The sequence below is a fragment of the Malaclemys terrapin genome, chromosome 16 (assembly GCF_027887155.1).
Source record: "Malaclemys terrapin pileata isolate rMalTer1 chromosome 16, rMalTer1.hap1, whole genome shotgun sequence".
NCBI lineage: Eukaryota > Metazoa > Chordata > Testudines > Emydidae > Malaclemys > Malaclemys terrapin.
Window position 1 is genome coordinate 15,232,153 of NC_071520.1, and position 144,179 is coordinate 15,376,331.

A 144,179-nucleotide genomic window follows, 5' to 3' on the forward strand; every position below is an offset into this window, starting at 1 on the left:
GGCTTCAGCCATTTGCAGGCGACATCAGTCTCTTCTTTCTCGAGTCTCATATATTCCTCCCCACGCTGCTGGTAACACAGCTAGACCTTTAGAGGAAGAGTCAGGCTCCTTAGGACTAATACCCACTCTCTTCTTTCTGCCCCCATTTCCCATTGGCACAGACCCAAGGCCTACTCTACCTTAGTTGTCAATGATAGACTTTTCTTTTTGTAATTTAGCAACGAAACACAGCAGATGAGGCTACCCACACCCAAAACAACCCTGCAGGTGTGGTGTGTCTCTCTTCTTCTAAGACATCTCTTATGGGTTGTGAGGACAAAAATAAAATAAACCCATTTCCCTAATTACATCTCCCAAACCCTAAGTAGTGTTGGAATGCAGTTTGGTTCATAGATGACTTTTTTGGGGGTGGGGAGGGGTGCTTCTAGTTTAAGAAATGTTGTTATAGCCTTCAAAGACAAATCAATGGAAAAAGGAAAGATTAATTTTGACTGGCCCCTAGATCTGTTGAGGTCTGAAACTGTAAAAGTTTATGTAAACAATGAGATAAATATATTAGTATTTTTCTGAGCCAAGTGAGGTTCCATACTCATTCAAATGTGCTTTGGTTTAAAAAATAGTTTTGTGAATTTGGGTATGAGCTTTTTTATTTTTTAATACAACTTTTGCTATTTTATCCTGTTACTCCGAAAACATTCTGGAACTAAGTGACTAAAGCATATATTTAAGCTGCCTGGCCTCTATTTTTGTTTTTAAATTGTTTTATTCCTCTTGAGGCTCTTTGTGTATCTTAAAAAAAAAAATTAAAAAAAAATAAAAAAAAAATTAAAAAAAATGTAACTCCCTCCCCCCAACCCTAGAACTCTTAAAATCTTAAATATGAAACTAGTGTTTTGCTTTCTCATTAAAATACAGAAAAATGTTTGATACAATACTATGTCGTACAAATGCAGTTGAGTGTTTAGGCCCCCAAGCAGGCCTCAAACAGTCCCTGAAGTTTTGAGTATTATTAGTTATTTATCATTATTACTGTCACAATTTGGAAAATGTTGTTTCTATTCAGTCTATGGAACACACCTCTACACAGCTACTTGAAAAAGAAAAAGAAAATTTCCTTTTGTACAATACTCTTGCTGTACACAGACTTTATGTCGTATTGTTTAAGTGCTGGGGGGGGGGGGGGGGGAGGAAGGAGGTTCCTTTAAAAAAAAAATATAGCATTGGGTCCTGAAACTTCAAAATGATTCTCAAGGCTTAAGAAACAAATCAAGGAGGAAAACAACAAAAACACCCACACACACCTGTAAGTCTAATCAAACAAGGGGGAGTGGGGTATCTGCTCAATAATAGGGCCTAGCTCTGGTCTTCATGCTCTCTGCATTCCATGTCTTGGCTCAGTCCCAGCTTGAGCTAGTTTCCTAAAGCTGGATTCTGCCCCCACACACTCCCCCGCCCCCCTTCCCATTACCAGCTTTGCTCTAGTAATTCATAGCCTGGCCAGTCCCATCACTGACACGTGAGAGAGGATAGAAGCGTGTGGCAGATGCACCTCAGGAATATGCAGCACGGAATGGAGACATTCACTGTAGCACCACAAGCGGGGGGTGGGGAGGGGAGGGAGGGAACGCCCCACAAAGCAAGAAGCAAAGCCCCATCGACAGCTGTGTGTTCCTGAACAACAGAGCTGAAAAATCATTTTGAAACTCTGGACTCGGTGGTTTCTTAGCCAGCCAGCGGCAATGGGAACTCTGCTCTGGCTGCACTCTAAACCCATACGGGATTCAATTCAGCTTTAGGGCTTTTAGAGGGAGGGGCAAAAGCGGAAAGAGGGATAAAAAAAATAAGCCTAGATGCTAATCTTGCACTGGTGTTCCTTGGCCCAGCTAAAGGCTTCTCTGAGGAGAAGGCTGATAGATGAGGCCTTCACTATTCAAATGTTTCAAGGGACTTTCTCAGGAGGGTTTGGCAAGGGCTCAGAGGAAGATTTTTATTTTTTTTAAACATGGAAATGCTAGACACTAAAGAACAGCGCATATCAGCACATGGATCAAGAGATCCATTCTCCCCATGACTCTCACTGACAGAGTCTAGGAGCAACAAGACAATGGCACTAGAAAACCCATGGCGGTGTGGGGAGGGCAAAAGAGTGGGGGCAAGTGTGTTCTCTGGAATAGGACACCAGGCCAAGGCTCAGCAAGGTTTGGGGTTTGTCTATTGCATGGAGCCTGGATTCCAGTTTCCTCAGTTCATTCAAATGACCCAATAAACTTCTCATGGACTACTCTACCTTAACAGAAAAACACTAGTCAAAATGAAGCTTATATGTCTTTGTTTTAATTGAACGTGCTCACTTGTCTATTTTTGGTCTAAACTTAAAAAAAAATTTTTTTTTGTTTTGAAAACAAGCCAGGCAGGGTTCAGTGAACCCAATGGATAGGGAGGACAATGGTTTTGAGCCAGGAGGGAAGGGTGTAAACCTTACTCAGTTCAGAAGGGATGATTCTACTGGCTGTGAATTTTTACCACCACACTCCACCAGTCATGGGAGGCTTGAAATAAGCCATAGCTTTCCACAAGGGCACGCCAACAAAGTCGAGGGGCCAAGAATCGGCAGGCTAAACTCTCTGTCTTCTCTCCTAAACCAATAGCAGCTGTTGGCTGTGATGTCTTAGGCAGATGTTGCAAAAACATTTTGTTGCTTTTTTCATTTTGTGTGTGTGTGTGTGAGCAATTTTCTAAAAGGGAGGATATGAAACACTTTGGTTTTTTTTTTTCCCCCTCCTCCCCATCATATTGCACTCTGGATTCTAGTAAATTATAGGCTGCTACTCCCCTCACCCTCTGTCCTGCCAGGTGTTTACACACTGACCCAGATGTACTGGAAGAATGGAGGATGAGGGGACCTTTTTTCCATAGCATCCAGGTTCAATAAACAAAGCTGGAAAGGGCCCAAAAGCTCTAAGAAGTTTCCTTTCTTTTCTCTAAAAGTGACTACAAAAAGCCAGGAGTTTGCTGAGTGAACCATTCTAAGCATCTATCCACTGGGGTCTCTGGCTTAATACATTTTTGTCTTTGGCCGAGCTTTGCTTTAATATTTTTCTAGCTGACTTTTGATGGAAGGACGGGGTGGTAAAAAAATCCCTTAATTTTAATTTAGCTTCTACTTTATACATTTACTTACAATAAAAGAAAAAAATACCTGCCTAATCTTTCACTAGCCATCTTATTGTTCTCATGAATTCAAGAGGTAGCAAAGGTAACGGGTCTGTTCACACAGACTCGCTCTTTAGTGAGGGAGGAAAGCTAAAAACATACACACACACACACACACACACACACACACACAAAAAAAAAAAAAAAGTACCTAAGTAACTTGTAGCAAGTCCAGCCTACATCAAACCCTTTCCCTACCCCACCCACCCCAAGAATTAACCTCAGACCTTCCAGTTCAAACATTCACATAAACATTACAATGGTTTTTCCTTTAATAAAACAAGTACCTCTAAGCAAAGAATATTCATACGAAACTACTAGAAAAGTAAAGACTACCCCCTGCTCACTGAAAGAAATTTCCAGGGCATCCACACCCCTGTTCAGTCATGGGTAAGGCTGCAGAGGTGGAGAGGAGGGGTGAGGCATGTGGTTAGGTATGCCAAGATTAAAGACTAAACCCAAAAGAAAAAAAAATGTGTTGCCATTTCCTTAACTGAAATACTACTTGGCACACACCTAGGTAGACTGCTTTAGCCATCTCCACCTCATGGGGAAGGATGACAACTCCCATCATAGCTTCCCACAGAATTTAAATGGGCTACCAACCCTGTTACAGTCAGTCCACAGCTTATGCACTGGGTACAGCAAAAGCAATGCTTTGTGGTTTTGTAGCCACTTGGGCTGTTAGAAAATGGGGTTCATTTTTTTAAGGAGTGGCAAGATATGCCCTTATTGAATCTGGTTGTAGGGACATTAGTAATGTAACATGAACGCAAAAGGAAAGGCAAAGCCCACAGAGTAGCCAGTGGATGACACGTTCCACTTGCACTTTTCGTTAGTGCAGGAAATAACACTTGATCAATGTCTATAAAGCACTACAGGAGTGCCAAGGAAGAGAGGGGGGAAATAAAAAGAGTTGGTACAGCCCTAGTTGATCAGATGGAATTTCTCCCCCCATTCCCACTTACCATCCAACAGGCAGGAGACCTCACTCCTGCTACCTGGGTAGAGGGATCAAAAGAGAGGCTAAGTCAACACCCACAAAAATAGATGGCATTTCTTGCCACACCATTGAGATTTAGAAAGGGAGGGCTGGGGAATGATTTGAGAAGGGCATCAGCTTGGCTGTGGACCTATGTTTCTTTTTTATAAAAAAAAAAATAAAAAAAATCTTAAAGCTATGTTTGTTTAGGCCGCCCATGACTGAACAGAGGAGGGGAGTTGCCCTCTTAAGCAGCAAGTCTACAGAAAGGTAAATCACTGCGGATGGGCTCGAAGCTCATTCTGGAGTCTTTGGCTTATGTGGGAGAGGTATGCATTCGCAGGTGGCTGATCAGATTGCGCTGCTGGGTGAATTTTCCACCACACAGTTGACATTCGTAGGGTTTTTCTCCTGAGTGGACACGCATATGCTCTGTCAGTCGGTACTGCCGGGTAAAGCGCATCCCGCATTCCTCGCAAGCAAAGGGCTTGAGCCCTAAATGGCTGCGCATGTGCCGTGTCATGGTGCCCCGCTGTGTGAACATCTTGCCGCAGATGTTGCAAGGGAAGGGCCGTGTCAGCCAGTGAGTCTTCTCATGCTGCCGCAGAGTGGCTGGATCCTTGTAGCTCTTCTCGCATACTGAACACTTAAAGGGCCGGGATTCTGCAGCGTAGGGCTGGTTAGGGTTGGACAAATCTTCAGCTTCCTCCTTGCCACCGTACGTGCCTTCCTCCTTGATGTAGAGGTCTTCCTCGGTGTGCGTCTCCACATGGGCATTGAGCTGCTCGGAGCTGGGAAAGCCCTTGCCGCAGGGGATGCAGACATACAGGTTGTCACCGTAGGCCACAGGCTCAAACCCCTCCTGCCGGTAGACGTAGTTGGCGCTGGTGTGCCCCCCGCTCTCACACTCGCTTTGTCCGCTGTCATCGCTCATCTCCTTGCCGTTTTCTATCTCCTCTTTGCACTGGAACGCCTGCTCCGGGCCATAGGCGTTGCTCAGGTTCCGCTCAGCCGACTTGGACAAGGGACCCACCAGGATGCCATTGGGCAGCCCCTCGCCTTCCTCGCCACCTTTGCCCCCCTCTTTCCGGTCAAAAGCATTGTCTTTCTTGATCCACTCCTTCTTGCGCGCCGAGTGCCGGAGGCTCTTGCGTTGGCCGCTCTCCACCAGGGAGTGGCTCTCCTCGTTCATGTCCATCTCCATGGGCTCGCTGCTGTCTGCTGCGCTCTGGGGGGCTCCGGCTGCAGACTCGTCGAATGATGAGGCACTGTTGGCTGCGGGGGCTGAGGCAGATTGGGGAGAGCCGTGCTGGCTTTCGCTGTGCTGCGTGTCGTCCTGGGAGGCTGCCGTGGGGAGCGACGGGCTTTTTTTGGACAGGTCGAGGCCGAGCTCCTGGTCGCCGCTGCTTCCATTTGCACTGCCACCATTCTTGCTGGCTCCCCGGCTTAAGGAGTGAGAGTTCTCTTGGTTAGAGCTGCTGATGAAGATCTCATCGTCAGAGACCTTTCCCTTTGGCAGCTCTTTTGACTGCGAGCCCTTCGTGCCCTCAGTTGACCCTGAATAACGAGTTTGGATGACTGAAGTGGTAGAAAGCCTCTGACTCCTGGGGGGTCTCCCAACACTGGGGCCGCCGGCCCTGCCAGCGAAAGACCTCCCATTCCGCTTCAGTTTCTTCCTGCAGAGAGCTGCCAGGTCGTGCAGTTGGAGGTAGCTTGCTGCGGTGAGGAGAGCATTAAAGTTCTGTTCACCGGGCTGGTCAGTCGTTAAGAGCTTCCCAGTATAAATAAAGTCCAAGATCTGTCGGAACACGGTGGGGTTCACCATGTCCGTGTCTAAGTTAATCAGGTTGTCATGCAGGACGAGGGATTTGAAATACATGCTGCTGGCTGCCAGGATGTTCTTGTGGGCACGAAACAGGGCATTTTCTACCACAATAATCACATCACAGAGGAAACCTTTGGCTCGTTGCTGGTTCAGCTGCAGTAGCAGTTGTTTGGCATGATTTGGCAGTTCCATCTCCACCTTCTCTTCCTTTCACCTTCTCTTCACCACCTGCAAGACAAGAGAATAAGGTCTGTGAGCCCACCATTTCCACTTGGACAAACCTGTGTTTAATAGACTGGTTTAACAGACTGCTGTTTAATACTAGGTTTGACACTGACTAAGGAGTTCTGGGTGCATTCCAGCACTGCAAGCTGTGCGCCTGCTACGAATACAGGGAGAAACATTTCTCATGCTAAAGCCTCAGGGGTTTTAAAATATATATATTTTTAAACAATCATGATAGGCTGAAACTACCTATCCAAAGGCATCAGCAGGGAAGCAATGGTTAGTTTGCAGTTTTTTTTTTCTTCTGCTTGAACTCCTTTAAGGGGGTGGGGGGAATGGGGGGAAAAAAGCAAGCTGTTTCACCATTATTTGTATTCTTGAAACATGTAAAATATTTATCATAAGCAGCAGCTTTCATTGCTTTAAATATGTGGTTTGTGTCTTTGGAGTTAAAAATATTACATGCAGCAATTTATTCCATATGCAATGCAATTTAATTACATTGAGGTGGGAAATCGGGGGGAGGGGAGAGAGGGAACTTTTAAGAGTATAAAATGTGAGTTTGACCCCCCCCCCCCCATTCAAATCCACATCCTGGTCCCCATGATGACAAGGACGACAAAACCAGGGCTCCAAATTAATTAGCATTATTAAAGTTCTTTAAAATGCTAAATGTTCTTGTTACCACTGCTAAAAAAAAGCTCTCAATAACTTTATTTTCTTGGATTAAAAAAAAGAAAGAAAAATGAAATAGTACATAAGGGTTTTGTTTAAACAGATGAATCGCCTGTCTCATGACACTGTTTCCTTTTTCTCATTCTGTCCCCTGAATGATGGTGAGATTGAAGACCACAAACACCTTTTCTATCCATATATTGAATATTTTTATTATACACACACAGCGCTAATATATGTGGACTTTTAAACATCATAAAAATCCACTAGCTTTCCAAGCACTATTTTATCTTTTGAAATGCATGGCAGGGGGAACATCAAGATCAATTACATTTGTGGATTTCCTGGGTATTACATGGAATACTTGACACTAACCCTCTATTATGCGCATTGTATTTGGATTTCCAATTCCTTTTATAGTTCATTAGCTGGATTTCATACATGCAAAATCCAGCCCCGTACTTCACTGATCTCAGCATTCAAATTCTGTGGAGGCATTTCCCTGACATCTATTTTAAAAAGTACCTTTTCCCTCCCAGCCAAATGAGTTTTGGGTAACCAGCCTGGAGTTAATGACCTTCCTCCAAATAGAAATGTAAATTTCCTCTTTAAAAAAAAAAAAAAAAAAGTTTGTGATTTTTCTCATTATAAATGGTTGCTTTAATTCACTGATCTCTATTAAACACCAAACATACACCACGTCAACACACTCTCTAGACCTTGGTTAATTAGTTTGTAGATTATCCTCCATTCTTCTCCCTCTGGTGAACCTCAAGAATTAATTCCAATTAACTTTTGACCCAGATCTGGAATAAAACCACTATCATCTTCAATATGAAGCTCTTACCCAGGGAGAGTTCATATTGAAGTCATTGAATATGAGGACTGGCCTCCAAAAATCAGCTGTAAGCAACATGAGAAGTGAGAACAGAGAATTAAGCAGAGCATTTGGAGGCCATAAGAACACTGGCTGGGTTCTCTTGGATATATAGCATCTGCCAGAGCGTGTTCATGCTTTTAACCATCTCTGATTTGGGCCTGTTCCACACAGTTTTTGTACCAATTTAACTATTTCAGTTAATGCTGTGATTTTATACTGATATTGTTAAATCAGTATAACCCCTACACTTGACACACAAACAGTTATATTGGTATAAAGGCTTATTACTATAACTTTAAGTACCTTTGCACTGATATAACTGTGGCCACACTAGGAGCTGTACCAATTGAACAATACCAGTTTCAGATCAATCTAGGTAAAGCAGTACAGGAATGGCATGTAAACCAGCCCTTGGATTTCTAAAGGAAAAGAAGGGAAACAGGGTGGGCAAAGTCTGAAGGTTCCAATGTGCTGACAACTCCTTTAGAATACTCCAAAATATTCTCCCTCCCATTTGTCTCCATCTTTTTAGTTCCCTCCATACTCACATGCAATCCAGAATTGTATTGAAAATTTGCTTCCACTAGGTCTCTTTCAGCATTACAAGCTTCTCTCCCACTCTAGCTGTCCTATCATTCAAATGGTTTTCTCCAAGGAAATAGGCCGGGAATGTAGCAACATTCTGGTAGCAGTGAAGGGGTTAAACTTTCTCTTTTTAAGATCAGTAAGTTAGTTACCAGTTAATATTTTTTATTACTTGTGCTTCCCATTACCACGTTCAGACCCACCTTATCCCTCTGGGTAAAGTCTCACGTACTCAGGATAAAGAAATATTGAATGATGTTGTCAATCTCGAGGCTTGAAAAAAAATCCATTCTTCCACTAGCCAGTGATGAACGGTAAGGGTTCCCTGGCAAGAGTGGCCTGCGTCATCAATTTCTGTGCCATGCAAGCTTTCACTGGATACATGAGTTTCTAGCTCTTATGGCTGTATAGAAAAACCTTCCAAATATAAGCCAATGCAAATTAGTGCTCGCGCACACATACTTTTTATTTAAATTTAAAAACCGAGGGCTACATTCACCGGTACACTCTGGCTGTTCTGTGCTGTCTCAGCGACACAAGGCAGCCAGAGCTTACTGGTGAATCCGGCCTCTAATGTGCAGAAGTTTAACACTGTTCCCAGAGACGGGTGGATGCTAGAAAGGGTGGAGGACAAAGAATAAAATGCAAGCCTGAGCAAAATAGTAATTATTCATTTCTTCTCCCCTCCCCATATGGCATGTGTGTCTGGTAGGGAAGCACACACTAGCTGCATGAAAGCCCTAGGAGACTAGGATCTCCACTATTTGATACTGACAAGCACTTTAAAAAACTATGCATGCTGTAATTAGCCATACTGGAGAGTCACAGCACACATCCAATTTGTCTGGTTTTCATGGCTTGTTTCCGGAACTCCTGATTAAGAGGAAGAGACAGCAGCACACAAAGGCACCAGATACCCACATTTATCATCTAGTCATGTAAAATATGACTAACTTCTGTGTCATCGAGCCATATGGATAGGGAAGGGGAGAAAAATGTTACTTACAACATAACTAAACCCAACACCTACATATAAATAAATACCTATTGCTCAATCAGAGCAAATGGTCAGCTAGTTGCATTGTTCTCACTAACAGTATGATTGTTGTTCTAATGTGCACATAACACCCCACCCCGCAAAGGGAGAGAGTGATTTTAAGCTGTTCTATAAAGGAGATATGTGGAAAGGGAAATGAGAGACAACAATAGGTTGCCTAGCCAGACAAATGAGAAATTTAGTAGGTTACTGAACTAAAACCCAACTTATTTCACAGTTTGTGTCACTTGGAAATAGTGATGTCCAGAACATGCAGTATGCCTGAATTGCAAATGCCTATTTGATATAAGGCTTTGCAGAGAGAAAGCTCTAATGCAGTTGCTCAGGGGAAAGACCTTTGATTACATCATATCAAATATATCAGGGAACTAGCTGTGGAGGCCCCTCTTGAAGTAGCTGGCATATTCATTTCCATGTTACAGCACAAATGCCAACTATGGAAGTAACTATCCTAAATGGGCAAGTCAGTACCTGGGAGTGGGGGTTGGGGAGAAGAGGAAGGAAGTTTTACATTTTAACTCTTGTTTACGATTTCTGAAAATACGTCTGTGACCTTCCTTCCTCAGCCTGTCTTCTTTAGCTTTTTTAGCATGGTGTGTGTTCTTTAATGACGTCTCTTATAACAGTGCTTCAGTTTTCCTTATGTGTCTTTGTGCATCAGCATCACAAGTATTAAGTAACTACTACCACACGTTGTTATTTTGTAGGGCTCATGAAAAACAGTGAGCTTTCTAAAGCAGCCATGGAGTAGCAGAGATTGGGCAGAAGATTTTAAAACCAGTAGTCAATTTTCAACTCCAGGCACTCCAATGCAATCTAACTGATTAAGAGTTCCCCAGACTAGAGATTCCTGTTGATTTAGCAACAACAGTGTAGTGAACTCAATGGAGCAGCACTGTCCCAGGCCAGGTCTAGGAGCGCTTTGCCAGTATAGCTATAATCTATTTTGCTATACTGGCAAATGCTCCTAGTATGGACACCGCTTATTCCAGCCCCCACAAGCAAAATAAACTTTACCAGCAAAAGCAGGTGGCACAGTTATGTCGGTCACAGATCACACCTCTTCACACCCCTGACTGAAAAAGCTATGCCAGCAGATATTTGTAGTGTAGACCTGGCCTTTATTTGCATCTTCTGAAGCGCTGAGCAAATCATCATAAATCCATTACAGACATTGGTCCAAAACTGACCAACTCCAAACACCTACTAAACAGGGATGCATCTTGAGAGCGTGCACCTTCTTGTTCACTAAATGGGCGCAGGAATTATTCAGCAATCCACAGCATTTAGGAGACTACACATAATCCCTAGGATGCTCCCAAACAGTAAGTAACAGCATAGATCCAATACAAAAAAAATACCACAGCATTCCAAATAAATGGTGAACATTACAACTTTATAATAAATACCTTGTGCACCTGTATCATAGCTCTGAAAGGGGACAGGATCTTAAAGCATTACAACTGTATCATGCTCAAGAGAGATTCCTGAAAAAGCCAAAACCAACAACTGTGGAGCATCACAAACACCAAGGTTGTTTTTGGCCCACTGAAAGAAGCCTGGCTCTGTTCTAGGGGAAGGAAATAAAAAGCAAAACTTGTTCCATTCCAGGAGTAGCATGGGCACAGAGGGATTTCAGATGCTTTTCCATTAAGAAAGATATTTAAAAACATGGCAGACTCTCTTTGCTGACTAGGAGACTTATTACTGACATTTGTGTTCAAACGCAATGGAGTGTCCTTTGAATACAGTGTAGGACCAAACAGGACTAGAAGTGTGTTTGTCACACAGTAGTAGAGATTACTCAGATATAAAGGAAGGCTCCTGCCCAGTTTCAGTGACCCTGCAGTAACAACAACCACTTAGCATGCACCATTTCCAGAGGTATGAACCTCATCAAGGAGTCTGATGCACAATAAAGGAAGGAAACAAAATGGAGTCTTAGCATTATAGGGAATTCGCCCACAGCCAGCATCTAGCTAATGGAAAAGTGGGAGAGAACAGAAATGTTATGCTTCCAAGAAGATATTACACACAATGAATATCGTTAAAATAAAGCTACGCTAACTAGGAGCTGACAGTGTCTTCATAAGCAATATTGCCTAAGGAACTGGATGCTTGTGAGAATTGATAATCAATGTATTAAATCAGTGGCTCAAAGCCAAACTAGGGCATATTCTGGTCTGATGGGCATTGAATACAGTGTAGAACATACCACGTGCTCTAAGAGCTTTGCTGCTTTATTACAAAGTGAGAACAACTTAATCCTCTCTCCATTTACCATCAAGACTCTGGAAAGGAAATTGGTTAAAATTAGACTGTCAAAACACATAAAAACAGTAACCAAAAATAACTACTTAGGATGAAATACAAAATGCCACTGCAGTGCTTTAGGATTGTTTAAGGACCATAAAAAAAGATAATTACACCGATCCCCCAAAGCAAATCCCAAAGAAACTAAGGGTAGGTCTACACTTACCCGGTAGTTCGGCGGCAAGCAAATCGAACTTCTGGGTTCAACTTATCGCGTCTTGTCTGGACGAGATAAGTCAAACCCGGAAGTGCTCACCGTCGACTGCGGTACTCCAGCTCGGTGAGAGGAGTACGTGAAGTCGACGGGGGAGCCTGCCTGCCGCGTCTGGACCGAGGTAAGTTCGAACTAAGGTACTTCGGACTTCAGCTACGTTATTCACGTAGCTGAAGTTGCATACCTTAGTTCGAATTGGGGGGTTAGTGTAGACCTGCCCTAAGACTGTAGCTATCTTTGCAACCTACGGCAGGAGACACTATTTGATTTCACTGCTGAGTTTCAGACTGGAGTGTTAGACAGTGTTTATATTTTAAAAGGAACACCAGTGAAGCAAGAATCGTTCCAAAGCAGACCTAACGAATCAGTCGTTTCATTTAGAGAATTTGTAGGTGGGAGAGAGGCTAGAAACTGAGAAGCTGTTTATTGAAATAACTCTACTATTGATAAAATCTAACAAGTGGAGATTAGAAACTATGTATCAAATTAGATGCTATTAATCTTTAGCCTACCATGCACATTTTAATATACAAAGGAAAAGGTGGTATTCTCCTTGACTGCCTGCTGTCCCCAGCAGCTCTGTGCACGCCAGTGAACATGAAAAATAAATAAAAGAGGGAAGTTTATTCCCTGTTCTGCTTTCTTCTTCCACCAATTTATTTGGGTCCCTCTACCAGTTAGAAGAATGCACTCTGTGTCCAACTGCCACCAAATTCCTGTGGGCAAGTCACTTCACTTCTCTCTGCTTTAGCTTCCCCATCAGTAAAATGGGGGTGAGAACATTTAGCTATTTGCGAGAGGCTTGGGTGAAAAAGTGCTTTATCAGGATGTATTCCTACTCTAATGCTCCCTTCATCCCACGACCATCTGCACAGCGGGATGACTCCCCGCATGTTCATTTCATTGAGGTTTTTGGGACGAGGCATAGGAAACATGGGCTCTCATGGATGCTCACCTCCCTGCAGATTGGTGGTGCCTCACAGATTCCCCTGGGGAGCTGCAAATGCCACCTAATTAAACACAGGCAGGGGGCCTGGGTTCAGCTCTAAAACAGTCAAAGCCAGCCCTAGGGATGTGCTGACAGTGCTATCACAAATGGCAGCCTCCCACCTCCTGAACACAGTCAAAGCGCTGGAGCTGGAAGCAGTGTCAATGAAGTGCTCCGTTTCATTCTCTCTCTTTAAAAAAAAAAAAAAAAAAAAAAAAGATAAGCAAGAGCTGTAGGTGGAAGGGGTGAAACACCAGGAGATCCAGGTGGGAGACTGGCCGCAGCACCATGGTGTTCACGGAGAGGGAGTCTCACACTTCATCTCAATATAGTTCAGATTAGCCCTGCAAGCAATGCTAGGACAGAGGCGTGCACAGCAGGGGCCGAGCAGCACGCACAGTAGGAACAGGCTGCGCAGTTGAAGCAGTAGGAATGGGGATGGGGGAGAGAAGGGAGGATTGTGATATCTTGTCAAACAGTAGGGTAAGATGTTGAGAAACTAACGTGAGCCACACTTGGGCTGCTGTGTTGAAATCAGTACTGTGCAGAACTGCTCTCAAAAAGAAAGGGAGTCTCTGCGGACTAAAGCAAATGCCTCAGAACTGCTGCAGAATCTGTTCTGCTTGGTTTTTGATACAAGCATCTTTTGGTTTGGTAGCCTGTGCTGGGATGTCTGGACATGAAGCACTAGGGCAAAACAAGCTCAGCAGCTAGGGACCCCTGGCTTCTGTTCTCAAAATGTGAAAAGCGGAAAAGCAAAAAAGGTGTGAGGATTCCTGCAGCACCCTGTCCCCCTGCCCAAAAGATAACAAGCAGTGCCAGATACCTGATGCATAGCAAACTGCACACAGGGCAGAAAACCTCAAGAGGGTGAAGAATGCAGGGATTCCTTAAGGCTAGTATGTGTTGACAATACCAGGAAAACAAAGGGACATCAGGTCTGCGTAAAGCTGCAGCAAAGCAGGGGCACCTTGTTATGTGTTGAAACTATGAGCATTAGAATGCAGGTTAACCACTTTGTTGCCGCTTACCATGCCAGGTACATTGGACTAAGGGCACCTCCATCCAGTGCTGCCTGACGTGCCAGGTACATCCCATGATGTTCCATTGAAATCACAACAGGCCATCAATAGAACGTGGCTGCACAGATGCTGAATGAAGAACCAGCAGGGACGCTGTTAAATGCAATTAAAAAACTGCAATCAAAATTGAAATGTACATTTCAAACGGCCACCTAATTCAAAGACAACAACTGCTTCTATTAACCCCCTCTCAGACTGTTGAGCTGCACAGAGCAGGGATGTGCAAACATTATGGGGAAACCCTTGCAAACGTCTTGGATCCCCTTCCCTGGCAAGCTCCTTTCTCAGAACTACAAGAACCCAAAAGAGCTTCAGATGGGAACACGGAAATGCTTGCCAGGAAATAGCTGTCCGTAAAACACCTTCATCGCCTCATTTTGCCCCTTGAAGGATATCTAGCAACTAGATATACTACAGTGATTGGCGATTTAGAAATGCTTCTACATAGTTAAAAGCTTCATGCCACAATCTTCAGAGTCCCATACTCTACACCAGAGGTGGGCAAACTACGGCCCGTGGGAACCTCCTGCCCGGCCCCTGAGCTCCTGGCCTGGGAGGCTAGCCCCCAGCCCCTCCCCTGCTGTTCCCCCTCTTTCGCAGTCTCAGCTCGCCCCGCTGCCGGCGCAATGCTCTGGGCAGCAGGGCTGTGAGCTCCTGGGGCAGCTCAGCTGCAGAGCCGCGGCCTGACCCGGTGCTCTGTGCTGCGCCGTGGCGTGGCTGGCTCCAGCCGGGCGGCGCGGCTGCCTGTCCTGGTGCTCTGGGCAGCGTGGCTGTAGCACCGCCAGCCACCGGTGCTCCAGGCAGTGCGGTAAGGGGGCAGGGGGAATTGGATAGAGGGCAGGGGAGTTTGGGGTGGTGGTCAGGGGGCAGGGGTGTGGATAGGGGTTGGGACAGTCAGAGGGCAGGGAACATGGGGGCAGGGGTCCTGGAGGGGCAGTCAGGAAGGAGAGGGGGTTGGATGGGGCAGCAGGGGGCAGTTAGGGGCAGGGGTCCCAGGGGGCAGTCAGGAATGAGAGGAGAGGTTGGATGGGGCAGCGGGGGGCAGTCAGGGGCGGGAAGGGGTCTGGGGGCAGTCATGGGACAGGGGCAGGGAGGGGTGGGATGGGGCAGTAGTCCCGGGGGGGCTGTCAGGAGGCAAGAAGCCAGGGGAGGGGTCAGATAGGGGGCGTTGGCCGGGCCACGTCTGGCTGTTTGTGGAGGCACAGCCTCCCCTTACCGGCCCTCCATACAATTTTGGAAACCCGATGTGGCCCTCAGGCCAGAAAGTTTGCCCGCTCCTGCTCTACACAATGCTTTTTGCATGGCTATTGAAGCAGCACTTTCAAAAGCTGCCATTGCCCTACCTTGAAATCCTCTGTCATAGAGCTGCCATCGCATTAAGCCAATCTGGTTTCCTGTGGACCCAGTTATATATAAAAGGGGAAAGAGTCCATTATTCCAAGACAGCACCTCAGGGCATGCCTACCGCACAGGCACTACAGTGGCATAGCTATGGTGCTGCAGCTATCCCGCGGTAGTGCCATAGTGTAGATGCTTCTTGCACTGACGGAAGAGGCTTTTCCATCTACCTAGTTAATCAGTCTCTCCAAGAGGCAGCAGGTAGCTTTGGTTACACAGGGATTAGATCAACCTAACTACAGTGATCATGGCACAAAAATATTCACAGCCCTGTGTGATGTAGCTCTGCTGATCTAATTTTTAAGTGTAGACCAGGCCTCAGTGTACCACAATGATAATGGAGCTCTCGGGCGATTTAGGACTTTCACTGTGTCTCAGGTGATTGAGGATTAAACCGACTAATGGCAAACTACATCGTGGTCCCCACCTAAAACTTAGGTCAATCGAACAACAGCGTCAAGGGCTGTGAAAATGTCATGTCCTGGGTGACACAGATTGCTCAACCTACTCCCCATTGTAGACCCAGCTAGGTGGACAGAAGAATTCTTCCATTGACTAGCTACTGCCTCACAGAGAAAAACCCCTTCCATCGTTGCAGGAAGCATCTACACTGCCGTGCTGCAGCTGAATGTTGTTATACATTGAACTGTATCATTCAGAACCACCCTTTCCTGCCTACAAGAAAAAATGATGCGTCTTCCCTGTTTTAAGTGACTGTTACACAGGTGCTCCAGGCTTGTGAAATTTTGTGCAATTCCTACAACCGCAGAGCCTCCTCCCTCGGAGTTACCATAATCAAATAAAGAAGGATTACTGAGATGGATAATCCTTTGGATGAGACATTAAATATGGGTCCCTTTATAGGGCTGTTTGTCAAAGTGGTATATACCACTTGTGAAATCAGGGAACTAAATTTTGCCTCAAATAGGAGAAGAACCCGCAAAGCACTTCTAGTGCTGTAAATTTTGTCGTCAAATGACCACAGTTACACAATGTGTGTCTGGGCCTGATAAACCAGGGGCTCAAGGGCAGAACATGGCAAACACTCTTTCCCTTCCCCAGCTCCTCTTGGGTTAGGAGCACACGGTCTCCCAGCATCCCTCCTACTATTGGTCTGCCTGGAAGCCTGTGGACATTCCTGTACACCTCCCTCCCCGCCCGAAAGATTCGGGGGAGGGGGGGGTAGACTTTAAAGGAGGACAAGGTAAAACTCAGGAAGAGGAAGGATGGTTGGAAAGTTCCCAGAGGGCATTTGATTTGGGCTCAGGCCTACCTGGCTTGTCAAGCATAGTTTTTATGAGGGACTGCATTGATATTTCATAACTTTCTCAGCAAAAGTAGAAATTACAAACTACAAAGCTTGTCCAAGAGGAAATAAAACCCCTGCCTAGCTTCATAGGTACTCATGGACTAGAAACCTTGCCTAGTTTCACAGGACTCTCAGCAATGAGGTTCATCTCCCCCATTAGGGAGCAAAATATTATACATTTGCACAGCTCTACTTCTTTTTGCCTGCCTTGTGTGCCTGTCCAGCTGGGAGTTAATGATCTGATAGCACTTCTCAAGTAAGTTATAATCCTGGCTATCATTTCCATGCCCCAGAAAAATCAAACTGCAAGACACTTTCACTATAATGAATTTCCTTAAAAGGGATTGATAGTAAGTGAGGACCACTGGCCTTGCAGCTATAAAGCTCCTCCCTGGAGAGGATACCAAATGCAGAGAGAAGGTTCTTCATTCTGCCTGGACGTCTGCTGGGTTCAGGCCCAAAATATACGGAAAGCTGAACCAATACCACTTGTATCCTTACAGTTTCATAACTAAGTCATTTTTATGCTGAAATAACATTCCTTTTGTATTAAGATTATAGCTGTCAAAACAGGCCAAATTGTTTATTGATAAGATTTCATCAAAGAGGCGAAATTTAAGCATTTACTCTCTTACTGACCCAGTTTACACTGGACCAGGATCAGCAGTGCAGAACCGATTTAAAAAACCAGACCACTGCCAGTGTGAAAAGTCTAAGCTGTGTTTAAACAGAGTGTCTGTATTCGCTTAGGCACAAGGGTTTCAGCACCCATGAACTGGAACCTTTACCTCTTGAGTACATAATGGTGGCTGCATGTGCCAACACTAACTCTGTGAAGCACGTGGAGATACCCAGCTTAGGAGGGGGGTGCTGAGCAAGGCATTAAAGCATTTCTGGAATCTGGAGTGAGACAGCAGCCCAAATGCAGATTTACACACAGATTACAGCAATTTGCTACTCGCTACTGTGAAGCAAGCAGCTCTGTTCAGTGATTTCTGCTGTAAGGGAAAAACTGCTAATAGAAACAACACAGAACTGTTTAAATAAAGATACATTTCCCACTGGTGGAGCCTCCTACTTCACACTGAGGCCAAGCTTCCCACTGGTCTCTGCCTGTGCTGCCCATCCCTAAGCAGAAATCTTGTACAGAACACGTTTGTTTACTGCTGCCCACATGAACCAGCAACCACAGAGCAGTGAAACCCTTGTGATATTTGCCAAGCATGATGGACTCCAGGGATGTAGCAGAACCATGAAACAAAAACCACAAGAGACAGGAGGAGCAGGTAGCAAGCAATAGACGCTGACACTCCTGCAACTCACAACTGGCTGAACAAGCTCACCAAAACCTGCATTTCGACAAAACCCCACCAGACAAAGGCAGCCCTAAAGCCAAGCAGTCATCTGACACAGCCTCTTATTTCAGAAAGATGTCCATATCCTTAAGCAGACCCAGCACACACAAGCAAAAGACACCTCTAACGCACCTACCAGCCAGGTCCCTTTGCCAGAAGCTGAGAATGGGCGATGGGATGAATCACTTGATTACCTGTTCTGACTGTTCATTCCCTCTGGGGCACCTGGCATTGCCCACAGTCTGAAGACAGGATACTGGGCTAGATGGACCTTTGGTCTGACGCATTATGGCCGTTCTTATGTATGCAAAATTCATCTAGCTTCTTACAGCCAGTTAGCTTCGGGCCTTGATATACAGAGTTCTTCCTTTAAGATTTATCTGGATGTCCTAGACCTTTCAAAGACTTTCATTGGTTAATTCATAGGACAAGAGCTAATCCTGAAGCGGTAGGCTCTTTAAGGACTGCAGCGATGACACGGGATAGGAAGAGAAAAGGCTTCTAGTCCTAGGAGGTGGCACAAGGGAGGGACTCTTGCCTAGAGCAAGTCAAATGGTCAAGGTTTCCCCTACCTGCCCTGGCTTGCCAAGTTTCACCTTAGGATGGCAGGCTAGGCGAGTGGGCATAGAACAACTCCCTGCCAAAGCTGGCAAGTGACTCAGGAGAGGTGTAAAGTCCAGGAGATTCTTCGCCCATTCACGGGGATGGGATTCACTAGGCTTTTATTTTAGAGCTTCAAGAATAAGCACATTTCCTCTTTGGGTTATAGGGTTAAAGCTGAAGTCTAAAACCTCCAGGCAGGCAGGTTTCCCCTTTAACGATCTTCCTTTGCATAAAACTAGTGTGATTGCCAAACCAAGCGCCACATACAATGGCAACCAAGTCCACCATCAGCACCAGCAAGATGCCTGCCTGACCCTATGCTGCATCACATAACATCAACATCCAGACTCTACAGCCACAAACTAACTTACACACCAAGAGAGCTACATTCTTCAATCCCATCATTCGTTCTTCCAACCCCTACTTCACTCCCTTTCCAACAGGGCACTAGAGGAGAAACTTGGTAAACCCCAGAGAATCCAAGACCACACACAGCAGTGTAGCCCCGCATCCTGCCAAGGATACAGCTAATGACACAGAGCTCTAGGTCATTGAGATGTACAGGCTGCTTAGGGGTGCATCTTCCACCCATCATTTATAGACTAACTCTTTGCTCAGTGTTAGTGATTGTTTCACCTGATTTGAAAGTGGGCACTGCACATGCACTGCTGCTGTCAGCAGCTCTGAATACTCTGCTGAAGACCTGTTCCAATGTGAAGCCATACTCCTCAGCGAACCCAACTATGACTATCCCTCCAGCAGTGACAGTAAATGAAGAGGTGGTCAGGGATGGGAAAGGAGCAAACATTCCCAATGTCCTAAGAGAGGAGCTGGACATCAGTGTGCTGGCCAGCTTGGAGGATGGAGGAAGCAGTGGCTACGGAGTTTAGTTGGCAAGAGAAGAGAGGAAAATCAGGTTTTAGATTTTCAGACCTGGTCTGCACTTAAAATTTAGATCAATCTAGCTACATTGCTCGGGGCTGGGAAAAATTCACACCGCTGAGCACCACTGTTAGCCATTGTTAAGCTAAACTAGCTCCCGGTGCGGACACAGCTACATCAATGGAAGAATTCTTCCATTGACTTAAGTACCGCTGCTCAGGGAGGTGGATTAACTACACCAACAGAAAAAAAGCAGTTCTGTTAATGCAGGAAGCACCTACTCTGCGGGCACTACAGTAGCATTGCTGCAGCTGTGCTGCGGCAGCACCCATAGTGTAGACGTACCCTGGATCCTGGAGTGGGAGGGAGTGCCCCACTCAATCTCTGGCACTCTCCTTTGCCCGACTGTGACTGTCTCTACCACTTGCATTGTTGCAATTGCCAGTAGAGAATTAAGAGTTATAAAGTTTGTTAAACTAGGCCTCGGAGTGCTGAGGGAACGGGGCAGAACTGGAGACTGACTCTGCCACACAAGTCCCATTTATTTTGTGTCCTCCCCTGAAGCTCCTGGGCTCAGTGAGCTTTGCTGGTTGTGTCAAAAGAGGAGCATTCCACACAGAGCTGACTGCACAGCGTGACAGTGCAATAACCCCATGCACCCATTGCTGCAGCAGCTGTACGAAAACCCCGTGAGAAGGCAGTGATGGGAGGGGCTGAGGAGAGGAGAAGGTATATGAGCACATTTTGCGCAGCTATAAGAACTTAGACCAAGTTGTCATTACACTTCTACGTCCTGACTACCAGAGAGCACTGAAGTTGGGTGTGCTTAATGTACAAAGAAATAGATTTTGTTATCACAGGTATGAAATTTTTGCCTAGACCCAAATGTCTGTGCAGCTAGTGGTGAGGTAATGCATTAAACAGCGAAGTCGTCATCCATCTCCTCAGCAAGAAATGAAGGAGGTGCCTTTGGCGCGCAGTTACCTCGAACAGCCATTCTGTACTATGAATTGTTTGCCAAGTACTAACTGGTTCCTCAGCCCTGTACAGATTTCTACACCTCAGAGAAGTTTCCACTTCTGAGTGAGCTGCTAGAGACTATTGTCCTGGAAAGTCCTCCCCCTCCCACCAATAAAAGGCAAAAGAGTAAAACTAGTGAAAGATTAAACTGGCCACAGATTCTTCAGGACCGGGCACATGTCTTACTTTGTAAAGCACCATTTAAACTTTACAGAGCACCAAATAAGGAGTAGTAAATAATAAATCGTCATGGAGCAGAGATGCTGTCTGTCAAATTGCAAAAACACGGCTGTTCCATACCTTAATCTGTGCTGTTGGTAGGACTGCTAGAGATACTGGTTGCCCTCAGCTGACTTACTCTAACAAGCACCCCTGTTTTTATTTTAGAGGTGATTTGGAAGATTTCCTATGCTGGACATCTGCTTTTATTGACACTGTTGAGATTAATGTTTTAACAGAGTGGTGATGGGGAGGATTAAAAATACTATGGGAGATTTCTCTTCCCTTCATCCAGTATAGTCTAATTTGCCAGTCTGCACCTGTGTACCACTAATGATTCATTTACAAAGCATCTGTGTCTGTCTAGGCATTTATATCATGCTGAGCATACCACTTGCTTCATATAATTTGGAGAACCAGATTTTGCTGTTACTCCATGAGAATCTTGGCCTGAGTTGGTAGAACCAGAGTCTACAGCACAGTGATGAAGAGTTCCCCGCCCTCCTACCCCCCATGGCTCTCTTTTAGCTCCCCACCTTCCTGCGTCGCCGAGTTTTCACTCCTACGTGTTCTGGCACCAGTTTCAAATACTGATTGAATTCAACGTGGCATAATCTGAAGCAGATCTAACAGCACACCTTGCAAAATTCTATTTGCTTGGGGTGTGCGATTTTTTGTTTCCTAGAGAAGTGAGTGAGACGCCATTAGTATTTTCCATCATCACCACCATAATAAAGGCAAGCGAGTAGATATTGACCTGGGCAGGTATATTGTCATAACAATTCTATTAAGTTAATTTAAAGTACATTCTGTGGGTTACAAAACAAATCAAACCATGAGAATGGGGCAACTAGGAAAGTCCCATTATCAGGATTACCTATGGGTGTTTTGTTAGTAACTGCCTGAATACCCAGGGTTAAGTATTTCAAAAGTCATTCATCTTCAGTTACCACCTATGCAACTGCTACTTTAACTGCCTATTAATTTGCTGAAGGACAGAAGCCTCAAGGAACATTTTATATGAGGACAGAACAGATTCCCGTAGTTCTTTAAGCTATATTAGCACAACCTCATTTGGCAATTGCCCCCAAGGGTGCTGGGGAGCAGAGAGGTGAGGCAGATTCTATTTATAGAGGATAACCCTGGAAGAAACAGGAGCTACTGGAGAATCAACCATGAGGGGTGAGGCTGTGACAATGCTGAATCTAGCAAGAGGTGCAAACGCGCACAGTCTTTGTGACAAAGAAAGCTCTCACAACATGCAATAGGTGGGGCCATGTTCAAGTTCTTGGCTTGCAGGTTTCATAGGCACTCCTGAGGAGAATTCACATAGGTGTATTCAAAAGCTGCTGAAGGAGTGAAGAACTAAAAGGCTATTTAACTATAAAAGACTGCTGAGTCACTGCCTATAACTCTCTCCCCTTCCCACTTGAAGGGGTGGGTGGTAAAAACAGCAGGCTGGACTGAAACCGTTGCACTGGTTTAAATGGAGTAGTTGTTCCCAACACGTTTACAGTCATCAGATCAGAATCTGGGCCAGTGAAAGAGAACAAATTCTATCAACCACCTCCTCGAGCAACATGGATGTTACACACCGGGGGGAAAAAAAAGTATTGTTACCACTCTGCCATTTCCATCTGAGCCCACTAAAATAAAGTAACAGCATCAAAGCGCTCTCCAGAAGGGATGCTGATGTGCTCTTTGGAAGAATATATTTGGACTAAAACTTCACTCTTGGCATGGTGTATTCTCAACACCTGTACCCAGTACTTAACTGCCATCACTTGCAGGACCTTGGCTGAACAGCATTTAACCACATACAACCCTACCACTGAGGTGGGTTAACTTAAATTCAAGCATCATTGTGCCACAGTGCAGGTGCATCAACACAAGTTCTGCATCCTTGCTCCCTCAAACACACACCTGGTGAGGCTCAAGCAGGTGAAGAAACCGCACTAACCAAGAACCCTAACCACACTAGGTAGGAAACAACCATACTCGGATGCAATCCAGCAGTCTTTAACCCTTGGTTGGTTGATTGCCTAATCAATCTACTACCCTAGCTATACAGTATTCAAGGTGATTTCTCTAGAATTCATCAGAGATGTTAGTCTTTTTTTAAATAAAAACTGTTCATCCATTTTAAAGAATCAGAATAGCAAAAACCGCCTCACCATACATACATCCTGCAACAGGGATCTAGTCCATCCTGCGACAGGAGAAGATAATGTACTAGTAGTAGGTCTTCTCCATGCCCGACTACTATGATGCTAATGTTTTCAGAGGCTTTTCTCCTCAGCTTCCTTATTAATACCACTGTTCCTGCAGACCTTAGAGTAACAACGACAATACACCCGTATCCAAGAGTCCGCGTATCTCTGAGTTCTCACAAAGTTAGTCCTTGCATATCCAGGTCTCCCACTGAAGTCAATAAGAGTTTTGTAACAAGGTATTTACTGGGCCCCTCGTCATCTTACACAGGGGAGAAATCCTAGATGGCTGGGAGCAGCCTGGAGAAACATTCCACTTTCAAAAGGGGTTATTTCCTTTTTAAAAAAAACACTAACTTTTTTTAGCCAATTTTTCATCAGTCTGGTTTAATGCATCCCAGCTGTATATGAGAATGCTGGCTCCCTCACAGAGATATTCCCAACTGTACATATTCATTTCTGAACAGGTAATGGGTCTTGGCACAACCGCTGGATCCTATGCAGAGGTTGGTCGTGACATGTTGGGAAAGGAGTTGAATTCTCATCTCCTGTTCTAACTGGGAGGCAATTCAATGAATACACCCAAGAACCTGAAACAGACACTGGTCTAAATTTGTGATTTTTTTTTTTACTACGTTTTACTGTTAGCATTTTTATTTTCAGTGCTATTGCTCTCTCCCACTGATTGTGCCCTGACTATTTAGCAAAGAGATTCTCCGACACCCCTTCCTGGAGTTTCTAACAGGGAGAACTCAACATAGGTCTGTTGGGTTTCGCTGGTATACAAAGAACAGACATCACTGATAGCCACAGAAACATCTACAGTGCTAACAGCAGGGCTTATGGATAGCTTCGGTTCCTGAAACTGTAGAGCCAAAGGGATCTTGGACAGCAGGCTTGGTGTCTCTCAGAAGAAAATTCTTTTTTTTTTTTTTTTAAAAACGTGGTTTTAGTAATAAAGTGGAGGAAATAAACAGAGCTTTGGAGTTCTGTATTCCCTCCATCACTAGGGTAGTTTTAATAGAAATTCCTGTATTGGGCCTAAACACACAAGCTGAGATTTACAAAGGAGCCTAAGAGTATGTCTACACTACAATTAAAACCCCATAGCTGGCCCGTGCCAGCTGACTTGGACTCACGGGCCTCAGGCTGAGGGGCTGTTTAATTGCAACGTCGATGTCCAGATCTGGGGCTCTAGAACCCTGTAAGGTGGGAGGGTCCCAGAGCTCAGGCTGCAACCCCAGCCCAAACATCTTGTCTACACCACGATTAAACAGCCCTGCAGCCTGAGTCAGTTGGCACGGGCACGGCGTGGGTCTCTAATTGCAGTGAAGACATCCTGTAAGTGACTTAGGAGCTGTTGAAATCCCCACCCACAGTGACTGTTTATACATACTACAAATTTTAGAAAACTGATGAATAGTATTCCCATTTTAGGATATAAAACAAGATTTAGAAAAAAAAAAAAAAAAAAAAAAAAGACATGGGCCAATCTAACACATTAGAACTTTAGGGAGAAGAACATTCAGATTCAGATCTGAATTTTACATTTAGGACTGCTTGTAATTAAGAAACAAAACCGAAAATCTAAAACCTCCATAATTTTGCGTGAGCGAGATATTTAAATCTCCAAATTGAAACCAACACCTAATGCTTTTTTCCCTGGTTTGAATTAAAAACAAACAAACAAACAAACAAAATACAACTGTAAGTATCCCTCTTTCCAGTTCTGGCAGCTGAAATTTCACAGGAAAATGCCAGACTTTTGCCAAGGATGGTGGAAAGTCTCATGAGAATGCTAATCTACTACAAAATCCTCCACTTAACATGGCCAAAATCCCAGTGGATCTTGCTGGATCTCAGCCATTTGGAATTCAGCACCATTGAATTCAAACCTTAGCCCCAATGCATCCTTCTTGGATCATTGCTAATTAAAAAAAGAAAATGGTTAGTTATTCGACTTTTATTTTTAATTAATTGCTATTTTCCTAGAAAGGGTAAAGAGTATTTTTCTTTTAATGAGTCAAATTATAGGAGAACTCAGTGACAGATTATCTTAAAAATAGTTTGAAGGAAAAAAATAAATTAGAAGGAAAAAAACTCCACAAAACAAAAAGCACTTTACCACCGCAGGGTTCCTTTCCCCTGCTGCGCACAACCATTACATGCCTTTCTGCCTCCCCGTCTGAGACACTGAATCTGAAAGCTCCAGCATAAAAGACCTGGTGAACACTGTGCCCGATAAGAAATGTAAAAAAAAAAAAAAAAGATGGTTATAACGACACTGAAATAATTAGAATATTCACAAAAGTTCCCCTTGGATTCAAGTCAGCATGTGGGAGTGAAGGATTAAGATCAAGTATTCACAGCATTTCCCAGTCAGATGCTGAGATATCAAAGCCTGCATACTAAGGTGCACTGGTGTTTCTTGGGGCGGGGGTGGCTACCTAATAGAGACACTGCAAGCAGCATAAGAAAGAGAGAGGAGTTTGTTTTTTTAAGTTTGATATTTGAGAAAGAGTAACAGCTCTGGCCTAGTGCAGGCAGGCTCTGGGCAAGCTTTTCCCAAATTACTCTGCCAACATATGCCAACCCTGAATTAAACCAGGACTTACTGGTATGCCCACCCTTACACACACAGCAAGCCGGGAATGCCAACTGTGTCAACTTCTTCTGTCAACAAATTGGGGCCATTTTATTGTCTCTTCTCCTACATGACACAGTAAACTGAGTTACTCTTTGATTACAATAAAGCAGGCAGCTACCTGAGCAATGAGAGTACAGTACTGAATTTTGTCATCACCTTCCATACCAGATCTCAAAGCTTTTCACAAACCTTCCTGGACACGGTTGTGAGGGAGAGCGTATTACTCCCATTTTATAGCTGAGCAAAACAGGGCACAGAGAAATCAGTGACTTCCCCCCAGGTCATACTTCCAAGTCAGTGACAGAGACTAGAACAGAACCCAGGTTTCCCAAGCCCCAGTCTGATGCTTTAATCACTAGATCTTTAATCACTAGATCATTCTTCATCTTGTGGAAGGGAAAGGCTCCTTTCCATGAAGTTTGCGATTCTCTTTTTTTAGAGTAGCTATGGAGAATTCCTGTCAATAGGAGGAAGAAGGCGATAGTGGAGATGGAGAGCCAGAAGGAGGGGGAAAAAATGGGTATTTAAATAAAGGCATGTGGTTCCTTGTGCAGGGATGAGCTGCATCTCCACCCCAAGGGCAACATGGGATTTTCCTGAGGGGCAGCAGCCCTACCTCACTTTGGTCTGGAAGTCTCCTCCCCAGCACCCCATTTTGTTTTAGGCTAAAGCGATATGAAGATCAAGCCATGCAGGATGCACTTTACTTTTAAAAACAATTCTCTTCGCTTTCAGGAGCTCAGTGAGGATATTTATTGGCTTGTCTAGCCTCTTCCTTGAAATGATGCAACAGCCCAGTGAGATGGAGAATTCAGAGGTTCTCCCAAATGGCCCTGAAGCTACAGCTGGAATCTGCTGCAAGGCTGCCATGCATTGTATCAGCCGATTCAGTAGGTAACAAGTCTTCTGAAACCAAGTCGAACAGCTCAAGTGATTTAGTGTTCCTGCCTGGACTTGCCAAAAGACCTTAATGCAAATACAGCCCCAGGAAAATAAGGGTGGGCTCTATAGTTCCCTCCCCCCTCAGGGCTTTTTCTTCAATCCAGATGCACTTCATTACAGTTGCACTTCAACTGAGATTTCAATTTATTTTCTGAAGCAGGGAAAGGGGGTTAGTAACCCACAAAAGGCACAAGCTCTGGTGTTCCAGAGGATTTGCAGTCTTCTCAAAGGGGTGTTTTGTCCATTGACATGTTTGCTGTCACATGAGACACTGGATTCCAAGCAAGTAAAACAGGCTCGCTCTCTCCCAGGAGTGACACATTCAGGCATGGCATTACTTTCCTTGAGGGTATTTGCAGTTTACTTTTTAGTGCTACTTTAAGTTCAAAGAGTCTAGTAAAGCCCCATTAAGCCATTTACATCAAACTGGTTAGTTAATTATCCTGTTGTAGACTTTAAATTGGTGATTTATAACCCCTTCCCAGAGATGCCAGTATTTGGAAGCAATTCAGCAGGGCAGGGCATTTTGTGGGGTGGGGTGACCGAGGGAAAAAACACACTTGTGTTGCACTCAATTAACTTTTGGGGGGACAGCAGGGGAAGACACCCCACTGTTTAAAAGGTGGCAGGGTTCAGGAGACTATATAGCATGAGCTCTTCCCTCTATTATAAGGCTTTGTCACTTCAATACTTCCTCATTTGTTTTTACACAATGTGTTGGAACATATCTAAGTTGGACCAAAATCCCCATGTGCCAGTTAAGATTCATAGATTCTAGGACTGGAAGGGACCTCGAGTGGTCATCGAGTCCAGTCTCCTGCCTTCATGGCAGGACCAAATACTGTCTAGACCATCCCTGATAGACATTTATCTAACCTACTCTTAAATATCTCCAGAGATGGAGATTCCACAACCTCCCTAGGCAATTTATTCCAGTGTTTAACCACCCTGACAGTTAGGAACTTCTTCCTAATGTCCAACCTAAACCTCCCTTGCTGCAGTTTAAGCCCATTGCTTCTTGTTCTATCCTTAGAGGCTAAGATGAACAAGTTTTCTCCCTCCTCCTTATGACACTCTTTTAGTTACCTAAAAACTGCTATCATGTCCCCTCTCAGTCTTCTCTTTTCCAAATTAAACAAACCCAGTTCTTTCAGCCTTCCTTCATAGGTCATGTTCTCTAGACCTTTAATCATTCTTGTTGCTCTTCTTTGTACCCTCTCCAGTTTGTCCACATCTTTCTTGAAATGCAGTGCCCAGAACTGGACACAATACTCCAGTTGAGGCCTAACCAGCGCAGAGTAGAGCGGAAGAATGACTTCTTGTGTCTTGCTCACAACACATCTGTTAATACATCCCAGAATCATGTTTGCTTTTTTTGCAACAGCGTCACACTATTGACTCATATTTAGCTTGTGGTCCACTATAACCCCTAGATCCCTTTCTGCCGTACTCCTTCCTAGACAGTCCCTTCCCATTCTGTATGTGTGAAACTGATTGTTCCTTCCTAAGTGGAGCACTTTGCATTTGTCTTTATTCTATTTCATCCTTTAAGGCATAAAGCCGAGGGCTAAATTCCCAGAAGTGGCCATCACCCAGCAGGTTGAGCGCTTGGAGGATCTGACCACTTATTTTGGTGCCTCAGCTTCTTCTGAAAGCCCAGCACATAATGGCTAGAAAGGGAACTCGGTAACCTGCCCCCACTAGGGTTTATTTTGTCGTGTTCTGCCAACCACCTCGTTTTCAGTTTGCTCTCTAGCGCCTTTACGCCAAACTCAAAAAGCGCTAGAGACATCTTTCCATTAAGCCTCATACGTAGGTGCTGGAAGGGGGGGGGGGGGCATTTGCAATGCTGTCCACTCCCCACCCACCCCCCTCGCCGGCTTGAAGTGTGTTCCATCACAAACAGGGTTTACAGTTTGGTTCAATGGCTCTCAGCACCCCCACAATACAAACTGTTCCCGCGCCTCTGGCCTTATCCCTCTCTGAAATGTGCTATGCCCATTTTATACCTAAGTTCATCAGCTCGGCCAAGGAGAAGCCGCAGCATGGGTCAGTGGCAGAGCAAAGTCTAGACCCCGGGAGTCGCGACTCCTAGGACCTTGTTATAAGGACACTTCCTTTTTAAAGAATATTTTTGTTCCTGTCGGCTCGGGTTATTTCCGTCAGTCCTTCCAGCCCATTCAGGGTTTTCACAGGTAAGTGAATGGTGACCTTAGGCCCATAGCCACAAAAAGCTAGTCAAGCCCCACAAGAACAGCAAAAAGGACACATTAATTTCTCTTCCCCGTCCCTATCAGCTATTGCGGGCTAGAGGCAACTGACCTATTGGACCAGTATGCCGAGTTTTACTGACCAATTAAAGTGGTGACTTAAAGCCACTGCTAAATTCAAACATACATACATACATACAGTTAGGAAGTAACTTTGGTGCCAATCCTGCAAACTGCTTTATGCAGACCAGTCCCTGTGCTCATCTGCAGCGATCCAGTCACACAGGCCAGCTTGCAGATTAGGGCTTTCAAAAGGTGACCCATTCTGTTTTAGGTGTGTGAAAAAGTCAAAGAGAGTGTTTCCATTCAAAATAGAAGAAAAGTGGTCCAATTGTGTGGAAAAGCCCCACAAAATGTAGTGTTTTTTCTACTCCCAAAATGGTCCCCTTTCCATGGAAAAGAAATCTCATTTTCAAGCAAACCCAATATCAATTCAAGTTAGAAAACTTTGAAACTTTTCATTTCACAGGTTTTTGATGTGAAAGCGGCCATTTCATGAGGATTTGGCATAATACCCCCGAAGTTTTTGGGTCAAAAAATGGTCTGGAACAATAGGATGAAACGGTTTCAAACAAAGTTCTGTGAAAATATAATCACTTTTGCACAATTTACTGCTGCAAAGTGCAAAGCTTGAGGTCTTCTAATAAAAACCATACGTAAACAGAGGAATGCTTAAATTATCAAAGAATAATAATAAAACATTCTCTGAATTCCCCTGCCTTTTCTTGGAAGTGGTTACACCCAAACCATCAGTCAGGGTATGTCTACACTACAGCAGTTATACCGCTGTAGCACTGTAGTGTAGACTCTTGCTATAGTGACAAAGGGTTTTTCCATCGCTGTAGTAAATCCATCCCTTTGAGAGGCAGTATCTAGATCGATGGAAGAATTCTTTTGTCAACCTAGTGGTGTTTACACTGGGGGGTTAGGTAAGCTTAACTATGTCTCTCAAAGCACACCTACATTTTAAGTGTAGACCAGGCCTCAGTCCAGTAGCTGTTCTGTTGTGCTAACCCCTCTGGAAACACATAGTAAGGTAAGTTCAAATGCAACTCTCAGCCTCAAAACAGCCCATCACAACCTGAACATTAGGATTCTAAACAAATTAGATCAATTTTTCGAATTCAATAGGAAGGAGGGGAGAGAAGAGGGAAAACAGTGTGGATAGATGAGCAAACCTTTCCTTTACCTCCCTAAAACCTTCCATTCCTAAGGCATGCAACAGCCATGACCATTTCTAGAACAGGTGTGTCCCATTAAATACATCCCATGTCACACTTGTGTCCCTTGGACACTGTTCTAGGGATTATTTAGTACCACTGCACACCAGCTGTAGTTGACCCCACAGAGGTATCCTGTAACACCCTGCAAAGGGGGGGGGGCACTACTCTCAATTGCGTACAGAGCCCCTCACCATATGACCTTCTAAAGACATTCTACAGATTTGCAGTGGCATCTTACAAACACTTGTGCTCTCGGTGCATGCACAAATACGGAAGCAAATGCCATGCCCCACTCCCCTAGACTAATATAACGACGAGTGTATTTTCAAGTTAAATGTACAAAGCATTTCAAATAATTATGCTGGTTATTTTTCATTTATTACTTGCAAATCCTTGGCTCATTTTATGCCAAATGAAAACATGGAAGATCACCTTGAAGGAGGATACAGAACTACATAACTAGGGAACACCTGCTCGGACTCTCTTCACAAGCAGGAATTGCTATTCAAATATTGCATATACAGGATTATCACAGGCTGACTGGCCCTTTAAGAGGAGTAGGGCTCAGCCTTCCCTGCAGCAGGCCAGCCATCCTCCCAGCTGGTCCTAACTAACTAGGGATCAGAGGGCCCTAGTCAATTATTGGGTCCAGCTGGGGAGAGGTCAGAGGGTTTTTAATAACACAGCTGGGCAAGCTCAGCCAGAGGGAAGCCAGAAGGATGGTTGGGTTCCCTGGGACCCCAGAAAGACTGGGAGCAAAGTCAGGGCAGACCCTTAGAGTGGAAGATTCAGGTGTTACATTTGGGACTTTGATTACTGTGGGAGGGAGAGTTGAGCCCTGGAGGAGCAGGTGACCAACCATCAGTTTTCTGTTATGTTAGGACTCTGAGGGAAGAAGCGTGAGAGTCAGTGCTGTGGTCAAAGACTGGAAGAGGACAGAGTCTCAGCCCAAAAAGGCCAAAAGGCTGAGCCATGTGCATCCGCAGGAGTGACTGAAAAGTCAGATGAGTGGAAACTGAGGCAGGGAAGCCACAGGGCCTCGGAGAAGGTTAAACTGTGACAAGAATCTGCAACAAAGGAAAGTGAGCAACAGAGACATCTAAAAGTAAGTGAAAAGCCGCCGCCGTCATGGTGGTGGTATTATTATTGGTTATTTGTTTTACTGTTGCACCTAAGGGCCTCAGTCCTAGACCAGGACCCCATTGTGCTAGATGCTGTATAAACACAGAACGAAAAGATGGTCCTTGCCATATGGGGGGCACAACTGAAGTGTAAGACAAGAGACAACAGATGGGGGAGTACAAGTAATCCAGGAGACAATACTGGTCAGCAGGATAGGGTGTGGTCTCTGCACACCAGCAGCCTGTTGTCAAGTTTTCTGTAGCCACTGTGGTAAAGGAGGGATTTGAAGGTGACTAATGAGTTGGCCTTATGGATGTTGGCGAGGATGCCACCAAGCGCCGGGGACAGCGTGGGAGAAAGCACTAAGGTGGGTGTTTGAAAATTCACGTGGGCAGTGGAGACTGGCATCGTGGGTCGATCAGAGGCAAGCACCAGCAGTGTGACGGTGAATCAGAGATGGCAGGTAGGGTGGGGATTGACTGAAGGGCCTTGCAAGTGAATAGAAGCAGTTTATGTTTGATGTGATAGTGAAGTTCCGATTTAAATTCTTAAGAAACTGTTGGCCCAAGACCCAGCATTTGCCAAAGGGGCTGCAGGTTACGAAGAGGAGACTTGAGGCAGCAGGTCAGTAAGTGCCATCGCCTACAGCAGATACCAAAGAAGGGCAAATTGAATAGTAAAAGCTTCTTGGTAACACAAAGAGCAATGCTAGTTTGGTGGCCAGTCATTACTTCTCTATCCTCCTCCACCACAAAGGGGCTAGCTGGACATCCCTACACACATGTACTGTCACTGCATCACCTCCTATCCCACAAAAGACAGCTCAAAGTATGTGGTGGAGAGCCTGGGAACCATTGGTGGCAAGCTGTCCCAGGATGATATTCATAGGATATAGCACTGGTTCCCAAACTGTGGGGCGCACCCTCCTAAGGAGGGTGCAGAGGGAAGTTTGGGGAGGCACGGCAGGGAATGGGTCAACCCTCACAGGAGGTAGGGAAGGAGCACCCCCCAGCCCCACTTTGCCCCCTGCTCTGCTCCAGCCCGAATCCCAGTACCCAGGGGGTGTGGACTGGGTGAGGTGAGAAACAACTGAAAAAGGTTGGGGACCACTGGGTTATAGAGCAAGGACGGAAGGGAGCATTGTGACCATCCAGTCTGACCTCCTGCGTAACACAAGCCAGAGAATTCCACCAAGTGATTCCTGCATCAGGCCCATAATTTCTGGTGGAGTTAGAGTAGAGTTTAGAAAGGCATCCAACCTCAAATTAAAAAAACTACTCCAAGTGATGGAGAATCTGCCATATCCTTAGGTAAACTGTTCCAATGGTTAATTCAGATTGAACGGTCTGAACTCACATGAGTAGGGCCCTACCAAATTCATGGTCCATTTTGGTCAATTTCACGGTCATAGGATTTTTAAAATAATAAATTTCCTGATTTCAGCTATTTAACTCTGAAATTTCACAGTGTTGTAATTGTAGGGGTCCTGACCCAAAAAGGAGCTGTGTGTGTGTGGGGGGGGGGTCAGAAGGTTATTGTAGAGGGGGCTGCGGTACTGCTGGCGGTAATGTTGCCTTCAGAGCTGGAGAGCAGTGGCTGCTAGCGGGGAGCCCAGCTCTGAAGGCAGAGCCACTGCCAGCAGCAGCGCAGAAGTAAGAGTGGCATGGTATGGTATTGCCCCCCTTTCTTCTGCACCACTACTGGCGGGGCGCTGCCTTCAGAGCTGGGCGCCCAGCCAACAGCCGCTGCCCAGCTCGGAAGGAAGTGCAGAAGTAAGGGTGGCAATACTGTGACCCTGCTCCCCCCTGCAAAATAATCTTGCAACCCCTTTTTGGGTCAGGACCACCGATTTGACAAACACTGGTCTCCCCCATGAAATCTGTATAGTATAAAGGTAAAAGCACACAAGACCAGATTTCACAGAAGGAGACCAGATTTCAGTCCGTAACGTGTTTTTCATGGCCGTGAATTTGGCAGGGCCCTACAGATGAGCATATTTGTCCATCTGTACTGTTGTGAAAGTAGAGACAGCTTCAGAAATCATGAGTAGCCTGCAGGCGTGAAGCAAATGGATGCTTGAATGCCTTTAGTAGGGCTGGGCAGAATCCAGAGTTCAATCATCTTCTGATACCCAGCTTTTTTAGGGCTGGGTGAGAGCAGGTTAGATGAATCCAGTTTAGGTCACCAGTGAAGAGAGGAGTCCTTGGTTTCAGTCTAGGCCTTAGTAAACCTGCATCCATTTATCCCACAGAATCTCAAACTGGCTCTGTCTGCACAGGTGAAGCCTAGAGCTGGGGCATCCTCTGGCAGTTCTGGTTCGAGGTTTGTGTAGGCAAAACACACATATAGCTCTAATCACTGCTATTTTCCCTCTTTTCAAGAGATCCCAATTCACATCTACACAAACAGCTGTCAGCTGTATCCTTATTCTTTATTCAACTTGGTCTTTGACCAGGAAAAGATCTGTGGCATAACCACCAACCGATGTTCTGTGACAACCAAAGTTCAACAGTTAAGCTTTTCCTATCCCAAAGATTTTAAACAGTTTCCACTTTTCACTGCTATTATAGTGACTGCTATATCAGGGATTTCTTGGCAGAGTATGCCTACACTGTAGCTGGAAGCCAGCCTTGAGCTAGTCCTACACAAGCTAGCATGCTAAAAATATCAGTGTGGACGTCACAACTCTGGCGGAGACTTGGTTTAGCCACCTGAGCTCAAACCCAGGGGTCAGGTGGGCTTGAGAGTCTGAGTTGCTGCATACACAGTACTATTTTTAGCATGCTAGCTAACAGGACTCTGTCTACCTGGGCTTGGAAGCTCGCTCCCAGATGCGCTATAGACCTACCCTAGGTGGCCAGCTGGGTTAAGGACCCTTCAACTCCACAAGTCACTCCACAAGAAAATGAACACACAACCCAGCTCTTCTGCTGTTTTACTTCCATAAAGCCAAACGCAGGACATTTCTGCTACTGAAAACCAACCACAAGATCACATCTGCCTCACCTGGAAAGAAGTTTCAACCCAACTACTTTTCTGTTCCTCGCAACAAACAGTATGCAAACCTAGGGAATCTTTCATACTGAATTGCTACTTGGTTAGATATAGACTTATTTAAGAGAGCAATAAAATATATTGTCTTCAGCTCTGTAGTACTATCACTCGCTTCCTTTGCCAAATACAAGTATCAGGCCTGGAGGAACTCCTGCCTCCGTGGACAAGGTCAACTTATTACTCTGACCGAACGGGCCCAGCTCTGGACTGGGATAGTACATACACCTTTCTGTTTCCACACAGAACCACTGGGTCTTCATTTCGAAGTAAATGAGGAAAAGGGTTCAGGTTCTATGGGGAAAATTAGCTAATTTCAGCTTGACGCACAAGGATTTAGCTGCCAGTTACTAGTTATGTGGGAATTGAGCTGTACAATAGCTTATATCCAGGACTCAGTCCAAGTGTTGAACTCTCACTGCTGTCAGCATAGCTAAGCACCTAATCCACTCGATGTTCTGCAGCAAACTATGGCTATTTCGAGAAATGTCAGCCTTGGGGGTATAAACTCCTAGCAACGTTCCCTTTAAACTTGACTGAATGCATTATATAATTGAAAGGAGTTTTTATTAGTGAAACTGCAAAAATCCTACTGACATTAAGAATAAAAGTTAATGAGCTACTGAACAGCTGTAATGATAACTGTGAAACCATAGCCATAAATTATGTTTTTTTTTAAATGTAATGTATAAACAACCCAAATTTTAAAATAATTTTAGCCAGCAGCTCAGCATCCAAACTAATTTTACCATTGGATGGACTGCCTTTTAGATCACTTTTTCCCCACTCCTAAATTACAAGACCAAATACGGTTAAAGGGTTAAATAAAAACAACCCCTTAGGTTTTCTCTTTCAATACATAGAGCACAGGAAGATAGAACAGCTGTACATGAATGCCAACATGCTGACAACACCATATCACTTAAATTTTGCTCTCATGGATTCCTATAGTTGATTTGCTCTCTGAGACGTATGGAATATTGGTGTTAAATGCCTGCTGTTCCCCCCTCCCTTTAAAAAAAAAAAAAAAGAGGGGAGAAAGGAAGGTCTAAGACTATGTTGTGTGTGTATTATAAACACTCACATGCAGAGTGGGTGCCATTAAATTTTTTTGACATTTGTCACATTGCAGTATTTGCGATATTTCCTGTAATAAACTTGCTATGATGTTTCCTATTCTTAAGTACCATGGGTGGTTAGCAACCATTTCTTAATGGCACCTACTGTACACTTCCCACAACATCCTCCAAGCCTCTACTAATGTTCAATTCTGAAAGCCTAAGTAATAATAAAACCACACCCAAACCCCCCAGAAAACAGAGGTCAGTTTCCATTCTGCTTTGCTTTCCATGGTGTAATGATGGAGAGGCTGATGTGCTGGATACTGGTGAAGCTGGAACTCTACCACACTTTCATAATATCCCTTATTAGAAAATGGGCATTGTGTCAGTTTAAAAAAAAAATCATACAAATTTCCAATTAATAGTTACCATTTAATCCTGTTATCCATCTACATTTCCTTTAGCTGCTTGGATTAGGGAGAGGAGGTTACGGAAAAATATAAAACATATCCTGAGTATAAAAAGATGAAGCATATATTGCCATCAGGGAAAGTATATTTAAAAAACAAACAAACAAAAACACAGCCTTTTTCCCAAGCAGAGCCCACTTTACATGAAAAAGCAGGAGACAAGTATTCATCACACGGTTCCTATGGAAACTAACACTAAGCAACTTCCCTGTTCTACCTTTTGGCTGTCTGCATGTGTGCCCACAGTACTGGCTGGAGCATCCATCCCAAAAATGTTTTCTCATCAGGAGAGAGTGAAACCGTGCAGGACAGCCATGTAAGAGTCAGGGACTGGGACAAAACTAGGAGTGAAAATTAATGAGTCCTGCAGCTTGTTGAAGAGAACAAACAGGAGAGTAAGAAGCTGTCATGAGGAAGAGAGTAATGAGATTTATCCCCACCTGAGCCTTGTCTATACTAGTAAATAGGTGTTTTTTACAAGATAGCTTTCTCATTGTAAAGAACCCACACCATTATGCCTAGTGTAGAATAGTAAAAAGCTCACATTGTCTAGTTTAAAGACTATAGATACACTTATTACTTTTACTTTCATAGCAAGAGGACATGCTAACTATTTCCTGCAGCTAAATCAATGCAAAGCGAACCTGTTTGGTTTTTACATCAAGAGTGTGATGAGGTTTCTTGCCCAGCAATGTTGTTTCTCATACATCAAATGAGTGATTATTTAATCTGATGGCTACTGGTAGAATGATAGTTCTTCACTGTATCCTGTCATTAATGTAGTACACTCAGATTGGTTTTAGGAACAGACCTCTTGTACACTTCAGCCAATCAAGAGGCAGAGTTAACCACAAAAGTACATAATTACTAGTCTGGTCCCTGACTGGCTTAAAATTTAAAAAAACCCACCCAACCACCCACCCATCCAACACATACCCATGCCTAAAGATCAGCCATGCAGTAACCTGTTTGGTGTAATTATAGCAATAAAAGAAATCCTACATTAGACTGAGCTACGGTTTCCTAATTCAAGCATGTGTCAGGCCAAGCGTGGCAAATGCCACTTGGTCACTCACACTTTCTGTGAAGTTTAACAATATTGTTGGTTTTCAAATGGGGTGGGGCAGGGCAATCAAATCCTGAACTTTAGTATTATGGACTGAATAAGCAGGAGAAAGAGGGGGCATGTGGCTTATTTGTCATGTATTTTTGCTTCTTGTGATGGGCAGGCCTGGTGTGAATCACCAGAGCATATGCCCCAGGTGGTGTAAGAGTTGGTGCTTTCCTAGGGCCTTCCATATGGGGATCTCAAAACTCTTAACACACAAACATCAACAACAACTTTTTTTAATTGACTAATGAGGGAGGGGAGATTGACGGCGCACACTTGGAACAGAAAGTCCTGAAAATTAAAATTCAACACCAGATTTGGCCAAATAGTGAATCTGGTGACTCCTTTGGAGCTACACATTTGTTGCTATCTATATTAATTCTTGTTTGCATGCGAGTGGGGGGCAGACAGGTGGATGGTTCAAAGACTCGTGTACTGTTCCTTTAAAAGGACTGGAGGACGTTCTGGGCAGAAACTTCAGAAAGAATGAATAGTTTTAGGATAATACTGCTTTCCTTATCTAACAAAGTTCTTTGTTCAGTGTTAGAATAAAATGACTTTTCCCCTCAATACTTTACCAGTGTCGATGTCAATTCCCTTAAGGGGGGGGGGGGGAAGGGGCTGTTCTTTAAAAAGGGGAGAAGTCTTTTCTGGAATTAATCTGAATTACAGTAGTAATACCCTCAATTGAGGCCAATGGGTATGTCTACACTACGAAATTAGGTCGAATTTATAGAAGCCGGTTTAATAGAAATCGGTTGTATACAGCTGATTGTGTGTGTCCCCACATAAAATGTTCTAAGTGCTCTAGTCGGCGGACCGCGTCCACAGTACCGAGGCTAGCGTCGACTTCCGGAGCATTGCACTATGGGTAGCTATCCCACAGTTCCCGTAGTCTCCGCTGCCCATTGGAATTCTGGGTTGAGATCCCAATGCCTGAACGATGCAAAACAGTGTCGCGGGGGGTTCTGGGTACATGTAGTCAGGCCCCTCCCCCTCAGTCAGAGCACTGGCAGACAATAGATTCACGCCTTTTTACCCGGGTTACCTGTGCAGACAACATACCACGGCAAGCATGGAGCCCGCTCAGATCAGCTCAGCGTCACCATGTGTCATCTGGGTGCCGGCAGACGTGGTACTGCATTGCTACACAGCAGCAGCTGCTAAATTCCTTTTGGCGGTAGACAGTGCAGTATGACTGGCAGCCGTAGGGCTGCATTGCACCAGCCCCTTGCCTTTTGGTAGAAGATGGTATATTAAGATTGGTATCTGTCATCATCGTACTGCAGTGGCTGTCAATCATGGGCACCTGGGCAGACATGCAACTGTCTCGATGATGATGGCTATCAGTCGTAGTAAGCTATTTTCTGCCAATCGCCCAGTATTTTCTGCTAAGCACCCAGAAGAGGCCGAGGACGATCTGGGTGCTGGCAGACGTGGGGCTGGCAGACGTGGTGCTGCATTGCTACACAGCAGCAGCCCCTTGCCTTTTGGCAGAAGATGGTATATTACGACTGGTATCTGTCGTCGTCGTACTGCAGTGGCTATCAGTCATGCTGCACCGTCGGCTGCCAGCTTAAGATGTAAAATATAGATTTGTTCTGTATTCATTTGCTTCCCCTCCCTCCGTGAAATCAACGGCCTGCTAAACCCAGGGTTTTGAGTTCAATCTTGGGGGGGGGGGGGGGGGGGGGGGGAAGGGGGGTTGCGCCTTTTTTCAGACCAGGCGCCATAGCTAGCACTGGGATCATGGAGCCTGCTCAGATCACCGCGGCAATTATGAGCACTATGAACACCACGCACATTGTCCTGGAGTATATGCAGAGCCAGGACATGCCAAAGTGAAACCCGGACCAGCCGAGGAGGCGATTGCAGCGCGGCGACGAGAATGATGAGGAAATTGACATGGACATAGACCTCTCACAAGGCACAGGCCCCAGCAATGTGGAAATCATGGTGTTACTGGGGCAGGTTCATGCCGTGGAACGCCGATTCTGGGCACGGGAAACAAGCACAGACTGGTGGGACCGCATCGTGCTGAAGGTGTGGGATGATTCCCAGTGGCTGTGAAACTTTCGCATGCGTAAGGGCACTTTCATGGAACTTTGTGACTTACTTTCCCCTGCCCTGAAGCGCCAGAATACCAGGTTGAGAGCAGCCCTCACAGTTGAGAAGCGAATTGCGATAGCCCTGTGGAAGCTTGCAACGCCAGACAGCTACCGGTCAGTCGGGAATCAATGTGGAGTGGGCAAATTACTGTGGGGGCTGCTGTGATCCAAGTTGCCAGGGCAATGAAAGACCTGGTGATATCAAGGGTAGTGACTCTGGGAAACGTGCAGGCCATAGTGGATGGCTTTGCTGCAATGGGATTCCCAAACTGTGGTGGGGCCATAGACGGAACCCATATCCCTATCTTGGCACCGGAGCACCAAGCCACCGACTACATAAACCGCAAGGGGTACTTTTCAGTGCTGCTGCAAGCCCTGGTGGATCACAAGGGACGTTTCACCAACATCAACGTGGAATGGCCGGGAAAGGTACATGATGCTCGCGTCTTCAGGCACTCTGCTCTGTTTCGAAAGCTGGAGGAAGGGACTTTCTTCCCGGACCAGAAAGTAACCATTGAGGATGTTGAAATGCCTATCGTGATCCTTGGGGACCCAGCCTACCCCTTAATGCCATGGCTCATGAAGCCGTACACAGGCAGCCTGGACAGGAGTCAGAACCTGTTCAACTACAGGCTGAGCAAATGCCGAATGGTGGTGGAATGTGCATTTGGACGTTTAAAAGCGCGCTGGCGCAGCTTACTGACTCGCTCAGACCTCAGCGAAAAGAATATCCCCATTGTTATTGCTGCTTGCTGTGCGCTCCACAATATCTGTGAGAGTAATGGGGAGACATTTATGGCGGGGTGGGAGGTTAAGGCAAATCGCCTGGCCACTGATTACGCGCAGCCAGACACTAAGGTGGTTAGAGGAGCACAGCAGGGCGCAGTGCGCATCAGAGAAGCTTTGAAAACGAGTTTTGTGACTGAGCAGGCTACGGTGTGAAACTTCTGTTAGTTTCTCCTTGATGAACCCTCCGCCCCACCCACCCGGTTCACTCTACTTCCCTATAAACCATCATTCCCCCTTCTCCTCCCCTCCCCCTTTGAGCACCGCTTGCAGAGGCAGTAAAGTCATTGTTACTTCACATTCATGCATTCTTTATTAATTCATCACATAACTATGGGGATAATTGCCAAGGTAGCCCAGGATGGGTGGGGGAGGAGGGAAGGAAAAGGACACACTGCAGTTTAAAACTTTAACTCTTACTGAAGGCCAGCCTTCTGAAGCTCGGGCAATCATCTGGGGTGGAGTGACTGGGTGGCCGGAGGCCCCCCCCACCGTGTTCTTGGGCGTCTGTGTGAGGACGCTATGGAACTTGGGGAGGAGGGCTGTTGGTTACACAGGGGCTGTAGCAGCGGTCTCTGCTCCTGCTGCCTTTCCTGCAGCTCAACCATACACTGGAGCATATCAGTTTGATGCTCCAGCAGCCGGAGCATCGACGACTCTTGCCTTCTGTCTGCAAGCTGACACCACTATCATCTTCAGCCCGCAACTTGCTCTGTTCATCCTGCAATTCAGCCCGCCACCTCTCCTCTCGTTCATATTGTGCTTTTCTGAAGTCGGACGTTGACTGCCTCCACACATTCTGCTGTGCTCTTTCAGCGTGGGAGGACATCTGGAGCTCCGTGAACATATCGTCCCGCGTCCTCCGTTTTCTCTTTATAATCTTCACTAGCCTCTGTGAAGGAGAAACATTTACAGCTGGTGGAGGAGAAGGGAGAGGTGGTTAAAAAAGACATTTTAGAGAACAATAGGTACACTCTTTCACGTTAAATTTTGCTGTTCACATTACACAGCACATGTGCTTTTGTTACAAGGTCGCATTTTTCCTCTTATAGTGAGGGCCTGCCGGTTTCGTGTGAGAGATCACTCACGCAGTGCCAGGCAACAGATTTTGGCTTGCAGGCAGCCATGGTAAGCCACAGTCTTTTGGCTTTTTTAACCTTCTTAACATGTGGGAATGGTTTCAAACAGCAGCGCCCTCATTTCCCATATCAAGCATGAATTGGGTTGGCCATTTAAAATGGGTTTGCAATGTAAAAGGAGGGGCTGTGGTTTCCGGGTTAACATGCAGCACAAACCCAACTAACCCCCCTCCCTCCCCACACCCAATTCTCTGGGATGATCACTTCACCCCTCCCCCCACCGCGTGGCTAACAGCGGGGAACATTTCTGTTCAGCAGAGCAGGAACGGGCACCTCAGAATGTCCCCTTAATAAAATCGCCCCATTTCAACCAGGTGACCGTGAATTATATCACTCTCCTGAGGATAACAAAGAGCAATGGATGTTGTCTGCATGCCAGCAAACACTGGGACCATACGCTACAATGCTTTGTTATGCAATGATTCCAGACTACGTGCTACTGGCCTGGCGTGGTAAAGTGTCCTGCCATGGCGGCTGGGATAAGGCGGCCCTCCCCAGAAACCTTTTGCAAAGGCTTTGGGAGTACATGAAGGAGAGCTTTCTGGAGATGTCCCTGGAGGATTTCGCTCCATCCCCATACACGTTAACAGACTTTTCCAGTAGCTGTACTGGCCGCGATTGCCAGGGCAAATTAATCATTAATCATTAAACACGCTTGCTTTTAAACCACGTGTAATATTTACAAAAGGTACACTCACCAGAGGTCCCCGTGTGCCCTCAGGGTCTTGGGTGAGTTCGGGGGTTATTGGTTCCAGGTCCAGGGTGACAAACATATCCTGGCTGTTGGGGAAACCGGTTTCTCCGCTTCCTTGCTGCTGTGAGCTATCTACATTACCTCCATCCTCTTCTTCCTCATACCCCGAACCCTCTTCCCTGTGTGTTTCTCCAGTGACTGAGTCATAGCACACTGTTGGGGTAGTGGTGGCTACACCCCCTAGAATGGCACGCAGCTCCGCGTAGAAGCGGCAAGTTTGCGGCTCTGCACCGGACCTTCCGTTTGCTTCTCTGGCTTTGTGGTAGGCTTGCCGTAGCTCCTTAATTTTCACGCGGCACTGCTGTGCGTCCCTGTTATGGCCTCTGTCCTTCATGGCCTTGGAGACCTTTTCTAATATTTTGCCATTTCTTTTACTGCTACGGAGTTCAGCTAGCACTGATTCATCTCCCCATATGGTGAGCAGATCCCGTACCTCCCGTTCGGTCCATGCTGGAGCTCTTTTGCGATCCTGGGCCTCTATCACGGTTGCCTGCGCTGATGAGCTCTGTGTGGTCACCTGTGCTCTCCACGCTGGGCAAACAGGAAATGAAATTCAAACGTTCGCAGGGCTTTTCCTGTCTACCTGGTTAGTGCATCTGAGTTGAGAGTGCTGTCCAGAGCGGTCACAATGAAGCACTGTGGGATAGCTCCCGGAGGCCAATAAATATCGAATTCCGTCCACACTACCCCAATTCCGACCCGCTAAGGCCGATTTTATCACTAATCCCCTCGTCGGAGGTGGAGTAAAAGGGCCCTTTAAACCGGTTTCTTAAGTCGACAGAAAGGGCTTCGTCGTGTGAACGTGTCCAGGCTTAATTCGATTTAACGCTGCTAAAGTTGACCTAAACTCGTAATGTAGACCAGGCCTGAGGTAAGTGCCCCACTGTCCTGAACAGCTTACAATCTAAATAGACAAGACTGTCGGAGGGTGGGATAGGGAGAAAACCCATGAGTAAGTGACTAAATATCCATCAATTAAAACTGGAATAAGACCAATATTGTGTGCTTGAGGCCTTTGGAATTAAAAACTGCTTAAAAAGGAGTAGTTACTTTCACGCTTGTTCAATCCTGTCAGATAGGGAGGGCAGTCCAAGACTGTAGACTCCCAAGAACCTCATTCCGTGGAGGTTTTAGAAGACATTAGTGTCTGCCTAGCGTTAACCAGAGGGGCACCAAATCAGGCACAGTGGGCAGGTACAATGCTCATTTGCCGACAGAATGGTTGAGCAATTGGGTTTTACTCAGACAAGGGTTTGCACACACACAAATCTTCTACACTCCCAGTTTTTTGTTATATAAATCAAGCAGAGACTAATTCCATCTTGGCACAACAGGAGCTCTCCCAAGACCCTTGCTAGAGCCCGGCAAAGACCTGACCACACCCATCACAACAACTTTGTGTGAATGGAACATTACATTTAAACTTTGTACCCAGCCCATAAGTATTACCATAGCTTAACTTCTCTCTCTGAATAATACCTCAGGCAAGGACTGTGTATAGCCCAGAAAGGGGAAAACCATTTCCAATTTTTTAAGATTCCGTGATCCTGCTTATCTTCAACCTTTCCCAAAACTGCTAAATCCCTGAGAGATGCCTTCTCCAAGGTTGCCTCCTGATGATAAAGTACCTTCTTCCAATCAGGGAATAGAAACAGTACCAGGTAGTCTATGTGACCAATCATAACTAGCAGTGACTGAACAGTCACACAATGAACAGGAGCAATTCGTAGAGTAAAATAACTCACAAAACAGCTGCCAAATAAAAATGTGACCATCTGCTCATGGATGCTGATCACAGGGAGAGAAAGCATGCATGTGCATCAAAAAGCAGCTAGCATTGGCTGCCTTATGCTTGGCTGCTGGGAATGCTCTAGGCCAAGAACTGAGCATCAACACGTTCCACCCCCTACGTCCGATAGGTACCCCCGGGGAGGTGGTGTGTATGCCATGTTAGCTAGCTTCAGCATAAGCCAAGGAAATACTTTTAATCTCAGTCTAAACACACAGTTCCAGCTAAACAGGTTTCCAATAATGGTTTGGCTGGATACTGAGGATGCCATAGAAAGTGACATGTTCTGAACACCTTCCAGGCCAGGTTTTACTCTGTCAGAAGCCCAGTACTGACTGGACCTAGGTTTGGAATATTTGACAGACAAACTGTTCGCGAAAAATGCATTTAAACTCAGGCCGGGTCTACAATACAGACTTTAATTGATGCAAGTTACATGGGCAAACAGCTGCTAAAGTTTATATATCACTTGTGCATTGGCATACTTGGCTGTTTGCATTGACACCATGAGTACTCACCAGGAGTGCTTTTCTCAATGTAAAGTGCAGTGCACCATAGATAGGTATCCCAATGTGCCACGTGCTGCTATCTAGCATGAAGCCTTTTCTCAATGTGTTCTGGGGTAGAAATCACTCTCCCAGGAATCTCTGGGAGCTAGGGGGTCAAGTTCCCAGCATGCAACTTTCGCCATCCCAGAACGTCATTCATATCCCATTATCTTTTTGGCTTTTTTTTTTTTTAAATCCCACAAACCCGTGCAGCACTTTTGGCACTAGCCCGCCTTGCTACAGAATACATAAACGGCTTACTTTCTACGAGTATGCAAGTGTTGGTGGATCACACTTCACCAATATCCAACGTGGCTGGTCTGGGAAGGCGAATGACACTTGCATCTGTAAGAACACAGGACTGTTCATAAAGCTGCAGACAAGGGCATTCTTTCCCAACTGAAATGCCCATAGTTACTCTGGGGGACCCAGACTCCCTCTTGCTCACGAAGTCGTATACCAGCCACCTTGACAGCACCAAGGAGAGATTCAGTTACTGGCTCAGCAGGTGCCAAATAACTGCTGAATGCACTGTTGGCAGATTGATGGGATGCTGGCAGTGAGGAAAAATACCAATGGTTAGAGCTGCCTAGTGTGGTGGACACTATTTGAGAGGAAAAGCTGCCACCAGGGTGGAGGGTCAAGGTGGAGCGGCTCTTACTTTGAACAGCTAGACACAAGGGCCATTACAAGAGCTCAGCATGGAGTTATGCAGTTGAGGGAGGTTCTGAAAAAGCCCTTCAATGATCAGCCACAGTAATGTTCGGTGCTGGACTGTTCTCTGTGCTTGGAGAATTGGTGCTGCTAGGAACTATGTAGTACTTGCTGTACATTTATAAATGTGTATTTCCCTCAAGCTAGGAGTTATGCGGTGCTTGCTGTACACTTACAAGTGCTGTGTGCGTTGAGTACTGCTGTGCCTTCTGCAATATTTCTTGTCAACTCAGATAATGGTATTCTTCAAAAATAGACATTTATTGACTTGCAAAACCAGTGCAGAAAAACAATGTGCAAAAAACAGCAGGCAATAAAATACAAACTTTAAACTTAACAGAATGGGACTTTGACATTGGAAAGGCAGCAAACATTTCTGCCCATTTCAGGGCACAAATGTAGTCTGTTGTGGCTACACATACACTGACCTGTAAGAACCAAGGTTGGTGTACGTGCAGCTGTGGTTTTCCTTGCTGTCACCCAATGTGGAGTAGGAAGACTAAGGATGCAGCCTGTGATGCCACAGGGGGGGCATGTAGGGAGCTGCTACCATGGAGTTCTCCAAGGATGGCAAAGGGCAAGAGTCTAGAATCTTTGGATCTGTAGGTCAACCAGGGTCTACAGCAGTTGGGTTTGCTGCCTGAGAAAACCCATTATGTGCTGGTTCATCTCCCTCTCTTTTTCCTGATGGGATTCCTGGGCCTGTCTCCTGTCTGTTCTTTCCTTCTCCATGCCATCTGCTGTGTTGATCTCCAGGCCATTTGTTTGCAGTCCAGTGCAGCATTAGCTTGCAGGATCTCCCTGAATATGTCCTCCCTATTCATTGTTCTCCTCCTAGTCAGGGCCAGGAGTTCTGTGAGCAAGGGAGGGGCGCCTCTCAAGGCTGCAACAGCAGCAGCTGCTGATAAAAACAGACAGATGTGTCATAGTATTTACAGTCCCAATGGAAAGGGAAAAAGAGTTTCAAAACTCCCTTAACCTTGTTCCCATAAACACTTACTATGAAATGCTTATTGATACTTCAGCTTTGGAGCTCAGCCACAAGGAGAGCAGCCCACCAGGGGCAAGGAAGGAATTTCAGTTGCATGAAACAAAATTCTGGTCCCTGTTCCATGGCTACATGTGCAGGGCAACAGCACTGGATAGTGGCACTATTTTCTAAGGCAGCGGCGGTTTTAGCTGATGTCTTGCCCAGGAGGGTAACAAAGGCATAGAACACTCAGCTGCCATTGGCTGCCCAAGGCCGCCTAGGTCCATATGCCTCTAACCTGTTTACTGCAGAGTATCTCTTGGATACAAGGGACTTCCCTATGTACATAAACCAGCTCCATGTGGCTCCCCACGCCAGCCCCCACATCTAACCCAACAGGGGAAATGAAGAGCAGGTGCCAGCTCTAACTCGTCTGGTAGGAGCAGAACAATGAAAAGCAGATACATTTGTCTTGTTAACCAGGGGATGGGCCAGGTGCCATCTTGAAATTTCAACAATTTAAAGAAAAATGCCTGCTTACCGGAGGTCCCTTCCCCTCCACGGGCTCGTCCATGCTCGCCTGCTGGGACTCGCTAGATGGGGGTGAAGTCTCAAACAGGTCCTGGCTTGTGGCATTGTTGGAGTCTCGTCTCCCTGCTCTTCCTCTTCACAGTAGGGATCTGTGGCTCTGGCTCCTCAGGAGGTATCCATGGTGGTCTGTAGGGTCTCCGCCAACTATGGCATGCAGCTCGTTGTAAAAGCAGCAGGTGTGTGGCTCAGCGCCAGATCGATTGTTGGCCTCCCTGGCCTTGTGATATGCCTGGCCAAGTTCCTTCGCTTTCATATGGTGCTGCTGCTGGTCCCTATTATGCCCTTTTGCTGCATCCCCTGTGCAATCTTTTCATAAGTTTCTATGGCAAGGCGACTTATGTCAACCTAACTTTTAGGGTTGCCAACTCTGACTGAAGCTATTCCGGGAGATTCCACCTTCCTTTCCCCCCCCCCCCCCCCAAACATGACAATGTCATTTTCTGAAAATATCCTATTAAAATCTCCCAGATTGCTTTCAATAGTCACTGGGAGAGGAACGCCAATTCCGGGAGACTCCAGGCCAATTCTGGAGGGTTGGCAACCCTGCTAACTTTGCAGTGTAGATCGGGCCCTAGTTCTGCTAGTGTTCTATCCCCAATGAAGACAAGAGCCTAAAAAGTGTAGCCAATAACACTGTTAACCACAAGACAACAGAAAATACCACTCCAGAAGATCCTCCACATCTTCATAATCTTTGCCCCTGCGCAGCATGATACTTGGTGAAGAGAAGTTATTGCTGCTAAGACACAGGCACTTCTGAAAATTTTACCCATAAGTCACATGGACAGGGGGGGGGGGGGGGGAGAGAACTTTGCAATTTGGGATGAATATTTTGAACAGAAACTAAAGCAATCACCAACAAACTGGTGTAGAATAAATACTAGGACTCAAATTCGTCCTTTATAGAAATGAATTATAAAGACTGACAAGTATGAAGTGACCTGAAATATTATTTTTCCATTTATATGAATATTTCTGAAACCATCCAAGGGACTGGAGAGAGTTTGTTGCCTCCTAAAGGGGGATCTTTAACTAAAAGGTTGAACAAGATTATAGTGGAAACCCTGAGGATACGTTAAAGCGGTTTTGCTGTGTTTGGGCATACCTTCTAAAAACCATTATTCTTAGGATTTTCCAGCAAGTTAATATTTTCCTTGCTGCACCAACTTTCCTCCCCCCAACCCCCCTTATTAAAAGGACAAATTAAAGTAGTATACTGAACAGAGAAATGGCGGAGGAGCGGTTAAGTAATTTGGCCGAGGTCCCAAAGAAGAGCATTATCTAGAACCCACATCACCCAACTCGCTGTCCTTTTGTAACAAATCCAACATAGTAGACAGGCAGTTAAGTAAATTATGTATCTGCATAGCTGGGACTAGAGCACTGATCTTCCAGCTCCCCCAAAACAAAAAATACAATGACCTCTACCACTTGGGCTAAAGCTGCTCCCCCATAGCTTATAATAATAAGGCCCTTCTTCTGAGGGCCAGCCACTAGAAAATAATATTATAGACAGTACATTACACACAGATCTATATGGTGGGCCATGCAAAATGTAACAGTTAAGGTGCCTATCACTGTAGTATCTAAATGCAAATATCATAACACTTTAGAGAGACCAGACAAAAGCTCCCTGCCCTGAGCTGCTTACAATCTGTGTGTTCCAGAGAATCCTACACGTGGAAGATAATCATGGTGGTGATTCATTGAAAGAATGAGTTAGGTTTGAGACTGGAGGTAGCCACCTGGACTAACTTAAGTGCTGTAGTTAGAGCTTCTCCATGCCATTCTCTTCCACTCTCTCCCCCACCCCTCCACCCCAAAAAAAGGGTGGGGGGAGAAGAGTCCACAAGTCAATGGGAAAACTATGAATTAACAATGCCAATGTCAGGAGTAGGATACCAAAAGCACTATCGTGGGCTCTCTCACACAAAATAAATTCTACAAGAGCACCTCTTCTCTCCCCCCCCCCCCCAAAAAAAAAAACCACACACCTTCACTTCCAGTCTTAGAAGCTCATATCAAATTCCAGGCCAAAATAAAGTTAAGCCTGTTGGTTTTTATAGTCAGTCTTAGACAGGCCTGTCCTGACACAGCATACACAGATTTTTTGTAATTGTAGGGATTGTTCGTATGTTAGAGGTATTGCACGTAAACAAATTAATGGTATTTAAATACACAGGTCCTGTCCACAACTTTTAAACCAAGTTTCTCAGGGTACACTTACACTACAGCAGGGAGTCGATTTAAGATACGCAAATTCAGCTACGTGAATAGCGTAGCTGAATTCGACGTATTGCAGCCGACTTACCCCGTTGTGAGGACGGCGGCAAAATAGACTTCTGCGGCTTTTTGTTGGCGGCGCTTACTACCACCTCCGCTGGTGGAGTAAGAGCGCCAATTCGGGGATCGATTGTCGCGTCCTGACGGGACGCGATAAATCGATCCCCGAGAGGTCGATTTCTACCCGCCGATTCAGGTGGGTAGTATAGACCAGACCTCAGTTACCTGCATAAACAGCTCCAAACATACTTTGTGTTCATACATCACAAGGTTAATCCTTGTTTGGCAACTTACAGTATTCCACCCCTGCCAGAAGACACGACTGTCTTCCTAGAACCAGTTCAATGCAGTTTTTTGCACCGTGGATAGAACAGCTCCCCCTACACACCCTATTGTGCATGTGCAATTTTGCTATTTCTGCTCCCTCTCAACTAATAGTAATAGGGTATCAGTGTGTAATGCTCCAATCACTGCTAATGCTGCTCTATCTGTAAGTCTTCCAAGAATACCGCCGAGACAGTATGGGATTGTTCCAGAATGCAATTATATCGAGTTAGCCAGTGTGATAGATGTGTCTACACCAAGGAAATGAACATACAGTTGTGCTGTGAAGAGAGCTGCTATGTGGACATAAAATTAACTTATGCCTGTTACAACACACACAGTTGAGACAAGAACTAGTTAAAAAGCCACGGTTGTACTTGTAGCATAGACGGCCTTATACATATGTGACATTTTTCCCCACTTTAAAACCTTTGGACCGATTTTCTTCCAATTTGGCTTATTCCTCAGACCTAAGAGAGGTCACAAGTCAAAGGGATGTTTGAGCTTTCTATGTTCCTCCATTATTAAGTTATTAGGGTAAAAGATTTCTGATCCAAAAAGGGTGGCAAAATGCCTAGCACATTAGGGATGCTAGGCATTATTGACTAAATTAAATAAATGACAAATTCTCTCCCCTCCCTCCACTAAACAGATGCAGGTGTAAATAAAAAAAATCCCTTTAATTTAAGGGAGTCAAGATAGAAAACTTCATGTATTATGTGCAACTGAAAGGGGAAATGGGGGGGGGGGGGGGGGAGGGAAAAAAAAAAAAAAGACACTGAAATTCAGCCTTCACTACAGTGTGCACAACCTATGTCCACTGCTATGCGAAGGCTTGTCACGCGCAATTGCATTAACACATTCATAAAGAAGTTTTTACATGGGCTCTGCATGCTTTTAAGGAAAGTACAAGTCAGGCCAAGTTTGGAATCCTCCAACCTATGCAGTTTGAATTACAGCAGCCCAAACTAAATTCCTTTGTGGAACTCAGATTCAAAAAAAGAGAGGGGGGGGGAACCTCCCCAAACTTGGATTATCTAAGGATTTTATCATAAAACCAGAGAGTAGTAATATTTATTGACATGCCAAGAGTCCTGCAGCACAAGAATTTAGGAAAACCTAGAATACAGATACACCTAAATATCTTAACAAACCACCATTTTGCTTTATATAATGTAATCTTACAAGTGGGGCTGACCGCATTGCCTATTAAGGTTGCTTGATACGTTTCATCATAAGATTGTGTTTTCAGTTGCTCATAATTTTACCAGGTTTTAACTGATTGGGCTGAAGTTTTCCATGCTGTGTCTGCCTCAGACTGATTTATTATTAATTATTATTATTAAGAAAATTTCAAGGAAGATAGTTCAGCCATTTCCAAGGGAGGATATGGGGGAAAATATATTGTTTGGCCCATATTAAATTCTGGCAAACTTCTCTTTTGAAAAGCTCTAGTCTCCCTAATGTGTTGAAGGTAGAACTTGACTTTTAGCATGGGGGTGGCCCTGGTGAAAATCTGACCAAATCTGGGCAAGTTATGGAGACTTTTTTTGGGGTGGGGTGGGGGGGGAAAGAGTTCTCATGCTCAGACTTCAGGTTTTTAGCAGCTTAATTACTACTACACCTCTACCCCGATATAACGCGACCAGATAGAACACGAATTCAGATAAAACGCGGTAAAGTCATGCTCCGGGGGGGCGGGGCTGCGCACTCCGGCGGATCAAAGCGAGTTCGATATAACGCGGTGTCACCTATAAAGCAGTAAGATTTTTTGGCTCCCGAGGACAGCGTTATATCGGGGTAGAGGTGTATCATTCTAAATACCTTTTCCAGAATGGCTATTTTGGTAAATTGTCAAGTATAGACAAACCCTCAGACTGTCAACTATCTGTGAAACTCACTGGCAAAGTGTCCCATCCTCCTCTAGTGCTGGTCCACACAGGATAACAGCCTACTACAGTTATCAGCTACTCTGTTTGCTGAAGTGGCAGAGGTCTGTGTGGTGCACCTAAAGGTTCCAACCCTGCCGATGACCTACTTAGATGCCAATATGATGGAATCAGCTTTTTCAGTTTGCTTTTTTTTAATTCTTATTTATTTAAAGTAGGCCATTAAAAATACACACAACCATGTTAAAAGGACATTAATGTCGTAAAGTCAAGCACTCAGAAGCTAGGAACTACCAGCAGTTTTACTGAAGTTTTACTTAGCAGTTTACTAAGGCATCCTTACTTAGGAAAGGCCAGAATTAAAGTTGCCTGTGCAGCCTTAATTTGGTCCCTTTACACATATGCATGAGCACGTTTTTTTTCCACAGGCCCCCTGCCTCATTCAGTGCTCGGGATGGATGGCGCTCACTTAATGAGCAGCTATTCACAATTGTGTTTTCTCATTGCACAATGTGTGGCCCTGTGCCTTAGTCACTGTATTCTATCCAAACCCTGCTCCGAGGCACCGTTATCAATTTCCACAGTGGTTTTTCTATGGTGCTCATCACTGTAGGCTCAGTACTTCAGAAACATTCATGAATTTATTTCCACAACACCCCGTGAGCTGAGGGAATACTATCCCCATTTTGCAGCTGGGAAACTGAGTCAGATTAAGGTCAAAATTAACACTGAGTTTGGGTGTACCGTTTGAGAGGTCTAGGCCCTCGGAGCACTTATCGTATTGCACTTCATTTGTTCAAAGCAGAGCTCAGCTGCTTCAGTTGCAGCTGTGGGTGCTCAGCACTTCTGCAAATCAGACCCGGGGTCTCAAGCTGGGCACCCAGAAAATGAGGAACAGACAATTAGTGAGCAACTGGGCAACGTTTGGTTTAAGTGACTTAACTAGCATCACACAGTAACTCTGGCAGAGGCAGCAATAGTCACATTCTCCAGCAGTCAGCTGTCTTAACTGTGACACTGTCCCTTCTCTTCCTGCAATCCCCGGCCTCACTCATTACACTCCTTCCAACTGCTACAACGAGCAAAGCATGGGTCCTACAGACATACATAACCCTGAATCATCCCCAGAGCAGATCCATCTGCAATGTATGAGACAAGCATCCTATGAGGAAAAAAATACTATGATCATGTAACTAAAGCCTGAATCAATGCATATGCACAAAAGGCTGAATTAAGGTTACACAGGCAACCTTAACAGTGGCATTTCATAACTTGACTTAGCAACCTTACTAATGTTCTTTTAATGTAGTTTTGTGTGATTGCTTTTTACAACATTTACAGACCATCTGTTAAAACACAAACTTGATTTTTCTCAGTTGAATTTGCCTGGTTTGGGGGCTGCTCAAGGCTATAAAAAAATTGGAGCCTGAAGCAACTTTTGTGGGTTCATTTCCCCAGGGAACAGCATAGCTAAGAGGAATAGTCAACACAGAGGAGAGAGAAAAATTATAGTACATGTACATATACATCAAATAGGGTCACAGAAGGAAACTGAAACCAGTTCCAATCTCTGGATCCCACAAATCCCTCTCCCATGTGTCCTCCGTCACCACTTCAAAGTAACCTGGGGAAGAGGCATGTTCACCTGTTTCAGTGTACGCTATTTCCTCAGTGGCTATAGAAACAGGCACCAAGAGGATCCCACCTGGACCAGCCATTGTAGTTCCTGACCAGAATCTTGCAAAGGGTAAACTTTATTCTGAAGGGGAGGAAAAGAACAAACAGCCCGTGCTTATGCCCTCTTGGTCTTCTTTGAGCAACTAATATCAGGAGATTTATATTCAGGGCAAGAGCCCATGCTGGCAGGAGAGGAAAGTGCTTCTGAGAAGGAGGGGGAGGTGGGTAGAGGGAATAGCCTACAGTTTCTTGGCTTATGATCAGCAAGCTGGATGCATTCTGTGGAACTAGGCCAAAGTATTAGTTGTTATATTCAAAAGAATACTTGAATCCCAGCTCAAGGGAGCCTAGTTTGTGGCTCTCATTTATGCTGTACATCAATTGAATATCAAACCACATTTTCTGCCTTCTGAATAATAAAGCTTAATAGTTTGGGACTCCCATATGGCCTATTGTTAAGAAATTTCCAAACACTGGCTGCGGTTTTATTTCTGAAGGAAGGAAGACTTCCCTCTCCTCTGAGCTTTACTTGGTAAAAATAGGCATGTGGCAAAATAAAAATAAAGTACATCAAAAGTTCTGAGAGGGGCATAAAAATGAAGGGGTTGAAAAGATGGGAAATACATTTTGAAATGTAAAGAGGGTGGGGGAGAAGGCCACTGTCTCATGCAAATGCGTGTTTCAGGCACAAGCAGCTGGTGCCACCAGCCTCTGCAGTACTGAACAGGGGGTGTAGAAGCTTTCAGAGCCCACGAGCTGCCCTAACAAAGAAGGACCACACAGATTCAAGCCATTCACAAAAGGAGCCAGGCTGATTATTTGATGATTACTTACAAGGGAGCTTGGCTGGTAATGTAGGCAATAATACTGGAGAAACCTGTTCAATGTGTAACCTGGGTTTGTCTTTTCACAAGTCCCTCTTTACTCAGCTACTCATTCTCAAAGGGCACTGCTGATGGATGAAATGTATCAATTTTCTACACAAGACACTAATTTTGTTAACGATAATAATTAATAATAATAATGAATAATAAATGCTTCTACAGTGCAATACACACAGGCACTATTTTATCTGAACATCCAGGTGAAGGCAGGAAGTATTTTTATTCCCACTTCACAGATAGGACAGTGAGGCAGAGAGATGTTAGAAAACTTGCCCAAGGTCAGAGTCCTGGTCAGAGCCAGGATTAGAACTAGGCGTTCCCCACTTCCCGTCCTGTGTTCAGACCACTTGGCCACAAGTCCCTCTTTGGAAAAAAAGAGTAAGTCAATTTGAACGGTAACAAAATTTGACGAGTGTGCCCAAGCACCCAGTTCCATTCAGTACAGGGCAGCGAACTGCTCAGAAACCTCTCGAGTCTTATACTCGTAACAGACAGTGCTACAGAGGGAGCACCACAGGGCATCCAATTGAACAAACTCCTGCTCTCAGCAAGAAGCACCACAAACTGACCCTAAAGAGGGGCTATCCAGGCCACCTCACTGAGGAAGATGAAGCCCTGCATCTTGACCATCCATGGTGTATCATACTGGACTGTGTTTAAGCAAATGATCCAGGAAGATAAGAGTTCTCATACCAGGCAGGAGTATGGGGGCACAGCAAGATCACCAAAACCTAGCAGCCACTAGACTCCAAGGAACTAAGGGGGCAGGAAGATTAAGGAGCAATTTTTTTCCTCTGGCTGTTGCCACTGCTTCACCCTTGCCCCACAGCAACTTCTCATTCCTGCCTCCTCCCTTCCTCTCATATTCTGCTCTAGAGAAGAACCAGGTTTTAGGAACCAGCTGCCTTGACCCTGTAGCTCACAGCTGTCACCTGCCTCCTCCCTAAAGCTATGCAAAACCCAGAATTTCCATCCCACAGGGAATTCTGACACTTCAACATTTGTCTTCATCCCGAGTCAGGGCACAAAGGTGAAATTGTGAAACTTTTTGCAGAACAGAGTCTGAAAAGTGTGTTTCCAAAAAGTTGTAATGTTTCAGTTTGACATTTTCCATCAAACCAGTTAGACATTCCCCAAACTGAAGTTATTTAGTTTCAGTTTATTGAACTGAGCTGAAATGTTTCATTTCCAGTCAGTGTGCTATTAAACCTCCGTCACAGGAAAATCTGTGTTTCATTATGGGAAGGCATAATCCTCCAGGAATCCTGGCCCATAGAAGATAAAGGTGGCCTGAACAACAACTCCCATAAGGGAATGCGCTGTCAGGGAAATGCAGTTTAATGTTTTGTTGAACTGATTGGAAACAAAATATTTCAGATCAGTTTAAAAAACAAAACAAACAAACAAAAAAACCCTCATTGAACCAACCCAAAATTATTTCGTTTTGATTTTCCTAATTGGGGGTGGAGCTGAAGATTTTCAACAAAATCAATTTTCCCCATAGAAGACTTTGATTTTGCAGAAACTGCATTTTCCTTTGGACAATCATTGACAGAATTTCCAGGTAGCTCTGTGTCTCGCTATTTGTAAATGGCACTTCTGGGAAGCATAACAGGCTCGAGGGGCACAGAAGGTATTCTACAACCCCACGTACACCTTTACCCACTAGCTACAACCTGCATCCCTTCCTTGGCACCTATTCCCAGCTGTCATTACCTTCATAAAAAGTTCCATCAAATTTTACATAGAAGGATAACTTCTCTGTGGAGTTATAATAAATTCTCTCTGTGCTGTAGAATTCTGGGATACCTTAAAAATAAGCTATTGATTGAAGCTCATTCTCTATCATAGAAATTTCTCTAAAACGGTATTTTAGACTTGTTTCACACCTATGAAAAGGGTCTTTAGAAATTAGAGTAAACACCCTTACCCCCTCACCCCCCATGACCTCAAAAGGATTGGAGGATCGAGATCATGGCAAGAATAGACTGTGGGGTTTGGAAAGAATTTTGTGACCCCCTGCTACAGAGGTTACTCAACATAGGTGCCTGTAGGTAGAGCCCATCCTTCTACTGCTTGAGCCATTGATACTGCCTCAACCCAGTGAGTGAAGAAGCGAGTGTGTATGGAGGTTCTTTATGTTGCAAGTTCTTTCTTACCCCACATGTATGTGTTTAGATCATCCATAACAACTCAATGGAGGATCCTACTGTAAGAATGGGTGCAGGGTTACCCTGCCACTGCAAACAACAAGATGCTGCATAAGGACCAATGTGCAGTCAGTCATTTTTAGTAGTTTTCCTCTATAAAAGTAGTATAGTTTATTCCTAATTCTTGTACATCTTAGGGAAGGGGAAATGGGATGTGCATATATTTTGATTTACTTCTTTAAAAAACACTTAGCCCACAGAATTCCAATGTTGGAAACTATAATAAACCTCTTTATAAACCCTATAACCCTGTGACTGTTTTATAATTGTAAGGAATCATAACCAGAGAAAGATTTAGTCTAGCAGTGATCTGCCCTCAAACATATTAATCTGTCACATCTAATATAAAGGCAACAAGGAGACTAACTTATACAGACTGAGTATGGATTTGATGGAATCTTAAACTTAAATTACCCCTGAAGCCAGAGTAAATTTCTCAACCCAGCACCTACTAGCCCAAGGACTAAGCCTACTAGCCAGAGTGGAAAAAATACCTTTGTTTTTATTCATGATTTTAAGCCTTCAATGCATGTTTTACAGTTGTATTTTACTGCTGTTGGACATTCTCAATATGGCTGTGATACATATGACCAGCTTGCTTTTTATTTCCTCCTTTAGCTGGGAGATTTGATTTTTCTGTTTCTGATTACAGTAAGATATGTGGTGGGGGGACGGGGCCTTTGCTACCATGCCTTCCCCAAAGCTATGCTACCTGAAATGTAAAGGAATACAATAACTATGCATTGTATACAACAACGTTTTTAATATCAATTCTCTACTTAATATTGGAAATGTTAGTTTTTCCTTTTCTAGCTTCATTCCACTTTCTTTCCTAGCACAGATCATAGGGTAGGTTGTCTTGCCTTGTTTTTAGGGCATGTTTCATCTTTCCTTCCTTTCCCCACACCCCCACCTCTCTATTTTCTCTCCTCTGAAATCTCAGTCCCCTGCTTCTCTTCTCTAGCTTAATAATTCAAATATTATCTAAGTCTTAAATCTCTCCCTTCTTTCTCCTACCCACTCACACACTCCTCTGTTCGCTGAAAGGAACTGAATTCTGGCCCACTCCACATTTGGTTCCTTTCTATCCTCCAGAGAAGTAGCAAATGTCTCCTAGGACGTGCAACTCCACCTTTTCCTCCAGAAAGGAAGACAGCAGCTCACTCAATCCTCCTGTCCCCGGACTTGCCACTCAGCCCTCTAACCGATCCCAACTGCCTGTTCACCCTGCAAGAGCGGTTAAGTAGGTTTTTCCAAACAGAGATTAAGAGATAACCCTGAATGCAATTTATAGTTGCTTGCATATAGAAGGAGCCAGACCTGAAACCCACTACTGATGCTTACAAAGTCTTTTGGTGTTGAACCAGGGAGCCCTGGTTTCAACAGTTGCAAGACCAATGAAACCACGTGTGTCAGCGCAGCTGACTTAGTGGGATACTGAAGAGAGTTTTCTACATTCTCGCATAGTGCCGTAGCATAGACGCCTATGCCAACAGAAGCATTTTTTCTGAACAACGTTGGCTAGGTCAGCAGAGGCCCTCTTAGGTTGACATAAGCCTCAGCGTAGATGGAACTACGTCAGCATAGCTACATTGGTCAGGGGTGTGGGGTTTTTCCATATCCATGACCTATGCCGCTATGCCCACATAACCTTTCACAGTAGACTTGGCCTGAGCATGTGGTTCTCAGTACCAGTCACCCAAGGTAGGATAATCCCATCAAGAACGTCAGAACATACCGGAGGGACATCGGTTCATGTGGTGAATAACTATAGCCAGGAAGCAGTTGCCTACTGCTTCAAACACGAATTCCTTCTGCTAGCAGGGAGCCAATCACCTCCCTGCTCAATATTAAATTGTAACATTATTAGTGCCTAGGATGAACTTTTAGTTCCATTCTACAGCAATGGACAGACTACAACATGTTGGAGAGACAGGAGAGAGAAAAAAATATCCAGGTGTGAGACGCTTATTGCTCTGGCCACTGCAAAAAAATGAAGGCTTGAGCTCACATTTTTGCCTGATTGCATAGCTGTCTCTGCTACCCATCTAATCTGCTTAGAAAACTGGTTTTGAAGGATATGGTTCAGACATACCAGTCGTGTAAAGGGGGGGGGGGGAGAGGAAAGGAGGAGGAGAAGTGCTGCAGCTGCAAAAGATAAAATAGAGACAACTAATTTTCTCAGAGGTTGCAACACAAGCTCTCTCCCCCTCCTCCATATACAGTCAACTACACTGGGTGGATAAGCTAGAGATTCTGCAGTGTAAGCAATAAGGCACAACAAGGTGTGAGAGCCTCTCTCTCCCCCCTTTCCCTAATACCCACGCCCTTTGGGGGTGCAGTGGAAAGCAAAAGGCTGAAAGCCCAGCCACCAGAAAGAGGGAGGTAGGAGAAATACCTGTCCTGGCTCATTTCAATTGTGATACCACTTTCATGATGGGGTGGAGGGAAATACATGTCACTAGATGTTATATTGAGACAATATGTGGATAAGGAGTTGCAACTTCTGTTTGGTGGTTAGGTTTTGAACCCCAATTGTGTGATCAGATTTCTCCTATTATCCAGGCCATTTTACAAACTCCAACACAAATTCAGTTGAGACATATGTCCTGGAAATTAAACAGATGAAGGGGGATGGAGGGAGGGAAATCCACTGCATTTTTTGGTGACAATATCTGAAACTCACACATGGAAATCTCCTTTTATAGTCGCTGCCATCTCTAAACCACGGCTGGATGATAGATGGGGTATAATTTTAAGTGGCCCTTGAACAACACTAAATAGGCCAAAAATTTCAGTCTACAAAAAGGGGCAGATTTTACAGTAGAAAAACTGAAATCAGAATCCTGCCCAGCACTTTAGGAAGGCAGCTGCATTTTTTTTTTTTTTAAATGCGTAGGATCTCAAACCAGTTTGCTTTGTTTCAGAAGCTTAAGCTCCCCTTATCAGAGGGGCTAATGGCCTTTAGCAGCTGAAAGAAAACGTCTAAAAATTAGATATGCGTGCTTTTTTTCCTTCTTTGTGATGGCTAATGAAGGTATAGTTGTGTTTTTTCTCTGCTTGTTGTCTTCCTCGTCCCCCTCCCTCCTTGGAAATCTCAGCAATGGGATACTAGTCATTAGGGGGGTCTCTGAGGATGTATTTTGAGAGTGCGGACTCCTTAATTGAAGGTGCAAGTGTATCGAGTCTTTAACAAAAACTTTCTCTCCCCAAAGTTAAATATGTATTAATGAAAAGAGCTTGAGTCTGACTAAAAATCCCTTTTCCCACTTAATTGTTCCAACTATCACAGTCTTGACTCTTGCAATGTCACCATTTAATTCATTCTCAAGTCCTCAGAATCTTTCAGGCTGTTCTTTTTCCTATCAAAGACCAGACAAGGTTCCAAGTGCAATTCTAGCCACCCACACCTGTTTGCTGGTCAACTCTCAAGGCATTCCAAAACCATCTCTCCCTGGCCCCCCAATTTTTAGGTGTATTATGCTACAGCTGGCTGAAGTAAGCAGGTATTCTAGATGTAAATGGAAGTCAAAATACAGCCAATGCAGGGATACTTAGAACATCTGATATCAGGGGACACCCAATCAACTAACAGCACCCCGCATGGTGTTGATAGAGCAAAGCCCCACATGCTTCTGCTGAAGCACAAAGCTAAAAGACCGAGTATTTTTCACTATCCAGAGAAGTGCCTTTTTTTCCCCTCCTGCTTAGCTCCCCTCCTCAGCACAGCATACAATTCCGAAAAATCATTAGAAAAAGGTATTTGTGACTCGAGAACACGACTAGTCCTTTGTATTTAAGTAGTTCACTTCATTCAAGAATCTCATAGCGCTTGGCAGTGCTATTCGCTACTTTACAGATGCAAGGTTAGATGACTTGCCCAAGGTCGCAAAGCAATAAAGAGGGAAATTGGACATAGAGCCCAGACTTCTCCAATTCTGAGCCCACCTCCTCTAGACCAGAGACTTCAAACAATGGGGTCTGCAGGCCAGATCAAGCTCAGCTGATGGACTTGTCTGGCCATTGACATTCAGATACTGTAAAATCTGAAGCTTTTGTTTTGAAAAAGCATTTCTAGCCTTCATGGTTACGAAGGTAGAAATCCAAATAAGTGTGTGAAGCCCTGCAGCAGCATCTTTCCAGGTCTGCAAGCAGCCAGAAAGATGTGGACTGCCCACCCCTCATTAATCTCATTAGGATATTAATCCTGAAGCCCAACCACAACACTTCATTAACTATTTAATTGCTGATCACGGCTTACATTTGAGCAGATGGAATGGGAGTTACTGTAGGGAAGAACAGAGGCGGCACAGACAGGGAAGACAGAGAAAAGGGAAAGGAAGATGGGAAGATGACAAAAGGCGCAGAAACAGCACAGATCCTGAAGGGCAGCATAATTTCCCCCTTCGGTGCTGATTAGCAACCAAACCATGCAGCTTCTAAGACCCTGTGCAGACTAAGCTGGTCAGTACTTTAGCTAACATCACATTTCTAAATCCTAGTCCAAGCATTCAAGTCTATATAGATCCTGTTTCTGATGACATCACAGGGACTAAGAGCAAAGCTATAATGTGGTGTGAGATCACTGGGATGACAAGCAATAGAGAGCACCTTGCATCTATGTTCTGGTGTATTTTATATTCAATAGACAAGAATAAGTTGTACTTCTCAGACTGAAGGTTGCATGTGGAAGAGTTAATTTCCAATTTCTAGTATAATTTTGTAGTTAGATACTACCACATGGCTAGTATTCTCTCTGATGCTCCATCCAAAGCCCCATTACCCAGTGGAAAAAGGGATTCAACTACTAGTTTGCACTCCCCTCGAACTTTCCAAATCAGAGGATTTCAAATTGCTCTACAATCAATGACTCACCTACCTTGAGCGCAGCTATAAATATTATACCCGTTTGACAGATGGGTAAACAGTCCCTCTGAAGTCACCGAGATTGCAAGGCTGTGATTGAGGGCATACTTGACCCAAAGATGTTGACTTCAATGTGAGTTGTGGGTGCTCGTCATTTCTGGAAGAAAAGGGGGGCGGGGGAGAAAAGTCTACTTTTACTTAAGTATTGAAGCCTGGAAATTTTGTCTAACATTAGGCACCTAAAAGTGACTTATCCAATGCCACAGAGACCAAAACCCTCACCCCTACTTCAACAAGTGGGGTGCACTTCTTGCCTATGGTCTCTTTGTTCTCTAGAGCTGGGGAAGCATTATTTGGGGCCTGGTCTTCTTGGTCTTTATGGCTCCAGAGTGTATAGCAGGAGAGCAAGGAAACTCTAAAACTGAACTCTGAAGTTTTATTTTGTGGGAGTTTGGTGAATACTTACGGGATGGGGGATTCTATCCGGGAAGCAGTGACTCAAAGAGATTTTGGATAAGCAGCTGAACATGAAGTCCCAATGTGATGCTGTAGCCAAACTAGCTAATGCAACCCTGGGATGCGAGAATCTCACATAGGAGTAGAGAAGTTATTTTACCTCTGTATTTGGCACTGGTGCAACCACTGCTGAAATACCGTGACCAGTTCTGGTGCTGACAATTCAAGAAAGATGTTGATAAACTGGAGAGGATTCAGAAAAGAGCCACAAGAATTATTAAAGGATTAGAAAAACCTAACTTATAGCAATAGACTCAAGGAGCTCAAACTATTTAGCTTAACGAAGAGAAGGTTAAGCGGTGACTGGGTTACAAGTCTAAGGGCTTGTCTACATGTAAAACGCTGCAGCTATGCTGCCGTAGTGCTTTAGTGAAGATGCCACTAGGTCAGTGGTCCCCAACCTTTTTGTGGCCAGTAGCACATTCATGTTTTCAGAAGAGTGTGGCGGGCACCAACAATTTTTCAAGGCTTATTTTGAATTTGTACATTAAATAACATAAAAAAATCATATTTAATATTACATAATATATGAATCCAGAGAGAAGCCGTGAGGACAGAGAACACCGGTGCCTGCAGCCCCGGAGTTCTCTGTCCCCAGCAGGCGCAGGGCCGCGGCTTCTTTCCCCTGCTGGGCACTAGGCGGGCACACATAAATGCCCCAACAGGCCCCGCACTGCGTTGGGGACCACTGCACTATGTTGATGGGACAGCTTCTCTCATCGCCATAGAGATGGTACCTATGTCAGTAGGAGAAGCTCTCCTGGGGACATGGTGCTGTTTACATTGGTGATTAGGTCAATAGAACTACGTCACTCAGGGGTGGATGGCCATAGTACTTACATGGGGAACAAATATTTAATAATGGGCTCTTCCATCTAGCAAAGGTCTAACACGATCCAATGGCTGGAAGAGGAAGCTAGACAAATTCAGACTGGAAATAAGGAGTAATTGTTCCAGTGGTTAACTTACCCAAGGTCATGGTGGATTCTCCATCACTGACAATTTTTAAATCAAGATTGGATGTTTTTCTAAGGGATATGCTCTAGGAATTATTTTGGAGAAGTTCTATGACCTGGTACACAGGGGGGTCAGTCTAGATGACCACACAGATTCCAAGGCCAGAAGGAATCACTGAATTCGTAAGAGAAGGGAACTGGACTTGCCCCCTTTCCTCCTCCAGTGATGACCAAGGTGCTTACAGCAAGTTTTTAAGGGGCAGTAAAGATGATGCCCTGGATCCCAGCAACACCATTTTCACAATCCATTACCCAATGTATTATTCAAATACAGAGAGCTCCACCTTGCTGGGGCAGCATCGACCATCCACACAGAGCCTGTTCAGAGTTATTACAATAAATACCAGAAGTTATGAGTCTTGTGGCATCTTCTAGCCCTCCCAGCAGTATTTGGGGAACAGTCTGTCAGCTTGAAAGACTGATAATTTCTCATTGCTTGTCCTGGGCAATAGGTGTGTCCCTCCCCAAATAGGCTTACTGCTTAAAAGCTTAATTGCACCCGTGGTTTAAACATTATCCCCAACAGCACTTGGGAGTATTTGGATTTGGGTTTTCAGGTGTGGGACTAGGGCCTGCATTCACAAACAGAGCTGGGCAAGTTGGAGTGGAAGCCACTGGTAAGAGCAGGTCATATACACCAGAGGGCAAAGGCTGGGCGGAAAAGTGTCTGTTTTGCTCAGATTTGGCTGCACTTGCATTTCCAGCTGGGTTTGGGTAATGTCCACCGCATTGTTTGTGACTAAGGGCAGGTTTCCTGGTCTCAGATTTCATTTCCACAACAAAAAGATCAAAGTTTGAGGCACTTGTGCAACTGGGGTGTTTGCAGCGAGCAAGTGGCAACTGCACAGCAAGCACACTCAGCTGTGCTCCTTCATCCCATAGGCTATGTGAAAAACGGAGGAAGAGGAAATAGCCCAGGTCAGACCTGGATTACAATTTGCCATCCTTCCTTTACAATCTGACATTTTACAAAGGTTTTAATACTCCAAGATTAAAGGCACACTCAAATGGTTCTCTATAAAACCCTTAAAAAAAAAAAAAAAAAAAAAAACCTGCCACCTACAGAGCCAGTCCTCCTTTTTTCCCCCCTCATTTGGCAGATATGGATTCCTCTACCCCACAATTCTTATGGAGAACAACACAGAAGATCAAGTTATTTTCATTCACTCATTTCTGGACCCATTTAGTCCATACAATGTAGACATGCAATGCACTCTATTCCCAAAAAAGAGTTTGTGCTGCTGCTTCAGAGACTGTGGGAGAAAACAAATAAAGTAGGGCCTGAAACTAGGTACATCATAATAGTCAAACTTAGAGCCAGGGACCAGGAATCAGCAAGTCTTAAATTCTAATCTCTATTTACAGTGACTTACCGTATTAACTCAAGCAACACACAAACTTGCCGGTTCTCAGTTATGCGTTCTATAAAAAGGGAGAAACTATAGGGTGTTGCATGGTTTTATTATAGCTCAGATATGGGGAGCTTTGCCCCTCTGGGGGTGTCTGAGCCCCTCTTGTTGCTGCCCTTGTGCACTTCAGGATCTGGAGGGACCATGCCCATCTACAGGGGGTTGAACCCCCTCCTTACTCCCCCGCCATGTGAGCTGGTTCTGGGGGGAGCCTGTCCTTTTGGAAGAGTCAGAGGCCCCCTCCCCACATGAGCCAGGATCTGCCCCTTTGAGTGGGGTGCAGAGAACAGGTAAACGTCATCTATTTCATAGGCTCTAAAGCACACACGAGAGGGATGGAACAGTTCACACATCTCACTGCTGTTTCAAGTGGTGTTCAGCTCCATGGGGTGTTCGCATTCAGCTCAGATCACCACAGCGTGAGGAATGGGCCACTTCGGACCTTTCAGAGCTTCCAATGCTACAGATGGCCAAGCAGAGGAGCCTTTCCCCTCCATCGTCCCTCAAGCCCTCCTGTTTAAAGGACGATGATCCGTGAAAATGATACCTATGCCAAAAAGAGGGCTTCTCCCACTCCGTGTCGGTACTCCACCTGCCCGAGAGGCAGTAGCTGTGTCAAGGGGAGAAGCCCGCCCATTGACATAGTGCTGTCTACCCTGGGAGTTAGATCGGGGTAACTGCATTGCTCAGGGGCACAGGCGCCAACTTTTCCACCTGCTGGGGGATGCACAACCCCTGGCTCTGTCCAAGGCCCCACTTCTGCCCCATCTCTCCTCGCCTAGTTCCGCCCCCTCCCCCGAGCAGGCTGCATCCCTGCTCCTCCCCGGCTCCCCGAAACAGCTGTTCACGGGGAGGCGCTGATCCGTGGGTGGGAGGAGCCATGGAGTGGGCAGGAGCTGATAGGGGGGCTGCCAGTGGGTGCTCTCCACCCACCTTTTTTTTTCCCTGTGGGTGCTCCCGCCCTGGAGCGCCCACGGAGTCAGCGCCTATGCTCAGGGGTATAAATGCTTCCATGGATTTTCTTGAAATTTACTATGCTTTGTGGGAATGCACAGTAGGGTTAGTGACCCACATTTGGAGTAGTTTGAGCCCAGGGTTCCAGAGATACAATAACGGAGAAAAAATTTTTTGAAAGAGTTTTTAGGGTTTGTCTTGGGTTTTTTTTGTACGGAGCTGAAGATCAAACTACTGTATTGCTGTGATGTGTGTCAAAATGGTCTCCAATCGGTCAATTTTCACCCGAGGTAGTGCATGGCACCCACTAAGTCTTTGGAGGACCCAAATTGTGAATGGTATTTAAGAACATGTTCACTTCCCTTGCACACGTGTGCAGTCTGGAAGGACTGAAGTGTGCATGTGCCAATAAAGAAAAAACGATTTCTAGGCAGCCTTTGTGCTTGCCTGAGTAGTTCAAGGGAATGTGCTGACACCATTGCCCCAGTGAACACCTTGCCACTGATGATGTTTCGAGTCTGAACCTTTGTCCCTCTATGCACAAAGAGGGAAAGTAGCCTGGGCAACTTCTCCCCCCACCACTCCCTGCCCTTTTTATCTTTTAACAGTGTTAGATAGAATCCTGCGAGTGAGTGTGACCAGGCTATGCGAAGAGCTTGGACATTGTTGCAACAGTGTGTTAATGGGGCATATTGAGGCGTTGCTGAAATGAGGGCAGAGTTAAGATTGTATGGATAACCTTAAGTGAGCATTTCCTGGTTTTGAGAAGTTTTAAGTTTTGCTCAGCTCAGTGTTCTGCAAGGGGCTCACCTACCACCAAGCAACCTTAACTCTGCATTAATGTAGTTTTTTTGCTGCTGAATTCATATATTTTTGGGAAGCACACATCTTCATATAAAAACCTGTGGCTATGGGCAAGGGGTCTGTCTCTTGGGCAGGGTAGATTAATTTAAATCAGCAAGCAGGAAACCCTGATTTAAATTATTGATTTTTAAATTGCATTTTGCACTGTACTTTAATTTTCCTGAAGTAGGTGGTTTCTTTTTAACATGTTATTTACAAATAAATATAGCTTTTACACTAACTTTGATGCTTCTCTTTGCTAACCAGGAGACTACACTATATCTATACACAGTTAAATTATATAGCTCAACTTGATCTTTATTCAGATTCTTACTTTTTACATTTACTATATTAGAAAATGCTTAAAGATGCAAGAAAACATTTTGCAAATAAGAAATGTGATTTGTGTCAAGCTCTATTTGGATGGAAATTCAATTCAAAATATACAATTAATTTTTTTAAATTAAAACTACTTTAAAAGTGCCTGATACATTAACTCTTTTCTTACCAACACATGTTTTGGTAAGAAAACTGATTTATTAAATGAAGGAAGTATGAATAGTCAATGAATTGAACTGATAGTTTCTGGTCACCCTGACCTTCAAGATTTTAAAACTAGTAGATCTTACCCTCTCACACCTAGTTTTTAATTCATAGATTGGAAGAGGAAAACAAACTTTCCTGCATTTTCAGTTCTCAATTGGTTTAACTGTTTTAATTAACTGAACTAAAATGAAGAAAATATTCTCTGCAGCTGCAGGAGAGACTACTGTTAAAAGCTGGTTTAGCTCTTTAACAACTGTGGTTACAGGAGTTTAGCCTGTAACTTCCAGCAGCTCAGTGGTTTGACTTTCTTTAAAACTTGGCAGCAAACATACTGCTTAATTTTTTGTATTAAATTATTCTAATAGATTATAATGAAGTTTAGGCCTTAATGTAGGTTGTCAATTTCAAATTTAACTTTAAATAGGTTTAGGTGAAAAAAAAAAAAAGAAAAAAAAAAAAAGACAACCTGTATTTAAATGAAATCTAATTTAAATAAAACTGTAGGGTTTTTTTTTTAATTATTAAAAATATGATTTTTACCCACCCTGCTCTTGGGAATAGTGAAGTTCATGCATGGATCAAAGAGGACATGTAGAGCTAAGAGACAGCGGTAAGAGTTGGCTCCGTGTTGAATTTTTTTTTTTTTTTCTAAACGAGATATTCTGGAGATGGAGTATTGCCTACCAGGTTACAGCAGCTTTCAATTAAAGTTACATTTTATCCTTAGGCAAAGTTATACAGTATCTCTCTAATATTAGCAGGGCACATTTTCACTCATGTAGATCTTTATTCCCCACACACCACATTAATAATAGAACAACATTGTGAACATCGGCCAAATCAGCTGGGAAATAAGAATTTTCTCTTCTCTCTCATCTAAAGAAATATCCCTCCTCTAGGAACATCATTGAACAACTGGGAGGGGTGGGGGGAAGAGGAGGGTTAAAATGCAGGAGATGTTTGCTTCCTAGTAATGTGTGGCAGGAGTTCACACACAGTATACTTTTTTGTGCAGCATGAATGACTGAACCCCCCCCCCCGCCACACACACACACACACACACGTGTTACGGCTCAGCTTCTGCTTTAAGCCATCATAACCAGAACACAAATAGCACCAACCTATTGTTTTGAACACGCTTCAGAAAGGTCCCAGGCTCCGGCCATGACTCTCTGAGTATTGCAGTCCAATGGCAGAGGCAACATTAGAATAGGATCTATCGCAGGCCTTTCTCACCCCCTACCCTGCCTGGGAGGCATGCTGAGAAGGTAGCTCTTTGCAGCAAGTCTCCGGAATGTAGCATGGCCCCAGGCAGCAAGAGTGGTTTCCAGAGAGGCTGTTTGCCAGTTGTTTCTTGTAGGGTCCCACAGTCCTATTCTTTAATATTAAAGACAATGGGGATCAAAGGCAACAGAATCAAAGGCCTCTCCCAGCCCAGTTCCTGGGGAAAATTCTGAGCCTCCTTAGCAGCCTTGCCTTGCTGAAGAGGATTCCCATTCTAGGCATGGAAGACAGTTGTTGGCAGCCAGGCAAAGGAGACCTTGAGTAAAATTTTCAAAATGTGACACAAGTTCCTAAGTCACTTTAGCCTGGTCTGCACTGCACGGTTAGGTTGAGGTAAGCTGCCTTGTGTCAACCTAGCTGTGGAAATGTCTTCACTTAAATTTGGCTACCGCCAACATAAGTGCCTCTCTGCACCAGGCCTACGCTACAGACCTATATTGGTATAACTCGGGGGGAGGGGAGGGGAACGGAACAGTTATACCAACCTCCTTCCCCCATTCCCCAAAGACAGCGCTGTGTCAATGGGAGAAGCTCTCCCATCGACATCACTACTGCCTCTCAGGGAGGTGGATTAACTATACCAATGGGAGAGCTCTCTCCCATGGTCACCACAGCATCTTCACTTAAGTGCGACAGTGGCATTAGCATTTTTAGTGTAGACCTGCCCGTAGCGACACCACCTCCCCGAGCAGCGTAGAATCAGTGTCGATGTAGTTAGGTCGACACTGCGTCAGTGCAGACACTGCATTGCTTACATCAACTGTTGCTGGCTTTCAGGAGCCGTCCCACAAGGCCCCGCATGGACAATACAATTCATACGAGTGCTCCTGGTCAGGACGCGCACTGCTGACATGAGCCAAGTGTGTGCACACAAGCGATTTAATAACTGCTGTGACTGTATGCTGATGTAAGTTAGGTCCACGTAATTTTGTAGCATAGACATGGCCTAAGAAAGTCAAGAGGACTAATGCTACTAAGTCACTTCTGAATCTGAATCCTTCCCATGCCATCACATTTTGCTTAGGGCGGTGGTCACCAACTGGTCAATCCTAGAGAATCTCTCTCAATCATGATCTCCGGTGGTGTAGTGGGGCTGTGGCTAAGGCAGACTCCCTGCCTGCCCCAGCCCCACACCGCTCCCGGAAGCAGCCAGCGCGGCCCTGGGGGAGGCGGTCTCCTTCCATGCGCTCCTCCTGCCTGCGAGCACTGCCCACGAAACTCCCATTGGCCAGGAATGCGTTAGCCCCTTCCGGGAGCGGCGTAGAGCCAGGGTAGGCAGGGAACCTGCCTTTGCCTTGCTGCGCGCTGACCGGGAGCCGCCCAAGGTAAGTGCCACCCGGCAGGAGGCCACACGCCAACCTCCAGCCCCTCCTGGAGCCAGCACCCTAAACCCCCTGCCCCAGCCCTGACCCCCCCCCTCTCAGAACCAGCACCCCACACCGTCTCCTGCACCCCAACACTGCCTCAGCCCAATCTCCCTCCCAGAGCCTACACACCCTCCCAAACCCCAACCCGGTGAAAGTGAGTGACGGTGGGGGAGAGCGAGCGAGCAACAGAGAAAGGGAGGATGGAGTGAGCGGGGCAAGGGCTTTGGGGAAGGGGTGGAGTAGATCCTAGGTTGACCTTAAATTCAAAAAGTGATCTTGGGCATAAAAAGGTTGGAGACCACTGGCTTAGGGCATGAACAAGACCCCACCTCCCTCTCTATCATGTTCTTTGCCAGAATGCCTACTTTGTGTTTCTATAACTCAACTTTTTTTTACTGGGACAGGTTAGGCTGGAGGGCCAGTCGGCTGCTTTTCCAGTGGTCCCTACCCTTTGACAGTCCTTCCTGGAGTTAAAGCTCCCACCAGCATAGCTTTAAGGGTCATTTGAACACACAAGCCTTCCTGCTGCATCTCACGATGTAGTCCCCAGGGAAGACTTAAGTCACTTAAGCACTTTAAAAATGTTTAGCCTGTATTCCTGCAAACAAACTTGCAAACCTCAACCAGGCTTTTTGGAACAATGCTGGAATGGCTTGTTGCCTTGTACACTTGCTGTAAGCTTTCACCCCTGGTTCAGGTGCACGCACTGGCTGTATATATACTAGGAAAACTGGGACCTAGATTTGATTAATGGTGGTGGCAGCAGTGGAAACCATAATGTAGACGCGACTCAGACACTTCCAGTTGCATCATCTAACGGCTTAGAACAGGTCCAGAAAGGGCAGTGAGGAAGAACGCATGTTGTTCACATTCATGCTACAACCATGGTGGGAGATTTTCAGAAAAAACGCAGGCAACAGGATCATTACTGTGGGTACTGGATGTTCATGACATGGGTAAAGAACTGCTTCGTGTATCCAGAGTCCATGCTGCCTACTTTTGAACACCTTCAGTGTCAAGGGTGGTGTAGCGTCTAGGTAGGGGCATGTTATCTAAAACATGGAACTGGTAGCAGCAGGTCACTGAATCAAACAAACAAAAACCCTTACACCTAAAGTAGATGGTTAGTCAGTCAGCTTTTTCCAACTGACTTTTGCACATCTACCATAACTGATTGAAAAGCCATACTCAAAGAGCAGTTATCAACGGCTCATTGTCAAACTGGTAGGACGTATCACTTGAAGTCCCACAGGGATCTAGCCTGGGTCAGGTACTAGTCAATATTTTCATTAATGATTGATGAAGGAGTAGAGTATGCTTATAAAACTTGCAGATGACACCACAGTCAGAGGAGTTGCTAGCACTGGAGGACAGGATTAGAATTCAAAATGATCTTGACAAATTGCTCTGAAAATCAACAAGATGAAATACACTAAAGAGAAGCTCAAAGTACAATATTTAGGAAGGAAAAAAAAAAAATCAAAAGCCCCTATGCAACATGGGAAATAACTGGCTAGGCAGCAGTACTGCACAAAAGGATGTGGGGTTATAGTGGATCACAAATTGAAAGAAAGAGTCAATATGATGTTGCTTAAAAAAAAGGGGGGGGGGAGGGAAGAGGGGGAAATGCCATTCCGAGATGCATTAACAATGCAATATGTAAAACAGGGGGAGATAATTGTTTCGCTCTACTTAGCACTGGTGAGGCCTCAGCTGGAGTACTGTGTCCAGTTTTAGGCTCCACATTTGGAGGACATGAAGAAACTGGAGAGAGTCGGGAGAAGGGGGTGGGGGGAGTTTAGAAAACATGACCTATGAAGAGAGGTTGACCGAATTGGGCAAGGTTAGCCTAGGGAAGAGAAGGCTGAAGAGACACATGACAGTCTTCAAATGAATAAAAAGACTGTTTAAAAGAGGACTGATCAATTATTCTCCATGTCCACCGAGGATAGGACAAGTAATAATCTGCTGAGTTTGCTGCAAGGAGATTTAGATTGGATATTAAAACTTTTTTCCTAACAGGTCATGTAAGGAGGTTGTAGAATCCCTATTATTGGAGGCTTTTAAGAAACAGGTTACACTAACTCCTGTCATGGATGGGTTTAGGTATACTTCATCCTACCTCAGTGAAGGGAGATGGACAATGTCCTCTCGAGGTCCTCCCCAGGCCCAGATCTTAATTTAAAAGAAAAACCTAGCCTCAGTGGTGGCTTATCCCTCTCACTGAACAGCAGTCCCCCCCACCCCCACAAGTCAATTCGGAAAGTGTCGCATTTGAGGAAACTGGATATTCCAAGCCCCACCCCACCCCATTCTGTCGCCCAGAATTCAGTTAATTGGCACTCAATTTATCTCCATATCTCATTTAAGGGCCCGGACATGAAGATACAATGCAAAACCAGAGCATGAGAGGATTTACATTTTTCCCCAAACAAACTTCTTTGTAGCAGCATCTAAATTCCCTCTGGTGATCGCTAATGAAAGGGCACAACAGCAAGGGAAGTGTACTTGGACGTTAGTCCAGTACTGTGTCAGGGTTAAAGTGTTCAGCACTGTCAGAGGCACTAGATTCTAGGAGCAGGCAGGCACAGCTCTTCATCTGTATTCGTTTTAGTGAGTTAAACATCAGGTTTTGATAAACTAGTATCTGAACCTTAGAAGTTTGCTCTTCTCCTTGATTTGGAGAATTTTTCAAAAGAGCAGGTTTTTTGCCCCCTGTACACCTATCTTGTTTCCTCTTATTCCATCTAGGCATTTACAGCACCCATCACTGAGGTATTCCACCTGCCCTCTAACTACTTAGATGCATTCACAAAGAAAATAAACCCAGTTTAAAAAAAAACAAAAAACTGTCAGTTATGTCCGCACACAGCTGAAGTTTAATTAGAATTAATTAGTGGCAAAACAATGCTCTATTTATAAAAGGCAAAATTAGCCCAGATCTATAATACAGGTCTTGGGCACCGCAGCAGTGTAGTAAAGTTGCCTGGCACAGTGCTTACTGCTGACTTTCAACAACACTTAAAAAAAAGTGTTTAGTTGCAGAAACATCCAGGATGATCCATCTGTAGCACAACATGCTTCACCTGCATTGAGAAGTTCCATTTTGTAAAGGAAGGGACAGAGCCCTGCTTTTCATTCAGAACACAACTGGAGCCTACCAACCAAGAAAGTGGGTTAGGATTAAATCACTGGAGTAGTGACTAGAGTTGCCAACTGTCTAATCACACAAACACAAACACCCTTGCCCTGTCCCGCCCCATCGCCCCCTCTCCCCCACCCTCACTCACTTTCACCGGGCTGGGGCAATGTGTTGGAGTACAGGAGGGGGTGCAAGCTCTGGGCTGGGGCCGAGGGGTTTGGAGTGTGGAATGGGGCTCTGGGCTGAGCTGGGGTGTGGGGTGCTGGCTCCGGGAGGGGGTTGGAGTGCAGGAGGGAGTGAGGGGTACAGGCCCTGACTGGGCAGCGCTTACCTTGGGCAGCTCCTGGTCAGCAATACAGTGGGGCTAAGGCAGGCTCCTGGCCAATGGGAGCTGCAGAGCCAGGGATGCGGGGCGTGGGGGGGGGGGGGGGGAGCAGCGTGCAGAGACCCCCTGGCCCTCCTCCCTGGGGCCGCAGGGACGTGCTGGCCACTTCTGGGAGCGGCACGGGGGCTAAGGCAGGTTCCCTGCCTGCCCTGGCCCACTGCGCCACCGGACTTTTAGCAGCCCAAAATCTTCCGGTTTGGCTTCAGTAGCCTCCAGGAGATAGACTCCGATTCCGAGAGACTCCTGGCGAGCCCGAGAGGGTTGGCAACCCTAGTTGTGGCCCTACTGCTCTTTCTAGCAGATCCCTGCTTTACAAGCCTATAAAAAGGACCCAGAGACTGTTTAGGTCAACTCTCCAAATCACAGATTGCTGAGCATCCCTTCTGAGTGCTCACTTGCTGCTCCTGTCTTCACGCTGCAAGTCTGTGGCAAAACATACAAATAGTATGTAGGTGTCCAATGTAGAAAGGGCCCCAAATTGCATCAGTGGGATAAAACTTCAAACCAAGAGGGGATTGAAAGTCTATTTAAATAGACTCCAGCCTTGGTCAGGGTATCTGCCCCTGCTGGAAGAGGTAAATAATGGGCGTTCAGGAGGCACTTGAGATTTCGGCATCAGAAGTCAAACAAAAGCTGAACATGCTGTGGTCGACAGATGGCCACTGATCACCGGGGCTCAGACTATTCTCAGAATTTCGAACCTGTCACTTCCCTTAAACATCAACAGTTCATGACTTTAAATACAAGAATGGGGAGAGGGGAGAAAACTAAAAACCACCTGAGTCAAATACCAAGAGCCTTTTTGATTCACAGTGCTCCAAACTGCTCAAAGACCAAAGATTAGTCTAACAAGAAATTCCTCTTTATGAATACAGGGCAGCCCAGATGACAAAAATTAAAACTGCAGCTCAGCCCTAGCAGAAGTTTACCCATCTTTCAACACCCACTGACATCATTAGCATGCTACTGTCAGCAATAAAGAGCAATTGAGATCAAACACAAACTAGCAACAACACTCTTCCTCTGGTCTCCCCCTAATGGGTCAGAATTTTTGGCTGGAGCTGGTCTTTTCCTGATAGGGTGAGTTAGTTCATTTTTCAGTTAGTGCCACTGCATGCTACCGTTATGATACAAAAAGCACAGAGCCAGGAAATCCCATGTTCACACCAACGCTATCCTCTTCACTCACACCTTTTAGCACATGGAACCCAACATTAGTCATCTAAATGTGAAAATTAAATCTGTGTTAATGTGGGTTTGGGCACCTATAATCAAAAGCCTCCCCTGTTCCCAAGTTCAGAGGCCCTTTCTTAGATTTGGGATAAATGTTTGTTTTTATAAATCTCTCTACCAGTTGATTTGTACAATAGTTTGCAACACTATTTTTAAACTGCCAGTAACTAAGCTAAAACATAGCCTGAAACACCAAAGCAACTGCTGTCACAGTCCAGAAATGTTGGGATTTTAAAACTCAAGTCCAGTCCTGTATAAAGGGGCTGCACACACACATGTGTCAATCAGCCCCTATGGCAAAACAGAGGAGCTCAGGCTGAGATTTCAGAATGGCACAAATGTTTTGGGGGTGAGAGAAACTGCCAGTCCCCTAACACATCTGGAACACTCTCTGAATTGTTATTATTGACTCAGGGGTTGGCACTTGGAGAAGCCAGATGCTACTCTCATTCTAGTTTTGTTTTTCTATCTCCAGTTTCACACAAAGGGACACTTTTGGTAGTGAAGAAGAAAAGAGGGAAAGAAACCAGTTATCGATAAGCTATATAAGAGCTAGGCACTGTATGGATGACAGTCTTTACAGACAAACTGCCTACACTCAGTATCCTGAAATTCTTCAAGACCTGCTCTGACATTTTTACATCAACCTGTATGAGGAAGCATCGTGAACCCCCATCCTCCCTCTCCTAGCACCAGAACAAAAAGGAAAGCAAGCACCTGCAGGGTATTTATGGAGAGTGGTACACAAACAGGTGACAAAACCCTGGGGTGCAAGGCAGCAAAAATCCCTGGCAAGAGGGCTGGTATTGCCCTGGGTTTGGATGCTCAGCAAAAGGCTCATAATTAAGAAGCCAGAACTAAGCCTACATAATATTTGCAACAGCTCAAGTGCTATTCTGAAGCAGGTAAACTAATATTGCCTGTACCTGTTCCAAACCACATAATACATGGCTTCTGTTTCTACAAAGTCTGCTGGCAGCTCTCCTGGAAGGAGCTCCTATCTCCAAGACGATCTTGCATTTTTGCCTGGTTTCTGAAAAAGGATCTCAAATAAGTGGCTGGAGCGCATGGTTTTGGAAACCCCACTGTGTTTATCTTTACTGATAAGCCTGCAATCTTGGCTGGGAGTGCATCAGCCTGCGTCTGCGGCAAAACCCTTCTCTAGCCAATGCCTTCTTACAGAATGGGCTCTCAGGTCTGGGCATTTCATTTAACCCCTTAATGGCCTGTGGCTAATAGTCTTCTGCATTAGTGCCTTTGTAAAAAGGGCACAGACGGAAATAACTCCATTGAGTCAACTGCTGAGAGCCCTTTGGTTTTCTGAAGCTGAAGAACAGTGCAATGCCAAAGTGTATTTAGTAGGTTTGATCCTTTGCTAGTGGACTGAAGGTCTGCTCATGCAGGTTTGTTAGTACTTGAGCGCTCCATCCACATACACAAACCAAGGCTAAATATCAAGAGTCCCTAGGGACTTCCCAAGGTTGAGATGCCTAGAGCTTGGGCAGCTGAAAGCTACAAACAAGAGACTGTTCTCTCAGAACAGTCTCCACTTCTTCTCTCTCTCCCCCCCCCCCCCCCCCCCTCCAGTCCCCTTTCAACACACATGAGGTGGCCATCACCAGGCTGGTTTCAGTTAAGCATGTACCTTGCCAGAGGTGTTTTTTAAATAGGGTTGTCAAAAAGTTATTTTTATTTATATGACATGCATACAGTGCACCAGGCTTTCAGAAGCAGTACAAGCCTAGAGAGGGCTTTTGCACTCATGAGCTGCTGCAGCCTTTATTCCAGACACACCTCTTGCCAGGTGGAAGAGCATTTACTCATTAACTGGTCCATAAAGAACCACTTTCCCTAGGTCTGCCTGTCCCCATACCCGAATCACATACAAAGGAAATAGTACTACCTATCTCCCAGTTGCTCTTAAACAGACACAACCAGCCTACTGGAAATTCCAGCTGAAACATTTTCATCTCTGTCTTGGAGCAATACAGTGGGTCCTAGCCTACTAGTCCTCCAGCAGAAATGAGAAGCCAGACAAAGCATTATAATGAGTCTACTGGAATTTCCATTAGAGCATTACAGCTCGGAGGGACACAGTGCAATAAATGGAGCTGGGAATGCTTGCCGGCCAGCGTTCACGTGGCCTGGCACTCCTTGAGTTTGACGAAGCCAGCAAGTTGCTTAAGCAGCGTTTGCAAGGGTTTATTTAACTCACGTGACCAGTTTCACACTTTCTTACTAAAGGAAAAACAAGACTACAAAATAGTTTCCAGACAGAAAAGCATGCCCATCCAGAGAGACACAAACTTTTGCTTGGGTTCCGATCGAAAAATATAGTTTCATGTGCAACTCTTCTGGTTTGGCTTTCACATCCAGATGAAAAGCCAGCTGAGTTTCGCTGTGAAGACCTGCACAGTGAAATAGCTGCAAGTCACATTTCCCCCTCACCCTGGGCTTGTCCTGCACAATCTAAATAAACCTTTGCCAGACAGACACAGCCTTTCAGATCACAAAATAAATTCCTAGACCCTGAAAATGACTTGTCTTGATTATACACAAGTGGCTTAGAGCAGTGATAGAGGAGGAGTGGAGATGTGCTACGGAAGTAGAGAAAAGGAGTGGGCAGGCTGACCCAATTGCTAATGCCACTCAAAGCCCAGAAACCCTCACTGAAAGGGTCATTACTGGACAGAAATGGCTTTGCCATTCCCTGGGCTCACTCTTGGGAGGTTCTGAACAAGTTTGGGCAAACTCCACTAGTCCTGCATTTGCCCTCCATTTTATGTCAATCCATTGGAACCATGAACAGTACAGTCATGTGCATGTGAGTACAATATGGTTTTGGGTCCAAGAATGACAACATAGGAAGGAGGAGAAGGGGACATGAAATCAGTTCCAGACTTTGAGAGAAAAAGACCACCTATACATGGATGCTCTCTGAAGCATCTGGCATTTGCTTCTATTGCAGAGGATGCCAGACTAGACAGACAGATCCTGGTTCTGATCTGGCACAGCAATTCTTGCATTCCAAGCTGGAAAGGAAAGAACATGCTGGGAAAAGCATAGAATACATAGATGCTCACAGAGCACTGTCACGTAGAGGGGGACCAGGCCACATGACTAAACACCCCCACCCCATCTCTGGAGAAGTTTGATTCTGAAATTGCATCCAGATCTTAACTCCTTAGCTAGGGCCCACTGACCCTCTTGCCAGGTTGCTGGAAACAGGGACTCTCAAACATCTTAAGTTGTATTATTTGTTTGGCTAGTAATGCTGAGAAGGCCCCCTTGGGCGGAACACAGCACAAACACATAATAGAATCCCTGCCCCAAAGAGACGGTAAGCTCAGTAGTACAGCACTATCAAATGCCATACTACGTAACTTAAAATACACGCAATTATATAGTGTTTTTCCATCAGATAACCTCAAAGCAAAGCACTCTTCAGAAGTGAGGAGGATTTATTATACCCAGTTTCCAGATGGGTGAACTGAGGCAGAGGTTAAGTGATTTGCGCCAAGGCAGAGCAAGCGAGAACCCAAGAGGTCCCAAATTTCCCCTTTCCGTGCTCTAATCACGAGACATGTGGTCTTACATTTCACCTTTATACTGTTGTATAGTAGGAGAGAAAACAATTAAGTACAGGTGGGCAATAAGGTACCTCAGCTGGCATACAAGTCATTGATCAGGGGTTTAGGGTAAGAGTATTTGCTAAGGTGAATATGCTATGAAGCAGGGCACCATTTCCAAACACAATATGTGCTAGTTTTATATATCGTCATTATCACCAGCTTTTTTCCCCTGATGGTGGTGGTGGTGAGGTGGGGGGAGGGGGGGGTTGGAGGCAGAATTTCTATCAATTTAAACAATAAATCTGTTAAGAGACACTCCTGCCCCAATGGAATATTCCACCAGGAGGAAAACTCCCCTCCCAAGCGAGTCAAGATTTCCAAGCATTCCGTGAGCAATGTCCTTAGTTAGCTAAATACAATACGGCTTCAGAATTCTGGGGAAGCCTGGGCACTGAGTGACTGGAGAAGAATTAGCAAATCAGAAATTAAAATATGCCACTCCCAGAGGTGGATACTGGTCCTGCCTAAAATTGGCTTCTGCATCAATACCAGAAACGGAGGTGCAGTTTAAGATCTTGCTCCTCTCAAGCAAGGAGCTGGCAAGGCCTCTCCTCCTTGTGCTGTGTTGCTTAAGGCTATTTCACACCAGCGACCAGCAATATTCCTACGTGGCAGGACACGCTGTTTATGCATGTAGTTTGTGATAAAGGGTTTAGCTGCTGGAAAACACTAGGCATGGGAGAGAAGATAGGGAGTTCTTATCTCGTCCTGCAATAGACGCTTGATGGTACTCACTTATTGAACTCAAGTCTGTACTGAATGGAATGGATCAGCAGCTCCCTCCCGTTCATTGGCGAGAGAGAGAAGGAAGAGTTTATGCAATGATTTACTGAACAGGAAAAATATTGAGGTGTCTGTTTAGAGTATCCTGGAACACAGTCTCATGAGATGATCATCTCCATAGCTAGTTATTTTAAGGCGTGGAGCAGCCAGCATGACCAACAGAAATAGAAAAAAAGATTGAAATATGGGTAAAAAGAATTTATAGCATGAAAAGACTTTTGTAGGAGTAGAGAAAGAAAAGATTGGAGCTGTTTACTTCACAGAGAAGACATAATGGAGGTTTAAAACTGAAATACAACATACAGTTAGCCTATGGAACTCATTGCCACAAGATACAAAAGGCTGGGAGCTTAGGAGAATTAAAAAAATGATTTAAAAATGGATGTGACTACCCAGCTACACAAATTTGAATACAAATCTGAGGGATACAAGACCTCATGCTTCAGGGCATAAAACCAACTACTTATTTCTCCTATGGGCAGGTTATTCCTTAACAAAATTTACTTTTATGGTTCCTGTCACCTTTCTCTGAAACATCTGGCATTTGCCTCTATTGGAGAGGATGCCAGACTAGACAGACAGATCCTGGTTCTGATCTGGCATAGCAATTCTTGCATTCCAAGCTGGAAAGGAAAGAACATGCTGGGAAAAGCATAGAATATTAGATAGCAAGTTCCACTGACAACCCTGTTAGATAGCCTTCGCTCCCCATCAGGCCCTGCACTCAGGCAAGTGAGAAGCAGGAGAGCATGGCACTGGGTAGGTTGCTTCAAAACACCAAGGGCCAAACTTGGTCTTCAGTTGTGGGTGCTTAGGTGTAAGAGGGGGCTAAATTTGGCCCTTTAAGCCCCCCTCAATGGGAGAAGGGATGCTCTGGAGTAGATGTGTTACAAAAGAAAAGAAGGACCAGCAAAACGGCCATTTGCAGACGACTGTACTGTAAAATGCTAGATTTAAAGCAGAAATACTGACAGCGTCAGGCATGAAGGTCCCAAGAGCAAGCTTAAAAAAAAAACAAACAAAAACAAACACAATCAATCACTCTCCTGTGCCACGAGTGCTTCTGCAGCTAGGAAAGAGCGCCAAGAAAACTAGGTTTTCTATTAGCCTTTGGATAAGCCTTACCTCTCACAGCAGAGCGGTAGTGCAAATTCATACACCAGTTTGTAAACCTCAGGCCCAGGACATTGCATCCACTCCAGAAAGGCATTGAAGACAATGGCCTCTGTCTTCCTCTTGAGCTAGGAGGCTGAGTCAGCTGAGGAAATTGCCATTTGGGGGAAATTAGACCCATGTCTCTGGATGAAGCATCCCCGTTGGCTTTGGCTCCAAGCCAGATTAGCCTGTGACTGAGGCCTCGTGGGGTGTACTCTACACTACAGAACATGCTACCAGATATCTGCCCAGAGCAGCATCCTGGAAAACCAGCTCGCTCATACCCCTGCTTTGCGGACACTGTGCTTGAAATCAGCTGCCATTGTTGCATTATTCATTTTTATTAACTATTATACTAGCACCTAGGCGCTCAAGACATGGACCAGAACCGCACTGTGCTAGGTGCTGTACAAACAGAACAACAACAAAAATATCTCCTGCCCCCGAATCCTCATTCAACTACCCATGCCAGATATCTAGCAGCAGGCACCGCCACAGACAAGAGACAAATAAACCTCAACATTAAATGGAGTTGCAACACTAGCTAATAAAAGCAAGGAAATCCAAAACCTACAACTAAAGATTGTTTTACAATAAGCAAGACTGAGAAAGCTACATAATTGTCCACACTGATGACTGTTTAACTTCATTTGAATTTCTTAACTGAGTTACTATTAGATACAAATTTGCCTAAAATGGTTAGCAATATTTCAATTTAATTCATTAAAGAAGAATTGACATAAAACACTTGTTATTTTTGGACCAAAAAGGGCTGCATGAACGAACCAAGGGGTTTATTCCATTATCTCATCAAATCAGTACATAAAAATTTAACGTCTCCATGCAGCAATAAAACAAAACCCTGAGTCTGTATCACAAAAGAAGTCCTCAAAAGATTGGGAATCAGGAGGAAGAATTAAGCAGGCACAGGGTGACTGACAAACCCATATTGTATATATGTATTAATGATTCCCTTACCTCTTCAAAAACTACTACTTACTGTTATCCTTTAAAATTGTACATAGGGTTGCCAGTTTTGGTTGGACATATTCCTGATGGTTTCATCACATGACAATCTTTAATTAATCTTTAATTCCTAGAGACCTCCAGGACAATCCTGGAGGGCTGGCAATCCTAGTCAAACTTGTACATCATGGCCAGGAAAACTGCTTTTCAGAACATCTCATTTCCACCTCTCCAAAAAGGGCAGTCTATAGAATTCCCCAAAAAGCTTTGTACAAGGACATGGGTAACAAATCCATTAGATGGAGGGGAAAACTACCATGTCTGTTGTCCTCTCAAGGCACATGTATAACACCTTATTAAACATTAATAGGTTAGTACTTTGCATTTATATAGCATCTTTGGTCTACAGGTCCCAAAGTGATTTACAGAACACGGAGATGTGTTATTGCCCCTGGTGAAACTGAGGCACGCACACACAAAAACACGTCAGGTGTTTCACCCAAGGTCATGGAGAAAGTTGGGGCAGAGTAAAAATAGAAACCCAAGTTCACTGACTCCCAAACCCTGGATCTAACCATGCAACACTGCATCCTAAACAACGGGAGCGATGTACGTATCTAGTAGAGAATAGTCCTCATCACCAGGGGTATTTAACCCATCACCCCAGCTCTGAAGCAGCTGAATATTGAGCACATTACCTATGTGGTATAATTTGTGCACCCTTGAAAAAGCAGAGCATTTTAAGCCCATTTGAGTTACGAACACTATGATGTTACAAGGAAGAACATCCACACAATGAACCTGCAGAATCAGAACGCTTTTACTTGGAGAAAGGAGGAAAATCCTGCTACTAATCCTACAGACATTTTAAACAAACCTGCTAAAGTGAAGCTCTCTCTCCTCGGCAGGAGGGGAGAGGGGAAAAAAAAAAAAAAAAAAAAATCTTACTTCAACTGGGGGTATAAGAAGGATCATGGAATTAATTTCAAAGCACTGGAGTTAAATAAATAAATAAAAGTGAGTGATTACTTCACTTCTCCCCCACTCCCATAGCAGACAGCGGAAACAAACAGCCTACAGAGGGTAGAATGGTCAGACTCCGTTTTTAAAATATTAATAAGGAAAAAAAAATATCCACGCAGTGCAGCTTTAAAGATGAGGGCTCGTCTAGATTAATACACACACACACACCCCTAGACTCCGGGGGAGGTGAGAGATTTGGTGGCTACTAGCATTAGTCAAAGAATTGTAATGGAAATATTCTAAAATGCACTCAATAGTTATAGACTTTTTCATGTCTTGGGGGGGTGGGCGTGCAGAATAGTAAAAAGAGGAATTAAATCCTGTAGTTTATTAGTAGTAGTAGTTTTTTTTTTTAAAGTTTTCACATCAAATAAAGCTTTGTTTTAAAATGTATAGGGCCAGCATTGAGCTGGAGGTCCTGGGTATTAGCCAACTAGAGCCTGTGAATTGTGTTTAGTGAGAAGTTTATTAGCTCAGTAAACACCATTCTAGTTCCCCTCACCCCCGAACTATAGATGTTAAACCATGAGGGCATAGGGGACCTCGAGCACCCAGAGCAACAGTTAGCTAGATTACAAGAGCTTTTTAAAGGAAGTTGCTATAGCATTTACTACAGCGAAATCACAGCACAAATGGTAGGTAACATTTTTGAGGGTCGTTACCATGTTGTGGCATCGGGAAGCTAGTTTTCATTTGGTAACTTTTAGGAGCCAAGCAGTAACAAATGCCATCATGGGGGCACTTGGCAAGGCAGGACAGCAACTTAAACGCTAGTGAGATAAGTACTGGAGAGGTAGGAGGTTTTGAATCAGTAAACATTCCTTGTGGTCTCTGTGTTTCTTGAGGCTGACCAATGAGAATTCACTGTTTTAATCTGTTGGTGCTCTGTCACGGGGAGGCATGTATAGGAAAAACTTGTCCAGTTCTCGTTCAGAGAGCACACCGCAGTAGGGTGACCAGACAGCAAGTGTGAAAAATTGGGATGAGGGTGTGTGTGTGTGGGGGGGGGGGGGGGGGGGGGGGTAATAGGAGTCTATATAAGAAAAAGACCCAAAAATCGGGACTGTCCCTATAAAATCAGAACATCTGGTCACCCTACACAGCAGGGAGGCTCAGTGCAGTATGTTGTAGCTCAAGAGATGCACTATCAAGAATGACATCTTATCACTCAACCCAACCAGCGAGCTGGTAGAGCTTAGAAGCAGTCCAAGGATATACATGTGCCAGGGCTGTTGAGAGGGAAAGCAAGAGTTGCTTCAAGTTCCTGGGTGACAGCGTGTGTGTGGCAGAGCTAATGCTACACTGTAGGATAATTAGGTAGTGAGAGTACGAAGCAATAGGTAGGGCATCTTCAGACCAGCAAGGGCTCGTGATAGCTGTAAAAGGGTACGTCTTCACTTACCGGAGGGTCCGGCAGCAGGCAATCGATGTTCTGGGATCGATTTATCGCGTCTGGTTAAGACGCGATAAATCGATCCCGGAAGTGCTCGCCGTCGGCACCGGTACTCCAGCTCGCCGAGAGGAGTACGCGGCATCGACGGGGGAGCCTTCCTGCCGCGTCTGGACCCGCGGTAAGTTCGGACTAAGGTACTTCGAATTCAGCTACGTTATTAACGTAGCTGAATTTGCGTACCTTAGTCCGAAGTGGGGGCTTAGTGGGGACCAGGCCCAAGACATGAATGCAGAGATATCTACTTAAACAACAAAGAGTCTGGTGGCACCTTAAAGACTAACAGATTTATTTGGGCATAAGCTTTCGTGAGTAAAAACCTCACTTCTTCGGATGCATAGAGTGAAAGCTACAGATGCAGGCATTATATACAGACACATGGAGAGCAGGGAGTTACTTCACAAGTGGCGAACCAGTGTTGACAAGGCCAATTCAATCAGGGTGGATGTAGTCCACTCCCAATAATAGATGAGGAGGTGTCAATTCCAGGAGAGGAAAAGCTGCTTCTGTAGTGAGCCAGCCACTCCCAATCCCTATTCAAGCCCAGATTAATGGTGTTGAATTTGCAAATGAATTTTAGTTCTGCTGTTTCTCTTTGAAGTCTGTTTCTGAAGTTTTTTTGTTCAATGACAGTGACTTTTAAATCTGTGATAGAATGACCAGGGAGATTGAAGTGTTCACTTACTGGCTTGTGTATGTTACCATTCCTGATGTCCGATTTGTGTCCATTTATTCTTTTGCGGAGGGACTGTCCGGTTTGGCCAATGTACATGGCAGAGGGGCATTGCTGGCACATGATGGCATATATGACATTAGTGGATGTGCAGGTGAATGAGCCCCTGATGGTGTGGCTGATGTGGTTGGGTCCTCTGATGCTGTTGCCAGAGTAGATATGGGGACAGAGTAGGCAACGAGGTTTGCTACAGGGATAGGTTCCTGGGTTGGTGTTTCTGTGGTGTGGTGTGTAGTTGCTGGTGAGTATTTGCTTCAGGTTGGGGGGTTGTCTGTAAGCAAGGACTGGCCTGCCTCCCAAGGTCTGTGAGAGTGAGGGATCATTTTCCAGGATAGGTTGTAGGTCGTGGATAATGCGCTGGAGAGGTTTTAGCTGGGGGCTGTATGTGATGGCCAGTGGTGTTCTGTTATTGTCCTTGTTGGGCCTGTCCTGTAGTAGGTGATTTCTGGGTACCCGTCTTGCTCTGTCAATCTGTTTCCTCACTTCCCCAGGTGGGTATTGTAGTTTTACGAATGCTTGATAAAGATCTTGTAGGTGTTTGTCTCTGTCTGAGGGGTTGGAGCAAATTCGGTTGTATCTTAGGGCTTGGCTGTAGACAATGGATCGTATGATGTGTCTTGGATGGAAGCTGGAGGCATGTAGGTACGTATAGCGGTCAGTAGGTTTCCGGTATAGGGTGGTGTTTATGTGACCATCACTTATTTGTACTGTAGTGTCCAGGAAGTGGATCTCTTGTGTGGACTGGTCCAGGCTGAGGTTGATGGTGGGGTGGAAATTGTTGAAGTCCAGGTGGAATTCTTCAAGGGCCTCCTTTCCGTGGGTCCATATGATGAAGATGTCATCAATGTAGCGCAAGTAGAGGAGGGGCACTAGGGGACGAGAGCTGAGATATCTACTTGTTTGGCTGAGCGGAGAAAGTTCTTCCAAAGGTGTTCTGGACAGAAAGTGTAACTGGTTTTGACCAGCTACAGGCAGTATTTCAATTTAGACTATGTTAGACAAAAGAGAAAACTGGATTTCTGGTCAGTGAAATCTTTTCTTGACTGACTTCCCACCTCCCACCCCAATAAACAGAAAATGCTAGTGACCAGCAGGATATAGACAAACACTGCAGCCTACACAGATTAGTAACTAAATAAAGGGCCATTAAAGGGAGCCTGCTACATTGGTGCAGCGAGTGAATGAGACAGTGGAGTCACATATTGTGTTTTCCGATTGCAGCTTGGATTCTATGGGTATGTCTACGCTGCAATTAAAAATCCGTAGGCCACCAGTGCCAGCTGACTCAGGCTTGTGGTGCTCCGGCTAGGAGGCTGTTTAATGGCCATGTAGACATTTGGGCTTGGGCTGAGCACTAGGACCCTATGAGGTGGGAGGGTCCAGAGCTCAAATGTCTACACCGCAGTTAACAGCCCCTTAAGCCTGAGCCCCTTCAGCCAAGTCGGCTAATTGCAGAGTAGACATACCTGAAGGGGTGAAAGGCAGCAAAGCCAGGACAAACAGTGGTGAGGAACCAACTCTTCATACCCTCTAGCAGCTCGGCTCCTCTCTGTCGTCACTTCCTTTCGCAATCTGAGGACTACCATTTGAATCAACACCAAACAACTTGGAGAACATAATATTTTTGAACTTAGTGATAGGTGGGTAGCTGTTGTCCATGCCTTCATGGATGGACCTGGGTGACCAAGACCTCAACTGCTCTGCCCTTTATATTTTCTTCAACTTTCTCCCATGCAAGAAGTCAGGGAAGGACTGAGAATCCAATTATTACATTAAAATGTACAGTGAACTGGGAGAGTATTGGTGCATGCACTACCTACAGAACTGGTATTCATTTTCAGTGATTTCCCTAGTGAGAACTGGAGATGCAGTCATACTTTAGCTGTCTGTCTGAAGGGACCATGGATTTTACAGTGGGTGAAACTATGAGTTATGTGTTTGCTTAGGGAGCCAAGACTTGGCCACTTACCCACTTACAGCTGGAGACTTATTCTATAAAGACACTGGGGAAAAGACGCATAGGGCACATACTGCACATCCCAGAATGGCCACATCAAGTTAATGTTTGGGGTTTTTTGCCACAGGTCTCCTCCAGTATATAAAAGTCCTTGGAGAAGTATTGGCAACTAGGATGTGCTACATCCAAGAGCCCAGGGAGAGGTCTACTTGCAGAGCTGGGCACCAGGCGTTCTAGATGTCCTTTCACGATTGGTAATTCTTATTAGGTAGCATCTCCTTTAAATCAAGTAAAGCCTAGCAACTTTCCAAGAGACCACAAGTAAGTTATTTTCACTTAGTCATCTAGGAAAATGGGAAGACGAGTGCCAGTAGCCTCTTCTTTCTCTAAGGGCTTGTCTTTAAGGGGGGGAAGACAACTATTCTGGAATAATTCCCTGTGTGGACACACTGTTCTGAAATAAAGTGACTATTACAGAATAATTAATCCACTCAATGCTAAATTCTACCAGAATAGTTATAGTGGGATAGTTACTTTGGAACAGCTATATCGGTCAATTTCTCCCATGTAGACAAGGCCTTAAGACAAGAGTCCCAAGTAAGAGGACTGAGATACAGGGATTTAGGAGAGATCGCATGTTTCAGTAGATAGGGCTCTGCCACTCACCTGCTGAGTGACCGTGGGCCCATTAGTTCACCTCTGTGCCTCTACTTCCCCTTTGTCTTGTCTGTTTAAATTGTAAGCTCTTGGTGGCAGAGTTCGTCTATTACTATGTTAGTACAGCACCTAGCAAAAACGTTAGTGACTTCAGAATCCTAAACTAACGTGGCCCTTCTGTGTAATTTAGCTTCAAACAGGTAGGGGCTAGACAACTGCAACTCTCTTTATTAAAGAAATCTCATCTTCCGAAGTAAATGCTTTCTACGTTGTTGCTGCCAGGCTCAGTGTTGAGGACCCTTCGACAAGGAAGAGCTATCTAACCAAACCCGCCAAGGACACGCCAAGGCCATGTCATCAAACCCATAATAAAGCAGTTCCAGGGAGCAGGCTCAGTTCAACCCCCTCCTCCACCAGCAGCAGTGAAAGACAAGACATCCAGCTCTTTAAACTTAACCCTCTCCCTTCCAAAGAATGTCTGGAATTTCTTCTATTTCCCTACAGAGAATGGAGAGGAGAGGCTTGGCAGTGGGGTGACAAAGATAACAAAACCTGCAGCTAAGGCAAGCATTCTTAAGTCCACCTGGATGCTTAGGGCATGTGATGGCAAGAAGGAGACAGACTGGAAAAAAGGGGTAAATTTTTAACAGCAAGGGTAATGAACCATTGGAACACAGTGGATTCTCCATCACTAAGTCTTTAAATCAAGATTGGGTGCCTCTTTCTAAAAGATACACTGTAGCTTAACCAGGAGTTATGGGTTTGATACAGGAATCACAGTCTGAGGTTCTCTGGATTGTACTATGCAGGAGGGCAGACAAGATGGTAATGGTCCCCGCTGGCTTTAAAAACCTATGAATCACATCGGCAAGAGACTCAGACTACAAATAGCTGGAATGATGGCCAAGTAAACAAACTGCAGTTTACAGCATGGTAAGAGTATATAAAACACCTCCATAAAACAACAGTATAATCCAACTGCTGCAGGTTTCATTTATGAAGCAACAATAAAATTCCTTTTCCCCCTGCAGAATGCCCTTTAGGATTTGCTAAGGTGCTGCATAAAAGTGCCAAAACAGGGCTAACAGTAGTTACTGTTGCTGGGAAGCTACGTACGGGTAGCATACTGCAAGGCAGACCCACATTTTTAATTCAGGATTGAATAAGGACTGGGAATGGCTGAGCCATTACAAACATTGAATCTATCTCCCTTGTAAGTATTCTCACACTTCTTATCAAACTGTCTGTACTGAGCTACCTTGATTATCACTTCAAAAGTTTTTCTTCCCTCTTACTTAATTGGCCTCTCAGAGTTGGTAAGACAACTCCCACCTGTTCATGCTCTCTGTATGTGTGTGTGTATATATATATATATATCCTCAATATATGTTCCACTCTATATGCATCCGAAGAAGTGGGCTGTAGCCCACGAAAGCTTATGCTCTAATAAATTTGTTAGTCTCTAACGTGCCACAAGTACTCCTGTTCTTTTTCCACATTTTTAAAAGCATGTATTGCAACCATACATGCACAGAATTTCTGGTGTGTGAATGCAAGTCCCTGCACCGCTGAAATTTGGGCCAGGGCAATTTACTTATTTTTGTAATCCTTTCCCAAAGTTGATGATGTCTGGTATTTAAAATTGTAGATATTAGACCACTGACCAAACTGCTATTAGCTGCTCTACATCATGCATGCACTGTTTAGAATGTATCTGCCAAGCCCCACTGACACACACTCCCATAGTAGTAGGAGATTCAGCGTACACACGATGCTTTTTTTGGTAGTCCTGTAAAACTAAGCAGTTGACTGTGCAATCTAGGGGTCCTACTGGATCCTGAACTGTCTTGAGATGGTGAACTATGATCTGTGGCGGAGGTTTTCTGTCTGCAGTCAGCAAGGAGCAAGGGATTTTTCCCCACTCAGATGGGGTCTTTGCCAGTTACCCATGTCTGTGTCACCTCCCTGTTGGATTACTGCAATGTACTCTTCTTGGGGCTACAGTAGAATACTTTGAAACTTCAGCTAGTGCAGAATACAGCTGCCTGCTCACTTAGCTGCATGTCTCACAGAAATCTTATAGGACAGCTGGGTTCTGTGGTGGCTTCCACTTAGTTACTGGGTGTAAATCCAGGTGGTGATTTTAATTACCTAAGCCCTGCATCATTTGGGTCCTGGCTAACGATCAGCTCTCTTCTTGTGTATTAACACCGAGTTGTTAGCAGGGTGGTAGGCTGGTAGTTATGCCACCCAATCAAGAGTCTATCCCAAGTCTAACATGCACAACCAAATTCCACACTAAAGTTATTGTATTAAGTAAGATTACCAACACGCTAACAAAATAGGGCTGCAAACAGTAAAAACAAAGAAACCTGGAAATATTTCCACTGTCTTGAAATATATTCTTTAGTCATAAAATATTCTTAATACAATCTGCATGTTGGGGACAGAGAGCGAAAGACAGTAAGTGGAGTAATATTGTCATCCCTACATGGTCACTTACAAAGTAAGAGACTGCACAATCCTACACATCTTGGGTGATTTCTGGATTCTCTTTCCCTCATTCATGAGCCAGGAAGAATTAAAAATATCTGCCTATGCTAAGCTAAAAGGGAGCCCTCCCCTCACTTCAGACACAACCACAACAAACATTCCCAACCGTCACTGGCTTAATGGAGCACCACTTTGTGGTTATACCCACCACTGGGATTTCATCATGTTGAATTTATTATAGTTCACATATCAAGCAAGTCAAAAGGAGGCGTTCAAGATTTAGATTGATTTTTTTTTGTTTGGTTTGTTTTTTTGAAGGTAGAGTGTAAAGGACAGGACAGAGTAGGGACTGCTGGAGTGTGTTTGTGTATTTGTACACCCACAAACTTGTAGAGAATGCTCAAGAAACAGAGCTGGTCTTAGAGAAAAAGAAAGTTATAAAAAGAATCAATTCCATTAAATAGCTCTATAAATCAGTTCCACCCAAAAATCAATAGGAAACTACATCTGCTAAATGCTAGGTAACACCCACACTGTGTGGAGTGCAGCTGTCTGTGAAAAAGGCCACGCCAAAGCCATCAGTAGCTGCTCTTCACCAGGCTTAGTTTAAGTGATACTTGTGCTCCCCACATTTCCCCCCTCACCCAGCTCTCTGTTGGCCTGCATTTGTTCGATTCTGAACAGAGCACAGAATGGAGCTACGGGGTATATGTGAGCTGGAGGTGCAATTTCCAGCCCAGGCAGACATACCCGAGCTCTCTCTGATCGAGCTAGGGCGCTAAACACAGAAGTGTAGCCATGACAGGACAGGCTAGCCACCTCCAGCAGAATCCCATCCAAGACCCTAGACCTGTCTTCAGGAGGCTAGCCCCTCTCTCCAACTGTGCAGCCACAGCTACTGTGCAAGCTCAATCACAGCTGGCAATGACACTCCACGTTTGAAAGGCGCTTAGGCCTTTAGAAAGACTTTCCCAACATCTCACGTTAGAATTAACTCTCTCTTCCTCACCGCAGTGTGGATAGCTGTTGTCGTTACACCAGGCTCATCCTCCATTTTGGAACGGAGGGTTCTGGCCAGCTTGGTGCGGCAGGCTGCAGAGATCACCTCACGCTGACTGCTGTTGTGCTAAGTTATGTAATGATTAAAACGGAAACAACTTTTATTTGGCAACAAGCTCTCTGCACCTAAAAGAGAAAAACGCTACAGCCACCACAACTGTCCCCAGAGACAAGTGTCCCAATATTAGATGTCAGCCGTCACATGGTTAGATATCTGCCCATTGGTGGCGATTAGCTGCCACTCTGTCACTTCCCAGTTGCGATCTGGCTGCAGCTTCATTGTCTTTTCTACAGAGGAGCAGGTATCTTGCCCTCATCTTTCCTGGCAGTAGAAACCTCTGTAACTTTCATTTTGTCATAGCACAGCTAGAAGGGTACAGAAAATTCATATTTTATTTCAAACAGCAAGAGATTGACATACTGAATAATTATACATGCTAACTTTCATTTTATGCACTTCAACTCATGTCAAACCAACCTGATGGCTTGTTACCCTGTCAAAGAAAGCTTTGTGGATGGGGAAGGGAGGGGGGGAAAGTGGCAGATGTGGTATATCTTGACTTTAGTGAGGCTTTTGATACTGTCTCGCATGACCGTCTCATAAACAAACTAGGGAAATACCACCTAGATGGAGCTACTATAAGGTGGGTGCACAACTGGTTGGAAAACCATTCCCAGAGAGTAGTTATCAGTGGTTCACAGTCATGCTGGAAGGGCATAACTAGTGGAATTCTGCAGGGATCAGTTCTGGGTCTGGTTCTGTTCAATATCTTCATCAATGATTTAGATAATGGCATAGAGAGTATACTTATAAAGTCTGCAGACGCTACCTAGCTGGGAGGGGTTGCAAGTGCTTTGGAAGATAGGATTAAAATTCAAAATGATCTGGACAAACTGGAGAAATGGTCTGAAGTAAATAAGATGAAATTCAATAAGGACAAACGCAAAGTACTCCACTTAGGAAGGAACAATCAGTTGCACACATACAAAATGGGAAATGACTGCCTAGGAAGGAGTACTGCAAAAAAAGGGATCTGGCGGTCATAGAGGATCACAAGCTAAATATGAGTCAACAGTTTTACACTGTTGCAAAAAAAGCAAACATCATTCTGGGATGTATTAGCAGGAGTATAGTAAACAAGACATGAGAAGTAATTCTTCCGCTCTACTTCACATTGATTAGGCCTCAACTGGAGTATTGTGTCCAGTTCTGGGCACCACATTTCAGGAAAGATGTGGACAAATTAGAGAAAGTCCAGAGAAGAGCGACAAAAATGATTAAAGGTCTAGAAAACATAACCTATGAGGGAAGATTGAAAAAATTGGGCTTGTTTAGTCTGGAGAAGAGAAGACAGAAGGGACATAACAGTTTTCAAGTACATAAATGGTTGTTACAAGGAGGAGGGAGACCATTTGTTCTTCTTAACCTCTGAGGATAGAACAAGAAGCAATGGGCTTAAATTGCAGCAAGGGCAGTTTAGGTTGGACATTAGGAAAAACTAACTGTCAGAGTGGTTAAGCACTGAAATAAATTGCCTAGGGAGGTTGTGGAATTTCCATCATTGGGGATTTTTAAGAACAGGTTGGACAAACACCTGTCAGGGATGGTCTAGATAATGCTTAGTCCTGTCTTGAGTGCAGGGGACTGGACTAGATGACCTCTCGAGGTCCCTTCCAGTCCTACGATTCTATGTGCTGCATGTTTGCCTATTTTCATGCAAAACTTATGAAATTCAGACATGAAGTTTTTAAATTGCAAAAGTGAACTTAAGGCTCAATTTTCTCTTTTCATATTTTGTAATCCCACCCACCACCACATTTATTTTTAGTTATCCCTACAGGGAGGCTCTTCTCTGGTCTTATATATGGGACCCAAATTAAATGATAAGGCCCCAGTACTGCCCAGGGAGGGAAAGAGAAGTGGACTGTATGTTGCCTTCCTCTTTGGTTCTATGGCCAAAGAAAGAGCTGATGTAGTCTGTGGGTTGCGGAGATTGGGCCTGAGTATTTATTATTTGTCCTAACAAAGCATCTAGGGCCCTTGTCCTGGTCCAGGACCCCAGTGTGCTAAGCGCCATACAAACATAACAAAAAGAGGGTCCCGGCCCCCAGGGGCTTACAAGCTAAGTAATTGCCACAAGATACTGAGCACCTTCAACTGACTGATGTCAGTGGCATCTGAGGGCATTCAGCACCTTATAGGATCAGGCCCACAGTCACAGGTTCCCCCAAAAGAGAGAATCAGTTGGCCCTGGATAGCCCCGAGGAGGCCAGCCCAGGAACACAGATGCACCCTGGTGGGCAGGCTGGACGTTTTTAAGAACAAGAACAAACATGAACTGTCCAACTGAAGGCTTCAGTTTAACTACTGGCATCCAGCAAGAACGAAGCATATGCTCCAACATCAAGTTCTCCTGCTTTCCTAATAGGTAAGAAAAGCAGAAGCAGCAGCAAATGGACACTCCTGACAAACTCCATCTGAACCGTGGTCAGGTATTATTACAGCCCAGTGTACACAGAGTAGTTCAAAAAACAAACAGCCTATAGGCGCAAGCAGGTATGGCGCACAACGCACTGTGGGTGCCTTACAGATGCAATGCTTCATGGGGTGGTTCAGTACGTATTAGATGGCTGGCTGCTCCATATAAAGTGCAGCATAAGACCCAATGCAAATTTGAATGGAGGAGACAAAAAGGGGGAAGACAGCAAACAGGAATGAGCATAGTGCTAAGAACGGGAAGGTACATAGGAGAAAGTAGGGCAGACACGAAGGCAGAATTGGAAACACAGGAACATGCTTTAGAAGAAAGGAAAAAACTTGACTTTAAAAGATATGGACTAAGGGGCGGGGGGGGGGGAAGTCAGCATGGACATCTGATGGTCAACTGGAATTTAAGAACTGGCATGGTAAAAAAGTTAAGTCATGCACCAAATTGTTTAATAGAAGAGATAAGTCAATTAAGGTGACTGACATAGGAGAACTGGATTCAGTGGACTGCAAATTATTTCACCATTAAAATTCTCCTCCCAATCCACCTCAGTCATTCAAGCATCAGAACTTAAATCCCATCTCCATCCACTACAAAGCTAAGCTAAGCTTTTTATGAATGGGATAGAACAGGGGTAGGCAACCTATGGCATGCGTGCCGCCGAGCTGATTTTCAGTGGCACTCACACTGCCCGGGTCCTGCCACCAGTCCGGGGGGCTCTGCATTTTAATTTAATTTTAAATTTAGCTTCTTAAACATTTTAAAAAACTTATATAACTAAACTATTGTTGTATGAAAAGTAAATATTATAGACCTATGGAAAGAGACCTTCTAAAAACGTTAAAATGTATTATTGGCATGCGAAACCTTAAATTAGAGTGAATAAATGAAGACTCGGCACACCACTTCTGAAAGGTTGCCGACCCCTGAGATAGGGAAAAAAAAACAACTTATTTCAAAACAGTGCATGTGAAACAGCACTATTGTACTGGTTCAGTCTTGGACAGAATATATATTGCTAGAACTGGATCAACAAGGTGGCTGACTTCATCCTCTCAATTCCTAGAACAAAAGAAGGGAAAGAATACAGAGACTTCTAGGAACCAACTTGCTCAAATCATCAAGCTGCCTACCACCCAAAACAGAATGGATGTTCATTCCCAAACAGTTCTAAAATAAAGTCTGACATTTTTGTGCAGTTGTCCATTGTAAATTCTGCTTTTGAGGGAGAGATTGTTCACTCAAATACCAGTGAATTAGAAACAATTACTATGAGAGAGAGTCCATTTTACTAATTACTGCATAGTGAAGAGTTGCTCTTCTATTAGAGACAGCTCCAATTCTGACGACTCTAGTGCCTTGCAGAATCAGGTCTCATTAGAAAGCCATTCTTAAACAAGTAAAGTACCATTTTTTTAAAAGGTGGTTTTCATTTGATACACCAAAGTGATAATGTTTGCATTAAAAAAGTTTAGCAAGGTGATTGATTAGCAGGAGAACTGCAAGTAAGATAATAAGTTATCCATTTCCCTGCCCTTCAAATGAAGGCTTTATGTTCTCATCAAATGCTTCTTTCACATTATTATATGCAATGTTGTTGTAGCTGTGTTGGTCCCAGGATATTAAAGAGACAACATGGTTGAGATATCTTTTATTGAACCAACTTCCGTTGGTGAGAGAGACAAGCTTGCAAGCTCTGTAAGTTCGCAAGCTTCTCTCTCGCTCATCAACAGAAGAGATATTACCTTGTCTCTCTTTCACATTATGTCAAGTAAGTGTTGCATGTTCTTGAAATAAGCTAGTTTTCAGAGTAAGTCCAAAGGGGGAAAAAAAAAAAAAAAAAAAAAATCTCTGGATCCACAGGCCCATCAGAGAAAAGGATTTTTGGTAATTCATTGACTAACAAACCTATTCAGTAGGTTTTAGGGTTTTTTTCTTCTTTTTAAAAATACAGACAGACAAGAAGAGCCAGAGACTCACTGGGAATCACTCTTGCCAATCTATTTTACATGGAAGGCACTCTGACATGGTGATAATGGGCTCTAGGACAAAACCCTGAAATATGTGTCCAGGTGGAAGAGTCATGTCTTATCTCAAACCTCTAAACTGTGGCCTGAGGCCAACTGGTCAAAGAAGAAAATGTGCATAGGGTTAGGACTCAAACATGCCTTCCCTAAACTGTCTCCTGCAAGTTGTAAACTGAAGTGTTTGAGCCAGTCCCACTGCTAGAGAGAGGAGGTAGAGGGTGCCGCTTCTCCAACTGCCCCCACCACTTCCTCTGCAGCTTCATGAGCAGCTGTAATGTCAAAATGGAATACCCTGCATGGGCAGCTGCCCCTTTTTCTGTCGCAGCTCCCCCGCTGCCGCACAGGAGAGGGAGAAGAGTGGCTCTGGCTCTACTATCTGCTTCCTGGCTAGGCTCTGGGAGAAAGGAGGTGAGCAGGTCTGAGCTTAGCTGCCTCTGTCTGAGCATAGGGGCACACCTAGCAAAGGATAGCCCGGAAAGCAGCAGGGTGGGAGGAGTGGGGACTGAAGTAAGAGAAGCTGAGAACCCACACCCAGTGAAGGCTCTCCAATGCTCAGCCCCAGCCCCAATGTGCTCCAGGCACATGCCCCTCCTCACTTCCTGCACTAGGGACTATGGCAGCTTCACACCTGTTGGAGGCTCCTTCACATTTTGAGAGAAGAATCTCCAGCAGGAGGCTTGCAGGTGGTTTCCATTCCCTTTACAGAGCACAGGGAGCAGAATAGGACCGAGAATCTGTCCCAAACTATCAACTGTGACCCAGGGACCATTTTGAAATAGTATCTTCAGCCCCTGCCCCAAAAGACTGGACCATACCGAGTGTCAGTTACAAAGTAGGAAAAGTTGACCTGACTTTTGCCTTGGTGGTGTACAGAGCATTCACATATGTATCTGTAGTGCTTTTTCAATTGTAATTATCCATTTTACAGCTGGAGTAATAATCACAGAAAATAAATGGTCTCGCTCAAGGTGTGAGAACCAGGCCTTTGCCAAGAGCCCTCTGCATAAGTCACACACACACACACACACACAAATATCCACCAGCAGTTCTCTTTCGCTCAACGGCTACAGTGTCTCCACTCCTTGGACCTGATTGTGCAAGCCCTTACGCCAGCAGAGTCACACTGACTTGCAGAGAAGTGCCCAAACGTTTGCAGATTCTGACCCCAATCAGTTATCTATCTTGCACCTATCTGAGCGTTTGAACTGCAAACTCCTTAAGCCAGGAAGGTGGCCTGGTTTTTGAGTACATTCGATCAGCTGCGAAGTGCTCTACATCCATTTGTGGCACTAAGAGCAACTCTACACTCCATCATATGCTCATAGGGGCTTTTTCCACTGAACATTTAGCTCTGACCAACAACTAGTTTGCACTAATTAACCCATGTCTTTATTTTACTGCAAAAGTTGTGTGTTCATATTACCACTTGTTTAATATTCAAACCCTGGTTTGCAGAAATATCTATATGGCACAGCAGTGAAGTCAGTGCAATGCCAGGATACCTTTCAGGCCTTGGCATTCCCTCCTGCTGGAAGCTTTAAGAAGAGTGGGAACTGAAAGTTTTTCTAGCACAAACATGCCCAATTAGTTTCCAATCATTTAGATTAAATTTAGCAGAAATGGGGTTCTCTCTCCTGGCCAACACAAATCACTCCTCCCCCACCTCGTGAAGCACAGATCAGTGTGGGGGTGGGGCAATAACATGGCACGTCATGTAGCAGTTCTTATGGGGTGGGGGTGGGGGGGGACTTTCTGAAACTTCCCTTGAATTGCTGCATGCCACAAAGGACAGCTGCTACCTTCTCACTTACAAAAAACGTGACCTCAGCCAATCAATCTACAGCCCTAGGGCTGTAAGATACCCTCTTACTCACCACTTTGACTGGCCAAACCTATTGAAATAATGCAGCTTTTCTCTCAACCTCAAACAGGCATGTGCATTGCTATTGCTTCAAGAGGTTTTGGAGGAGGGCAGGGAGAGGAGAGAGAGAGGGTGCAGATCAAGCAGTTTCAGACAGACAGTACATAGACCCATGCTGTGTCTATCAGTGAGGAGACAAAGGCGAGTCAACAAATATTTTGAATATCAGAACTACACATCAGTAAACCTGCTTGGACTTATCTGGACTCCTGTCCCTTCTCTCTTGTCTAACCAGTTCACTAAGAGTGGGGGAGAACCCCCAAGCCTCTGACACTTACTACTGGATGTGCTGGGCAGATTTAGTACACTGCCATCAGTAAAATCGGGCTCTGCCAGGGATGCAGCTAGTTTCCCTGCCATTAGAGGGGGAATATACTGGGTGGATTTGGTTTCTCAGGACTCTGTTGGATGAGGTTACGTTTCACAAAACCCTACTCGCATATGGTTCAGATACAGATCCCACTCATCTGAATCCCTCAGATTCCGGGAGGGGAAAAGGAGTCAGAAAAGATTGGTTAAGTGTTTCCGTTTAGTTTGCTCTACGTGGGGAGGAAATATGGTTGTGTGGTTAAGGCCCTGGGTTCTATTCTTGGCTCAGCCACTGGCGCACTCTGTGACCTTGAGAAAAATCACACAATCGCCATATTTCAGATCTGGAAATGCAGGCACAGAGGGGTTAGCACCATCAAGCTGACAGTTGTGAGGCTTAACTGTTTATAAAGCACTTTGAGCTCTTTGGATGGAAATGCTATAAGGATAAGTATTCTACCACCTCCAGCCTGTAACCACAACTGTTTTAATGTAAAGCTACTGTATATATTCCTTTTCCCACAGCCTCCAGTAGCTGGTCCCACCCCTAAAACAGCTTTCCATTTAACAAACTGCTTCCCACTGCAAGTTTGAACTTTTTTCTTAATAACCAGCTCTCCATGTAGATATGGGCAACTGAACCAGAAGTGTTAAGCCTGAAATAATCAGGCAGTTTTCACCAGAAGAACTTAGACAATGGCAGCAGCTATTACAACTTTCCTTTCATAAAACGTGAAGGAAAGCCCAGGAGGTCATCTAGCCCATCTTTCAAATATCATGGGCATTATACAGATGGAGAAACAGAGGGGTAAGTGACTTTCCCAAAATTACACAGCCAGCGGCAAAGGAATCATTACACCCATGCCTTTGTTTTAGCCACTAAACCAGGGATTCTCAGACTCTTTCCATACTGTGTACTGCAAGTTAACAATGAGATCTCCTTGTAGCCTTCCAAGCCAGACCACCTTGCCTCTAACTGGTAACTGAGTAACAGCACTACAGCAACTGCTGACATTTAATAACTGGAAATTACAAGTGCCAGCACCAAGTGACCAGCCAGCTGTCTACAACCCACTATCAAGTAGTCCACAGACCACGGTTTGGGAAATTCTGCATTAGACCATGCTCTTTCCTTTTCAATGAGTCCCACCCATTACAACAGGCCAGCATTTTCAAACACCTCCGCATCTTGGATAGATGCAGAGCGCAACACGCATTCAACTGCTCTTCTTGGAGTTCGCTTAAGAATGCTGCCAACTTGTAAACAGTAGAGTCAGTTTTGCTGCCAATACAATTTTGACCTAGAGCAAACGGAAGTGCTTTTCCAAGAATCTCTAAGGCTGTTGAGTCACGCAGTACGCTGGCACTGGACCACGTAACCCAAGAGGGGAAAACAAAAACAAGAGAAGAAACCACTCCTAGCAGAGGTTAAAGGGGGACAGATGACTGCTTTCAAATTATTCGGGGACATTTCCAGGAAGAAGTAGGTGGTGCAAGAGAGTCTTTCTAAAGAGCTATTCGCCACAGAGGAACAAAATCTCATTCACATTTTCATCCTTGTGGTAAGGTTAAGCAAGTAGATTTGATACTCAGGATGGTAAATGTTCATGATATTTTGCAACACTGATTTAATAACCATACAACAGAGCCTAACAAGCACAACTTGCAAGAGGCCTGGATATCAAGTTCTTCACCCACAGCATGTTTTGCATAACATAATTGACTTAGCCCTTTAGGATGCATCAATAGTTTAGAGGTTTTTTTAAAAGATTATTATTTGTATTATGGTGGCTCCTAAAGGTCCCCAACTCAGGTCAGGGTCCCAATGTGACAAGATATAGCAAAAGACAGTCCCTCCTCCAGAGGGCTGAGAGCTAAATAGACAAAGGACATCATCCCCATTTTACAGATGGGGAACTGAGGCAGAGAAAAATTAAGTGACTTGCCCTCGGTCACACACGGAGTCTGTGGCAGGGCCACAAACCAAAGCCAGAAGTCCCAATCAAGACCATCCAAAAAAGTTGACATACAAGCCAGTGGTGCATTCATATGCACCAACTCAGGGCAGAACAAGGTTCCCCCCCTCCTTTTTAAATGAACAATATCAGACCATTTATTAAACCAACTCAGCAGTTTTAAGGAGAAGCTTCAGCTTTGGGAAACTTGGGTATAACTGGATTTCAGGTCACAAGTGAAGTTACTTTCAAACTAGTCCTAGCAGACATCAGTCTATGAGCCTCACAAAGCTACAACACAACCGGCAGTCTCCGACAAAAGGAAGTCTTTTCAGGACATCACCCACAGGTCAGGATTGAAATATACGAGCAGAGCTCTGAAAATGTGTATGGGGGGGGGAAGGGAGTGAATGGATACATTCTCTGCGTCATCCAGACATTGGTAGGCATGGTCCCTGCCCCAAAGCACTTACAGATTTTTCTTTGAAAACTAGGTTGTGTCGGGTCAGCAATATCAAAGAGTATCAGGAGCTTTCGATCTCCTCTGAAAACGGACAACAGGTTTTTTTCACGAGACAAAGAGTTTAATTCAAAAAAATTCCCCACAAACAGGGCTTTGAACTCTTTATTGTACAAAAGGAAAGGTTTCACAGGGTCACACAAAACTCAGAGACAGGCCAGTGGCATATTGACAGCACATGGAAAGACTATAATAAGCATGATGATTTTAGTCCTGTATGACAGCATCTTCTTGTGGCATAATGAAGACTGGATCCATGCACAATGAATGCTGCTTTTAAGAAGTTACATACATACATTTCATGAGTGAGAATTTTCTGCATACCTAAGCAGGTGAAGGCAACCTAGGGATGAGATGGGCTTGCAAAATGTCAAGCAGCACAGTAAATTAACTTCTGTGATGCAGCATTTCCAATGGCCACCATATCATGCATCACTATTAAAATCCAGAGTCGTAAAAGCAAAGGGAAACATGGAGAAGTCTATGGCCAACAGAGTTAAGGACAATAAGGAGTTTTTTAAAGTATGTTAGAAACAAAAAGAATCCAAACAATGGTATTATCCACTGGTGGAAATGACAGAATTATCAATAATAATGCAGAAAAGGCAGAAGTGTTCAATTAGTATTTCTGTTCTGCAGTCAGGGGGAAAACAAAAACAAAAAAACCCAGATAATGTAGTCATATCATCGGACGACACTCTTTCCATTGCACTAGTATCTCAGGAGGACATTAAACAGCAGCCACTCAGGGGACAGAACCCTCTCTTTCACCAATAAAATATATTACCTCCCCTACCATGTCTCTCTCACATCCTGGGATCCACACAGCTGCAATGCTGCAAACAGCAGCTATTAAAGTTAGACCTCTTTAAATCAGCAGATTCAGATAATTTGCATCTAAGAATTTTAAAAGAGCTGGCTGAGGAGCTTGCTGGACAGTTAATGTTTGATTTTCAGGAAATTGTGGAATACTGGGGAACTTCAAAAAACTGGAGGAAAGCTAATGTGACAATAGTTAAGAAGGGCAAGCTGCATGATGTGAGTAATTATAGGTCTTTCAGTCTGATACTGATCCTGGGCAAGATAGTGGAGACACTGATATGGGACTAGATTAATTAAGAATTAAAGGGGTGATAATATTGTTAATGCCACATGGGTTTGTGGAAAATGGAGCCCATCAAATTAACTTGATTTTTTTTTTTTTAAATGAGATTACAAGTTTGGTTGATAAAGGTAATAGTGTTGATGTAATCTACTTAGACTTCTGTAAGACATTTGGTATAGCACAACATTTTGATTACAAAACTAGAAAGATATCAAATTAACACGGCACATGTTAAATAGATTAAAAAGTGGCTAATGGATTGATCTTAAACTAACTAAACAGGGAATCACCATTGAGGAGGTGCTTCTGGAGGTTTCCCCAGTGAGCAGTACTTGGCCCTCATCTGTATAACATTTTTATGAGTGACCTGGAAGAAAATAAAATCATCACTGATAAAGTTTGAAGATATTATAAAAATGAGGGGAGTGGTAAATAATGAAGAGGACAGGTCACTGACAGAGCAATCTGGTTCGCTTGGTAAACTGGGTGCAACCAAACAATGTATTTTAATATGGCTACATGTAAAAAGTATGTATCTAAGAACATAGGCCATACTTACAAGATGGGAAACTCTCTCCAGGGAAGCAGTCACTCAGAATAAGATGTGGAGGGACGTGGTGGATAATCAGCTGAACACGAGCTCCCAGTGCAATGCTGTGACCAAAAGGGTTAATGAAATTCATGGATACGTAACTAGGAGAACCTCGAGTAGGAGCAGAGAGGTTTTCTCCTCTGTATTTGGCACTGGTGCAACCACTGGTGGAATACTGTGTCCAGTTCTGGTGTTCAAAATTCAAGGAGGATGTTGATAAATTGGAGAGGGTTCCAGGAAGAGCTATGAGGATGATTAAAGTATTAGAAAACATGCCTTATAGTGACCGATTGAGCTCCTTGCGTCTACTTAGCTAAACAAAGAGGGAGTTAATAGGTGACTTGATTACAGTCTACAAGTACTGTATGTACATAGGGAACAAATATTTAATAATGGGCTCTTCAATCTAGCAGAGGAAGGTGTAACAATTCAATGCTGGAAGCTGAAGCTAGATTAATTAAGACTGCAAATAAGACAGACACTTTTATTTTAAACTAATGAGGATAATTAACCATTGGAACAATTTACCAAGATTCGTGGTGGATTCTCCACCATGGACAATTTTTAAATCAAGACTGGATGTTTTTCTAAAACATCTGCTCTAGGTATTATTTTGGGGAAGTTCTATGGCCTGTGTTCTACACAAGGTCAGACAAGATGACCACAATGGTCCCTTCTGGCCTTGGAATATAAGAAGAGCTGCTTTGGTTTGATAAGTTCATGTATTATTGAAAGTTACCCCTTCTCCCTTTACCCAAGAGACTGAAGGACAGATAATGCCTCAGGCCAGCCTGCTAAAGTGCAATGCTTTCTACCTCTCTCAACCAGAGGATGAGCTAGGGCAACAGTGGAAAGTTTTTAAAACCTAGTCCTGCCAGACGACACCTGCTTTAACTAATGGGTAGAATCATATCTAGCTCTTGGACAGCACTATCAATACATCTCAAAGCTTTCTGCAAAGGAAGGAAAAAGCGAATAATGATGCATCCCAGTTTTGGGTCCAGTGGTATTAGGAAAATGATCCACTGATGACAATGGTTTTCAGAAGTGGACTTCCTGCTTTTCTGTAAACAGTTTTCAACGCCAGCTGAATTGCCAGAGTAGGGAGACAGAATGCATCTAGTATCTCCATCATGCTGACTGTTGAGCCTGGTAGAACATCAACTCTGTAACAGAAAGTGTGATGGAGATGAACAGTTTGTTCCATCTATGCTAGCAATAGAAACCCTTTCAGCATTGGCTGAAGCGGCCCCATTTCTGACTACCATTTTCTACAACAGGTCTGTTCACTAGCAGAGACAGGGCCTTCGGCTCTCAGGTTACAATTTTAGTTACTATGTAAGTGCAGCCTTGTCCCTTCAAGTCCTGCAATATGCACATCAGGCAACCTGAAATATAAGAGATGTAGGCTTTGGAAAGCAGTGGGGAATCTGACTTACCTAACTTTTTCAATAACTCAGATCTGCAAGTAAAGCCCTTGTTTGGGATCAGCAATTACCAGGATCACTCTCCACCCCTTCATCCTTAAACAATATAGGCTCTAGGAAGGCACGAGGGTTGTCATTTCAATAATGCAAAACCCTGTTGCTTGCACTCCAGAACAGCTGACTTCAAGTACATAGTAGGCTGTGCTCATTAACAAAATAGGAAATCTGATATATAGAAAGAAAACACTGGGGATTAATCCTGGATTGCAGTTTGTGGCCAACACTGGGCCTTCATCCAAACACCGATGACAAGGAGCGAAGTTTTCTCCCACCTGTCACTTAAAGCAGGTACAATTATTGCAGTGTTGTAGTCTCTCTCCTACAGCTATTGTAACAATCACTTTTATATCAGTTTCACATTCATGATGACCTCATTATTTTGTTTCTTTCTTGTTTTGCCAACAACCAGCAATGGAGGGTGAATTTTCCTTCCACAAAATTGCAAATAAAAAGTGACTAACTCTTACAAATTTTGACAGCTAGCTTCTAATGCACACACTCTTCAGGGAAAATATTCTGGTCTTCAAATTGGCATTCTGGTGGAAGTCTGATGGGCCAATTTAACAGGAAAATGCAACTTGAAAGAATATTTTGAGGCAGATTTTGAACTACTCCAGGCAGAAGAAAAAATAATTACATGTACCATTGCGGCAGCTTAAAATAGTTGCTTTAGCACCGAAGCTGCAGTGCAGGAGACAGAAATCTCTATTGCAATGCACTATCCCTGCCACGGAGACTGTATTGTAAACTCACTTAAGCAGCCTCAGTGATACAGTCAGTCATTTTCAACCACAGCCAACCCAACAGGGAAGGCTTTTTAAAATATATTTTTTTTAAAAATAGTCTTCTGCTTGTGGTTGGGCCAGGACTCTAGTGTTGTAAGCAATTCCACAGCTGAGCCCTGTTAATTTTTCTCCAAGCCCAGCAGGGTAGGCATGTCCACTGATGCTGAAATGGTCCCACTTCTCACCGAGCTTTGCCTGTCACAGAACAGCCTATGTAATGGCTGCATCGCAAATGCAATTCCATTTTCTCCCACTCTGAGACTGTATCTGCTGCTGTGTTGAAACCCACTGAATCACTTTGTGGCAAGTATTGTTGACTGCCATTAAATCACAAGTTGCAGCAGCAGCTTTGGGATACAATGAATCATTAAGTGACAATAAAGTCCGATTTCGCTAGTGGACCAAAAGTTTGGTGTCCTATGGTGGGGAAACTGAAAACCATCTTTCTAGCAGTACCAAGACCTGCTATCTATCAAGCCACGATACAGCCATCAAACTCGATGGCAGTGCAAAACATCATAATCAATGCAAATAGGAATTCTGATTCTAAAGCAACTGTGCATCCACTAAAAAGCATCATCATAGAATATCAGGGCTGGAAAGGGCCTCAGGAGGTCATCTAGTCCAACCCCCTGCTCAAAGCAGGACCAATCCCCAACTAAATCATCCCAGCCAGGGCTTTGTCAAGCCTGACCTTAAAAACCTCTAAGGAAGGACATTCCACCACCTCCCTAGGTAACCCATTCTAGTGCTTCACCACCCTCCTAGTGAATAAGTTTTTCCTAATATGCAACCTAAACCTCCCCCATTGCAACTTGAGACCATTACTCCTTGTTCTGTCATCTGATACCACTGAGAACAGTCTAGATCCATCCTCTTTGGAACCCCCTTTCGGGTAGTTGAAAGCAGCTATCAAAGCCCCCCTCATTCTTCTCTTCTGCAGACTAAACAATCCCAGTTCCCTCAGCCTCTCCTCATAAGTCATGTGCTCCAGCCCCCTAATCATTTTTGTTGCCCTCTGCTGGACTCTTTCCAATTTTTCCACATCCTTCTTGTAATGTGGGGCCCAAAACTGGACACAGTACTCCAGATGAAGCCTCACCAATGTCAAATAGAGGGGAACGATCACGTCCCTCGATCTGCTGGCAATGCCCCTACTTACATAGCCCAAAATGCCGTTAGCTTTCTTGGTAACAAGGACACACTGACTCTCATCCAGCTTCTCGTCCACTGTAACCCCTAGGTCCTTTTCTGCAGAACTGCTGCCTAGCCACTTTGTCCCTAGTCTGTAGCAGTGCATGGGATTCTTCCGTCCTAAGTGCAGGACTCTGCACTTGTCCTTGTTGAACCTCATCAGGTTTCTTTTGGCCCAATCCTCTATTTTGTCTAGGTCCCTCTGTATCCTATCCCTACCCTCCAGCGTATCTACCATTCCTCCCAGGTTAGTGTCATCTGCAAACTTGCTGAGGGTGCAGTCCACACCATCCTCCAGATCATTAATGAAGATATTGAACAAAACCGGCCCCAGGACCGATCTTTGGGGCACTCCGCTTGCTACCGGCTGCCAACTAGACATGGAGCCATTGATCACTACCCGTTGAGCCTGACAATCTAGCTAACTTTCTATCCACCTTATACTCCATTCATCCAGCCCATACTTCTTTACCTTGCTGGCAAGAATACTGTGGGAGACTGTACCAAAAACTTTGCTAAAGTCAAGGAATAACACATCCACGGCTTCCCCCTCATCCACAGTGCCAGTTATCTCATCATAGAAGGCAATCAGGTTAGTCAGGCATGACTTGCCCTTGGTGAATCTATACTGACTTTTCCTGATCACTTTCCTCTCCTCTAAGTGCTTCAGAATTGATTCCTTGAGGACCTCCTCCATGATTTTTCCTTGTTTTTTTTTTAATCATATTTCTCTATACCTATTAGCCAGGAGTGTGGGTGGGAATCAAAACAGAGCTATACATTCCATTTTCTACAAGGTCATAAGAATTAGTAATATGCACTTTAGGTTTATCACTACAAGCTTTAAAAATGCTGGAATCTAAGAACTTACAGCAACATCCTCTAGTCAAAATTTGGATATTCAAATCTGATCAGTATTTTTGGATTGCAGTGGCTGTTTGGGTCTTTTCAATCTATTCCACACCAAAACGGACTAGCAATTAAAAGAAAGGGGGGAGGGGTGACATGATACTAATCAAAGTAAATTTAGCCATGCAACCTCCAGGACTGATGCCTGCTCACCCCCTTTATCCTTTCACACATTGGCCTCTGCCAAACAATTCAGTACTGCCACTACAACACACCACGTGATAACAAGTGCTTCAAGCATCTTACGATATTTATTACTATCTACATGTCTATAAGTCATTTTGCACAGCAATGTATGTGGATACTAACATGAGTTATTGCATTGAAGATGTAAATCTCTCCCAGATCTTTGGCAAGAGAGTTGTTTTTAAAAGTGAGGGGAGAGATGCTTTTGTATTTTTTCTTCATTTCACTCAGAATAGAGAGGATAAACTAAGAACGCGCGCTACAGGTTCACACTCGCCACTTACTCCCTTTTGCACCCAACCACACGTAGATCAAGCAATATATTTTAGACCCCAGAGAACAAGGCATTTGCGATTGGTGTCTTTTCCCCACGTTTGACTAGAAAGTAACAAATGTAAGCAGCAGTTTATTCTTAATGCTGACCTCCCCTATAACTAAAATGATATGCCAGTGGCAGGTGGCAAGTTTGAGGGGGGATGGGAGTTGTTTCTTTTCTTTCTTTCTTTTTAATAAATATTACAACAAAGGGCAGCCAGATTTGACCTAATGGGTCAACCATCAAGAGTTAAACTGATTTAAATAATTAGACCTAGAATGTCAGGCACCACCACAAATAATTGCTCCTAATGCTTTTCGGATTAGATTGCTAATGAAAAGGCACAAAAAAGAGGCCACTTGCAGTTGTGGAAATAAGTCAATTTTCCTTTCATATGTCATTTTCTCCAAGCAGAGCTACTGTGATATGATCCTAAGGAGCCATTTATGGTTCTCTCTCCAGAACTGCAGCAGCATAAGCAATAGCTTGAAGTCACAAAGAATTCTGACTGTGCTATTTAGATGTACAGGGCATTTCTTAAACATCAAAATTCAATATTTGTTCAAACTTCAGGATGTTTTTCCAGTGAAAACAATTGTTAGGACTAGCATATTGTTTTCTCCCTTAGTCGGTGTATACATTCAACCAGATGATTCAAATTCAAACAGCATTTTGCAGTATTTTAAGCTTCCTTCAATCAAAAGATAAAACGGTAGTTTTGTAATAAATTATGTTCTTATTGGTTTTTGGCTTCCTGCATGAATATATTCCATAATTAAGTCGTATCCAGTGGGATTTGAGTAGCCCTCTGGTACATACTTGGTTTCATATATAATTCATTAATTTTATGTAGAGCTCTACACCCTTACACTCACAGACACTGAATGCAAACTTACAGCTCCCTCAGTAACAAGAAGTAGCTGTTGTTGTGTTTCTAAATTGCAAGTCTTCCTAGCAAAAAGTTTGCCGAAGTTCTCAAATCCCAGAGTATGTTATAATTTACACAAAAGACTCAAAGCTGCGCCTAAATAAAAGGCTCTCTGCTTGCATTAGCTACACTCCATGCACGGTATCCAGCACTGCTGTAAAATGACCAAATAAGAGCGCCCAGCTGGCAGCACTGATAAAGGGATAAACAGACACGCCGGAAAACCCTCCACCCCTCACTAAGATGCCCACTTCTACGTGGGACAAGTTCAAACAGAAGTAAATTATTGACTTCTCCCCTGTAGCATGGTCACTATCAACTCAGACTGGGTGTTTGCAACACGCCCCGAACTGCAGCGAACATAATGGGCGACTTACGAGAGATCGCCCCGCAGCAGCTGCCGAGCGTGGTCATTTCCCAGGCGCGAGAGATTTTCATTCAGAATTCGGCGGGGGTAAAAGATTGACTCACACTTTTTACAATTCTTATTGATCTGGGAAGAGGGAACCCACGTAAGCCTCGGCGCCCCCATTGAGAAAAAGAAGAGTTCACGGCTTAGCCATGGGGATCCCACCGGGTCTTGCTTTGTAACGAGGGGGGGGGTATACAGCTGAAGGGGGGCAGAAGCCCCACTCCGTGGAATATAAAATGTTACGCTCCGGTCTGATTTAACAGCAGCTTGGCCAGGCTTTAAATCTTTCCCCCAGGTAGCTCGGGGACTAAATAGATGGGGGAGGGGGATGCACCGGGAAGCCGGGTCCTAGCGAGCCCCAAACAGTGGGGCTGCGTAGGATCCTCTGCTCCGTCCATTGCATTGGAGACGGTGCAGTCGGTAACAAAAGCCAGAGACACCCCCCTACACACACACAGAGCAGCGGCGGCGGCGGCTCCTCCGTCCGTCCCTCCTTGATCTAAGGGCGGTGGGGAGGAGGAGATGGGGCAAAAGTTCAATGCGATCCCACTGAGCGGTAGGGGTGCCTGTTTGGGGGAAGGGGTCAGGGGTAGGAACCCTGGCCTCTGGGGTCCAGAGAGCGGCAGGGAACCGGCGATTGCCACCCGTGTCTCGCTCTCCCTCCTTAGCGCTCCCCCGGGGAGGTGGGGGGTGGAAATAGGTGGACCGTGGGGACGGGGATCTTCACGGGACCCCCCGAGCACAATACAGACAAATGCAAAACACGCCCCCCACCCCAATGCACGGCTCCCTCCCTGCCCAAGAATGGCTCCATCGCTATCTCCAAGCAGGGGGCGGGGAGGGGGTTAGGGCAGCCAGCGACTCCGGGGGCTGCTGGTCCCCCTGGGCTCCTCCAGGCAGCAGCTGCCGCAAGCTTCCCAGTGCCCCCTCCCCCCGAGCGCCAGGCATCGAGCAAAAGGGGCAGAGCACCGGCGGGGGGGGCAAAAACTTTCCAGCCGCTGCGACCAAATCGCAAGGATTTACCATCCCGAGATCCATCCAAATGCACCCCCTTCCCCGCCCCCTTCCCCTGCAGCGGGGACAGCACATGGGGGGAGAGAGCAGCGGCTGCCAGACACGGGCACTGCAAGGCAGGGGACACCCCCCACTCCCTGAGCGTGGGCCCCCCTTGCACCCATGCAGTGGGCACATAAAGAGCAGGGGGCAGCCGGGCTGGGCGGAGAGCCTGCCTGCCGCGTCCGGCCCCCGACCGGGGAGCCCCGCGAGCCCCGGACCCTGCACGGCCACTTTGTCTCGTTACCTTTTTTTATTATTATTGCATCGGTTGCAGCCGCTTTGCTCCCCCTTCCCCTTCGGCTCTCGGGCTATACCAGCCTGTTCCTCATCTCACAGCCTTCCTCCCAGCGCCATCTTGCAAGCTTGTGACGTTGGGAGCTGCTCACCCCTGACCCACATTTGAATAGAAGCCAAAATGAAAAAAAAAAAGAGGGGGGGGAGAAAGAAAGAAAAGAAAAGGAGGAGAGGGGGGAAGAGAGAGGGAGAGGGGGAAGAACAAAAAGAAAGAGAAGGAGAGAGAGAAAGGCAACAGCTAAGCAAGTGCTGCGCCAATAACACATCAGCTCCTGCCCTCTTGCCAGCTAGTTTAGTAATAAGCAATTTCCTGCTTTTGCAATAAATGTTGCAGCAGCGGAGCTGGGAGAGAGGGACAGAGAGCTTTGTAATTCCCATTAAAGGACGCAGGCTTCCCCCACCCCCTTCCCCTACCACCCACACCTCCGAATTCAACCCCGCAATCCTATCCCTAGTTTATGGCAATCTAAATATTGCTACCCACGCTCCGATTTTCAGTAATTAAAAAGGCATTTGTGAAGATTATTTTTTTCTCTCCTAGTGAGATCTAGACTGTCTGTAAAAGAATGATAGGGAATATAACCTGGAAATGTGTTGAGATTTTCTTTTTAAAAAATGAGTTTCATGCTGTATGCAAAACCAGAAAAATTTACAATGCAATCTGTATGTTGTTAGTTTATTATTACCATTATTTAAACACTGCCAGTGTGTTCTGTATCATACAAGATACAAATAGAGACATAGCCCTGGCCCCAAGGAGTCAATAGGAATTTAAGATTGATTTTATTTATTGGAACTATATTGGAGGGGAAAGTTGTTTGGAATTTACATCCTCAGTCGTGCAAGAACTTACACCTGTTTAATTTTAAGCACAAGAGTAATTCCCTTGAACAAAATGGGACTAAGTGCTTAAATTGATCATGTGCATAATTTATTTTAGGATTAGGGCTTTAATTTTAAAAATGTGAACCGATAGATAAGCTTCAACTTTTCCACATTGATGAGCATGGCCAGCAACATGCATGTAATGCTAAATAGGAATAATATTTAGTATTACATTTTCAAATGTGTTACATTTTCAAAATGTTATACAGAACTTAGCTAATTAACCCGTAATAATGAAGCAACATATGTGACCACATATTATGGCAATTAGATATAAGATTCTTTTGCTCCCACATAGAAATAATTGGAATATTTGCAAGTGTGAGATAATGTTTTCTTTTTATATGATATGTTATATATTTATTAATAAAGGAGGAAATTATTGTGGGTTTTGCCTCTAAGAAGCAAAGTCCTCAATATCGCCCAGGACCCAAGTCCCTTTTACATTGGGCAGGGTGATTACGTTAATTAAGTTGATCCTGTAATTTGTAATGTCTCTGAGAATTTGATGGTAGCCCTAGCAATATCAAGTATTTCAGGGGCTTCTTGTGCAGATCCAGGCAGTTAAGCTCCATCATAGCCCCACAGCCTACATTAGCCTTGTCTGATGATAAAGTTCCTTTCATAGTTGTTCACCTGGGGTTCAAAGTTTTTGCCACAGAGGTCTCTCAGTCCCACCATAGAGGCCTGAATAGACAAATAAAGATAAGACAGATCACAACAGAGTGTCAGAAGGGTCTGGACTTGCAGTACTCTCACCATACACTCAGTAAAGAGCAGAAATCCTCAGCAGTGGAGAGAACAGCAGAACTGACTGTGAGTACAAGACACAGCGAATTAGATAGAGATCAGTTCAAGACTCCTGCTTCACTAATGCTCACAGGGAAATGGTGATGGGACTGGTTTCCAGCTGTATTTTAAAGCTAGTGGCCTTGCAAAAAGCTAGAGAGGTGCAGCTATCTCACTCCATGCTGTGCTGGAGGAGTTGTAGGATAATACCCAATCCTTGTGGCATGTGAATTTAGCAGGGAAGAGAAACAAATCTGGAAGCTGTTTTAGCCAAGTTTAGAAAATTACTTTCATCCCAAATCTCCATAGGTTTGGGGACCATCCATTCTGGACACATCCACTCTAAGGAAATGGAGACAGAGACAAATATCTAATGGAGCTGAGACAAAAAAAATATAAATTAAGAGGTTGTCACAGGGGAAAATGCTACGATAGGACACACATCTGTGTTCAGCTTAATATATATGTAAGAGTTATATGGCTAAAGAGGGGCTAATGAGAAAGCTAGACCTGGACCTTCCATTAAAACTGTTGATATCTGATTATCTGCTGGAACAAGTAGGGCACAGGGCTATGACTACACCTCCATCTGAACAAGACTTACAGGCATACAAGAGAGATACCAAGATACTTATAGTGTGTCCAAACAAGGCACGCAGCCATGGATGTTGCCATCCAAACAAACAGTGCCCCCAAAACACACCCACTGTGGGCATGTCTAGCATTGGGTACATGTGCCCAGTAAAAGTACTACTCACGCATGGACAGCAGCAATGTCAGGGCTAAGACCAAATGAGAAAGACAACTCTGGCATAAATACATTGTTCCTGGGGACTGTGGTGTGGCACATATGAGTAAGTTTTGAGAGACGTTTGGTACTCAGTAATATCTTGAAGAGGACAACCATTCCAGTTCTAATCAGATACTGGTGCTTATAGCTGTTATCTTTTAATATATATATGCTGCAGGAGCCCTCTGAGGTCCCAATCAGGATTGGGACCCATTGTGCCAGGTGCTGTACAGACACATACAAAGACACTGACCTTGTCCTGTGGATCGTGGTGAATATGTTGAAAACACTGGATCCAATGCAAGTAGAACAAACAGATTTCATCTTAGTAGTGTATTCATAGTTCAGCATAGAACCTGAAGAGCTAGTAAACCTGGTTGGAATTATATCCCCTACTCACATTAGTCTCCAGCCCTTCCTCATAAACGTCTCAGTGACACTGTTTCTGGGCAGAGAAGCATTTGTGGACCTTAATATTAAATACAAGATGGAGACGCTGCAGGCAAAATATTTAGGTTCAAAACAAGAGTTGGTAGATGAAACCTCAGAGGGTTTTCAGGGCTGAAGTGAGTTTAAAGGCACTCGCCACCCATGGATGGACTTTAAAGCCAGCCTTTCAAAGCTATGCTGATGGCTGGCTTATGCTCTTGGTAAAAAGGCAGGAGGACATTGCTGTGATGTGTAGAGTTGTATCCCTACCCTGTGGGTCAGCAGTGAAGCCATCACAGAAAAGAACATGTCACTGCAGAAAATAAAGAGGACTCCGGAGCTGGTGTGCCCCTGTGCCCTGACAGCCATTCAGCACCACCTCTCCCAACGGCAGTGGATGTCCAGTGCCACCTAGCAGGCAATGCAGTTGTTTACAATAGTGAATGAAAAGGGTGGGTATGGGTGAGTTAAACTCGACACTGTGTTGTCTTTCTGCACCTTGTATGCAGGTGCAGATTTAAATAATCACTTTTTGCTGTTAGGCAGCAAGGGAAATTTTCCAGCAGTGAAACTTTCAGAGAGGTACAAGAGAGCCACTTCATTGGCTTATTGCAATGTCTTTATTGCAGATGCAACATAGAAAATAATCTGACTGCAAAGGACGGCAGGGTATAAAATGTACAAAGGAAGAAAATTTTGAACTAAATCAGGAATCAAATGCAGTTCTAGTAAGGAAGCAAAGTACATGGGGGCAAATAATCATACCACCAAAGGTATGAGTGAAAGGAAAATACAGGCAATAGCTAACCTACCAGCTCCACAAAGACAAGAAGTGGCTACAACATTTTCTAGGCATGGTCTGCTGCCTGATTTACTGCATCCCGAATGGGAGAAGACTAAGCGTCCCACTGAAAAAACTGTTGCTTAATTATATGAGGATGAGAACATAAGATTGCCTACGAGCAACTGAAATGCATCTTTTTAGGCATTGGTACTGAAGTTCTGACCTAGACAACTGTGCGAATTGTGCTCAAGTGGAAAAAGACCTGTTGGTAATAGTATATACAATGTAGTCGTACCAATGTCTGACAAAGAGGTTCTTCTGCAATCAGACCATAACCCCCTGGAAGGCATGTTCACTAACCCACTCAACAACAGACACTCCATCTTTTCTAGCTCTTCAGCTGTAAATACATCTATGCACTATTAGACTATTCTCACTAAGACCTCTTCATAATTAGGTTATTTCAATTTCCAACCCCTTTTTGTGGGTTATTGCGGCTCGAATTATTATTGCATGATGGATGCTTGCAGGAAAATTACTTTTTTACCCTTGCATATAAAAACCTCCACCTCTAAAAAAAATTCTTTAATAATTACATTCTAGACAGTGCTGGAATTTCACTTTCATTTTTCATGGAGCTTTGTTCCAATGGAATTGAAAGGCAAAACACAAGTTTTTAAGAAACACGTGATTAATTTAGAAGAAAACTTTCCTGTAAACATAATATGAATCCAGAGCTATCTAGTGAAGAGATGAATTGGTTAGGTCCAACCTCTCAGAGCTATTGTTTTTGTCTGCCTAGCTGTAAACTCAGTGGCCCGATCCAGCACTGGTTCAGATTTGGAAGATTCTCTTTGCAAACAGTCCAATATCATATACACAATGATATAGAATTTTAATTTCTTTGGGAGAAGGAGGGACAGTTGTATTACTATAAGACGAGTTCTTTTGTTTTACACCAAACATTTTATTAATGCACTGCAAAATACCTATGTCTGCCATGTTAGCGGTTATAGTCTGTGCAGTGGTGTATCTCCATTAGACTATGGGTACCCAATATCACAGGCGGAAGACAAGTGATCAGTAAGTGGGTGTACAAATTTCAGACTGATTTGCTCAGTTCTACTTTTATTTTTGTACTTATAACATCTTTGGTTAGAGTTTTTGCTAAGATAGGAGTACTAAGTGCTATTTTACATTGTCTATCACAAACCATAGAACCAGCAAGTGCTTGTTAAAATGCAGGTCTTCTGAAATACCTGTGGAGAGGATTTTCAGATTATATGTAGCCTAGAATTAATCTCTCTCTGTCTACATGTTAGAAATAAATATTACAAAAGCAAATACAACAATAAATAAATGCTTTTTTACTTTCTTTGTGTGTGTACCTGTTTGAATGAATGTGTGTACTGCTTATAGGAGTAATTAAGATTGCATGCTGAAAGATTAACCTATCAGAAGATGGAGGTAAAGTAGATAAGATGGTCAAGGAAGCAATTCCAACAGTAGGAGTGCATTATGAAGTAACATGTATTGGAGAACAGTACACTGGTTGCCAGCTGATGTCTAGGTGGAATTTAAAGTACTGGTTTTGCCTGAATGCTTTGGAACCTATTTGCGGAATGGTGTGAGATGGCTCATTCACCGGTGTAAGCGTGATGGAAGAAATAGAATTTATTCCAGAAGAGGAACACAAAGGCTATGTCTGCACTGCAAAAAGAGATGTGTTCTTACATTGGGTTAGCTATCTCAGACCTTGTCTACACTACAGGTTATTTCAGTATAACTTACATTGCTCAGGGGGTGTCAATAATCCAGATCCCTGAGCGACATCAGTTATACTGACCTAAGTGCCAGTGTGGACAGCGCTATGTTGATGGGAGAACTCTCTCTTGTCAGCTTAAAGCATCTCCACTCCACCACAAGCTGTGCCACTGTAAGTGCTGTAGTGTAGATGTAGCCTTAGTGTAAAATCCTACTGGAGACATGTCACAGGCAGTTTTTACCTCAATGTATCTAATGGAGGTCAACCTTATACCCCTCTACCTGGGGTTGATCTTGACTAGCTACTCTGAGGTAAAAACTACCTGTGCGTGTCTGCTCTAGGGTTTTACATGGAGATAGCTAACTCATTGTACAAACACACCTATCTTGCAGCAAAGATGTAGCCAAAGAGAAGAGCCCTCAATAACAAGCCCCAAAAGGGTGGGGAAAATTGTCCAGAACCGAATGAAAGATTCAGGAAATGCTCCAGGCTTGGACAATCCAAAGCAGTCTTCTGAATTAAGATGGTGAAGAAGATAGTCACCAGAGACAGATGAGATGAACAAGGAAGATTCTATTAGGTTCAATTACATGCAAAGAGGATCCTGGCATGTTAGGACATATTGCACTGCAGCTGCATGGCAAAAGCTGCTTTTTAATATCCATAGAGATGCAAACATCACTTTCTCTGTCTCATTATATGCCTGTAGGGTGAAATCCTGGACTCTGTGGAGTTTTGCCATTGACTTCAATGGAATCAGAATTTCATCCATAATCTTTATCTGACTCTCTTCCATCAACTTTTTTTCTGGATACTCTGTGTTACTCTTTGCAATGGGGTCTACTCCATACAGATGGTGAAAGGGTTAATGTTGGCTTGAGGGGTCAGTTAATCACCTGGTTGCACCTGGAGGGTGGGTCAGGCCTAATTAAGGATTAAACCCAGCTGGAGAGGGTCTGGTTGGTGCTATAAGGAGAGGAAGTCGGGAGCAGAGGGGGGGCTGTAAGGAGAGAGGAGAATTCTGCTGTGACCAGTCACTCTCTTGGTAGCGGAGAGTAGAGAGACCTGTGGGGACCAGGAAGGCTCCTGCAGGTGAGCAGGAAGCCTGGGGTGAAAGGGGAAAAGACACCTGGAAGACGCAGGATTGGAGCAAGCTCCTGTGCATGACCCTGACACAAGGGTAGAAACCGGACCTCTGGGGAGAAGTCTTGGGGGGCGCTCTGGTCACAAAGAGCTCAGGAAGGGGATGGGGGGAAGGCCTGTAGACGGCTAATGGTAGGAAGGAGTCATGGGAGGCAATGGTGAGGTGTCTGATGGAGCAAAACATGACTGCTTGTCCTTGGGATTCTGGACTGGAACCCAGTGTAGTGTAGTGGGTGAGCCTGGGTTCCCCTACCACCCTGCAGGAAGGTGCTGCGAAGCTCCCTGAAGGAGGGAGCAAGGACAATTTAAAGCCGTGAGAGAAGAGCGTGAAGACCACGGGATCAAGAGGTGGAGCGGACTAGGTGTAAAGACACTGGATTTCCCGTTGGACTTTCTCTTACCTGTCCAGTGGGTCAAGTCGCAGGAAAAGAGACCTGCACAGGAACAGAGCGATTCCCTGCAGCGGGTGCTAAAGAGGACCGAGCGGCTACTCCATGCTCAGCAATGAGTTCAGTCTCCTGCACCTTCATATGAATTAGAACACGCAATGTGCAAACACACTGACAAGAGTGGGTGACAGTTACAGAGTGGCTACTTCTCCACCTGTGAAAGTGCCCATTGGCAGGTCAGCAACACCTAGTGGCTAACGGTAACAAAGGCTGCTGAATGCTAATAAAATCCATATGTCCTTTTGCCAACAGGACGGCACTGACTGCGGATTCAAGCCTCTGTACCAACAGTGAGTCATCTTGTTTGGCACCAGAGCAGAATGTGTTTATTATGACCTAAAATGTTAATGCAAAAATATGGGTGTGGAGTATGTGTTGCTTTATGTTGGCAGAGGATTTGCCTTGGAGGCCAGACCGCCTTACTCTACCAGATGCTCTGCTAATTTGAGAGGCTGAGGCAGTTGAATGCACCTGACAAAGGAGAAAATAGCTTCACTGAGACTTTCCCTTCTGTTGATTTTGAACTGTTTTCTTCTTGTCTTCCAAAACCACCCTCCCGTCTGATCCTGATATCACTGTTACTGGTGGAAATCAGGAGTAACTCTACTGGCATCCATGGAGTTACCCTGGTGTATGTCAGAGGAGAATCCAGCCAAGTGTTTGACGTGGTTTAAATGAGGTTATAAACACTTAGGGTCAGTTTTGAAAGTCATCTTCTGTGATTAATGCTGATCACCATGGAAAGCCTTGCAAGTCATTTCATACCGTGTAATGGAAGGTGACTATAGTTCAGGGGACAAAGAATAAAGGGGTTGGGGTTTTATTCAGCTGCCGACAGAAAGAAGACTGGTTATGAGTGTCTGGAAAGGGTTAGTCTCCTGATTGTCTGCGTTGGCACCGTGGTATGAGTGTGGCTTTCCGACTGGCTTTGGGTGTGGGATACCAGTCCAGGGTTGATAGTGTGGGGACAGAACTCCAGTTATTATTTTTTTCTTTTCTCTCATTAAGATTTGTATTCTATTTTTCTTTAAGACAGAAAGAACATGGCATTGCCCTCACATTCAAGTACAACATGAAGTGCTAAGAAGCTGAAGAAGGCACACAAGGCGTATGCCGTGCAGTGTGGTCCCTGGACCCTCTCTTAGGGATCATATGTTAGTGGTGTAAGATAGAGCTTCCCTCAGTTTGCTCTAACCAGGGGAGAACGAAGTCTCCTGACTCAATGGGTGCACTGTACTAAACTCTAGTGTAATTGCACTAAATCAGATAATAGCTTCCTGGACATCATTTTCAGTTGTAGTGAAGGAGGGCACTGACCACCCACAGCAGCACCCACTGCCCGGGCACTGCAATCCTAATCCTGGCCTGGTGCGGTGGAGGAAGGCCATGGGGTGTGGTGGGGCAGGACAGTGAGCCCTCTCTGCACTCATCCAACAGCGGCACCTCCTGTCCCACAAGGCTGGGCCTGGCTCGCCACTTCAGACATTGCAACCTGGCACATGGGGTTGCAGTGCCACTTAGATTTGGCACCCTTGGTTGTGTGATTTCTGTGGGTGCAATTGAACCCACACTAAAGCCACCCTATCTCTAACTGATGCCGGGGCCAAGCTGGTGCAGAATCAGGGAGCTGTAACTGGCTCCCTTACATTTCCCCCGCTTCCTGTGCAAAGTGGAGTTCAGACACAGGGGAGGATGGAGCGCTGCGCACCGGTTTATCACGGCCATCGTTTCAGGCTGTTAGTAAAGTAACTGCAGCAAGAGGTGCTCAGCAGGCTTCCAGCTTGGATCTCTGCGGGGGAGAAGGGGTAGAGTCTGTTAACTCTTTATGCTAACACGTTTCCTTGGTGTAATATTTGCAAACTGTATAACATGTTGCCAGGTGATATTCTGCTTAATCTAAAACCTGAGTAAAGATCAAAGTTGATGTAGGAGAGAGAGAGAGAGAACGTTGACATCATGAACAATAATTGCAAAAAATATATCTCTGTATCATAAATAAAATGTAGCATGTACATAGTGCTTTTCAGCAGACAGTAGCTAAGTCTTCTAAGCAGACAGCCTTCTAAGATACAGGGCAGTAAATATTATCCTCATTATTCCACAAATGTGGACAAATTCTTACTTCCAGTATGCAGGTGAACAAGGGCTTTTCACAACTGGAACGGTAAAACAACACTATGGCACTATGGTAATAATAATAATAATTAATAAAAGCTGCCTCAGATCTTCTAGTTCAGTGGTTTTCAACCTTTTTTCATTTGCCAACCCCTAAAAAATTTCAAATGGAGGTGCATATCCCTTTGGAAATCTTAGACATAGTCTGTGGACCCCCAGGGGTGCGCGGACCACAGGTTGAAAACTTCTGTTCTAGACCCATGTCAGTAGGGTTACAGTACTGGATATGCTTCAGAAACTACACTTATCACACGGGTCAATGGTCTTCTGAAGTGTCCATGGTGATAGTATTAGATGTTTCGGCTGCCTTTAGTACTGCTAATCATGAAGTGATGTTGAGTCACCTGCAGTCATAATTAGGTCTCAGAAGACTGTATCAGGAAACTGTTCATTGATGTCCTGCAGGATGCTGCGGGGTTCCATCTTATCAACCTTCTTGTTCGGTATGTATGTGGGGCAAGTAAGTGAGATAGAGCGGAGACATGACTGGTGGCGGCATCAGTGTGTTGATGTCACTCACTTCTATACCTTCATGTTAACTAATCATGCTGGTGCAACTGAATCTTGCGTCATGGGTGAAGGATAACTGGCTGAAGTTCAATCAAAATAAGATGGAGGTGAGGAGAACAAGTTCCACCTACCGATCACCAGAGGCAATCGAGCCAGAGGCCACTTGATTTATGTAACAGGGAGTTGCTGGCAAGCCATTCTCCTTCCATTTTGGAATTACTGCTCCCTTTTGGTCCAAAATGGCTTAAATGTGTTGACCTTCAGGGCATGCTACTGAGACGATGTATTTTCCTGGATATTTGGAAAGGTGGGGTCTCACTGAATGTCTGGATTTCGTTGGCTTGAATGATTTTCTGTATTTTAAAATTTTGTGTGCAACATTTTAGCACCTGTGAAGGCTCTTAGGGGTATTGCAGAGGCACTTCTTTTAGTCTTTTAAAATATCACAATAAACAAATATATGGCCTCTATTCCTGTTACTTTGCTACTCAGCATCCAGGAGTGAGATTCTGAGATTGAAGGAAAATGAGAAAAGATATTAAAAAAAAAAAGACAGTGCCCTAATAAAAAATGCATGGAAATCTGTTGGCCTTGTTTGAAAAGTAATTACAATCGTTGTAATTAAGAATTAAAGGGTGTATATGCAGATATGTACAGTGAAGACCCCGCCCCCAAGTGATTTTGAGAGGAGGGTAAACTATATTTTTTCACCTAGTTGGGTTGAAATTACTTACCACTTGAATAGGATCGGCAACAGCATACGCCGTGGAAGCAATTTTTCTTTTGCAAGAAGATGAAAAAGAAATAAAAAGGGAGTCAAAGAGTAAGCTGGCTGAATGGGCCATTAGCACCAAACTCTAAAGAGGTAGAAGTCAAATAGGATAGAAAGGCCCCATCAATTTTTACAACTCCTTGGAGAAAAACACTGTGATTATTAAAACATGAAACCTTGCTTTTCTAAAATGCTGAAAAGATGAATATAGAAATATCATACTGTGGCTGCTGGTGGGATTATCCTGAATGGGAATGTTCGAAGTGATTTTAATGTAAAGCAAACATAGCCACCGAAGAAAGATCAAAAGTGGAACAAATTCAAGGCTCTTAATTTCAGGAAAATGAAACGATTTCTACTTTGTTAATTAGAATGAGCAAATTCTCCATCAATATTGTCCGTATGTGACCACATCAAATGTGGTGACCTCATCTAATTAGTCATTACTTAATCCAATCACTAGTGTAAGAGAAAAGCTTAGTTCTCTTTTGGGAAGAATGCAAAACTCCTAGTTCCCATTTCTGAATGAGGAAAATTTCCTTTTTTGCAGAAGTACTTTTTTTTTGGTGAGGTCATGTGTGTAGCCAATAATGTCCGTGATAATGCATGGTCTTCAGGCAGGGTTAGGTACATCACATGATCCAATGGGAAATGCTAACTGAGTTTGTGGTCTCTTCAATGCACGCCCCAAGGTTACATTTAAGAGAGGATTTTTTGACTCTGAGTTGTCTTTTTAATCTAGCATCGTTGCTTCTTCCAGCAAACTGGTCACAATGCTACATACTGCTCTGTGCTCTAAGTAAAACTTCAAAGTTTTAATTAATGACTCGCTGTTAGTAAGAAACTTAATATTCTCTTTGCCGTTCTGAATGGCACTTAATTTACTGTCTCTCCTTGTTTGGCCATTGCTGCAGTCAAACACCTGATTCTCTTAGAACTCTAGTTGGCAGCACAAGACCATCAATTCCAGAGGCTGTAATTGGTTTACAAATTGTGCTGGCGTCTACTTGTTTTTTCCGCTAATGTGAAGCATGAAACCACACTACTCCATGCTGCAGTCCTAACACATTGCTGTCCTTGTTCCTCTGTGAAATGGTTGAGCGGATGGAACACAGGTTCTTTTAATATTTATTTTTAAAATGATCCATCATCACGTGAGCACTCAGTTTGAGTCAGCTAGTTTTGCAAGAAGAACATTCCCAGAAAGTGAAAAATAAAAGTGCTCGATCACTATATTCTGTACCCACAAGTGCATTTAATACAAAGTTCAGTGATGTATATGCTGAAAACAATACTATTAGTGAATAATCAAATAGCAATGACAGTATTTTTCTTGGAAAAAAATAGTTTGCAACTATTTAAAAGAAAATTCTGATTCATCTGGCAAAATCTGCTTCTTTGTATTCTCTTCCACAAGACAATAAATTAATGCCTAGATCTAAACTCTGTTGGACAGAAAAACAGTGTCATTCTTTTTGACCTGTCACTTGTCTGCATTGTAAAATCATACAATCCTACACATAATCACTTAGGAGTTTTTGGTTCAGTCAAAACAACGTCATCATTCAGTTATTGTTAATGTTCACTTAGGGACATTACTTCATGTTCAAGTTCTTTCTTTCTTATAAAGTATCCCTCTGCACCTTGGAATGCCTGCAGCAACTTCAGTTGGCTCCAGTGATGCAGTTTGCTTAGGCAGAGCTGTTCAGCTGGATTCAGTATTGACTTCCATCCTCAGGAAATCTGCCGTCTCCCTGTATTTTCTACATTCTCTGCAAGCAAATGTCAACACCGATGAAAAGGTGACACAGTTAGAGATGTGTGACTAATGGGTTTTTTGGTTTGCTGACGGTTCTGATTAATAAAAAGAAAAATAATAATAAAAATCATTTCCCATTGACCCAAAAAATGAATTTTTCAGCAAATTGAAAAGCTGAAGGAAAATTTTCTTTGACTTGAACAAATATTTCATTCTGATTTCAAGCTCTCTTTTTGTTGCACTTTTTAAAAATTGAAGGAAATTTTGAAAAAAAAGTTATTTTGACCCCCAAAACCAAAATATTTTGTTTCTAAAATGTTGAACCAACATACGTTCACAAAACACTTCAATGTTGCGGAATCTGCATTTTTCACTCAAAAACTTTTGACAGAAAAGTTTTGTCTGGCTCCAAACACAATGCTTGAGATGTGCAGCTTAGTGAGGTGTGCACTTGGCTCAAGGGAAGGAAGGTCTCAAAAGGGACAGAAGGAACATAAAGAGTAGAAGTAGAGGAATCTAGTTAATTTCCAGGGATCTAAACACCTTAAAACATTCTGTCTTGGTTTAATAACTAATTGTAAATTTACAAAACCCCAACTGGCTTCTGTTGCAAGAAACTAGAAATATATCTCAAAATACTTAGAAAACTATCAAGCAGGAGAAAGGGGAACCAGGCTCTGTAGAATCAGAATCTTCATTTGTAAGTGGAGGTACAATCCACACTTGAATGCTTGGGAATGTTACCTATCAATACTATATGAAGTTATTTGCACACCTGACTTTGTTTTGGTCACCATAGAAATCAATCTCCTACTTCTCCAGTCTGTTTGCAGACCATGCTATATGGCACACATCCTAATTCTGGCATGCCAAAACAGTACCTTACCAATGAGAGAGCCTGGGACACAAGCACATGTAAAAGATAACTGCTAAGATGTGTAACAATTTCCATATCTCATTACTATTATTTTTATCCCCCAATTCTCTTTGAAATAAAAGCAAGATCCACCTAGGAAGAGGCATCCCTTTGTCTCTAGTCCTTTTTCTCCATATAGTTTTGGGAAATGTGCTGTTAAGCTAAAATGGAATTTCCTGTAATTTCCTGAGGTATCCTAATTAACACAGCAGCAAAGAGTCCTGTGACACCTTATAGACTAACAGACGTATTGGAGCATGAGCTTTCATGGGTGAATACCTACTTCGTCGGATGCAAGTGGGTATTCACCCACGAAAGCTCATGCTCCAATACATCTGTTACTCTATAAGGTGCCACAGGACTCTTTGCTGCTTTTACAGATCCAGACTAACATGGCTACTCCTCTGCTAATTGACACAGTGCTCTTTTGTTGACAGAGTTGTGATCTGCAGGGTGACCACATAAATAAGGTTGCTGTGGCAAAACACAGTGAAGCTGTACCTTGGCAAGTGTATACAGTCTCTAAAACTGAATAGACTTGAGGGCTGCACTCCTTGCCTCCCTGATGTTCCTTGACTTTGCAAGTGTAAGATAACACAGTAAAAATCATCGATATGCCCTACGTTGTCATTAAAATATGCATATATTTTAATTAATTGAAATACTCTGATTACAATACCAAATGCAGGATGTGAACCATTGCATGGCAGTTCTGAATTCTGTAGATACCTAAAGCTTTACAGCCCAGTTCTGCCACCATTACTCAAATAGCAAGTTTTACTCATATGGGTATTCCTATTTACTGCAGTGAAACATTAACAAAAAGGAGGGCATGATTAGAGCCTTAAGTAAATGCTTACATTTACTACTCTCCACTTTGTGGTATCCACCCATTTATTGGTTGCCTGACCAGTGGTTGAAAACAGAGGAAAAAACTGGAAAGTCCATATTTTCTAAAGTTATGAAAAGAGAAGAGGCTTTTAAAAAAAACTTGACTGTGCGCTGGTGAAAGATCCTAGATTGGTTGCACTCGAAATCTAAATCTACTAGCCACGGCAGTTGCAGAATGTACCGGGACAGTGCAAGCTTCTCGGTGCTACTTCACTAATGAGCCTCGGTCCTGACAGATAGCACCAACCTCTAGAATAGAGAGGACAGTTTTTGTGTTCAGGTGAAGTCACGATCCTATTGGAATCAATGAGAGTTTTGGTATTGACATAAAGGGGGCCAAGATTGGACACATGTCCATAAGAACTTGTTGGCCTACAAGTCATTTCATATAAGTTGCTGACAAACAATTGGATTATTTCCATTCACTACCAGGCCCAAAATGGAACCAGTCTCCTAAGAGTTAAAGTCTATCCCAGTACCCAGGACCTGAGCCCATATTTAAACCTCCCACTCCAAGATCCATTGTCATTGACCCTTACTGGGACTGGAAGATAAGCAAATGGAGATAAACTATTCCGTGTGTCAGATTTCTTCATGTTACTCTGGCAAAGTAGGTGTCATTTTAACACTGTGCATACTTTTCATTCACCTTAGGGTATGTCTCCACTGCGGTCTGGAGGTGTGACTGCAGCAGCGCTAGAGAAAGCTAGATCAAAGATAGCTTGTGTAACAATAGTAGTGAAGCCCAGCAGCACAGGCTATCCCTGCCTACCCAGGACTCTGGGTGCATACTTGAATCGCCACTGCCCGTGATGAATTGAACAATCCATTCATTGATCAGATACTTCATTAGAAAGCATTTCATGCCATTAGGTGACTGATTCTAACTAAGGACTGGTCTGTACTTAAAATGTAGGTCAACATAGCTATTCACACTCCTGACTTGTGTAGCTATGCCAGCCTAACCCCCACTGGAGACACAACTAGGCTGACCGAAGAATACTTCTATCAGCCTAACTAATGTTGATCAGGGAGGTGGTGTTCCTACAGCGACATGAAAACCCCTTCTGTTGCTGTAAGCTGCATCTACACAACAGAGTTATGCTGGCACAGCTACAGTGCCACAGTCCCTTACTTAGCCAATCGGTCAGGACTCTGGTCTTGAGCCCAGACCCACGGGGTTCTTGAGAAGCAGCTTGGGCCATCATGCCACACCAACTTGTCTACATACCAGGGAATTCACAGACTTGGATGGGCCAGTTTCTAGGGTTCTGCGATCTGCTTCCTGATTGGGCATGTGGTCTTCACCCTGACTGGCTGGTGACCATATATAAACTTCCTGCTTTCTTTCTGGCCTTGTCTGAACAACAAGCCATTGCCTGCTAGCAGCTATTTGGACCCTGCTTGACCCTGCCAGCTGCCTTGTTGTACCTTCCTCTTGGATTGCATCTCCTGCCTATCGGACCTCTTGTGGGAACTCTGACCGCTGATCTGTCCTTTGACCAGCTTGACCCCTGGGTATTACATGATCTCTTTCCATACCACCTTCCCCTTTCCCCCAAATATTTCCTATTAATAATTTATACTAAATAATCCTGGCTTCACCATATGTTTTGACCTCTCGATAGGCCCTCAGCAGTGTCAAAAATAAGTAAAAAATTTCAGCTGTAACATTGTCATTTACGACCAGAAAAACAGAGATTGTTGTCCCTCATCTTCAGAGTTCCAAACCTCCGGCACTCATACTTTTATACAGAGGCCTGCTCAACACTTAAAAATTACATTGACCTCACTACCTTGCTCAGGGCCGTGAAAAATTGAGTGTCCTGAGTTCTGCAGCTAGGTCGACAGAAGAATTCTTCATTTAGGCTACATCTACACTACGGGGGGGGGGGGGGGGGGGGGGGGGCGATTTAAGATACGCAAATTCAGCTACGCGAATAGCGTAGCTGAATTCGACGTATCGCAGCCGACTTACCCCGCTGTGAGGACGGCGGCAAAATCGACCTCTGCGGCTTCCCGTCGACGGCGCTTACTCCCACCTCCGCTGGTGGAGTAAGAGCGTCAATTCGGGGATCGATTGTCGTGTCCCGACGGGACGCAATAAATCGATCCCCGAGAGGTCGATTTCTACCCGCCGATTCAGGCGGGTAGTGTAGACCTAGCCTGACCTAGCTACTGCCTGGGGGACAGGAGGAATAACTATATCGATGGGAAAATCCTTTCTGTTGATGGAGGAGATATCTACACGATGGTACTATAGCAGCACAGAGGCAGTATCGTAGTTATGCCCCTGAAGTGGATGTCGTGTAGCCATACCCTCAGTTCTGTCCCAGTACTCCATTATGGTAAGAATATTTCAAGTGCCTGAAGCCTGCACAATGGCTGCCATAGGCCCTGTCTTAACCTATGGAGCCCCCATTTCACATTAAAAAATGGGGAGGAGAAGGTATAGGAGGAAAAACATTTCATGCTTAGCCTTAAATGCCTTTGGAATAATTAGAGTAAAGTATTATTTAGTGGTGGTGTGTGTTAGGGATCAGTAGGGGATGCTAACAAAGAGCCATGCTCAGCTGCAAACTGGTCAGTTATGTCTTGGCTAGGGAGCATCAGAAGAGCCCATGGTCTAGTTGTTTCACTTGTGGGCTGTATACAGGTAGCCATGAGCCGGGGGGCATGCAACTGCTCACACCAGCTGCTTGATCTCAGAGAGGAGACCTCACTCCGTTCATCCAATATCCAGCCAGCTCTAGGACCAGAGTCAGAAGACAGAAGACAAAGACCATGACCTGCATGGTGAGCCAGCTAGATCCAGCCAGCAAAGCATGTAGCAAAATCAAGAACGTACCTGGTGTGCGCACCCAAAGCGGTCAAGGGGTTCAGAACACTGTACTACTTTCAAATTTGAATGATCATTTTAACAGATTATTACACTCTTTTAAAATGATCTTTTGCAGCAACCACAAAAAATAGCACATGAGATTTCATGTGACAGGAATGGGGTAGCTGTGGGGCAATGTGAAAGGAATAACTGGTGCATACGTGCACAGTTTTATCCACAGAACTAGCACTTTTTAGGGAAGTTGGATATACAGCGAAACCTGACTTGTGATGACTCAAGGGATTGAGAGACTCAGTGAGCACAGTTAGTCTTCAAAGACGGAGTTCAGCTGCACTCAATGGGCCTGATTCACCACTCCATTACACCAGCTTTATACTGGTATGACTCCATTTACGTCAATGTAGCTCCATTTAAATCAAAGGCGTTACGCTGTCATAAAACTGATGTAACAGCCTGGTGAACCAGACTCAATATCTAAGGGAAGGTACCTTAAGGCAGGAGATTGCCTAAGAAGGATGATCTTTTGTACACCTTTTCCTGTAGTAAAACTTGAGTTATAGCGTGGTAGAATGTGGGAGTGGCTTTCTGCTGCCTTGTCCCTTGTGTCGCCATTTACTCCTGTGCAAAATGAGTGTAAAATGTTACTTGTTACCAATTCAGAACAGCAGCAATTTGCAGCCAGTCTGCACCTGTGTGAGCAGTTTACAAAGGGAGCAAAGCAGTTGAGAACTGGGCCCTGAAGGTCCCAGATTGTTTCACACACTGCACTGTGCAGGTCCTGGTTACAGTAAACTCTGCTTACAGTAAGGCGGTTCTGTGGGAAAAAAAGACTTCTCCATAAGAGGGTTTCGCTCTGCATGTATAGACAAGTGCATGTCTGAATGTATGTGGGTGAGAGAGAGATGAGGCAGGTTTTCCAGGCCACCATTTTGTTCTTGCTCTGATAGAAAGCAACAAAATGGTTGCTATTAGTGCTCCCTTGGATAATGCCGCACAAAAATTCCAGATGTTAGCTCTGTGATCGATCTGGATTAAAAGGAATGCTTTCTCTTGGCCCAGGTGTAATTTCTGTGCAAGGAACAGCAATTACCCGAATCCTAACAACTGGATAGGGATTGAACCATGCAAACAGGGCATTTCTCATTGTGAACTATGGGCAGAAACTGCAATCTACCTTAGGCACAAACAGCTAATAAGCCCCAAATGAATGCACTCTACCTGCAGGGAAAGGGTTTATCCCCTAAGCAGAATCCTGCAGTATTTTCACATTTCACTCAGGATGTTAACTAGCATCACAGTTCGCACTAGAAGGACACATACTGCCAATGTGCTACACATTATTCACTTTCCTTTATTTTTAACACCATTCAGGCACAACATGGTGAATTCGGATGCAGGTCCCAGCAGTTTCATGACCAGTTTGTAAGATTGTGTTCAAATTTTTATTAATGTGATTGTTCTAGCAAACAGCTGCTCTCTTGGACGTGACGAGCCCAGTTTTGAATTTCACATGGGGGACCTGTAAGTGAATACGATGCAGGTTGCTTAAAACAGTGGGTTAGTCAATGATTGTGTAATATGCTGCAACTGACAGGACCTCAAATGGAAGTGTCCACCAGTAACCAAAGCACAGTTAAAAAGGAAGAAACATGCCTAGAGACATACAAGTAGGGAGTCAGCAAGCCAAGGAAATAAGGGGCTGAGAACAGCTATCCCAAGATGGAGAATTTCTCATTTGTTTGCTCGCTCCTTTGCACTGAGAAACAGAAGGGGTGCGGGGAACTAGGCCGGACAACATAGTTAAGATGTAGGCCAGCATTAAAAATGAGGATAAAACCTTGCAGCCTCTTTTCATCCCTTAAAACACACTGTACCCAGCTAACACATTAGTGAAACAGAGCAGCGGTCTCCTGACATCTTGTGGCTTCACTGCACAATACAACTAACACCCCCCACCCCACCCAGCCTGAAGGCACAAGTGTCAGCTGAAAAAGTTGACCTTGGCATTAACTACAGCCACAGGCACTGAAGATCCTTATATTTATATATAGCCTCTCTCAAATGCTGGATTGCTTCCCCCTCCACCCCGAAAGCACGTATGTGTTCAAGTGACACTGCATCTTCCTAGGTGCTTACATATGGACTTAACATGCTGTACACCAGAGATGGCTGCAAAGCTAAATCTGGGAGCTGAATTGGATTCAGAATCTGGGCCTGCCACCCTGCCTTTAATGCATCAACCAAAGACCCCGGATCCAAACATCCCAAGCTTTTCCAGATTTCCTCCCTCATCTTTGCCCCAGAAATTCATTATTTCTCAGGTTGGTGTTGGCCTTCAGTAGAGACACGGGATTTTATTTTCCCTCCGTAGAATATAAATAATTCCTTTTGGCTTCAATGGCCCAGCTTCATTCATGTCACTCTGGGGGAACCAGCAATTTTAAGAGCATGAGATAAAGATTTAAATTTTTAAGGATTAATGTAGCTTTTTGTTTAAAAATCCATTGTTGTTACAAACAATCGAAATTTACAGATTTCTAAAAAGTCAAATGTATGCATAATAGAGCTGAGGCGTGAAAACATTATCTACTATCTGTCACCTGAAAGCATCATCTCATTCTTGAATGGATTCATGAAGGAATCTTTTATCCTTCTTCTGAGCAGTTGTTCCTGACTTTGGTCTTTGCCCCAATTACTCTGTTTCAGAAGCTGGAAAGGAATGAACCATACTGAATAATCACAAGCACAGAGAGCAAGTCACCTTCTTGGTGTCTGGGTCCCACTGGGTCTCCCTCTTGTTATTCATCACACTGGAGTTTTAGCTCATGAATGGCACTGCACTGGCAATTAGAGAAAACAGCCCTAGCCAGATTCGGAGCCCCCGGAGAATACCAACACCGGAACTGGAGAGAGCTCAGACTGCCCGTGATGTGAGTATTATGCAGAGGTGCTGTGTGTTGAGTACTAGGTGGGGAGATAAGATGCTTCTCATATATTTTACAAAGTGCATTGCACTTGTTATCTACTACAGATGGCCAGATTACCATACATGGGAAAATAGATAAACTACACTATGCGCAAAATCCCTCTGAAGTCCAGGCAGGGAGGCGTACTCCATCCCACAGAGGGTGGGGGCTCAGTTACCTCTGTGGCACTGTCCCTCCCCCGGCTCTGGGAGCCAAAGAGGGGGCAGGCTGTGAGCAGGAAGGCCAGAGTTGGGGCCAGGGGAGATGCATACTATTCCCTGTCAAGCCCAGAAAAGTAAGAGAGCCAGAGGTTATATTTCAGAGTAGCAGCCGTGTTAGTCTGTATCTGCAAAAAGAACAGGAGTACTTGTGGCACCTTAGAGACTAACAAATTTATTAGAGCATAAGCTTTCGTGGACTACAGCCCACTTCTTCGGATGCACGAAAGCTTATGCTCTAATAAATTTGTTAGTCTCTAAGGTGCCACAAGTACTCCTGTTCTTTTTTTAGAGGTTATATTGACATTTTTGTGTCTAGGGAAAGTGACAATGTGCAGGGCAGCCTGGTGGCGGGGGATAACTGCAAGGGGCTAGGAAGCCATGGAGAGGCAGCAGTTCCCCCAGGATCTGTGTGAATCCCAGCTGATTTGCAGGGATAGGAGTTAAACCCACTGGTTCCTTGGCCTATACCCTCCTCCCATCACTTCCCAGGAGGACTTGGAGAAAACTCTCACTCCTAGGCCAGGAAGCCCCTGCTGTGGACTTTCCTGTAGGGGGATGCAATTGGGCTCACTATTACAAAATTAGCCAGTTTTCCAATTTAAAAACTCTGGTAGTTTCTGAAACCGGACTAAATAACGCAAGAGATTTCTCCCAGCCTCGGCTCCTGTGTGAACCCATTTTAAATTCATATAACGTATGTACTTTATGAATCACACCATGGATCAGATTCTGCTCTCTGTCACATCATACAACTGACCCTCTTAAGTTCAGTGGGTTTGCCAGGGCTCAGAGCTGAAATTTGATCCAATAAACATATGCAATATACCACAATGAAACCTATGCTAATGGTTGCCTATATTAAGGTACCTCAGTCTTATGCAAGCACTTTACAATATCACCAAAGTCAGCTTTCAAGTTTAACTATATTAACCCTTTAAAGTCTACCACTAATGTGCAACTGACTGTGACTTGTGGCTACTCTCTTAAGACAGGTTATAAACTGAAGATGATTACCAAGTGTTAAATAAAACAAACATGTAACCAAATGGAAATTATTAAATGCTCAAAGAAATTCCCTTTCAAATATTTATAATTAGGTGTAGAGATTTCTCATATCTATATAAACACACAGTCTGTACAAGTGTGAATTTCCTTGACAGAAACAATTCACACTTATGAAAATGTAATGGTTGTCACGACATGTCTTGCTGCTGCAAACTAAAGTCATCGGTTTCTCTCGAATGCTAAACAGGGTAAAGGCAGCTGTGATTTGCCCTTCTTTGCACTGGCCAGCTAAAGTGGGGGAGGGGTGAGTTGTCCTCACTAACTTGGTCCTTGAACTAGCCAGAGTACAAGGTGGCTTTGTTAGAAGATGGGTTATTACTCACTGGGAAGTACTGCTGTGTTGATATTACTAGCTGAATTTCACTTAGAAGGCTAGCTTCTGCACCAGGCTAGAAGCTGAGTCTCCCGGAGAATATACAGCGTCTCGTATTGACTCAGCGCCACCTGTCTAGAAATACATAGTTCTCAGAACATTTCTTTGACTTTTCCCCCTATAATTAGTATTTGTTTCTCTCTCAATTTCCTGTCAAATCATTGTAAGTGTGGCCACACTTTAAGAAGTGGCATTTAACTTAAAAATACAACGTCCCTCCTCCCCATTTTAGGAATATCATAGTTAGCTACTGAAAAGACCAATTAGATCGTCTTTCTCCTTACAGCTCCAGAATATAGTTAGCCTCCCAACAGGGGATATACAGTAGCAGATATTAAAGTGATTCTACGCTTGTGTGTGTGTGTGTGTATAAGCGAAAGAGAAAAATGTTACCTTACATCAGCAGCTGCATGTGGAGAAGAATTGACACAATGGCATGTGTAGGGGGCTCATTTGAATAAGTAACAAGAGGAAAGAGAAGAGGAAAACCTGTGATTTATGTCCATTTAGTTATTTTAAGTGACAGAATGCTTATCCACAAACTGGCTACAACTGGCTTTCTTCCGTGGGCAAATACCCTCTTTGCAGCTGCTAGAGCTCAATGCTCAGCACCTGAAATATAAGACCTAGCATAGCTAGTGCACTGTAATAATAATATTTAACTTGTTTGTCACATTGAGAATTTTTTTCAGTGATTATTTTTCCTGGTGTGTATGTATTGATTTTAAGATTTCAGAATCACAGTGCAGAAGACCCATCAATATGGAAAGGCAATCTTGAATATACACATGCAGACTGTCTGGATGGATAGCCATATTTTTTCACTGAAGAATTTGTTTAGGTTAAATAAAAGAAACAGGCAGAAACCCGGGGGGGTTCATTTGGTGGTGCTCTCTCTGTTCTGCTTGGCTTCTCAGCTTTCAATAGATCCCAAGGTCAGGCAGTTGTTTGTTGCTAGGCCAAAGTGGCAGCCTCCCACCCTAACAATGCTGCTATCTTCATATCATCTGAGTGATGGGGGCCACATTGTGATGCTTTGGCAGTGTTGCTAAGGAGGTTGCTAGGTTAGATTGATGTCACAATGTGGGTTATAAATTGCCTTTACCCTGCTGGCCCTTACTTGGCCCCATAACACAATGATCTAGTAGATGGCACCGAAGTCTTCAAATGATACATTGGAGCAACATGTTAAGACCCTGAACTTGGCAGCAAACGTATGTGGTATCCATTGAACAAAGGGACCACTTGTAATATAGTGAAGTAAATAAGCAAATTGCTTTTGATACTACAACCAAAATAACGATGCATTCTTTCATGTCCAGAAATTAACAAAAGTGTAGTGACAGAATCCCCAAGTTTGTGACCCAAGTGCATGCACTAAAAACAGGGCATTCAGTTAACAAGGACACTCTGCACTTTATTTACACTATTCCTGAAAGAAGAACGTTTTTAAAAGGCATCAGAGAGTGAGTGAGCTGAACTATAAATGAGCCGGAAGTGTGAATTTCCCAGCTTTGAGTGGCGTGTGCCCAGAACCTCAACAATACCAAAATATACCAGAGTCCTCTTTACATTAACAACAAAGAGTCTGGTGGCACCTTAAAGACTAACAGATTTATTTGGGCATAAGCTTTCGTGAGTAAAAACCTCACTTCTTCGGATGCATCCGAAGAAGTGAGGTTTTTACTCACGAAAGCTTATGCCCAAATAAATCTGTTAGTCTTTAAGGTGCCACCAGACTCTTTGTTGTTTTTGTAGATACAGACTAACACGGCTACCCCCTGATACTCTTTACATTAGTGTCTGTTTATTCTAGTACAAAAGCGACCGGGACCGTATTTACACTGAATTATTTGCAATGCATGTTCCAAAGCAGCCTCCACAGAAGATGCGTGCCACTTGCCGATTGCCAAAAATAACTGCTGAAGAGTCATTTTCACAGATTTTTTTTCAAATTCATGAATAGAGCAAAAACGAATGTTCAGTCAGTAATTTCAGTTCTACAGTGCCTACATGTGTGTGGGGTTAATTTCATTTTTAAAAAGAATAAATAAAAATAGATCAACATTCATGCCCTTCAGAGCTGTGCTGATTTAATAAGTAAATATATCATTAGGCAGGCTTTTCTTTATGCACGACGTCTTGATAGCTGGGCTTTAGCCGCACACCTCTCATTAGTGTTAATGAAATTTATGTGGCTAAATCCCCATGCATTGTGTTGAGCATATACCTCAGTATATTTATAATTATTTTTAAAGATTGCATTACTCTCAAGACAGATCAGAACCCAGCTCGTACAAGGCCATTCTGGTCCATAGGGTGAATACATATTTATAAATGTTTTAAAAATGCATATTATATTTACTCCACAGAGCATAACAGCTCTGCTAGCTAGCAACACATATTAAAGGAGGTAACCAAAAATCCAGAAGAAATGTCTTTGAAAAATAGTTAATACACAGGGGATACTGCAGCCTTTTTAAAGATTAATTTCTTGGCCATTTACAATGTGGTTTTTATTATTAAAAGCTATTCGACCCTATCACTCAAAAGCATGCTTTGTACATTTATTTTACTCTTATTGGGCCCCATTCTGATCTCACACTGGTTTTATACAGACTTCAATGGCATGAATTCTTGATTTACACCAAGGTGAGATGAGAATCAGGCCTACAGAGTTTGAGGATCACATCTAGCCCACCATACTCACGTGCAGTCCCACTGAAGTCACTTGTACTCACTGGGTACATCTACACAGCAGTTAAAGCTGGCCCGGGTCAGCTGACTTGGGCTTGCCAGGCTTTGGCTGTGGGGCTGTCAAATTGCTGTGTAGACATCCGGGCTTGAGCTGGAGGCTGAGCTCTGGGACCATGTGCAAAGGAAGGGTCCCAGAGTCCAGATTCCTGAGCCCAAATGTCTACATAGCAGCTTTTAGCCTTGCAGCCCAAGCCCCTGAACCCAAGTCAGCAGCATCAGTGCTATATTAAGGGCCATGAGTTGCTCTGCCACCCCCCACCCTCCATGAGAGAAAGGATGCTCTAGTTGTTAGGGTGCTAGCTGAACACCTGGGTTCAATTCCCTGCTCTGTCACAGATGCCCTCAGTGCCCTTGGGCAGGTCACTGAGTGTCTATCCTGCAATCACAGGGTGTGAGTGCAAGCTCAAGTAACGTACCTGAGCAAGCTTTAATCTAGCCTGTGGCAACACACGTTTCAGCACAGGCTAGCTGTGCAAATAATTACCCAGGGTTCCAGGCAGGCTTCTACAGCCTTTGCTGAAGCACATCTCACCATGTCTTCACTGCTCAGGACCTGAGCTAGCTAGATTAAAGCTAGCTCGAGTAGGTCTACGCAAACTGTGATTGCACTCTATGACTGCAGTATAGACATAGAGGGGGTCTCAGTAAGCCATCTGTAAAATAGGGATAACAGCCCTTCTGTGACACAAAGGGTGTTGCAAGGGTAGTCATTAGTGATTGTGAGGTGCTGGGATGGTGAGGGGGGAGCCATATTTGTACCTAAGATAGAGATGTAAATAATTGTTCCTCAGCTCCAGAGAGCCCCTCTTCCCCGCCTTAAACCAGCTGCTTAGCATGGAAGACAGGATTTAGCTGTAGATAAACAGGATATTTTGCAGTGTATTTATTACTGCGTAAAGAGCATGGGAGGAGGTATTCTCATTCCTGTTACACTACTCAGTATATGAAAATTCCCGTATTGTCAATACTACAGAGGCCTGATAACACAGAACATTCCAAGGTGACTTATTTTAATGGAGGTTACACACTACAACTGTGGCTTGGGTTGTTACTCTATGCCTGATGATACAGTGTGTACCCTTAATACTGAAATGTACAGTTCTTCGAACAGGTTAAAAACAAATATATATATATATTTTTAATAATGTGCTCTGAGGCTTTCACGGGCTATGCCAAGATTCAGTCCAAAGGGAATTTTTACAGCCAACTTGTAAATTCCCGAAAAGAAAAGCTTAGAACAAGACATGTTGACATAGTCTTAACTACAGTGATAACTAAAGCTGGTTTGTTGGGAAAGAAGCAAATAAGTTTCAGGCAGTAAGGCAAGAGTTGGGTATGGAAGGTGAGGCAGCTAAATGTTTCCTCTGAGAATCCCTGGAGGCTATTGTGTGAGACAGCATGTGAAATGAAGCTGAAGCAGATTGCAAAGCAGGCAGAGGAAGAAACTCGTTGGAATTTGTTCATTTTCATTAAAGGGAAGGTGAATTTATATATGTATAAATATATCAGAATTTCTTCCCTCAAAGGCGATCAGCGGGCTGCTAGCATGTCAGTGCTCGCCTTCTTACCTTCTATGGTTCTGACTTATTTCTTTGTATCAGAGATCCCACAGAGGAACATGCAATGAACTTTTGTGTGTAATCCCATTCCCTCAATGCGGGCAGGAGCAAGCTCTTTGTTTGCAATCTGTCCCGTGTCTCTTAAGAAGAAGAAGAATAAAAGATCCCTCCACAAGCGAGTTGGGTTTATTTCCAAGTTGTGGGACACATAAGAATCAGAAGTTTGAGATTTTAAAATAACAATCAGCAATAGACTGATACCCTTTTGCACATCTGTACTGGGCCAGAGTCTGATCTACATGTCAGTGGAGTTACCCGAGGCTTGTACTGCTGTAACTGGTGGTAGAATCTGACCCACAGGTAAACACAAACAGCTCCTGAGACTGGGATTTTTGGACAATCATAGAATCGTAGGACTGGAAGGCACCTTGAGAGGTCATCTAGTCCAGTCCCCTGCATTCATGGCAGGACTAAGTATTTTATAGATCATCCCTGACAGGTGTTTGTCTAATCTGCTGTTTAAAATCTCCAATGATGGAGATTCCACAGCCTCCCTAGGCAATTTACTCCAGTACTTAGCCATCCTGACAGTTAGGAAATTTTTCTTAATGTCCAACCTAAACCACCCTTGCTGCAGTTTAAGACCATTGCTTCTTATCCTATCCTCAGAGGTTAAGGAGAACAATTTTTCTCCCTCCTCCTTGTAACAACCTATTATGTACTTGAAAACTGTTATCATGTCCCCTCTCAGTCTTCTCTTCTCCAGACCAAATAAACCAATTTTTTTTCAATCTTCCCTCATAGGTCACGTTTTCTAAACCTTTAATCATTTTTGTTGCTTTTCTCTGGACTTTCTCCAATTTTTCCGCATCTTTCCTGAAATGTGGCGCCCAGAACTGTACACAACACTCCAGTTGAGGCCTAATCAGCACAGAGTAGAATGGAAGAATTACTTCTTGTGTCTTGTTTACAACGCTCCTGCTAATACATCCCACAATGATGTTTGCTTTTTTTTTTTTTTGCAACAGTGTTATAAGTGTTGACTTATATTTAGCTTGTGGTCCACTATGACCCCCAGATCCCTTTCCGCAGTACTCCTTCCTAGGCAATCATTTCCCTTTTTGTATGTGTGCAACTGATTATTCCTTCCTAAGTGGAGTACTTTGCATTTCTCCTTATTGAATTTCATCTTATTTACTTCAGCCCATTTCTCCACTTTGTCCAAATCATTTTGGATTTTAATTCTATCCTCCAAAGCACTTGCAACCCCTCCCAGCTGGGTATCATCTGCAAACTTTGTAAGTGTACTCTCTGTGCCATTATCTAAATCATTGATGAAAATATTGAACAGAACCTATTACAAGAGGTGTAATATACACAGCTGGAGGAATATGCACAGCTGGAGGAACTATTTCCCCACCACACATGATGCCATTTTTTCATTTTTGTTACATTTATTTCCCCAGAGCCAGCCCATATTTGTTTTTATTCTCTTCAGTTTTCTCCCAGAGGTTACGTGGCAGGGGAAGGGAAGAGTTTTCCGTTCCTCTGGCAGGAGTACAATCTTCAGGGTGGGGTGTCAGTGTGATGTCCTCTCCCACTGGAGGAATCAATCTATGGGTGGGCCAAGCTCCCGCTCAGAGTGGTGGCTCAGGTCCAGCCTGATCCCACTCACATTGCTTTCAGTGGGGCAGGTCAGCCCAAAGCCCTCCTGCTTCTTCTTCAGGGTTTACTTCTAAAATGCACCATATTTCCTAAATGCTTAAGAGGGAAAGTGACTGCTTCCTCTTTTTAATGTTTACTTGTGGGAGGCAATAATCTAATTAGTAAATAGCAAGAAGGTTTGTTATGAGTGAGAACAGTTTAGAATCACAATGTCGGGGAGAAAAGGTTGATACTTCTCTTCCTTTCCTCCCCAATCTGTGCTCCCTCCCATCCCCAACCCCTGGCAAAATCCTGAAGTAATTTCCCTGAGGTGAGGGGAGGGGAGAAGATGGGACTCAAAAGGTGGAGAGAGCTACAGCCTGAGAGGGAAAACCAAAACAAAAACCATTATTAAAGAGTCAACCCTCAGACAGCTGTGCTGTTAAATGAAGCTCAGGGCCAGACCGTGAACCACTTACTCACCCTGGTACACAGCACATGCATCTGCTCACTTAAGGGCAAAAGCAAGCATGTTTTTACTGCAGGCTGAGCATGTGCCTTTGAACACAGACTGCATTTTTCAAAACAAGATCTCAAATATACAGCAAAAATTTGGGGCAATCTCTAGATTCTCCTTTCAGCCTTTTCTAGGAACCAATGTATTAAGCACTCAAAGGAAAATTCCTAAGGTTGGGTATGCATCTCCAACAATATTACTCACCTGGGCCCAAATTGTCATAAGTGAATTTGGCCGCCTCAGCTTGAGACACCTGACAATCTGTTTCCAGAAGTGCTGAGCACGCGTGTCTCCGAGTAAAGTCAGTGGGAACTGCGGATGCTCGGCACCCTTTGAAAATCAGGCACAGTGTGTCTCAGGCTCAGCACCCAAAGGCAGAGACCACTTGTGACAATGTTGCCATCTGTACACATGGTTCACAGACAGGTCAGAAGATACAGTCCCTGCCCCAAGGAGCTCCCAGTCTAAATGCACACGCTAACAGCAATGCAGGATGCAACCTAAAAGGAGAGCGACTGAGCAGAGATGTCCTCCTAGTTCCAATGGCTTCTTAAACATTTGTCTTTAATGGTTAAATTGTAATATAAGCTAAGTGACAGGATGATGATGTGAGACGGGGTGGCCGGTTAGTAGTGGAAGACAAGCGATAAAGAGAAGGATTTGGGGAGGGGACTTGGAGAGCAGAATGAGACCCTGGAATTCTCACCTGCTCCATAAAAGCAAGGATTTGTGCATCTCCACATTTCTGAGTAAATAACGAACTCAGAGTCACAGCGCTAATGCACCAGTAGTGAACCCAGTTAGTGCAGTTAAAGCAATAGCTTGGTGGTGGTGGTGGGGGGGGGGGGGGATCATTGTTTTCTTTGGCAAACAGAATACATCCTGACTGTAAGTCAGAGAGGCTAACTGTAGAATGAGCTTTTATGCTTTTCTTCAGAAAGTTCATTTTTCCTAGGTGCATCTCAGATCGGTGAGTGCCCATCAGGTGAATGGAAAATAAACAGGCCAACAAGAACAGTGTGTTTAAATTGCAAATATTAAGTGCAAGATTCATAATATGGTACTGGCTTTTGCTTCCCCCTTCTGCTTAACTGGAGGTCTCTTACAATGCTTGTTAAGAGCACCCTCTCCTGGTGCTAGGGTGAAAGAGACTATAGAAGTATTGTAGCTCAAGCCAATAAAACAAATCGGTACGCTGACTCTGTCTTGAAATCTGGTGTGGTTGAGTTATGCACTCTTATTGCTCTGCACTCCAAAATGAAGTAATATTTCCTAGCTAGAATGCAAGTCTGTGTCTCTGTGATTGTGTGTGTGTGTGTGTGTGTGTGTGTGTGTGTGTGTGTGTATTTAGCCTCAGGTCTCTGTCTCTCACATAGGAATATGGCACATAAAGTAGATTTATAACGACACAATAGGTGGAGGCATACAGCCACCAGAGATAAGCATGGGGACACTTTCCCATCACATACTGAGTCCCAGCTCATGGTTATGATTCAAAGTACTGTCAGCAACAAAATGGCAGCATGCAGCACTGCAAGGGTTTGCTGAGGTATCTATACTGTCTCTAGGTGACTGATATGACTGTTTTCTCTTTAGTACATCTTTCCATTTTGAAGGCGGCTCCCTGTTTGTGGGCAGCTGTAATTAGAGAGGCGGACTGAACGCTGAGTGTTACAAAGGACGTATTCACGGTGCTCTCCCAGGAATACATCACTTTTTTTGTTTTTGTTACGTTGGCTTTGTTCCTGTTGATCTAAAATCTGTGACATTTGCCCTGAAATGATAATACAGCTCCGTATATGGAAGAACATTGTGTCTCAGATGCTGCTGCTGTTGAGGAACTTTATCTGCTAATGCTTTTAAAAAATCGCAGCCTTTCCCCATTTCAGTTCATCATGATTTTCAGGAAATGCGCAAGTTTTAAAGAAAAAATCTGGTACTTTTGGGATGCCTGCATGCTAGGAAGTTTTCACAAACCCCAGTTTGAGCACAGCTGGCCAATCAGAAAGCTATCACTTCCTACTGAAACCCAACTGCTCTTCAGCAAAATCACTTCCCTTTTCCTACATAGCAAACCAGCCACTTTTTCTTTTCATGTACTAACTTCTTCAGTGAATTGAAAGGGATTTTTGAAATAAAAGATTGTGAACAGTGATCTAGGGCATGGAGCAAAAACATGGACCCTTCCAGGGAGCCATGGGAAGATATATGCGATGTATGCGATGGTCTGAAGTAAATAGGATGAAATTAAATAAGGATAAATGCAAAGTACTCCACTTAGGAAGGAACAATCAGTTGCACACATACAAAATGGGAAATGACTGCCTAGGAAGGAGTACTGCAAAAAAGGGATCTGGCGGTCATAGAGGATCACAAGCTAAATATGAGTCAACAGTTTTACACTGTTGCAAAAAAAGCAAACATCATTCTGGGATGTATTAGCAGGAGTATAGTAAACAAGACACAAGAAGTAATTCTTCCGCTCTACTTCACATTGATTAGGTCTCAACTGGAGTATTGTGTCCAGTTCTGGGTGCCACATTTCAGGAAAGATGTGGACAAATTGGAGAAAGTCCAGAGAAGAGCGACAAAAATGATTAAAGGTCTAGAAAACATAACCTATGAGGGAAGAGTGAAAAAATTGGGTTTGTTTAGTCTGGAGAAGAGAAGACTGAGAGGGGACATGATAACAGTTTTTAAGTATATAAAAGGTTGTTACAAGGAGGAGGGAGAAAATTTGTTCTTCTTAACCTCTGTGGATAGGACAAGAAGCAATGGTCTTAAACTGCAGCAAGGGTGGTTTAGGTTGGACATTAGGAAAAGTTTCCTGTCAGAGTAGTTAAGCACCGAAATAAATTGCCTAGGGAGGTTGTGGAATCTCCATCATTGGGGATTTTTAAGAGCAGGTTAGACAAACACCTGTCAGGGATGGTCTAGCTAATACTTAATCCTGCCTTGAGGGCAGGGGTCTGGACTAGATGACGCCTCGAGTTCCCTTCCAGTTCTATGATTCTATGATTCTATCACTAATACATGGAGAGACAGGAGAACTGGAAGAGGGACAAGCTGAAGGAATGCGGGTGAAGGAATTCTCTTCTAAAGAAAAAGGGTGATGCCTTTGAGATGTGACAAGGGTGTTCTCTGCCCCAGAGAGTGTTGGAGGAGGATTTGGAGGGATCCCAGGAAGGGGGAAACTGAGGCTGAGCACTTACAGGGTATTTTCCTGCCATGCTTGGGGCACTTAAGGAGGACTTGCCTTGTTGCACCATCCCTAGTATGAAACTACTGTATAATACATCAGCTACTGTGTTCTAGCCAGATTTGAAGTGAAAGGTCGCTCCAAACTAGACACAGTTTGTATCCAGATTTGGATCTAAAATTTCAAAAGTTTTGGATCAGGCCGATCGCTACTAAAACCAAGCACAAGTCTCCTAGCTCCATTCAGACTTGGGACTCTGCTGACTAACCTGACTTTTGGAATATGTTGCGAGCATTGGTTAGACTAGGTGTACACCGACATGAACTGTGGAGTCTATGTTTAAATTGGAAGTGCCATTTTCATCCATACCATCACTTCACTGGCTTCCTGAAGCGTACCCTGGGGAGGTTACACTTCGATGTGAACTATATCAGCAGCATAACCAAGTCCAGGTTCATTCCAGATGTTTCTTCCCTTCAGACTTGATCAGAAATCGCATCGGGCCTATGCCATTTTTATTTCCTAAGATTATCTGAGAGGCCATGGAACGATACTGTGCCAAACCACAGCCACAAAAAAATTATAAATAGTAATGACCATCCCACACCTGAAAGAAGCAGGCTGTAATGATGCAGGAGGGTAACCAGTCAGAAAGATGTCCTTTAAGTGAAAGGTATAATTGCATAAAAGAACACTAATTGAAGAGACCATGTTTTGATTATTAATTCCTCATTTGCCTGGGTGAGGGTATGCCACTCCTTGGCTGAGTCTGTTAAACTGTACAGTATGTCACTCTACCATCCTAACATCATCCTTCCAGCATCCCGCAGCTCCAGAGTCCTCATGTTAATGTCATAGGAGGGTTTGTAATGCTAGTACCTGCTTAGCTCATGCACATTAACTAATGAATGTCTGTCCAGTGCTTTGAAGATGTAAATCCAGAATGCAAGTGCCAAGTATTATTGTTATTAGGGATTGGGGAATGCACTTGGCCCACTCAAACACTGCGGGTTTAAACGAATGCCAATGTTACTGGTGATGCAGTCTGCTTAGGAGAGGTTGTGACAGGGTGTGGGGGAGGAGAGGAAGAGTCAGTAGATATTGCATATGACGACTTATGTCATCCTAGCTTTTAAGAGGATCTCTTCTATCTTCCCATGAAAGATAGCACAGGTTTCCCTTTCGGTACAGAAATGGTGGATCACCATTGAGGAAAGAAAGGACTGATATTACAGGAAAATTTGTTTACAAACTAGGCAGCAGCCTCTCCATAACTAGGGTTGCGACCCTCTTCCCTGATTCTTGTCCCATTATAACTTTAATGTGGAACATTGGTTTGGCCTGAAAATTGCTGTATTTATTCTGAAGGCAAAAGAGTAGTCTGGAAAAAAGCAACCCCAAATCAAATGGTTTCTGAGTTACAGGGCGTTAACATTTCAACTCCGGTTCATTTTTTATTTTTCCCCCTGAAGTTTATTTCTCCTTCCAGCTCAACAACAGTTTATTTCTACCCCTTCAAACTTGTAGCTAGTTAAACTTCCTTGAAAACAGGTGCCTTTGTCTACGTTTGAAGAAAATAGGAAGAAATTAACCGAAGTTATTATTAATTCAGGGCCAGCTCCTACTCCTATTGATGTCATTGGGAGTATTCTGCCATTACTTCAGTGGGAGCAGGATTGCTCTATATTTTTGTGCAAAGACGTTTCTCTTGGTTGGTGCAGATTAGAAGGAACATCAGACTATTTCTATAAATACCAGCCAAGAGATCTTCCTTCTGCTCAGGCAGCAGGGACCTGTTTTCTGAAGCTGGGAGAACACTTCCAAATCTGCCTCTGCAGGCGCGTGCAGTTTATTATGGAGCGGGGACAGTCTTTCCATAATTATAGTCACAATCCTAGTCCCGTTATAAAGCTGATTGGAATTCCCTGTGGAGGGCCAGTAGTGCTAAAATAAATAAAGAAATAAATCCTCAGGTTTCAGATTTGTGGGACCAATTCTTATTGCAAACTAGGACCGGGTGTGATTCTAAAGAAAATCTAATGACTTCATAAGTCTATGATAACTGAAAGGCAAGGAAGCTGGGTATCACGGAGGAAGCTCTTACTCTGCAGTTTCACAAGGAGAAATAGAAACTCAGGAAGTGATGGAAATAGCTTTTGTGTATGTTACAGTTATGCATTTCCCACAATATGGAATCAGAGCAGGTGAGTGCAGAGGTGAGGTCTCTGCTTTAAAAAATTGTTCTATCCTCATTCGTTCACCAGGGCTCATTTTACATTCCACAGGTCGCCAAGCAAAACCAGGGTCCAAAGTGCTGGGGAAGGAACTGAGTTATGAATTGCCTCCCGCTTCTGTCTGGCAGATAAAGGGAGAAGGAGGATATGGATGGGGAGAGTTTCCTTCCCCTGCAGACTTTCTGCTGGAGGGGAGAGCAGGCTGGACAGTGAGTGGCCAAGTGCAAACCCCAAGTGGTTCCTCGTGCCCAAGGCTGGCCCTGAGTATATGAACATTCTGGACTTCATTAGGTGACATTTCAAAACTGAGCCATCGAGTTCTGAACATGTTTTTAAGTCTTTCTTTTCTTCATTCATACACTTGATTTTCTCCCCTATAAGTGTATATTGCAAAGAGGGGAAATCAGGAGCATTTCATACCATGCAGAGCAGCAGCCAAATCTGTTTTCAAAGCTCCAGTTAAAGACAAAGAAGCCTCAATGCGTTTTAAAAGCTGCCATCCTGGCTTCAACTCACTTACACAAACATTCATGGACTTAATTTACCTAGACAAAATGATTAAAAGCCTAAACTGATCAAATGTACATGTGAGCAAAGCCTTCCATCATGCTCTCGGGGGGGGGGGGTTATTTCACACACCCCCTGTTTGAGAGATCCATTTTATAGCGTCAAGGACAGCTCTCTCCAAGAAAAAAAGAGATGTTGCCAAGATACCAGATGTGGTTCCATTCAAGACCACTCATAGGAGCAATTCAAGATGAAATCAAATTAGATGTGTTGGTTATACATAGCGCAGCCTGCTCAGGATACTAAATGACAGAGTTTGCCAATAATTAAGTGAAATCTCAGAGATGATGAGTCCCCAGAGCTCTGTGGGTTATGTCGGTCTAATTCTAAGTGTCATCATTATAGCAGAAGAGCAGAATATTCTGCACAGGCCACAGAGAGGGAATTGTTGCTGTGGGTTATTAGCTTTTTACATGCACTATTAGAGGGCAGTGCAGTGCTTCATTACAGGTATCTCTGTTATTACACTCTCTTAACCTTTCCCTGTTATAAAGCTCCTGAAGTCTGACTGCCATTTAATAATTAATACTTAGCACTTACTGTACAATGCCGTTTTCATCTTCAAAGCACTTTACAAGCCTGTAATTAATCCTCCCCAAACCTCCTAAGAGGTAGGTAAACCCAGTTATTCTCATTTTACAGATGGGGAAACCGAGGCAGAAAGGTTGTCACTTAACCCAGGGCCACGGCGATACTGACAGTGTTACAGCCAGGAGTAAAACTCAGGAGTTTCTGTGCAGAAACTGATATGGGACAAATTATTTTAATTTCGGTTCAGGTGCACTGGGGGAAGAAGATTCAGGGATCCCTTTCCAACACCTTAGAGGCTGCTCTCATTTGACTGGAGAGTGCTAGGAGGTAGCCAGCTAGAGTTACCACCTGGCCAGTATTTGACCAGCCTGGCCAGTTCTTTTATGGATTTGCAAATTGCCAGAAAAATAATTTAATCTGCTGGTTTCTTTTTTTAACATGGGTCTAAAGATTTGCATTCTTATCACAATGCACTGGGATATCTAATGTTAAACATTTGTGTGTCCAGCTAAAGATGCTGCTGTGTTCCATTGCCGCAGTTTAAGAGATAATAGATTAACACTGTTGACAATACAGCAGCTGTCTGCCCACCAACATGCAAGTGCACTGCACGTGTGTGCGTGTGAGAGAGGGTTTGAGTCACAGGAGAGTGAGGAGACCTGTGATGGTATCAATCTCACCTGTATGTGTTATCGCTCTGGATACTATAAGAAGCTGTTGAAAGGGGGGGTTCCGGACTTGTCTTGTGGTCGGGGGTTGAGGTTGTGGTGGGGGAGGCTGGGTTTTTTTGCATTTGAAAGGTGGTAACCCAATAGCCAGAGGGGGCTCCTCTGGGTGGGCCTGCACTAAGGGGACACTGCTGGGCAGGTGTAACAGTCCCACTACCCAACATGTTCCCCTGCCACCTCAGCAACGTAGTGTCTTAGGAAGGCAAGACGGAGCTGTTCTCCTCTGTGCTGCACCTTGGGTGATCTGTTACATCTGTACAAAATGGGTGTCCCACACAGGGGGAAGAGCAGGGCAGAATCAGGACCAGTGCCTACTTCCACCCCTTCTGCTCCCCTATGACCCCATTGTAAATAGGTTGTGGGAGCTTCTAGCGTTGCAGTGGTGTTACTATTAAAAACGAAAAAATGAGCCCACAAATAGATTCAAACAGGGGTGTTCGCTGCTTCAGTCTGTCTGCACTGAAAAAAAACCCCGGTGTGTTCTTAACTCAGGTGAGCGAACTCCAAATAGCAGTGAAGACTCAGCAATTCATCTTTTAATGCAAATTAGCAGCTCAAGTTAAAACCGTGAGAAGAGCCTGGGCTTGAACTAGAGCTGCTGACCTAAGTTTAAAGCCGAATTGCCAAGTGTTCACTGCTGTTTTGACCCAAGTTTGCTAACTTGGGTCAAGACCACACCTTTTCTTTTTCTCTTTTTGCGGTGTAGATATACCCTTCATGAGCATTTCGTTCAGATTTCGTGAACAAAAATGGTGGCAAATTGAATTGCAGGTTGGCTTGAGCACTCTCTGCAAAGGAATCAAAGAGGAAAGCATCTGTCTTTCTACAGAGAACATGAACCAAAACTTCATAGATAATCTTGATATTAAAAACAGAGGGAAATAATCATGAAACAAAGAAAGCCAGATTCAGAATGATTTGGATGGCACTGGTGACCAGGTCAGGAGAGGGATAATGCAGTTCAATGTAGACATGTAAAATGCTTAGTCCGAAGGCAAGGAGCTAAGTGAGAGGGTATATTCAAAATTCAGCCACCATCATGTACATGAAGGAGGAAAAAGATCTGGGGATTGTTACAGAAAAATCACTGTAGCCATTAAAGTGTATGACCACAGATAAAAAGACAAACACTACATTACATCAGCAGAAGGATGGAATACTGAGGAAAAGAGGGGATAGTGTTCGGGTCAAACCTGAATTGAGAGGAGTTGTGGGTGCTCTCCACTTCTCCTGATTTGGCCCTTCCTGTATACATTTAGGATTTTAGGCCCTGTCTAGACAAATACGGCATGACAAGCTCGGGTGTAAATCTACAGTGCACTAGTGGTGCCGCTGCATACTAACTGCCTTGCTCCCTTGCACTTTGA

At 44.2% G+C, this 144,179-nt stretch overlaps 2 protein-coding genes across 3 annotated transcripts; both read right to left on the reverse strand.

Annotated features, from left to right (window-relative positions):
- Nucleotides 1-3,381: 3,381 nt before the first annotated feature.
- HIC2 (HIC ZBTB transcriptional repressor 2) lies at nucleotides 3,382-107,815 on the reverse strand. The gene is made up of 4 exons (XM_054006746.1): nucleotides 107,503-107,815; nucleotides 60,478-60,621; nucleotides 13,989-14,132; nucleotides 3,382-6,248 (listed from the first exon to the last, which is right to left on the reverse strand). The coding sequence occupies exon 4, from the start codon at nucleotides 6,210-6,212 to the stop codon at nucleotides 4,512-4,514; it is 1,701 nt and encodes a 566-aa protein (XP_053862721.1). The 5' UTR covers nucleotides 6,213-6,248; nucleotides 13,989-14,132; nucleotides 60,478-60,621; nucleotides 107,503-107,815; the 3' UTR covers nucleotides 3,382-4,511.
- On the reverse strand, nucleotides 40,168-46,662 carry LOC128824872 (uncharacterized). 2 transcript variants are annotated; one of them, XM_054006749.1, is made up of 4 exons: nucleotides 46,282-46,662; nucleotides 44,318-44,401; nucleotides 41,664-42,250; nucleotides 40,168-40,718 (listed from the first exon to the last, which is right to left on the reverse strand). In XM_054006749.1, exons 3-4 carry the CDS (start codon nucleotides 42,051-42,053, stop codon nucleotides 40,347-40,349), a joined length of 762 nt encoding a protein of 253 aa, XP_053862724.1. In that variant the 5' UTR covers nucleotides 42,054-42,250; nucleotides 44,318-44,401; nucleotides 46,282-46,662; the 3' UTR covers nucleotides 40,168-40,346. The 2 variants fall into 2 exon arrangements, with proteins under 2 accessions (XP_053862724.1, XP_053862723.1); XM_054006748.1 differs by lacking the exon at nucleotides 46,282-46,662 and adding an exon at nucleotides 45,199-45,248.
- Nucleotides 107,816-144,179: the final 36,364 nt, after the last annotated feature.

Bases quoted from the DNA above. Each gene is read 5' to 3' on its own strand.
- HIC2 (XM_054006746.1), bottom strand. From the start codon at position 6,212: ATGGAACTGCCAAATCATGCCAAACAACTGCTACTGCAGCTGAACCAG.
- LOC128824872 (XM_054006749.1), bottom strand. From the start codon at position 42,053: ATGAAGGACAGAGGCCATAACAGGGACGCACAGCAGTGCCGCGTGAAA. The intron at 40,719-41,663 runs GTGAGTGTACCT...TCTCCTTCACAG, and splicing joins AGGGCACACGGGGACCTCTG to AGGCTAGTGAAGATTATAAA.